At 40.3% G+C, this 144179-nt stretch overlaps 2 protein-coding genes and 1 long non-coding RNA gene across 15 annotated transcripts; 2 read left to right on the top strand and 1 right to left on the bottom strand.

The window, feature by feature from the left end:
- Positions 1-67700: 67700 nt before the first annotated feature.
- On the top strand, positions 67701-96856 carry LOC130151597 (uncharacterized). 10 transcript variants are annotated; one of them, XR_008822637.1, is made up of 9 exons: positions 67701-68505; positions 70005-70076; positions 70368-70487; positions 71198-71289; positions 78263-78339; positions 83288-83387; positions 87666-87945; positions 92321-92393; positions 93881-96856. It is a non-coding gene; the product is annotated as an uncharacterized LOC130151597 (long non-coding RNA). The 10 variants fall into 10 exon arrangements; XR_008822639.1 differs by lacking the exon at positions 92321-92393 and adding an exon at positions 69180-69314 and having other exon boundaries at positions 67705-68505; XR_008822632.1 differs by lacking the exon at positions 92321-92393 and adding an exon at positions 80749-80875 and having other exon boundaries at positions 67755-68505.
- A 1625-nt stretch (positions 96857-98481) lies between these two features.
- HSF2 (heat shock transcription factor 2) lies at positions 98482-113984 on the top strand. 4 transcript variants are annotated; one of them, XM_056342565.1, is made up of 14 exons: positions 98483-98688; positions 102186-102294; positions 102501-102628; positions 104019-104143; positions 106442-106517; positions 106792-106853; positions 106968-107052; positions 107945-108114; positions 109412-109515; positions 109606-109681; positions 110170-110275; positions 111896-111949; positions 112567-112651; positions 113036-113984. In XM_056342565.1, the coding sequence occupies exons 1-14, from the start codon at positions 98554-98556 to the stop codon at positions 113323-113325; spliced, it is 1605 nt and encodes a 534-aa protein (XP_056198540.1). In that variant the 5' UTR covers positions 98483-98553; the 3' UTR covers positions 113326-113984. The 4 variants fall into 4 exon arrangements, with proteins under 4 accessions (XP_056198539.1, XP_056198540.1, XP_056198538.1 ...); XM_056342563.1 differs by having other exon boundaries at positions 109412-109681; XM_056342566.1 differs by lacking the exon at positions 98483-98688 and adding an exon at positions 99637-99849 and having other exon boundaries at positions 109412-109681.
- Positions 113985-115066: 1082 nt separating this feature from the next.
- SERINC1 (serine incorporator 1) lies at positions 115067-133150 on the bottom strand. The gene is made up of 10 exons (XM_056342567.1): positions 132990-133150; positions 127084-127245; positions 125482-125675; positions 121706-121785; positions 121377-121514; positions 120090-120259; positions 119873-119963; positions 118609-118750; positions 118270-118500; positions 115067-116694 (listed from the first exon to the last, which is right to left on the bottom strand). Exons 1-10 carry the CDS (start codon positions 133026-133028, stop codon positions 116556-116558), a joined length of 1386 nt encoding a protein of 461 aa, XP_056198542.1. The 5' UTR covers positions 133029-133150; the 3' UTR covers positions 115067-116555.
- Positions 133151-144179: the final 11029 nt, after the last annotated feature.

Here is a 144179-nt window from a genome sequence, read left to right as displayed (position 1 = left end):
TCATAGCCATGGAGCCGTGACAACAGCTGTGCTGCAGGAACACGTATTATTACACTGGTATTAACAGGAGGCCTGAAGTGCTATTAGCCCTCAACACCTGTTCTCTTATTCTTCTACCTTGAAGATTTTTACACGAATTACATATCATGAATGCAAATACCTACCAGGTAATAATAAAATAAATAAATAAATAAATAAAAAGACAGTAGAACAAAATAATAGTAAAGTGTCCAAATAAGCACTGGAAGGAGTTACTTCCTAGAAGCTTTACTTGTGTCTGTTCCATCAAAAGGTTTTGGCAAAGCTGAATTGTGGATGTTGTCACATACAAAATCTGGTACCAGCTTTTCTGCACAGATCAGTACTTTTTTGTGCCCACAGAAATATGGATAAAGCCCACAGCGGTATTCTGGTTAGTGGGCCAATGCCACGCTGAAGGGGTAGGAACCTTTCTAAGATGACCCCAAATTGATTTCCTGCTGCAGCAGAAAAATCAAGATGAAGCAGAGAGGAGATAAAATGTCCAGATATGGGCAATGTTGTTTTGTTTTTGTTTTCACAGGAATTCTTATTTTTTCTTTCCCCTGACATATAAACTTTAAAGTATTTCAAGAATTTCTTGATTATATTTAAATGCAACTGGATGAACCAGATGCCTAAATAAAATGCTAAGTATTTAAAGCTGGTTTATATCCGCTGCTCTGAGAGTCATTCTTTTGTCATGGCTCTTGCAAGGTACAGTAAAAGGAAAAAATAATTGACCATGGTCAAGTAACACGTCCAAAAAGTTTCAAAGCCTGAATATCAGTCTTTGAACCATAAAAGCAGACATATTTTTAAGCACAACTCGTTTTCTTTGCCTATAAAAAGGTATAAGCTTGTTGCATAGGAAATGGAATATAATTTACAAGCAAAAAAGGACAAATGCCATTTAATGAACACCACTGTCTTCTAACATGGGTTTATTTCTTTGTTATTAAGGAAAGAAGGAACTGATTTTGTATGTAGCAATGGTCTTGTACCTGTTATTTTGAGGCAGAAAGCAATATAAGGTTTGTAGGGAAAGCAAATATAGGCAAGTTTTCAAGCATATGAGATCTGAAGAAGGCCATCTGTGTGCAAAATTTTTTCTATTTCTTCCAACTCCACCTCTTGGTCTAATACAATATATTACAACCCCCATCAAAGCTTGTGATTTTGACATCAAATTTACTTTTAAGTGTTTTAAATCTGTTTTGTCTACCCAGAAACTGACTCTGGACTAGGGTAGGACATGTAAAGTAGGTTTAATAGCTAACACATTTTTAAATTAGACACACTATTTCATATAGGAACATCTACACAGGAAGCTAAATGAAAATAATTAATCAAGAATAGTTATTTAAGAATAAATTTCCACATGTATAAATTCTGCAGAATACTCTTAAAGCTGACAGAGGTTTTCCTAGTACTTTAGTGAAATGAAATACAATCAGAAATTGATTACACACGGCACACAACTGTGATTTTAAAACAAACACATTCTAAAAAACAACAAAGATGTCCTTAATTCCAGTGTCTGCTGTTTGGTGAAACTCACCGTCTTCCTACTTGGAACACTCACAAACTGTGATTTGGCAGGTTAGTTTAATCTGTTAATATTTACATTGCCTTAGTTCAAATATTTTGACATTTCGGTGACAAAGTTGTGATATCTGTTATTTTAGAATGGAGTTATTTTTATCTTGACATAAGTTTCCTGGTTATACTGAGCTTGATATCATTTGTGGCAACGCTGTTATGCTGCAAGGAGCTGGTTAATAAGAATAGCTACTTAACTCTGGTCCTGATCCCAAAGATAATTTTTTTATTAGAAAGTGGAACACCAGTTTTTTGCAGTGCTGTCCCTGTTTCATAAAAAACAAAGACATTTTACAGTAAAATACAGTCTGCACCATTTCTGATTAAAGGCTTGTCTGAATGCTTGGTAATATGTGGGTTTTGCCTATTAATGGTTCAATCTAGTTAGCAGGCAACTGCTGCTAGGAAGCCTTGGTAAACAAGGTAATTTATCCTTGGACTTCTGCTGCCAAGCTTTTGGACATAATGGCTTCTAGGAGGAGGACAAGAAAAGATGTTCAAAGCTGCATTTACTCAATCTTTTCTAAGAGCACGTTGTAAAGCAGACCGTCCATAAAGAGGCAGCTGTATGAGACAAGCAGGCAAGGGAAAGGAGAGGGAATTTAAAGTCAATTAGCTGTTTATGTAATATCAGACAGAAACCCAGCACAAATTACAAAATTCCACTTTGACCCCCAACCATGAGTTAAAATAAAGACCAGTTCCCATTTAACCCACATCTCCATCTCCATCATAGAACCTTGTGAAATACATTTAGTAATAGTGTTTGTTTGCCCTCTCCTTCCCTTTATCCCTCTTCCCTCCTTTCTATCCACACTTACTGGAGTGTGGATAGAGTACTTACTGTACTTCTTTGCTGGAGACATTGGATACCATCTTCTGTTGTACAACTGAGGTGGTATGTCCAAAGCCAGGGCATGGTCAGCAGAAGGAAATCAACTTTAAGGTCTGTGAATGGCATACCTCATTTTTATTATAGTATGAAAAATGAGATTGTTAATGAAATGAGAGAGGAACCATCATTTCCAGTTTTGTTCCTTAAATCAAAATGAACCAGATGTTAAAGACTAAACAGACCCTTCTAAATAAATAGGAGAGTTCAACACTCATATGACCTGCATGCTTTTTATGGAGACAAATTGTTGCAGTGATATCCAGGATGCTGTGTGATGCTTCTCTCAAGAAATATTGCAATGCATGGGGTCATACTGCGTGGAATCTCTTGGTAAAACGTGGCTTTTTACTATCGGAAGTGTTTATTGTTGTAAAACAATAGTGGAAGTTGTTATATTGTTAACATGGAGTGTGCCAAGTCTCCAGCTTCAACTTGCACATTTTTATAATAAACACTAAGGAAAAGAAATGAATTATTGTACCTCTGTATAAATTCCATTCCTTCCTTATTACCCCAAGGCACCAGTGTCAACGCTGTCTTTGTAGGCAGGCACACCAACCCTCCTAGCACTACTTCCTAGCCTGGGCTCAGACTCCATCTCTGCTGCTGATTTGGACATTGGAGCCTGAACAAACTCAGTACGTTGGCCAAAAATCGGGAATACATGCTTTTTAGGGAGGAAGTTCACCTTCATCTGGGACCTTATCTTTGGAAGTATCAGATATATTTCACAACTGCTGCCCCGTTATTGCTAAACCCATGCATGAGCATACATTCAATTTTGCGTAAGTTCTACCTGGTCCACAAATGAAATGAGAATGGATAATAGCATTGCGTGACTCTCTCTAAATGGAAATTTGCTGTGGGATAACCAATAGCATTTTAAAGATGTTTTTACTATCTGCTTATCAGCATTATGAGTTATGTACCATGAACTTCAAGTGCTGAGCTGCTGATCATTGAAGGCAATGGAATTATGATTTCTAGGTCAAAAGCCCAACTTGAGGAGTTAACCGTGGAGTAAAGGAACTAGGAAGTGAATGGTACACTTGATAAGCAAAAATGCTAGCCTAAACAAATGTCCAGATTCCAACTTGATAGAGCCAATTGTCCTGCTTATATTTCTCAACAACTTCAGTATGGTATGCTTCTGTAGAACCATACAAAATGTGTTTAATTTTGCCCTGGATTCAAAAGGGAATCAAATTTAGTGTGACTTAACTATATAAAAAATAGGTGAGTTTGACATCACTTTTTTGGGAACTATGATCTCTTTTACTTTGGTGTACCTTTTCATACCCTTAAAAAAAAAAAAGAGCACATTCTCGGTAAAAGTTAACTCAGGACCCTTGACATAAAAGATTTTTGCTTTTTAATAGAATGTTCCTTGTACCACATACAGAAAGGCCACTAAATAAAATACTAAAACTCTTAAGGTAATATTCCCCTATGAAAAATTTGAACAATTTACTTTTTCAGAGTCCCCATGCCCCAGACCATCTGATGCTTCTGTCCAGCTGATTATCCTACAGCAAAACTCACCAACAAGCAATACCACAAAAACATGGGACAGATACAACTTCACAATAACTCCAATAGCTAATGAATAAAAGTGAGAGCAAAAGCTGAGAGACTGTCCTCTGAAAAAGCAGATTTTAGTAGCACTTTAGAGTCAGATCACTTAAAGAATACAAGCAGCAAAGTTGCTACTTTCATTCTTGAAAGGAAGGGAGAAAAGTCAAATGATAGGTGGGAGTTGTACATCTTCCCAAAGGCATGCTGATTTTATTTTATTTTATTTTATTTTATTGAGGAATCTGGGACTTCATCATCCACAGTATTTTGTGCGTGAATCACATTAGATGACCAATCTTCAGTGGTATCAGATGTGAAAAACTACAAAGTTTGGTTTACTTTATTGACTTTCTGTGACAAGTTGCTAGTAGTAGGTTTCATTTTGAAAGGTTTAACAGACTGAAATTCTTGAACAAATGAAATCATTTGCTGTTAATGAGAAGGGTGACAATCACATAATAGGAGCAAATAGCTTACATGCTGCCTCAGAGACTAAGTGCCTAAGACTTCAACCCCTTTATAATGTTTAAATATCACAAAAACCTCAATCTTTGGCTTAAACTAACTGTATTTCCATTAGCTTATGTTCCAAATTAAATTTAGGATAGGAAGCATGAGATTCCAGTTCAAATTTTAAATGTTTCAGGAAACTTGAGGAGATAAAACTGAGACCAATGTTTAAAATTCTTCAGTACGATTATTTTCATTTAAGCATAGGAAGCATAAGCACAACAGAATGTACCTAGTCCAGATCAAACACAGATATAGAACACATTCTTTTCCACAGGATTTTGTCTGTACATGTTCATCCTTGTGTACAGGTTTATCTGAAAAAATATTTTAACTTATCTAAAAATACACAGTTGCACACAGTTTTATTACTGAGACTGAGTACTGCAGCAAGCTCAATGTACAGATCAAGTTCACTGCTAGTTCATTAAACTTCTTATAAATATAGACCTGGACCAAATTATTTTTACGGGTCATAGAGTTCAAGATAGATGACAGACAAAATCTGGATATTGCGAAGAGTCCCTGAGCAGCCTGGGGACAAGTGGGACAGTAAGACCTTCCCTCCCCATTTCCAAAATCACCAGTTGGAGAGGAGGGTGTCTTGCAGAAAGACTTTGCAGGAGTTTCTGGAGCTTGCTGCTTTGATTTCTTGCCTTGGACCCTGTTTCTCCCTGCTCAGCATTGATCCTTGGTTTCTGGTTCTTTACATCCTGTTTTCTAGCATCCTTGTCCCAGCGCCTGTTCCCAGCTTCCAAGTTCCAGCTCTGCCTTCTCAGTGTCTGATGATGCTGTAAGTAATTTGTAATATCTGTTTGATGAGATTTGGAGGAGCAGTCCTTCCTGGGATGAACTTTACTCTACTTCTTAAGAAGTTTTGGTAACAATTATCTCAAAGCTTAACAGCTCTCTTTGCTGGCCTTAGCACGAGCAATAACAAAAAAAAAAAAAAAAACCCAAAACAAAAAAAAAAAAAAAACACAAACAAAAAGAAAAAACAGGATGGACATTTATTGTATTAAAGATGTTTTACAAAGTTTCAATTCCAGATACAATGACTCTTGCTGTTTTTCCACTGGCCTTTTGAAACTGCAGCTATGTTTTTGCTTTGATACAAATATTTATGCTTCCTCAAATTGAAGACAAAATACCTTTTTTGGTCAGTGTTAGTTATGTTTGATGGCACTGAGGGTGTCCACAAGAACCAGTACACACTGCTCTTAAAACAATGGTCTGTCTTATAAACCATATGAGTCATCAAAAATATCTGCAAGCATTTCTTCACTTTAAGATATAATTTAACCAGTATCACTCCACAACAAGAAGAAACAAGAACATTTTTTTATATAATATAAAATAACATGAAAGGTAATCATGGAGGCTACTGGCATTTTTGATTCCATGAAGGCTTAAATCTTATATAATTCTGAAAATTCTATAATTTTGAAATATAGAAACCACCCGCAGTGCAGAAAACCAGGCCCTTGGGAGGCTCTTGCGGGAGCGGACTGAAACTAGCAGTTGTGCTAGACCCGTGCTCTGCTGGTGTTAAGCTGGAGCAGAGACCCCAGCCAGGCGCACCTTATCAGCCCTGTTGGCTCCGAGTGATTGCTGAACAATGCAACCGGTTGATTCGTTCCTGTGGCAGCCTTTCCAGATAGGAATGTAGGCTTTTACCCTTAGAAAGTCAAGTTAGCAGAGCCTGTCAAATAAACAAATCTGCCTGCAGCCTCCTGGTGCCAGCACTGCACTAAATGTTAGACATAACAACATTCTTCCCTAGACAGCAAAATTCCCGAACCCTCACCAGCACCAGGCAGAACGGGCCTGATTCTCTGCAGCACTGCTGCAGAGCTGGAGCTGTGAGAGGTGAGGAGCCCAGTGAGGAGGCAGATAGCCACCCAGGTGAGCAGCAGCCCCAGAAGTCTCCATCCCTCCAGCCGTCCACTGGGTCCCGATCCCAGGAAAATGGATGGAGCAGGACGACTCTTACTGATTTCAGTGGACTGCAGCGCTGCTCTGGGCTAGAGTAATTTGATATTGTAGAGTGAAGCCTGCAAACCTTTCATCTTTCCTATTGCTTTGTGTCTTGCAATGATAATGTTTTAGACTGTAAACTCCAGGATACAATCCGTATATTCCACCCTTTCTGGGCACCAGTGAGCTCATTGCCTGTATTTAGCACATAATACATAGTTTTAAAGTACTTAGCAATGATTAGTAGGATAATATTTTCTAAGAATAGACATACTCTCCACAGTGTACTCAGCCAAATGGATTTCTCTTCAGTGTCAGAAAAATTGCTTCTCTAATGTGTCAGCACTTGCCACAGATTAAAAAAACAAAAAAAAAACCCCACCAAAAACCCCCCCAAAGTATAATAGAAATTTTCAAGTTCAGTTTTTACTTGAGTATTATCTGCAAGGAAGGATGTGTTAGCCAAATTCCAGCTTGGCTGAAATATGTGTCACCTTTATGCAGCATGAGATCGAGCCAATAATGCTGACTCGGCACCTTTGGCCCTTTCCACTGGTGTCCAGTTGCAGAAGACCCTGGTTTCCCTCCCTGCTGTCCGCTCCGATCTCCCTTCCTCTCCAGCAGCGATCACGCCAGCTCAGCTCTCCTCTCACAAATGTGAGTAAGCTAATGAGCATTTTGTTGGCTCAGAAAAGCAAGCACCGCTTCAGCTGCGCTCAGAGACCCAGCTCGAGTCTCTATAATCTGCTGCTCAGTCAGAGGCACGCAGTAATTTGTTCAGCTGGTTTTGGAAAAGTGAGATGTCTCTAAAACCACCAGCCCTTCTGCTCCCTGCAACTCTCCAGCTGACCTTCTTTGCTAATCTTTTGCCCCAGGTTATTGTTTTAAATTCAGGAATGAAAAACTGGACAGTCAGACCCTGTTTCTTCATCACTTTGTTTTCTTTGTACTTTGAGCACTCCACAAAATGCCGGAGGGACCTGCTGCGTTAATATGCTTCATGCATTTCTGTACTTTTCTTCTCCCTCTTTCTGAAAGAAGCCTCCTGGCATGCAGAAGAAGCTGGAGGAAAAATGTTGTACTGTTTGTTTAAAAAAAAAATCATTTATTAAATGAGGTATTTCCCTTTTTTGCTCCTCTTGTTCAAACCAGAGTTATTGTAATTTCTGAGTAAAGGTTACTTTTTTGGCTAAAGGCCATGTCATGCAGAGATATCCATACAAACTAACCGATCTGTTTTAGAAACAACACAGCCACATCAGAGCAGGGCTAGTAGCCCTGCTCTGGGCTTTCTAAGTCGTTCAGTGTTTCACAGCTTCAGTATTTGATTCTTTGCAATCAGACTGGCTGTCAATATTAGGTGATAGACCACATCTCAGTGTTGCTATTTTGAAATTCTATAATATGAGATACTGGCCAGATAGTGATTTCATGGATGTTAAATTGATGGTTTATTTTTACTTTCTTTTCCCTAGAATTAGATGTTTTATTCACCATTGACTCCAAACACACCCATGAATCTATATCTCTTTTTCAATGTTTGCAACCTCAGGCATACTCCATTTCCAAAATCATTCGGTAAGTACAATCCAACATGGTAAGATTAGCTTAGAGTGATGGAATAAAATAGTTTAGAACTGCTGTTCACATTTTTCCAGCTAACACAACAAGGCTATGCACACTTGCTGCAAGGGAACAGGGTTTTTTATAGGTTAATATGAGCAATTTGGCTCAACATGGCCTTTATTTTCAGCATCTCTGACAAGGTTTAACAGCTTTCTCAATGTTACTGTTACTGCTCACTGAAGTCAGCAGGGAATATCTCTGGACCTTCTCAGATTTTTCTTTCCCTGAGTGAACTTAATGATTCCTTCTAACCACATTTTTCTGCATCATCTTGCCAAACACTGAGTGTGATATCAACAGTTTCCCCCTTAAATTGACAATACAGGTGGCAAAACACTGTCCAAGCCATCTGTGTTCACAGCCTCAATGTTTTGCCCGGTGGGTTTCATCTGAGCAGTAGCTATGGCACTTCGGTTGCATGCAGTCCACCTGAGGCTGAACAGGACTTTGTGACCAGAGTGACACAAACATAATCTAGATCTGCACTTAGCTTCACTGATGTTTTATTAAATGGTCAAAAGAATACACCTACATCTACCAAACTTTCCTAGGTTCATATGAAATCTCGTACTGCCAGAGGAACAATACTCTCCATAGACACGTATTTTACCTGGGTAAGTTTTTTTCTTAGCAAATTCTAATTTTGTCAGGGATTAACTATTGACAACCAGTAGTCCTTCCTTTGGGTAGCATCCTACCATTTTGTTCTACTTTGTCCCCACCCAGCTTAATTGCAATATAGACCTGCCAGCCTTAATTTAGTTAGACTTTTTTTCATGCATCAGATTTCCTACGTATTCCAATGTTACATGATGGGACTTCAGTACTTCAGGTCCTTCTGCAGTATGATTTCATGGTTATTTTAAAAATTTAAAAATCAGCCAGGCATTAGAAACAAAAATGGTCAAAATAAACTATCTTTAGTCAGTATACTTTTTGCTTATGTGCAAATTTAACCCTCAGGCATCTTAAATGTTCTCCAGAGTTTAAACTAACTGCATTTTGGTTTCCTTGGGGGAGAGACAGTGCTGGTTTTCAACAAGTCAGTGTATAGCTGTTTTGTTTACAAAGAAAATCTCAAAAAATGTTGCTGTCCATGAAATAAAAAGTCCAAGGGTAAAGGGGCTTTATTTATTTCTACTTATACTAAATCTGATGGCAATAAAGACACTTTAAATGTCACCAATTCCACTGTTCATCAAAGCATGGAAGAAAATCAGGAACAGCTCATACAAAAATAGCTACTTACTGCATTTGAATTATTACCCCTTGTAGTAGATCTTCAATCGTGCATTAATCATGCAAAGCAGCTGCCAAGTAGTGCTGCAAAAGTGATATTTTTTTCTGAACAAGGATTCAACACTAAAAACACTTGGTTAGCAAGTTCTGCTTTTGTCCCTAGTCTTTCTCCAATTATGCAAACATTTGTGTATCTAGAAATAAGCGCAAGATTGCACTTTGAACTTGTGGTTTGCTTACCACACTGGTAAAGAAAGATTTGGCATTTCTTTGCCATCAGAGAAGAGTTTTGTTTTATTTGAAGAAAATCTGCTTGATAACACATTTCTGTATGAACATTTTTCCCATGTTATGTTCCGCCATTACATTGTATATCAGGTTGATTAAGGCCACTGAAATTTTATGAGCAATTTCTGCACATACAGTCTTGCCAAAATAAGTACATGTAAAAGCTTTTTAAAATTACCTACACTATTGAACCTTAAGCACAAATTGCTACTACTGGGAAGTTTAAAAATCAAGACACTTTACCAGAGATAAGTACAATTCAGCTGTATTCAATATGCAATTTAACTACACATACCGTACTTTCAGGTCTTCTTGCTATATGTATAGTTGGTGATTACTTGAGCGTAGAAGAAACTGATACATCAAGCACCTCTTTGCTGTGCTAATTAATGACAGTTCTACTGAGACACTAGGAGCCTCTATGGCAACACTAACATCAATGGGAGGAGACCTCTCCAGCAGCCATTAAATACCACAAGAAAAATGGATCATGGCACCTCTGGAGGTTACCAAACATTACAAAAGTATTCAGGTAACGCATCTGGAAGGCAAACCCCATATCTGTACATTAAACCTACACAAAACTGCAAAAGCTTTGTGCCAGCAGGAGCCCTGGAACAAGGAACTTGATTGTGTTTTCGTTATGACCAGTCACATGTGGCATACACAGAAATGAAACTCGTGTGGGTGTGAAGCTTGGCAGTCCAATTCACCACTTTATGAAAAAAAGAGAGCTAAATAGCTGCCCCCTCAATAGAGAGAAACATTCCTCTCCAGCAGGTCACAGATTGTCTTTTGATGGCTGCTGTTCATTTGTTATGCCCAATTATGAGAAAATGTGATACCCCACAGACTGTTTTTCTGGAAAAAGGTAGGGAAGTCTGCTGAACATTTTTAATATATCTTTATTAAAGTTAACTTTGCAGACCTAGAGTTTTATATGCTAATGGCTGCATGCCAGATGAATGATTACTGTAAATGTGTCAGTTAAATAGTCCAGTGACAGGTCCATATGTGCTCTATAAAGAAACTAGTTAAGCTGACCCTGATCAAAACCAGAATGATTGACTCAGAATTTCAGGAGCTCAGAAATACAAAGACTGGTTAGCAATTTGAAATAGACTTAAGCAGATTCCTATACCTGCTGCAATTCCACTCTTCCCCTCTGGACCACATCTATGTACATATCCTCCAAACCTATACATCTGTGCCTGGAGCTCATACTCACTTTGCAGTTGACCAGAGCACTTGGAGATGCTGTTGCCACTGGATTGCTTCATGGTCCCTCCACCTGCTGGACTTGCCACTGGTGGGGACTGCAGGAACGATCAGACTGGGACACTTCTGCAAGCTTAGTACAAAACCACGCACCTCCACAGAGGTGATGGTAAATGTCGTCAGCTGCTCCAGAGAGATGCCGAAGGGGGCCACCCTGGAATCACATTGCTTTCTCAAAGAGCAGCACAGCACGGGAAGATAGTAACCTTCAAAGCAATGTCCCATACACACAAAGGGCATCAGACTACTGAACGTCTATACTATTCTCAAACTGCAATATCTGCTGGCAAGTACTTCAGACAGAAGGTGCATATATCTTAAACCGATTGTGTTTCTTCCAACAGAAATGACAGACTTTACAAAGATGGCCTTGCTATATATTCTGAGTCAGTTTGAGGTTCAGTCTTTGAAGTAGAGTAGCAGATAACACTAACTGAAAATAGTTTGGTATTGGTTTCAGAGCTAATTAGTTTCCCTCATATCATCAGCTTCAAGAGCTTCAATATGTTACTAATTTTCAGCCACAGAGCATGGCTTTTTTAAGCAATCAGATGATGAAAGAGCCCATGCCTGTTTCTTTTGTTCCATGGCAGACCTGACTTTGATATACTTGAAGTCATTTGTACTGCAGCATTTTTCAGGCTCTGCTTTTCAAATTACAGTGATCACTTTAAGATTAATGCCCTCTCCATTGCCTCCTGAAAACTGATGATTTCTATTTCGTCTTAGCATAGAAATGAAAGAATACAGATTGACTCTACATTCTTTAGCATTACTGTGCATGCTGGGTTTAATCCAAAAAAGCTGCAACAGCTGCAAAGCACTACTGCAAGGCAAAGACTTTGGACTAAGCAATTCAAGGTAAGCTTCCACAGACATTGAGGTTTGACCGGTCACCATCAGCTGAGCAGAACCACTTTCTCTGTATTTATCTTAGCACGAAGCTTCCATCAGCCTTCTAGAGGTTATTTGTATTGGTTTGATACGCTCTTTTAAGAATCACTCCACCATCTTCCTAACTCTTTTCTGGAGAATAGACAGTAAATACAGAGTGCAGAAGGACCAGAAGTCAGGAATGGGTGACAGGGAAATTGTTATCAGTGCACCTTTAAAGGATTAAGGACTGCAGTGCAAAAGTGGGCTCTATACTAGGGTGGAAAGGGTGCACCAATGGTGGGCTAGAAGCTGACCTTAAGATTGCTCTTAGTTGCTGCTGTGGACATATGCCAAGTGTCTTCTAGCCACTGGAAGCCAGGAGGAGCCACAAAATAGTTCCCTAATAAAAAAAGTGAAAAACCAATTAAAATCCTATGTGTCCCCAACTGGTAAGAAAATGCAAGCAAGAAACATTCTCTTCTGTCACAGTAGGACCTACTGAAACAGCATCCTGAGTAAGCACACAGCAGGTAGGACTGGTTATTTGCTGGCATGTAGCCTGCTTAAATTCAAGTTTTTTGAATCATTATGCATGCTAAATTAGCTGGAGTAAAGTAATCAATTTTAAAGTGTCATCGTGGTTCACTTCATTAATAAAATAACACTATGCAGCAGGAGTAACAAAACACAGTTTACTGCCAGTATGCTCAGTATGCCTAGAGTCTAAAGAGAGAAGTCATTTCTCCCTAGGTACCATTTCACAATGGGCAAAGTATTGCTTTTTAAAAAAAACATATTATTAAAATAGATACACACTTGACTTTTGTACTTTGTTGGCATATCTTCAAGTGCCATGTCTTCCATGGCTGTGAAATTAACAGCTGCTAAAACTATAGACTTGTGGCTTGGCTTGTTAAGATTTCGTGGAACTGCAAACTTTTTCCAGCAATGTCTTTGTGTTTGTTGATTATGGTTTCCTTTGAGGTACCTCTACATTTTTATGTCCATTCCTTTAGTGTCTAGTCTTTCTTTCCATGTATTTACTTAGCTGTGGTCTCACATTTTTTTCTTATTCTGAAAATTGACTTCTTACTCTCCCTAAGCAGTATTTTTATGTGTTTTAAAGCAAGTTCAGGTGGTGTTTAGGTCTCAGGATGTGTAAATTTTTGAGTTCTTTCTTCTTCTTTCTGAATTCTAACAAAGACCAGTCCTCTGTTTCTGACACTGTTGAAAAAAGAGCAGCAGCAAAAAAAGCTGGGTTACTCTGTTCCATGTTTACTTCCAGAATTATTTGGGTTTTTATACTGTGCTACAGCAGTATTGAAAGGCCCCAACAAAAAGAGGGTCCCTGAATTAAAGAGCGTATAAGTGGCTGTGTCAGAAGTATGAAAAGGTATATTAAGTAATGTCAAAACATGTAACAGACAAGTTGTGAGATGACAGTACCATGAAAAATAATGTAAAGACAGTGGATGAAACTTGATTCTGTTAAAACTGTAGGATCCCAGGTTACAATGAAGACAGCAGTTCCCTTTTAAGGAGAACATCAGTAAAGCAATGTGCTCGTAAAAATGCTAACATGGTCCTTAAAATTATTCTAAACAGATACTTTTAGATAAGATATGGAAGTATTAAGGCTGTTGTGCATAGCAGTGGTGAGGCTTTATCTAGAATACTGAGTACAGTTCTGTTTACAAGAAGAGAAGTAAATTATTTTAGCTTGTTTAGGTGAGCAGAGAAAAAGCTGAGAGGGAGTATGCGTGCTGCCTGAAATGTACATTATTATGAGGACAGACATTAAGGAGAGGATAGCTATTCAACCAGACAACAATGGATTATGAACAAATGTACAAAGACAAACAGGGCAAGCTGTAGGCTGGCTGTCGGCAGAGACTCCCTATGCAGCAGAGCGGGCAGATTCTGCAACTATGTTGGCAGGACCAAAGCCAGACTACTGCTAGGAGGAAGCTGGATAAGTTTATGAGGGTTATCGTAAAACATACTGCTGCAGCAGCAGATGTAATTTCAGCCCTGATATAGGCAATGGGGGCAACAGGATGTCTTCCAAAAGATTTCTTTTTCCCACATGTAAATTTTGCTTTCATGAGCTCTGAATTCATTGGCTTAGGAGATCCCTTCTAGTCTTGTGATCCCATTTTATGCAGATATACTCCAGTGCTTGAAAGGTGGTGAGGGAAAGCACAAAAGTATTTCGGGAAAAAATTACATTGATAAGCGAGAAAGGATAATATCAATGATTCCTAAATGCAATTAAAAAAACCTGACATAACAGTCAGTTTTTCATAATGCTTGGGCTGACCCTGTGAGCTAGTGGGAAACCAGGGTACTCAGTAGATCACAGAAACTGCTCAGTAGTTTGAAGACTTAGCATCTTCTAAATAAATAAATTATTTCTGTGGTTTACAGTTCAGTCCTGGTCTGCTGACATGAAAGGCAATGTTTTCACTGATGTCAGCAACACAGGAACAGGACAGGTTTTTAAGTGAACTATGTACCTAATGAATCAAGTGCTTTGTCCCCACCATTCATTATGATTTTAAACCAGATGCAATGTTTCATTTAAAAACATGATTTCTTCTTCCTTGATAAATGGCCTGCTTCTAAATCCTGAACTTTCATGAAAAGCTTTGGAGTTTTGCTTTTAATCTTCAAGGTTTTCACTGAGAACAGAAATTTCAAACTCTCTTTTTGACTTTCCCCTACAATTTTATTTTTGCCACTGAATATACTGAGAGAAATTGTTAGGATCCTTCCTCACAAAACCAAAGTGCTCCCATCCCCATTTATCTCTTAAACCTATTTATATAAAATATCTTATTTTATGTAAATTGAGTGCATTAGGGTTCTGCAAAAGAACATGTATTTTTCCTGTCCCCACTTTTTGTACAAATAGAATTTCACTGTTGTCATTCTTGAAATTGTAGAGCTCCACTGACTGCTGTGGGACACAGAAATCTCCTCATAGAACATTAATAGCTTCAAAGCAAACACGCTTTTTTAAAAAAAAAGGCCTAAATTTTGGCAAAAGCAATTTAGGGGCTACACTGGCCTGATACACAGACTGGTTTGCAGACTTCAAACATGTGTGTTGCTGCCCCAGGGTGCATGGGGATCATGCCCTGATTTCCTCAGAAGACTCCAGAATATCTGGGCAGTCCTACTGCAGACAGCATTTTCCAGGATCTCTTAAGACCTCAGAAAATGTTTTTGTTGTGCCAGACACACTTACACGCATAATTTCCTTCTCTTCATTTTGAAATGCTTGCTGTGGATGGTGGTAACGTAAAGGACACCCTCTCAGACTCTCAATCACTTAAACCACTCTCTACCCCAAGGAAAAGCGCACCAATTATTAGTGAATGGCACAGACAGACAACCATTAATGTGGCCATACAAACATTTTAGTTAATTGCTAAATTAGTCCTAATTAATTCACTTACTCCTACCTGGAATATTGCATGCTGCTAATGAGGAAATTTAACTACACAAAGGCCAGAACTTCAAAAGCCTGATACAGTAGAGCTTCCCTGAAACTGAGAAGCTTTGGGCTAAGAATTTTGGTTCAGCCTCCCCTCTACTAGTAACTAAGGGTCCTGGAGACTGGTATCCATCAGGAATAGGCTTAGCAGGAGCGGAATAGTGGGGTACACCGTAGCTGTACCACTCTGAAATGGTTTCCTTTCTCATTCGGAAGGAAAAGGATCCTCCCAGAATAGTGCATGATGGAAGTTACTAACCAAGAATTACAGAGGTTATTTCTGGCTTGCTTGCCTCAGGCCACATCGTATTAGCTCCTATTAGAATATCTGCTTCAAGCAGCACCAATATTTTGATAAAGCATTCTATTCATGTAATGATTAATAAGGTTATACTAAGCACCCTGGAGGCACGATTTTCTTTTCGAAAAATGATAAACCATTTCCATGACAATATCTGTAATATCCTGAAGGCTGTAAGTAGTGCAGCAAAGTTCTATATACTCATTCGAAGGAATAAAGACTGTGTGCACACAACAACAGTAATTTATAATAAGGGCCAAGGGGGAAGGAATATCTGAAAACCATAGGAAATACTTTTTAGGACCTATTAATCATTTAAATTTGTTTTAAATGCTTTTGAAGAGGTAGAGTGGTGTTTTTCAAAGTAATGTTTTCAGCAGTTTCCATTCCTTCTGCTGGATTAATAGTCTTTTTTTTCTGGAATGATCTGTATTTCGTAGTTGGGAATTTTACAAGACTCCCAGCATTTCCTGTATGAATGGACAGAAGGACAGAACACCCTTTTTGTGATGATCATGGTAAACACACAAGTTCATCTTGGCTGAGGACATTTTTGATTTAGTTCTGTAAATTACAAATTCAGGATATTAAAGCCCTACAGCACAGAAGCTATGCTATACCATAAAGCAATATTTTCCCAGCATGGTTGGCACAGTCTGATTAAAACACACAAGACACAAGAGACTCCACACCTGAGGCAACAAGATTTGTTCTAGTCTGCTCCTTTGGTATCTTTAACCTTCTTCCCTCCCAAAGCAGGGAGGCTGTCCATACCTCTCCTCTCCTGGAATTCAAGAAGAAACTTGGTCTCCTTCCTCTTGCATCATGAGGCCTCCTTCAAAAGTAGCTAGATGTTTAAACACTCTCTTCTGCACCTACATTACCTCTGAAAAATGTTGTAGCCTGAACAGCCCCATACTTTGCCATCTTTCCTAGGGTTTCTTCAGCCTCCTTGCACTACACCACCTCCACCTTTGGATTTCCAGATCTCCAGGGTGTGGACCCCTCAAGCTCCCAAGGTTTTAACAAACCTGTCGTCTCTTTCCTGTTGTCTCTTTACAGCTGTTCCTACTTTAAACTTACATAGCATTTCTCGGTCATGTGCTGCATCCAGATATTACAACACCTATACAGAATTAGCTTCAATAGAGTTATATCCTCCATAGAAAGCTAAAGAATGGACATGGGTCTAGAAGACATCATTATACCACCCGCATAAGACACACCTTACCGGCCTTACTCACTAACTCATGAAATTACCCACTAATTACTGGTTAAGCAAGAGTGTAGCTTCTAGAAGTCTTGTGGCTGCCTCTCATAACTGCAGTTTCCCTTTCCACAGAGACATTCATCCTAATCAGCAGAGCACCATGAATAAAATTGATTCATATCAATATATATACATGCACGTTGGTCTCATAAAGGGGACAGCATCGAAGTGTTTTTCAAAAAACATAATAGTGAAATTGCATTTCCAAAAGAAAAAAACTCATTCTTTTCTTGTCTATAACAATTCTAGACTTATCGCTTCAGCTTCTGTTAGGCTTACCCCTTGCTTTATTCTGAGAAGACAATACATTCCAGCAACGAATACAAGTATTCATAAGCACACTGGGATCCTTCAGGCTGAAAGACATTTCTATAAATGTAATACATACAATACTAACAAGGCAAACTCCTTGGATATACCCAACTATGAGCAGATTTAGATGCAAAACAAACAAATTTATTACATTTAGTAAACTGTTGTAAGTTAAAAAAAATCAACTATTTACTAGACATAGGTTATATTGGCTTTTGCTTTTTTTTTTTTTTTTCCCAGCAAAGAGCAGATTATGTCCTGAATTTGTCAGGAATGAGCAGTTTTCCAAGGAAGCGGTCATCATGACACATATTTATTTCATCTGAGTTAAATGCTCTGTTCTGAAATTTCCCTTTTTTTCTCCTTTTCCAGGAAAACAAGGAGTTTGGTTCATAGGACTGAGCTCATAACAGTATATACCTAAATTCTTTGCCTATGCTAAGGGTTACCCAGCTCACTAGAGCACAGTTGGAGGCAGCACTGGAAAAAGCATTGGGGATGGGTAGCTTCCAGAAAGTAGTTTACAAGTTAGTCCTTCTAATAGCATAGTAGTTTATAACATTGAGTGTTGGGTTTCTGACTCTATTCTTGTTATTTAAAACACTTTAAAAAAATAGTTAAGATGAATGACCATAAGGCTATGGGGTAACTAGGAAATTAGAATAAAAGTAATTTAAAATGTTGTGACTGCCATAATCTGTGATTGCAGTAGGCAAAGCCTTGTGCCTCCATGCAGTTCATCGTCAAATTGCAGCCTAATAACTGCATAATTAAGACTGAAATTATGAGAGAAACTATTTATATAGCATGTCCCTATAGAGCATAGTTCAGAAACAGAATAAGCTATCACAAATAACATTAGAAGGTTAAAGTATATGTACATCTTTTAAAAATTAAGTAAAATACACATTAGAAATCCTCCCCACTGTTAAGGAGCCCAACTTGATGAGCTACAGGATTGTTTTCCCCCCTGTAAATGAAAGAATGTAATTCACGCTAAAACAAATAAAGATGTGAACTGATTGTAACAGCTTTACAGAAAGTCCAAATGTAACTTAGGAAAAGAAGTTGCAGAGGTTCAGAAAAAGAAACTAAGATAAACCTCCCTTGAAGAAATGATGAGGGAAAAGCTTTAAGCTGGTACCTCTCTGTATTTTTTTCCATTATCATACAAGTCCCACAGGGGAACTTCACTGACAGAATCATCCAGAACAACAGCCATCATCCCTGCAGAGATAGGATTGGTGACATGTGAGAAGACATGTTTACATAAATGTGTTGTAACAAAACATTGTAATTATAAATTAGCTCCTTGAAATAGTCTGTTTATTGCTGTTGCTATATTCTCTACAGTATCTGGTCAAGCATGGTTCCTCTATTGGTTAGGCTTGTATGACATCTGAGTTGACATAATGGTAAGAAACCTACTGGGTTCACAAACATCTTAATAGTGTGAATTTTTAAGAAAAAAAAAAAAAGTTTAAAAAAAAAAGGATTAAACTGAAAATGAAAACCAGAGTAGAGACAGAATTTTTCTATTTCAGGCTCAGCTCAGGCCCCAGAAAAATCAAAAAAAATCTCACCACAGGAACTTCGCTTTTCTATTTCCTACAAGTCTTGCATGGGAGCAATTAGCTTAAAGCATATGACTCTGTAGAGCACAATTCAAATGGCACAGAATATTGAAGTTGAGAGCAGCTTGCCATTCAGAAGACATGCCAAAACCTCATAGCTAGTTTCTTGACATTTTTTTCCTTGTCTGAGAAGGTGAACTGCATGAAGAATTATGTTCAGATATTGCATTTTTATTAAAGTATGTTTACAGAACCACAGAGAATAGGAGAAGTAGCAAGGAGTGCACTTTTGGTAACAAACCGGACACATCTAGGGTACAAGGTTAATCTAAGAGACAATCTGTAAAAGAAACTGTATTCATTTTCATTCAGGCAAGGGTGATACAGGACTGTGCTATTTCAAACAAAAACTAGAAATCACTCAAGTGGAAAAATATTCTGCAAATCCTATGTTGTACATTTTTAGGGCATCTGGACATTCTTTGTTCTTTGCAATTCCCACTTGTCTTCTAAAGATCATTATTAAAGTGTCAAATAAAAACTGCTGGCAAGCCCTAAGTATTTCATAACACATTGTGCTATCTTATATGATAATATCTTGTTAGGGTGTGAGGTGATGAAAAACAATATGTGGAAAAACATTCAAATCAGCAATGTCAATACAAAGCAGAATAAAAGTAGGAAAAGTATTCTCTTTGCTCATTTTCAGTGTCCAGACAAGTTTACATCGCCCAAAGGAAATGGCAAGAGTCTCCTTGTATTGAACAAAGCACCAAAGAATACCCTGAGAGGAAGGAACAATCATGAACTGAAGGGAAGATAAACAGATGCGCAAGAAAAAAACCCTCCAGACCTTAGTTTCTTTAACTTTTATGGCAACTCCCAAAATATGAGCATCCATGCCTTAGAATAAAATAAAATTTTAAAAAATATATTAAAAAAGCTGCCAATCAACTTTCCAGATTTGGTAAGTTTTTTAAATAGTCTATATGTTTCAGCTGCTATGTTTCACTCACTGGTCCTTTAAATCATCTCAACACCAGCATGACTTTATTGAAACCAGCAGGGTTACAGCATAACAGAGCAGAGAATTAGGCCCACTAGTGTGATTTCTGGTTGCTAGACTGAAAGAAAAACAACTTTTTTTGAGCTTCACATAAGTTCTTTTAATCACTACATGGGCTGAACTAATCCAAAATACATCAGGCAATTCCTGTGCTTGGAGGACATCAAGTGAGCTGGATTTCTTTTCTCCCCAGTCTGGGATGTTACTGAACTAGCATGACAAATATTCTGGACATCATAACACTCTGAAGACACTTCTAATCCCACAGATGTGATTAGCAAATTAACAGAATTGTATGTCAGGAAGAATCAGCAGGTCATCTAGTCTGCCCTTTCACCAGCAAATTTCTTCCAGTCTTTGAGGCCAGTAACCTGTGTGTCTGATTAAAGAATTCTCTGTGTTTCAGTCACAGCATATTTTCCCAAATGATAAACAGATCTTAAGATTTTGAAAGAGATTTACAATTTCCCCAGTGGTTAACTTCATGTTTTAAATAATTATTAAAAAAAAAAAAAAAAAAAAGGCTTTCCAAGAACATCAGTGCAAAGACCAAAGCTAAATCTGGAAAATATGCCACATCACAGGTAATTAGTAGGTATTCAAGCCAGTAGCATCTAGAAAAAACAGCAAATGGCTTTCACCCCTAGCAGGGTGCTGCTGGAAGTGGGGCTCAGGACACCTTCTCAGGACAGCACCAGGAGTCTTCCAGGGCTGCAACTGCAAAAATTGCAATTCTAATACCATCCCTAAAGAAACATCTCACTTCCAGGCTAAGTAATTCTCTGCAGCTGCTCAGGCTCCATGACACCAAATAGTAACTTGCCCTTCCCAGAATTAAATAGTTTGCTACAGCTGCCAACAGTCATTTGCAGGAATAGCCAGGGCTGAGAGATCCCCCACATTAAAATCTGTGTATAAAGGACGTTACATTGCTTGACTGAACTGTTCTTAAAAATGAGCATTTACTGTACAGTTTAACACACTATTTCTCCCTATATATCTAAAGACACTAAGTTGTTCCCATTACACAATGACAATGGATTTTTGTGCTTTTTACTTTTTCCAGGCATTCTGTCTCCAGGTGGCAGAAAGTGCAGCCAAAGACACCGAGATTATTTCATTGCAAATGTGCTTCCAGTGTCCTGTAAATAATTTGAAGGGGCTGGGGGATTCTTTTCTCTTTGGTATAGAGACTGTAAAAAGTGGTTACCTGTCTGACAAAACTGTTTTTACTTCATAAACTCAGTTATAGGGAAGCTGGGTTGCTAACAAAGAATATGTGATAGAAAAAAAGAAGATTTCCACCCCTCCCAACTGATCTGAAAACGCACTGTTACTGAACACAAGCAGGTTTCTTTCCTTCAGTTTGTATGTAATTATTGTACAGAGGGCCCTTTTATATTTTTGAAAGCTGAGGAGCTTTGGGGAGTTTAGATGATGCTTGTTGTGGCAGAAAATGGGAGACAGTAGGAGCCTGCTGGATTTACAGCAGCAAGAGGTGGCAGCTACTGCCTAGGAAGGAGGCAAGGCCACCCCTGCCCTTCCCCTGCAGTGCAGAGCCCTAATGCCATCTTGACTCAGCCACAGTCCTTCCTTCTCGGCTCCCACTGCCATTTCCAGTCCAAAGTTTGGAGGCGGCTCACAGAATTGCATAACAGTTGAGGTTGGAAGGGTCCTTTGGAGGTTATCTGGTCCAACTCCTCTGCTCAAGCAGGGACACCCACAGCTGGTTGCCCAAGACCATATCCAGACAGCTTCCAAAGGTGGAGACACCACGACTGATGTTCGGAGGGAACCTGCATTTCAGTTCATGCCCACGGCCTCTGGTCCTGTCACTGCACACCACTGAAAAGGGCCTGGCTCCACCCTTTTTACCTCCTCCCTTCAGGTATTTATTTATATGCATTGATGAAAACCCTCTGAGCCTTCTCTCCTCCAGGCTGAACAGTCCCATCTCTCCCAGCCTCTCCTCATACGACACGTGCTTCAGTCCTTCAGTCACCTGTGTGGCCCTTTGCTGTGCTCTCTCTGTATGTCACTTTCTCTCCTGTACTGGGAAGCCCAGGACTGGACCCAGCCCTCCAGCTGTGTCTCACCAGCACTCAGTACAGGGGAAGGATCACCTCCCTCGACCTGCTGGTGACACTCCTCCTAATGCAGGATAAGGAAGGAAATGCCAAGGGGCCTTATCTGCACACACAAGAGAAAGGCTGATAAGCAAGCACAGCATTGTTTGAAAGATTCTTCCTGCACATTTCGGCTGATGTCTCTTTAAAGCATCTTACAAAAGACTGCAGTTAAGAGCCTAAACTTCGCAAAGCCCAGGCACCTTTTGTATTCAAAAGATGACTCTCATTCTGCAAAATTAGCAACATGAAGTTATTTTACTGGTAGCTGACTGATTCATATCACTGACAGTATCATCCCTCTCCCTGACAATGTCACCTTACAGCTCGGTTTGAATTTGGATTTTTTTTTTTTGTTTAATTATTTTTTAAAAAATCCTGACGACCTGGAAAAAATTGGAAGTTATGAGGCAAAAACTAATAACAATTATGGAAAAAGTCCTTCTCACTTAAATCTTAAAGAGTCTCTGTTCTGATTTTGGACAGTGACTCAGTTCATTAATTTGAAATGTTGCATAATTTTTCTGTTTCTCAAGAATTCTGGAAAAGAAGTGACATTTAAGCATCTGTCTAAAACTATGGGGTTATATTACAAACACTTGCCTGCTAATATCTTGATATATCATCTGAGGACGATAGCTAGACATATTTTACTAAGGATCCTTGACAAAATCATCATAATGTAACCCCTAATATTCTCTAAAGGATGCTTTTATCTTTTCCCCTTGATTAACAATGGGAGATTAGTGACTATTCTAATCCAGGATGAAATCAATATTCCTTCACTTACAAAACAGTCTCTGAAGGTTTTGTGGGTTTTCAGTCAATAAAGACCTAGCAATGGAAAAATATGAGCATCTGATAAAGAGAGGGGCCTGAGGTCTCTGTCACTGGCATGGACATGTCACAACCATTGGAAAAATAAGGAAAAGAAGGATAAAAAAGAAGAGATACCTTAGAGCCTTACAAACCTTTGGAAATTAGGTAGTCAAGCTCTGGATGGATTAACATGCCTAAACTTTCTGGATTTAGAAATTCCAAGTTTTTTAAAGATTAGCATTGTATATTGGTATTCTAAGTAAAAATGAGCTCAGATTTCAATCTCAAAAAGAAACAAATTTGTAGAAGGCTGCTAGCCAGGTAGATGTGTTTGCACTGGTTCCTGTGATATATGTTACATTTTATACCAAAGATTAGAAAGAAACCACAGACAGATCGTGGCATGTGTAGTATCAGTTCACAGCAGGAACTAAAGATGAAAATCTCTAGAGTCAGAGTTCATGACAAGCTCTAAGAATCCTTCCAGGTGTTTTCATGGAAATTGATACAATAGAGCACAGAGATGAAAGAGCAAATATATATTATTTTAAATCATAGCTTCAGGGCTTAAAGCTAACCTCAGCAGGTACTAGGAGACCCAGCATGGATTTCAAAGCAAATGTACATCTAAAGAAAGCAATTTTTCATTAAAGTCATATCTTACACTTCATTCACTTTTTGTTTTCTTTTTTCTTACGGTTTTCTCTTCCTACACTATAACAATCTTTTCTTCTGCTACTTCTTATTAAAAAAAAAAGTTTCAGAAAATGAAAAAAAATATTTCTGCTTGCTTTTGTGGCCTCTTCATTTATTGTTTCCTGACGATGTGCAGAATTCAGGCATAATTCAACTTACAACTAGGCAAGCCAACAGCTCACACTCTCCATTTACAAAAGCAACAGTGATGCAAAAGTAACAATTAAGGCAAGATTTGCTATGTCAGAGGGACGCTATGAAAAAGAGAGAGAAGAGACAAGTCCCATTTACACTGAAGACCTGCCATGGCATTCTAGAGAAAACAGCATTTTGAATGTTCCAGTTCTGGAAAAATGTAATTATGGTTCAATTTGATTTCAGAGTGTGCTTTATTGATACTTTTGGATAACGCACTTCATGTCTCGGATCACTGTAAAGACTTCCAAGTTACTTGATGGTTTTCATATGGATTAATAGTATCAGTATATTGTTTGTATTCTGGACTTTTGTATTACACAGAAGAGACACACAGCCTCTAGCACTGTTTACAAATAAATATACAAAGTAGTAAAAAAAAAATAGTATTAGCTCTTTCTTTTTTCTGTTGTCAGAAAGGGAACAGTAACATTCATTTCACCTGAATAGTTTAACACAATCCAGCCCTTTGTTCAGTTACCAGCAAAACCACTTTACAACATTTCCCTGGAATTTATAGATTTTTCCATTCGCAAGTAAACTTTTTAAAAGATGTTAAAAAAACTTTATATAATTAGGAATTGAATGCCTAAGAGAAAAACCTATTCGAAAACACACTGAGGACAGAAACTATGATTTTATCAGACTCTCCCCTGGGTTTCTGCTACCCTGTATGCCAGAACTACAGCCACAGAAAGAATAATATCAGGAAACATCAACTTTGCAATAGGGAACATAGAGCACTTCTTTGCAATTCCAGTTTTAAATGAGTAGAGTACTGATACGGGGATTTTTTTATTCACGCGCAGGACTCAATATAGAAATAATTTTTTGTGCTCTAGTTGAATGCCAAAGGTACTTCCACTACCATATTCTCCTTCAAATAATTGCAAAGCTACAATATACATAAAAGATTACTTGGATATAAGCAAAGAAATGTATAGAAAGACACTGGCAAAGAAATGTGTAGAAACACATTGATTGCCCCCAGATGGATGCTAACTCTGTTGTGGCCAACCATAATATTGCACACTGTTTAGCAAATGCATCTATCTACCGGGTAAATTCCATATAGGACCATATGAGAAATAGTAGAATAAAAGTAGACATGCATGCTTCACTTCTAAGAGCAATAGAGCTAGTGGTATTTTGGATAATAGGGAGCAACACAGATCTTGAGGAGAAGGAAAAACAGAAGAGGGAAAAATATTAACATGGTTTGATTTAGGTTCAGAAAGCAAGCAAGAAATCAAAAACAAATACACAAGCATGAACCAGATATTTATCATCATTATTATTGCATACTGCAATGTTCCACATTTCTTAAAACCATTCAGACAAAGATTCTGAAGCGTTAACAGTCTTTCAGGAAGTAATGAAGGTGAAAGGCAAGGCCACTGGAAGGAAAATTGAGTTGTACAGCAGTTACAGGATTTATCAAAGGTCAGGCATTGAATTGGTGACAGGTGGAAATAAAAGCATGAAGTTTCCATTCCAGCACCCTCATCTCACTACTATACTTCATATAAAAGGTTTGCTGCTTCTCACGGACATGCTGGCAGAAGTTAAGAGACTTAATAGAGCAAAGCAGTACAATCTGCTGGGTTTTTTAAAATCATACTTGCCTGCCTCACCATTTTTTTAGGAAACAAGATTGAGCAAAATCCCCTATAAAAATGTTCTTGCTTCATTGTCAGCTGGACAATTATACACTATGGATCCTTTAGCCATGCAATCACTATGACTAAGCACAGCAGAATCTACCAAAATAATAAGTATCCAAAAAAACTTTTGTTCCCTGAACATCAATATATATATACACATAAATTAGATACAGATTCAGATAGATATAGATCTGTTTTTAAGTTCAACATTAGTTAAATTATTGTCTGTCTCCACTAGGCATGTCTCACTGGCCACTCTCCCACTAATGATCCCCTTTACTGTCCTGAGCTGAATTTAAAAAATAGGAACAAGTTTAAGTCACACAAACCCAGGCTACTAGTGATGCCATGTAACATAAGCACTGTTGCAGCCATATTTAACACAACAAACAAGGTCTGTTCAGAAGCAGTGCTGAGAAATCCAACCACATTAGCCACTTCTGCTGACTGCTTCTGACTGGGAGCACCGGACCACAGAGTTACCCCATGAGTCTCGTTGTGAGCAAGAGAAGCTGCGTTCATGCACTGAGAACTGCGGATCGCTGTAGCTGACAGGAAGAGAGTCAATGGTAAAGGGCAGGAATAAAAACCTCAAAATGCATTACATATCTTGGAGGTTCACAAATTCATCACAACTTTTTCATGATTAAGTGAGCCAGATCAGTCCTCTAATTGTCTGTGGTTTGTCTGTCATCATTTTCACATGTGCCATGATTACTTTGTAAAAAGTTACCCATTTGAAAAGCTAACCTCTTTATTAGGGGGCAAGTGTATACCATATATTATAAAAGCACACGGAACAAACAGAATCAATTTTCATCCTTGCAGTGAAGTCTAAATGGCCTCCCTCTCTTGAACTGTTCACATTAAACACCAAGCATGCATAAGGGACTGTCATTTGCTCTCTGTATGTTGCCAAGGCAATCTCCAGAAATTTCCTGCAGTATATCAAAGACCTATGTTGCATGTACCAACATGCATCTGACTTAAACAAAAAAAGTATATTTTTTACAAGTTAATTATCTTCAAGACTAATGCGTTGAGGTTAATTTAAATACCCAATGCCTGCTGGGTCCACATTAAAGGATATGCCACAATTGTGATTGATAGACAATATTGACTGCAATTTCCACACCCAGGACTCTGACTGAATCTAATTTGCTCTATGCTTCTACAGCAATGAACTGCTAAATTGTAGTGGGATACTTACTGGCATATCTACCAGGTGTATCATGAGCAGTCTTGCATCTGTGTCAGTAGACTTCATACTGTCAGTCTACTGTGGCTTATTGCTATTTAAATAGGTCTTGTATGTGCAGTTATAATGCTTAATTGCCTTCATAAAGTGTTTGGAGATCTACAGGAGGAAAAGCCATGTATCTTCAGGACTGTTCTGCACAAGTGGAAGACTCACTGACTGCATGGTCACTCATGATTGCAGGGGATGAGTTCTGCAAACCAAAACATCCCTGGGACTTCCACACACTTCCAGAAAAACACAATCTTTATGACTAGCTTCACCAGGAAATCTGGGGATCCTGCTTCTAAAAAATAATGCAAAGCAGCAGTGGATGGCTTAGCCACAGGCCTAGATTTTTGGAATAAGCAGCTAATGCTGTAAAACTATTCTTCAGAAATTAGTAATGGATAGTCAGACAGTCAGCCAAATTCTGAGCTCACTGATACTCCAGGTAGCTCTATTGAAGTAATGAATTTACACTTGTCCCAGCAAATGAGATCAGCACTGGGCCCATTTAACAGCCCAGATCCCTAGCTGGTGTTATTGTCGTAGATCTGTAATTATCAGTATTGGTTGATGTTCTGACTGTCTCTAGCTTAAGTCATAATACCAGCGTGTTGACAACTCTTTATCATCCAAATAATTTAGCTGATCAAGACATACTATTGATCCACTTGTACCCATCTTTATTGTTTCTTAGGGTGTAATTTTTGTTTAGACTGGTGAGTGGAAATCAGTGGCATATTCCTATCCATGACATCACCACTGACATCAGTAATGACATCAGTGGCAGTGTTACTGATAGGGTTACATGTGGTATGCCACATACTCTTAGCTCAGCAAAGAACTGCTTATAAACACACAACTTTACTTTGTCCCTTCTCTCAGTTGGATTTTTAAGTTGTAATGGCAGAGCTTCACACAATCAGGAATATATACTGTAGTTTTTCATCCCTGCAAGCTTACAGACAAGGTGTTCTGCTGCAAAAAAAAAAAATATATTTTTTTTTTGGGGGGGGGGGGTTAGTTGGATTGCTGCCTGGACAGGAAACGATGAAACAGATGTCAGGGAGCCAGATGAGTAATAGAATAATTTTGAAGTGATCTGAGCTGCTAAGAAGACAACACTTGAGAGGTCAGAGGCACAAAACATTTTCCACTTTCTTTCCTTCTGAACTCAGAACCTGAAGCATAAGTTGTGTGTGATTCAGCCTTGTCGAGCTGGCATGGTCAATGCAGCTATTGTTTAGATCTATTCAGCCATTGTGAAGGTCTTCAACAGCACCACTTGGGTGGGGGGGAGGGAGAGAATAAACTTTAAAAAAAAAGATCAAAAAAGCAAAAGCAGGGACACATATCACAGCAAGAGAAACTGTTTTATGTAGTGTTCTGCTGTTACAGACACAGATTTACCAGAAAGGCTAAGAAAGCGTTAGCTGTGCAGCCTGTTGCCGGCAGCACAGCCTGCACCGCACAGCTGTGCCAGCTTCCCCTCTCCCTCCTACCCAGTGAAGAGCTGCAGTCAGGGCTCTCCTAGTGCTAGGTGGATGTTGAATCATTATTTATGCTACAGAGATAATGACAGCCCTTCTTGGTCCGGATGGGGAACCTTCTCCCCACCCCAGTGCTAGTCTCCGGCCAAATGACAGAAAGATATTTGCTGCCCACAAAGTCTACAACCTAAACTGGCAGGACAGAAAAAAGGTGTGTGAGCAACCCTGTTGTTATCTCTCCTCCAAAATGAGAAAGTGGGGCACCCAGACTGCAAGGAAGCGGCCTGAATTCACAAGGGAACTCTATGACAGGAGGGGAGACAGTGGCATCTCTGTCCACAGGCACTTTGATCACAAAACTACCTTCAAACAGAAGTTTGTAAAATTGACAACTCTTTACCCAAGTATAACTGGCCTGGGTAATAACTCTATAGAGGATAATGGGGGTGTGTACAGACCTCTCCACCCTCAACATGGTAAGGAGCCAAAGTCCAAAGAGCGCTAGAGGGTACAGAGCAGCTGAAAGGGGACAAGGGGACCCTAAATGTACAAAAAATGAGCTTGTGTCCCTCCCACCTGCCAAGGCTTTGTCACGAGGCATGCTGTAACTCTGTACCAGGGGCAAGTGGTAGCTGCAGTCAGAGGAATTCTGTAACAGCATTACCACGCCATTAAAATGCAAATTGCAAAGTATTCAGTTACCCTGCCTTTATTGCCGTACATTGCAAGTTATTTCTAGACAACAATTAGTAGACTTTCTGGGGATGTTGCATCTCACACTGAAAGCTCTTTGCTTCAGAAAGCAAGCACAGAATACATCTTCATTTGCTTAGCTAAAGTGTGTCTACTGTAGAGAACCTAGCCAACACCGGGATCAACCCACAACGCAGCCACAGGGGACGGAACCTCTGTATGGAAGTAAGCTGCTGCCACCTTCGGACCAAAGGGAGGATTAGCAGAACCCCCACGGAGCTAAAGCCCACTGCAAAACGGGGAGGAAAAGGCAAGAAACAATGAACGGCTCAATGCCGTGTTACAGGTTGTTCTGATACAACATACACCTTTGAAATGTAAGAAAGAGAGCAGAATAAATTACGACCATGCTTCCTTGAGAGCTTAACACCTAGTTTTTATCGTTCTCTACAATGGTCTTTGCTTATAAATAGAGGCTTATAAAATGCTTTAGTATAAGCACATGGATTCTTATAAATAAAAGCTTGTAAAATGCTTATAATAAGCACATGTAGGTTCTGTGTATTGCTACTCAGCATTGAGAAGTCTTTCTCTTGCAGTGAAAGACAATTGAAATGAGACTGAGAAGTGCAGAAAACTAGAAAGCAGTTATTCAGATCAGATTTGGGCCAACACATGGAGCTCGGTGTGTTTTATTGCTCCCTACAAAGACAGCACGGATTTCTTAATATCTGTAAATTATATGAGCACGATCAAGGAGAAGAAAAATGCAAAGGAAATTTTTCCTCAAATAAACCACAGGAAAAGGACAGACAGTTTTTTCTTTTCACCTTCACCTCAGAGAAAATCCCTGGATTCCTCTGGTATTTGTACAGATTTTAGGAATCTGGCAGAAACTTGGAACTAGCCATGAGAAGCCTTTTCCCTCAGCTTTGAGATTTGACTGCCCTTCTCTGCCAACTTCTTGGCAATGTGGCTGCTGGAGTCAGGATTTCAGCAGCTCACCAGCCAAAACTTTACAAAGCCATCTGTAAAATTAGCTTCTGAAAAGTGGAGAGGACGTACAGCAAACTTAAGGAAGCCTCCAGCTGTATTTACTTTGTTAAGTGTTTGCACAGAGGCGGGATGTCTGTACACACTCTGCATGTGATAACCCAGAGAATTCTCACTTGTGGTTCAGGACAGCAGAAAGATGATTGTGCCACAGGTATTGCTGTCACCCTATGCAAATCAGGCAAAAAAGTAAGCCACTAAGGTTGTTTTGGTGGTATAGATCAACAGAGCCTAGCTGAATGCCACAGGTGGTGAGGACCTCAGAGTCCACAAGATGGTACTCACAGCACTGTCCAAAAAGGACTTGCTACATAAACCCCAACACTGCTTCCCAACAAGCTCAGAGCATGGAATTTAGCTGTAAGATCAAAGCAGGTTGTTCTGTGGCTCAGCGCAGAGAGCAGTCTGTGCCTTCCAAAGAAACACAGCCAAGTTCAAATACCGGATTTCTTTCTGAAAATCAGAAATCTATCTGCATCTTCACAGGCAAGGCTTAAAAAAAAAAAAAAAAAAAACAAAAAAACAAACAAAAACCACCAAACTTCTTATGTGGGCCTAAATACTTTTATAAAATACAGTATTTCTTGTTAGCAGGATTTCTTAATGATGACTTGATGACTTTCACTTCTTCTCAGATTTCAGTTATGGTGAAAAAAAGTGAGCATAGCAAAGATCAGCCTGCATGAAAGTCTGCACCAGTCATTTTATGAGCAGGAACACATCAAAGGGCTTCAAGGGGTTTAATAATGGAACTATGACAGCCTGAAGAATAAACAGAATCTGAGTGGACAGATGCACAGGACTTAGAGCTTAATCTAGGAGTCTGCAACTTGCTGAAAGGAACTAATATTAAAGTAATTATGCATTTAAAACAATTACTATTTATTCTTCAAAGAGTCATACTCAAGTGAAGTAACCCATTTTAAATTATTTCTGGTAATTGCATTGCATCCCCAAATTATATGTGTGCATATTCTTTGAACTATGCTTTCCAAAAAAAACCAACCCACCCCTGTATTTTTGCTTAAAGATTACCCCCCATCTTGAATACTTCCCCTCTAGCTTGTCATTTCCTGCAAATGTAATATAGGGTGTTAAGCCTGAGTAAATACCACTAGTTTTAGTTTCTGTATGTAGGACAGAAATCAGTTTAACAATGAACAATTGCAAATGCCCATTAACTTTTGATAATCTGGGAAATTCTACAAAAGTATCAAGGCATTTCTATTAAAACTGTAGTAGCTCACCAACATATAATTGCACTTAGCAAAATGACTGAACACAAACTTAGAAGGGATCATTGTTCTGCTTTAGATAGCATAAAATAACTTTCCATTCAGGAACCTCCACAAGCAAAATCTGATTTAAAATAATTTCCAGAGCGCCCACCATTTCTATTAAGACATCATCACATTATTCTTGTGTAGCAGGACACAGGGAGCAAACTCAGTCACCTGTACCTTCTACTCACTAGCTGGGACAGCAGTGTAAATTTTATTTCTAAGTATAGTTAACATAGTTAATGACTAGTTTGTGGGCAGAGCCCCACTTAAGAATATATTCTGTTCCTATATACGTGCAGAGTCTAACTTTAAACCAGCTAGCTGTAATATTGCTGGCAGTGTAACTGCAGCAGAGCATGCTCCTTACAGACTCCCCTACGTGGAAGTAGGGTCATTTTGGCCAGCTGATGTGTGCCAAGATCCAGCTTACTGCCACCTGTGCCGCCAGCAGTACCCACTGCTAGCTAGTTGGCAGCTGGCTCAGACATGGCTACATGAGGTGCAGTCCCACTAGGAGTTTCACATTTGCAGCGAATGCAGTGCTGATTCTAAATGAAATTATTTAGATTGCTGCAGACATGACACTGCTCCTCCCAGTCTGCATCGAGGCCACCAGACCTACTCATTCTACCCAGAACTACTACTCTCCCTCTCCATGCTTTGTCACACTGCCCATCCTCTTTTGTTCTACCTTGAGAGTGTGTCTAAGGCTAGATTTATCTCACACAGGCATGTACTAAGCTAGTTGTCTCTTCTACCTGTATTTTCTACCATATCAAAGGAGAAAGAACAGCATCTCCAGAGAGGGAATATTACATCTACTTCAGACCCTCTCTCAGAGGAGGGAGACCTGCCCATTGAAGAGTAGCTTCCACAACACAGAAAGCCTTTGAAGCAAGATTAAAGAGATTTCCTTTTGTATCATTTTCACTATTGCTTTCTAAAGTAAGGACAGAATTCCCCTGCCCATAGAGAGACCACAGATGAGTTGCTTAGACTAGTTCTCTGAAACTGAATTCAGTTGCCTAAACATTGGCATCTAGCAGGATTTGAGTTGCCACAGAGTATCTAATACATCCTATGGCTTTGGCAGATATGACAGATCATGTATAAGAAGCCCACTCTGTTCTGGTGTAGTAGGCAGCATACTATCACAAATTGCACAGATGCCTACATTTATGCAACTGAAGTGAGTCTCTACTGTTTAAGCATCTAGAGTTAGTTACAACTGCTCCCACGCTTATCTTCTAAGAATACATCCTCACTATAGAAAGAGTGTGTGATTTCCATTTTCTGCATAACTAAAGCCTGTGAACTATCTATCCTACAGCAAAACCACAGTCAGAAGTGGGCACTTGCACTTTACTGAGGGTAGGCCTTCTCATGACAATTATGTGTCATGGACCTCACAGCCACACTAGAATGACTGGTTTTTGCTTGTTGCAGCCTCTGGATGGATAACATACTTTATCTACCTTGGGTAAAAAACATGGAAATGAGCTCTAAGTATTTACTGGATCATCTTAAGAGCTACTTGTATCTTAGCTCTTGTTCTATTACAGATTTTAATTAATATGGGCATAAAGCATAAATAATTGAAGTCCTGATAACACCTCTTTAGAAGCCGTTTAATCCTGATTAGAACTCACTTCCTTAAGTAATTTCCTCATTTAAAGTAATTAAAGATCAACCTATTCCCTAAGTTCCTTGAAATCCCCTTGTAGATGTTCTGGGTGCCACCCCAATTTTTTTAAGTAAGGAAAGTTTAAGCAGGCCATTACTACATTCCAAAGCACTATCAGCCATGCAATACCTAGAGGCCTTTTCCATGAATAAGGAAATAGGATATTACTACATTGTCCCATCAGTCTCCTACTTTAATTCAGTCTTTCTCCTGAAAGCTCTTAGAAATATCTTGGCATCACTCCTGTCTTTATCCTGAGCTAAAAAAGATACAATTCATACTGGCCGAGGAATTACGCATGAGACTAGATGGCAGCTCTTGTACAGCTGGCTCCTTTTCTCGGTCGGCCGGTTTTCTCTCAAGAGGTCTCCCACTTTCCACATCTTCCCTGAATCAAAAAGCTCAGTGACTGCAAGCATAGTCAGTCACCAGCACCCCTGAACGGGACTCAGGATCTCCCCAGCACCCCATTCCAGCTCCAGGTGTCCAGCAAGTTCTGTGGATCACACTGCCCGAGGCAAGCGAGCTGTGGCCTTTTTACTTCTTTATAATTCAAACGCCTTTCTCTCAACAATTCCTTGAGCTAATCTTTCCTGTGCTGTTTAAAATTATTTTTTCCCCATTCTGTCTTCCTCCTGCCTTCTGGAAAAGGACACAAGAAAACAAGCATTTTTTTCTTTTGCTTTTTCTTTCAGCGATACTGGTTTTTATTTGTATGGGGTTTTTTCACCAGTCAGCCAGTACTCATTAAAAGAGCCTTTTGCTTCCTAATGAGAAAGTATTTTACGTGGAGTCCAGAGCTAACCCACCCTGTAGAAAAGGTGTGAAGTGTCTGTCCCGGTCCTGAGGGCACCCCCAGCCCTGCCTGTCCCTGCCCATGTCCCCGGGGCTCTCCCCACCCTGCCCACAGCCCAGGACTCCATGTCAGCCCCTGGGGCCTTCAGCCCCTGACACAGCGAAGCTGCAGCATGACTAGTGTCCAGCTCCCCACCACCCTGCTCTGTTGTGGGCCCACTGGTGGGCCATCGCACCCTTCTTCCTCAGGGTGAAGGTGAGAGGTGAGCACCTCTGAGCACCTCAGAGGAAGGGGCCAGCACAGGACACCCAGCAGGCAAGGGTACCAGGAAACCCTTCCAGGCAAGCAACGCAAGCAGGACTGCTCCTTTTTCAGTACATCACGCTGTGTATTTTCCATACTTTCCAGCTTTTGACTGCCTGACCAAGAAATACAAGAAATTTCCTTTTCTTTAGTTAACTACTATCACTACCATGTTCCAGATAATCAGGGTTCACTGTGCAGACACTTAGGAGGATGTTTGGGACATGTGCAGTCAACTGTATCTCAAATAAATGTGGCTGTATTGGTCTACCTAGAAACAGAGTAGCTCAGTGTAGCTGTGTCCCACTTCTAATTGATCAGTGGTGAAATCTAGGAAAGGGCTGTAAGGAAAAAGTATGGAGACATACTTGCAGCTTGTGAAAACATGTACCTTAGGGCACAGTAAGTCAGAAGCTATATCCATATCCTTGCATTTAATAGCTCTAGGGGAATCTTATTCCCTGAATTCACCCAGTTAGTTTCTGAATTCATTTATATTTTTGGCCTACACAATATTCTGAGTTCCAAGATAAGACTGTATGTTGCAAGAAGTACTTTTGCCTGCTTTTAAGCTAAGTCTAGTGGTTCACTGTTATTCTTAGAGTTCACACAAATGTAATAGTTATTTGAAAGCACAGCTGGGAACTCATAGCTAGGATGAAAACTGCCTCCAGTTCTTTACTTGGTCTACATCAAAGACCAATCCCATTTACAATATGCTTGTAAGACTCAGCAGCTAATACAGCAACCCATTTCAGAAACTCTGTTCTTTCTGAAGCAAAAAAACCCCTGAATTTTCAGATTGAAACATCAGTTTTATATTAGACTGCCTTCCTTTCAGAGGAATGAGTTCAGATCTACTGCCCATAGATGCACATACAAACTGGGTCATGATCAGCAGCAAATATGACTTCTGTCCTCAGAAGTTTATTTCTCCAGTAATACCTCATGCAATTACACGTTGTACATACATTGGAGAAGGGAGTAAAGGAAGTGCCCTAGAACAACATACATGTAGAAAAGCTCTTCAAATACACAAGCAGTTGCAGACTAAAACAAATTCATAAAAACAGACTGAAAACCTGCAGACAAGGAAGGCTATAAGGATAAGTAACATGGGAAGACTCTGTGAAAAAATTACTAAAACTGCTATCTCTACTGTAAATAAATTAATTGAAGTCGTTATTGTACCAAGAAAAAAATTCCCAAAAATGAAGCCATGTAATGTTAGGATTGCAGTTTAAGAACAGTTGCTTTTTTTATGTCTTTGATTTTGAACATGAAACTATTGTTTTCTCCTAGTATGAAAATGTGCAATGATGTGGTACTCTAGAGCACCTGTTTATAATTGACAAATATCATTGCTTCTCTCTGACTGTGCACACTTAGTAAGGATATTGTGCTCTTATTATCACTATTTCGGGCCTGTTATTTAGTCATTGATTTAGCATCCTTTGGGTCATTTCCATAATTGTATAACAAGAAGAAATCTGTGTGACTATCAATATCATGTCAAGTGAAGCTAAAAGCGTTTGTAAAGCATACCAATATCCATTGCACACAACCAAGAAATCTGCACTTCACTGTCAGCTGAAGTAAATAGTATGGCTTCCACACACTTCTCTCCCTACCTGAAGAAAAGCGAAGTAAAAAATGTGAACCCATGGATCTTTGAGTTTCTTAGTTCATCATTTCTGCTAATATCTTAAGCTGTCTCAACAAAAAGTGTTGGTTCAACCAGGCTTATTTCATATGTAAAGTGAGGTTCAGAACAATCCATGTACAAAAAATCCTTTATTCCAAGGCCAATAAGGGATGCAGCTCAGTTCCTGTCATTACATCTAAAATATTGTAAAGGTGGCTGACAAATATTCTTGCTCTGTGAGCAATATAACAAAATCTTCATCTGCCTGAGAGCCACAAGACATATACCACACCCTCTGAAGTCATGAGAAGGAGCAACTCCTGGAATAGTTCACAAACAGGACAGGGTAAGGGTTCTACAGGGTACCACTGTGAGATAAGGTTGGGAGGCTGGGAACGCCATTGCATCCTCAGAGTGCCCACACAGCGTTTGCTGAATAGCGCTTGATGACTTATGTCCTCCCTTAGTAAAAAGAGAGATGCCTTGGAAGTGCACCTGAACTATCCATGAAACATGCTGCAGTTCAAAAAAATGCAAGCAGACATCTATTTTAAAGTAAGGGAAAGACTGGGGTTTAGAGTCAACTTTTTCAGTGCCTAGAAAATTCTTTTAGAAGTTTAACTATAAAAAACTTGAGAGACAAATACTCCTATTTCAAAAAACAACTTTTAAAATCCCGTCTTGATTCCCATTTAATAAAGTTATTTTTCTGCAGAATTCTTCTGGAAAAAATGTTTTAATGGACATATATTAAAAGATAAAACCATGTATTCTAGTCACTTCACAGTCAGCTTTTAGACAAGGCAATTTTCATGTCTTTACAAGCACAGACTTTTGAAATAAATGCATTCCGATGACTCTATGAGGGGAATATACATGTATCAGCTATACAAAGTCCCTTGTGAAGGGTGTTTTAACCAGAGCATTAGAGGTTCCTGTTGCCCATAATGAGTGATCTTCTTTTGCTTGATTTATAAGGCAGATAAATGAGAATTATCCATGAACAGAACCTTTTCTTTTTTTCTACTCCCATGTGTTTGTATGATGCTTGTGCCACATCCAGCTTGACAAACCAAACGTCACCCCAATCCACAGCTACCTTCTCAGAGTTTCTTAGAAAAAAAATAACCACATCAGCTGAAACTGAGTTGCTTGGAATAGTACCTTCAGCCTTGGCAGGTGAGAGGTGAGACAGGTTTGTCAGGGAACTGCAGGAAACTGGGTTTGTGATCCTGCTGTTCCTGGTGTCAGAATAATAAATGTCCCCCCAAGCAGCTGCCTTCTCACACATTCTGACACGGCTGTTTGACACCAGCAAATTTAATTTTCCCTCTCTCCAACACACAGGGATCCAGAGCCATTTTTGTCAAGAGCCTGCTGTCACACGTTATGTCACACTGCCTTTATCCAAGTTGGCCTTGCCTCTTGCTTACATTGGAGGCAGCCAAAGACTTACCACTCCCTGAATGCTAGGCTATGCCCTCTGTCCCTTATCCCTTCTTATAGTAAAAGCAAAACAAAACAAAATCATTGTCTGTCTCTTTACAAATGTTGTGGGGTTTTTTTACAGTAAACAATAATAAAACCCCATCAGTTTATAGACATTGCATTTATTAGCATATACTCTGCCAAATTTTACTGCCAAACTGCCATACTATACTTGGGTACCATATAACAAACCTATTTATTGGCTACTCCTTTTGTTGGGATCAAAGCAGATTCAGAGTAAGAAAAAAGCTCCAGGCCATTAATTTGAACATGTGAATATTTATTTATTCTTAAACACATTTCAGAACCATTTGCTCCAGGCTGGCTGTTCTGTCACAATGCAGACATCAGAAATAGCATATGCCATGTCAGACACAGCAGAAGTATCTTCACTCAGCTTCTTTATGGAAGACAGAGGAATCAACCACCTTGATAGTTTAAATCCTAGAAGGAAGATATACTTGAAGGACCTGGACAAGAGGTGGGCTTCCCTGTGATTTCACCTTGACCAAGTTGGTATGAAGTGAATAAGATCTGCCCAAGTGACCTTGAATTACATACTTGGATAAACTGCCAAAATCTTGGAGATATCATTTTCTACTTTGCCTATAAAAACATTCCGCATTCCAAGAGAGTAGTTGTCAATGACATCACCTTTCTCTTGGCCACTGCTTATGAAGTTCTTGTCACTGAAAAACACAAAGCCATTTTTATGCATGATAGTTACACTGCAAACATATTCTAGTCTCCTGTCAATAAGTGCCTCTACAGCCACAATGACCAGAGGTGACATTGAGAATTTGAGCAGATTATAGATGTATAATGAAATGCAATGTGAATAAAACTGTCTTTCAGCTGCATGACCAGCTGTATCCATTCACATACTCAAGCATACTGAAATCACAATTCCCAAGTTTTCCAAAGTCACAAACATGTTGCTTTGGAAGAAGACTGTAACTGGGTTCTGCTGCACTTGAAATGAAATAACCAAATAACAAAAACACCCAGACTGCTAAGTAAAAAGTTAACTAATTAAAGTCCTTCAACACTATCTAGTCATTCCACAAAACTTTTTAACTATGGTATGATCTGAAGAATATAGTTTAAGAAACATCTTACATTTTTCTTTGTGGTTTGCTTTCTGAGACTATATCATAACATAAGCATTACAAAATTACTCTAGGAATTTCAGAGAGAAAAATGAACACTGACACTGTCAGAAACACTATTTATTTCTTCTCTGTAGTCAAGTAGTAAGCACAAGTGACTGTATTAATTATAGACTGATATTATGCTGTTATCTCAGCTGAACAGATCAGGGTTCAGCCCATAAGCATGTATCTACCAACCTGGTAGATATACAGTTACTGAAAGCACATTCTAGATCAATGACATTGATCAATGATCCAAAAAACAAGTAATTAAATCATTATCTACCTGAAGCTGCAGTCATGGCAGTCTCAGAGAGCAATCTCATCACTGTGAGAGGTATCAGCAAGGAAACAGATACAGATGATAACTCTGCATCCCTTTCTACACCTGGATCAAAACACTCCACCCAGAGGCAGTGCTTTCACTTAAATTTATCTCACACACTCAGCTGGGTTATACACACAGCAATTAGAATTAGAGTCCTTCACAAGATACTGCATTTCAGGATTGCTTTAACAGCTATTTTTTTTAGAGCAATTGAATGTCTGACTTTCTAAGTGGATTCTCAGTTTTATTTCCATTTCTTACAACAGAGGAATCGAATCACTGACAAGTTAAGAGCTCTTTTTACTCCTCATTGTGCTTTGTTTGACTTACTGTGTTTTCATTGCTCTGACTAAGCAAAAGGACCTTTAGATTTTGTTTAACCCAGCAAAACTAAAAACTCACCTCCACCGGTTTCTTTTGCTTATACCAGCTTTAACTCTGTGGTGAATATGTGCTTTAAAAAGTAAAGTAGGTAAGCCAGATGCCTTCTTCCAAACACTTTTCAGGAGTGCCACACACTGTGGTTGTAGGAATGACGGATGAATGCTCTTTGAAAGCTTTTGCTCTGAATCTGTAACAAAGGCACAGCAATGGCTCCTTTCCAGCAACTCCCTATCCCATTCTGACAGCCATTTTCCAGCTTTATCTACAGCTAGGATCTATAACTTGAATAAGAGGGAAAGAACAAAAAAGATGCTAGAAGATTAATGATCTTTGGAACTATATCACCATGATCCCAGCTTCAGTCACCATAAACAGAAACACATGAACAAAACTAATATATCATGTTGGCCCAGTCACTGAATATGCTTTCTATAAACTTCAGAAGAATAGCATTAGGCTAACTTGGGCCTCTAAGCACCACCCTGAAAATCAACTATAGCATATCCAAGAATCTTCTCAGAATGCCCCTTATGAGGCAGAACTTCCTCCCCAATTATCTGTTCCCACAAAGAGTAGCAAATGTTCTTTGCTTGAACAAAGAAACATTGCAGACTCAGTTTTGCTAGTAAGACTGCATCAGCTGATGTGTCTGAGGGATGCATGCTTGCCCCATTTTCCATACAGTCTCCCCCCAAAGACAAGCTGTAGGTGTGCAGTGCCTGATAATGCTGGATACCTGGAGCACCTTTGAGTAGCCCACAGACAACTTCCCAGATGTCTACATCGACCTCAGCCTCTGCGCTTCTGAGATATCTCGTAAGTACCCAAGATAGCATGCAATCTGGACTAGTAAAGATATGATGCAGGGTAGCCAGTGTTTCCCTTTATGCTAAAATTGTAATATTTTGCATTCTTGGCAATCCATGCTGTAGCTGAGATTTCTCTCCCACCTGGCACTTCATCATTCCCCTCCACTAGAAACTGGGAGTACAGCAGGAAGGATTCAGCCAGTGTGGCTAAGATTTTTGTTCTGTCCAGACCTAGGCATGTGAGAAGCATGTGTCTGTCTGGGCTAAAGATCTGAGAAGGACCTCAACATTCATCCAGATCAGTCAGTAGTGAATGTGCTCCCCACAGACTAGGGCTTCATAGGTACCAACAAGCCTATCTAAGGAGGCTGCAACCTTGTTCCTTTTCTGGCCTGTCTTCCTCCCCTCCTCCTCTGCTCCTAGCCATGAAGACCCAGTGTCTCCTGCACAGGCTGTGGCATCCACTGGACCCTGCCATAATCTGATATAACTCATTAAGACAGATGGCCATTTTTATCTACTATATTAGTAAGCTGTATCACATGAGACCTAGAGCTAGAACAAGGTAGGCAATGGGAGCCTCAAACAGAAAGGTGCAAGGCAAGGAAGCAGGAGGGGAAGGAGAGCTTTCCTATTTCACTGGTGGTAAGCTAGTAAATTAGAACACTCTGTACAACAGTAGCTAACGAGTCCAAGTCTGGGTACTCACCTGGTGACTCTAAAGTTGTAGTTAAAGCAAAGGCTTTTTTCCAAATTCCTTGTCCGCTGGGCTAAGAGATATGACTGGTGATGGAATTGAAACCCATTTATTAATATCTAGAACTAAAAGACTTCCCTGGTAAGCCTTCTCTGCGCTTGATAACTACCTAAGTCCGTGCATCATGGACAAAAGTTTCATTATGTAACTCCAAAATAAAATGCCAGTGGGGAGAGTATAGTGTTTATATTTGAAGCAGTTTCAAATACAAAAATGTACTTATTATGGAATAACCAAAGACCACGCCATCTTGAGGAAAGAAAGTGGGAAATGAAGCTTCAGAGAGGGTGGTCAGCAGGCTAAATGAGTCAAACCTGCACCACAAATGCATAGGCATCAGAGCTCATATTTAAAACTCAAAGCACACAAATGCTTTGAGTAGGAAGCTTTATCATCCTCCCTTGTATGCACTGCCTTTGAAAATACTAAAAAAGCTACATAGTAAATATACTACTGTGTTGTTTAGCTGCTCAAACCCAGGCTAAAGACCCTTTGTTAGTAAAAACCAAATTGCATTGCTGGCATGAACATACTAGGAAATTCCACAGTATGTTTTAGCAATTGGAGATATTTTTCTCACATCAAAGATCTCAGTCCATAAGAGGTTTCTGACATACAAGAGAAAAAGAAAACCTAATTAAATTGTATGGGAAGTTAGAACAATAGGTGGCCTAATTATTTTCAATTAATCCTGCCCAGAAACTCACACACAATGTGAACATAAACAAACAAATCAGTGTTGTGGACAGCTTCTTATACTTAAGACAGAGGCAAATAACACAACAAGAATTAGGTGGCATTCTTATCTAGCTATGAATAAAAAAGATGTATACTGGATGCCTCCAAACTTACTCCTTCCGGAACACTGAAATTTAAGCTTTCTCCTGAAACTTTATGGTTCCTATACCTGTCCTTTAAGATTTCCTCCATCACTGTGCTCAGTTCTTTTTGCCCTTGGACCCTTCTAGCTCCAAAACTGGAGTTACACAGACACAACTGTCTGATTTCACTCATACAAACAAGATTATGAATCTTCTATACCAGCACATTCTGGCCAGCTATAATCTTATCAGATGCTAACTCTGCATTGTTCAAGATGAAGCAAATTGCAAAGTATTTTTAAAGTTCCTAAGGAGATAATAAAGTCAAAATAAGCAAAATCAATAAGGCCACACATTCAACCTTGCAACAGGTCATCTTGTGAGCTGCCTCCTCTTTTCCTACATCTCACTGAAAACGGACCAGTGTACACCAAGGACAGGAAGCTGGATTAGGTGGTGCTTAGTCAGAAGTTCCTTATCTGTCTACAAAACAGGCATTTCTACTAAGTAAAGTTCATGATGGCAGAGAATAAAATCCACCTAAATATATATTGACATCCTGCCCTATACATCTCCCCAGATGATTATATATTACTCTTGTAATGGCACTCCAGGCTTCAATAAGAATTAGCAAGCTAAAAGAAAGGTGGGTTTGCTATGAGGCAGCAAAGCTCACCCCAGGGGAATTATGTCCCTTTTTGCTGTGGGATGATACCTCAGTTCTGTCTTCCACTGCTATTCACAGCAAATATATGTTTTTTGCATTATTACTTGCAGCTAAAAGGGTATGTGGATATAAAAAATACAAAAGAATATGCACTTCACAGTAAAACATTTTTCTTTGGTAGTTAAGGAGGAATTAATCTAGATGAAATTTCCGTAGAGCATTCTATCCTGCAAGTGCTATCACCAGGAATACCTGACAAGTACTTGGCTGGAAACTGCACCTACAATGAGAAAGAGACATGAAGTACTAATTTTTCAAAAAAAACCCTAAATTCTAATTATCAAGTAGCCTAGAAATATTTCTAGAATTGCTGTTAAACATGTTGCATTCACTTCCACATAACTACTTACAATACCAATACAGTAGGCAGACCACATAAAGGAAAAGGTAATCTGAATTTTTTTCTTGTTGGATCCAATTCCCAAATATTTGCTGTGTTTCTGTTACGATTGATCTAGAGATTAAGCATTTCCAGCAAGGAAAACTTCTAATACTTGTAAGAGTGGGTTGGATTGCAAGCAGTTTAGAGTTCTATGTAGGGTTTATTGACACACTGGTTTGGCAGTGATACTAGAAGCTTCATATACTGTTTTCAGGCTTAGCCACTCAGTGCGTTGAGTACCTTCTCCCTACCCCAGTGCGTGTCAGGTCACTGCCATCTGTACTTTTCCTAGAACACCCTCTGAACCAAGTTGTGGGAGACACATTACTGGAGAGGAACTGCTCCAGAGAAGATTTTTCCCCTTGTTTATTAACTGGAAAATGAAGGAGGAGACCAGTGATCTAACATCTTCAATAGGACCACTTGCCTTCATTCTGTTTTAAAATAAAATTACCATAGACTGTAACTGACACACATAGAAAAAACAACAGTTTACAAAAGAGTTACTGCAGTGACCCTTTTTTCCCATTACTGTTACTTTTTGAAATTACTGATCTTCAATAAAAGCAAGATTCTAGGGATAAGACTCAAATTACATGCAACGACTCTGGTTTGCCCTCCTCTAGAGAATACTGGATTTCCTCAGAGCAAAGGAAAGAATTTGGCCAGCGTGCTAAAGGAAGGTACTATGAGAAAAATAAATTAGTGAAAAGGATTTTTAAAAAAAAAAATCCTGGCATCATTACCTGTGCTAAAACTTACAGAAAAGCCATAGATACATACTGTTTGTAGGAAATGTATAGTGCTGCTTTCCTGGGATATATTCATAGTAGTTTTCCCTTCTTGTATTATTATCTCAGAGATTACCCATATCTACAAATTCTTCCAGTTCTGCAAGTATGAGACTACTACCTTCCGATCCTGTCCATTTAAGTAAAATCATGGCTGGAAAAATCAAATACACAGTTTCAAGAAGACAGTCTGAACATCAAAATACATTAATGAACACATTAATGTAAACAAACTGTCAGTAGGAATACATACTGTTTTCTTCCCATTATGAAATGTCCCCCTAAACTCATGTAATTAAAGACTACAGATTAGTAAATTTGTTCCCATATGAAGTATTTGTTCTGTATACAAAATGGTCATGACTTAAAATGTTAGCTTTTCCCTTTGTAGGCATGGCTTATTCCATTTGTAAAGAAACATTCATGGGCTTCTTGCATGTGGACCAGCAAGATTTCTTATATCAAATTTCTAAGGTGTCACATTTCCAAATAGTAATGACTTATTCTGAGTTATATAAAGGGAAGGAGGAGCAGGAGGGCATGTGTTTCCCTTCAATTTTTTTTTATTTGAGTCATACTAACAAAGACATAGGTGAATCAGTCTTATGACAGATTTGCAAACTGTTACCAATACTCCTGTAATCATGTTTTGGTATCTGTGTGGTATATACTCCAGAAAGGATTTGGGGGGGGGGGGGGGGGGGTGTTGGGGGGTGTTGTTAGGCTACCTGATCTAATTCAAATGTTTTTTTTTTTATTTCTGAGTAAAATGACAATATGTCACAGAGAAGTGTGACTAGTACAATCAAATGGTACTGACCTGGACTCTTCAGCCTGTAAAAGAAGTGATGGAGATAACAGATATGACAAGCATGTGAATAATCCTGAAGCATAGCAGGAAGACAGTGAACAAGGAACAATTTTTCAGTGTCCCTCATATGCCAGGAACTAGTAAACATCAGGCAGCAGGTACAAACGAGTAAAGAGAGATTCTTTCTCACACACAGTGTAAAACTTAAATTCATTGCCACAGGATCTTGTGGGAAGAAAAATCCATCAAGGGCTATTAAACACTAAGATATCACCTTCAGCACAGGAAATCTCTGAGCCATATATCACTAGAACCTGAAAAGTGGGAAGAAGGGAGAGAGTATAATATGACTGATTATTCTTCCATAGGCATCCACTACAGCCACTGTCAAAGAGCAGATGCTCCGATAGGATAGACAGGTCCTTAATCTGAATGAGTGCAAACCCCTTTATGCCATCATAGATGATGTAAATGAAAAATATATTAACTATATCATCATATATTTCCCCTTTCTGCATATATATATATACACATGCACATATATATGCATATGTGTATATGTATATACACATTCATACAGAAGTGATAGCCATGACTTTCTTTGGTTCCACATACCCTTTTAGCTGCAAGTAATAATACAAACTGCTGTCTTGGGAAAGCATTAGCAGTCTATTGGTATGGGGACACTGTTAGCACATATGATATTGAACTGTGTCACTGAGACTCCTGTTACAGAGATTCACGCTACACAGACTTCTGACCTAGCAGAAACTGCAACTTTGATAATGTTTTTTGACAGTTTATTTTGTGTAATGCCCTAGATTAGACGAAAAGAAAAACAACACACCACAAACAAAAAACGCAAAGAAACCAGCCCAAATTCCAGCATGCAGCTCCATAATCAGACCCACATGTGCCTTTTGCAGGGCTGGAACCTCTTGCTCTTCCCTACAGACATCCGCCACTAACCAGCTCTTCCAGGCATAATCTGGAACAGCCTTGTCGCTTCAGTTTCCTCAGGTCTCCTAATCCCTGCTTCTTCACCTAGTGAGTCTCAGTCCCTCTGGCTGTAAGCTTTGCTCAGTCACCCTGCTCCAAGAAGTGAGTCTTTTTTCTCAGTCGCTCTCCTTTGATAAATGTCTTCTGGTCTGGATGTCATCTTATAGACTTTAGATTTCCACTTACAGATATCTTTCCCCAAGCTCCCAAATCAAGAATCTTTTCCCAAAATATGCTTCACCTGTGATCTTACTTGCCCTTTCTCCTCGACCCCCAACCTGTCCCAGTCAGTTTTGCTCTCCACTTCCTGTTAATCAGGCTTTTGCCTAATCTTATCAGTTTTATCTTTTCCTTGTCTCTTCCCTACACAAGATTTTTTTCCCCTGTTTTGCATTTAAATTAGGTAATGTCCTTCTGCAGTTTCCCTCAGTGGGTCTATGCAGCCACGATTTCCTTCTCTCTGCCGTACAAACCAGATGGGAAAAGCTTTTTTCCCCAAAGCAAACTTGTTTAATGAGGAAATACTTATCCAAAATAATTAAGAACATTATGACACAGTTTTATGACCCAGCAGTGCATCTGATAGCATATAGCTTTTTGTTCCTTTTGTTGACGGGTTTTGGTCTCAGACTTTGTGCTTGTTTTGCATGTGTTGCCAACCATGTGTCATCTTGTGCCACGGCTCAAGAGGCTTGTGCTTTCTGCCTTTGTAAAATTTCGTCGAGTTGTCCTTCTGGTACTGACTGATATCAGCCATGGCTCTGGCAATGGATTTGGAGACCATATGTATCTTGGAGAGTTTGAAATTATTTTCCTCCAGGACCTTCACCACGTGGCATTGAGCCTGTTCCAGCTTCTGGTCATCCAATTGCATCAGCAGGTCCTTTTCATCCTTCCTTTGTAGATGTCAGGCCTTGATCTTTGCCATGATGGTGGCAGCAGCATGGCTCCAAGCACAACAGGCACATGCCAAGCAAGAAGAGGACCCACTGCAAATCTGGGTTCATCCTCTCAAGCCCGGGCCATTAGCACATGAGACCTGCTCACCACCCTGACAGGGAAAGAGATGCAGTATAGTCAGTGATCACATAAACACGGGGATTTTAGAGTGCTATATATCTGAACAGAAGGCAAGCAAAGACTGCTGACTTAATAAATGCATTTTACCCAACCATATTCTCAATAGTAGCTAAAATATTTTGATGGGATTTTCTACACATGCTCACAACACCACCAGTCTGTCACTGACATCTAGTCTATAACATTTTCCAAGTGACAGTGGACAATTAATGACTTTAACAGTTGCATCTATAGTAAAAGTAGTGGCCAACTTTTTTTTGCTTAACATTTGCAAACGATGTGCAATCTTTCACACACAACCCAAGTTACACTGAAACAGACACTAATAGACAGCTAACAGCTCTGCACACTTAATTAAAGATTGAAAAATCATCGGCTTAGTCAAAGGTAAAGAGAGGATAGTAAAGGTAAATTTCTGCATTGTTCTGCAGGCAGTACATGCATTAGACCTTCCATATAATGTGATATTTAGGTTTAAAGTAGATACCCGTATTTTCTCCACCGACTGCACACCTAAAAGAGATCATGCTTCCCTGCTTTCTCTGCAGGTCTCCATGCATGGGAAGGGATGAGGGAGGCCAAGAGGAGGAAGCAGTAATACGCGACGAGGTCTAGGACTGCAGCTGGGACTGGGTGAATGCATGTCATTGCTCTTCCTGTTCTGGGGAGCTTCCCAAAACAGAAACATGCTCCATGACTCCAGAATGGACTTTTCAGCTAAGAGAGCATCTAATCTTGGCTCTGCTGAGGAGTGACACACACCACAGACTGCCAAAACTCCCACAGAGGACTTTCTCTCCACCACAGAGGCAGTTAGCTATCCAAACATTTTTCAGCTAAGAAAAAAAGAGCAGGGCTTTTTCTTTTTCCTTTTTTTATTTTATGGGGGTGTTTAATGAATTTTCTTAGTGACCAACTTTGTAGTACTAATTTCTCCCACCGTGTTTTTAATCTATTGAAAACTAAATCAACTATTAATCTTTACATTATCTTACAGTTCAGATTTGCTAAAGGTCATGAACTGTGCACAGCTAAAAGGCTTCGCTGCAAGGGAAGCTATCATCACAGATATTTCACAATAAGCTGGAGGATTTTCTTCTTCCTTTTTTTTTTCCTCTTACTCCAGGTTACTAGAAAATATGAAACTGTTAAGAGGAACATAATAACGGCAGCCAGGACATTCTGTTTACTTCCCTTTAATCTTTCTGCTGTAATGTTAGTGTGATAATTGATACCAATTATTTTCAGAATTCTATATGCATTAAGAAGATTAATCTAGTCTGCAGGAAAAAACAGTGCTGTATTTGATAATCTCCAAGGTAAAGAGTCTTCTTTATCATCAGTGGTTTTTAAGATTTCTGTCCTTGGCTTCGTAGGCAAGTTTAAAACACTGTGAAAAAGCAAAGTCCTATCGGAGAACTTTGAGAATTCTACATAACAAAATCAAGCACATAAAATGTATTTATTGAAACAATCACAGAAACACTGAATTATCATTTCCAACCTGAAGCTATGGAGTTCCAAAATGGTATGCAGACATACAATTGCAGTATTACAAGAGTGATCTCAGATTCAGTCCCATGTCACCTTTGCCAAAGTAAGCCTTTTCTTGCAAAGATGACCTGTAAAAATATTTTCTAAAGTATTTTAGAGGATTAGCAACTTGCCTAAATGAATTATCTTGAACAGATTCCAGTAACTAGAGAACATTAAGACGATACAACAAAGAATACAAAATACATTAAATCAATGTTGAATGTATGTCTTTTCTCTTTTTCACTTGTGCATTGCATTCCTATCTTTAATTACAAGAGCACACAATGATATATGTGTTGCACTCGCTTACAATTAGCCACACATGGATAATCCATTTTAGCATGCATATTGCTTTGCATATGCCATGCTAAACCACAGAAGCTATTTATATGATATGTAAGTATAAATTGCATTTACACAATATGCTACAAATTAAGGACAACAATGAGGAAAGTAGTAAATATCTGTTGACGTATTAAGCCAACAAAGTACTCAGCCAAGAGTTGTCTAGATGGAAAGCTCTATGCTTTTATTTAAGGTTTGCATTTAATTTAGTTAAACTGATATAAAAAGCTATGCAAAAGATTATTTCAGTTTACACAAGGCTTATCTCTATTTGGTTTATATCATTTAGAAATGAGCTTAAACCTATAGAGAGTTTGAACTTAAGCTAAAGAGAATTTAGGTCTTATCTTGTTCTCTCCTTTATTTTAGAAAGTAAGTTCTGTGTAACAACCTCCTCATTCTACAAAATAACTGTAAGCAGTCTTTGCAATATAGTGTGGAACATACATGAAGGAGGACAGAAAAAACATATGCATGTTACAATTATTGCCTAGTAAATACAGTGAGAAGCGCAAAGAGGTGCACAAAGAAGCACAGACTCTAAAGAATTAAGTTCATTTTAAAACTGCAGCACAGTTTATGAGCCAAATTAGGTTTTGTAACGTGGTACAAGTTACAAACTTCTTTCATTTTTGCTTCTAAAACGCAGACCTTTAAGAGTGCCAGATGACTACTTACTATATACTGTATAATACACTGTGTCATTTTCAGCTACCTCACATTTTAAAGTTAAGTGTATTGAAACAGTAAATTTTGAAATAAAATATTCTAAAATGTACTAAACTAACAAGAAAATAAGTGAAAGGGTTTAAGCTCATCTAAAATATTAACAGTTCATTACAATGTCCAATATGCACAGCTATTTACATTTTAAAATTAAAAAATAAGCACACATACATACACACCATATACACATAAAGCATGACAGAAGAATTCAAAAGGATGCTGTATGAACTCCCATCTACATACAAAAAAACGGAAGAAATGCTGGGCAAAGTTAAAATCTTCAACTAGTTATCATTTTTTAAATGAAGATTTTAACTTGGTTAATCCTCAGCTTTGTAAATTTTTTGCCTGTTAAACAGACTACTGGCATCACATAATTTTCTTTGTTAACCTTTTGAAATACCCAGCTTCCAGGTGAAAAGAGACTTCCAGAGCCAAAGTAGAAAAAGTGTAATAGGATGAGGCTGACTTAGAAATTCTTACAAATATTCTGATTTATTCCTCTGTTAAGCGTGCAAATACACTGCCTAAAAGCCTTCCCCTTCCAGCCCTGGTCCTCCTAGGAAAAAATGTAAAGTCAAATATGTGCAGGCTAGCACAAGCAGAAGATATATTTCCTAAGGGCCATTCTCACTTGCCAAGTACCATGAAGCATTTTCTTAAGAGAGAAACTTCTCTGGAGCAAGTAAAAAGGAGAAGAAAAAAATACATATTCCCAGAGGAAATCTATTTGCCTATTAACACTCCTTATTGCTCAAGATATTCTCTAAGGTGTTATTCCAAGCTTTCTGCCCACCCAGTCAGACAGCTTTGCAGTTCTGGTTTTGTGGCGCCTGCCTTGCTAAGAATCAAAGTGAATCTGGTGGTACACAGTTGAAAATCAGAACTTTAGTCAAGGTCCGCAACAGAAAGTCCACTACCAGGTAGCCCTCAGTCTCACCTGTACTCATAAGGCACAGTCCTGTGAGAACTAAGGAAACAGTCTGATATTTAACAAGCCTTTCCAGCTTCAGCTTTGTATTGTCAGACTTGGCTGAGGTCGCTGAGCCCTCATTCAGACTCAAATCTGAATGCAGAAATCCCACAAGTTCAGCATTAATAGCACTGAATGCTCAAGTTTTCCCACTGCTGATTTCTGAGATACAAAACGGATATCTAAATAAGGATCTAGATACAAATCTCAAGTTGTACCTACAAAACAGCCAAATAAAGGTATTTTAATTCTAATGCAGGTCCAATGAACTCAGTTTTAAAACATGAGAAAATTACATGCAAAAAAGTTATAAAAACCTGTGGTTGTATTAGCACAGATTTCTTTCCTGTCAGATCTCAAAACCGAAGTGGGATTGTCAAAGGAAACATTAGTGAAATCATCAGCAACACCCTTTCTTTACATACTAAACAGAGAAACTAAAACCACACTTTTCAAGCTAGGACCTGTTATTGCCTAGGGAATGAGGCACAGGACTGAAACAATTTTTGTTAGGGGTCTTAGAAGTATCCCACTGCAAAGATGTCAACTTCAGTGCCCTGGCAAGATTCAATTTTGGATAATTGTGGCATTCTGTTTTCCTAAAACTTTGTTTCCTTCACAGTAGCACCACGGATTTCCTATCCTACAATGCTGTACAGTATCGCTCTGTGTCCTTTAATGTTTTTTTAGCAGTACCTTCACTTTAATAATGTACATACTGCTGCCAAAAATGTTTATAGATCTTAATGTTATACCAACATGTATTTTTATGAACGCCTGTATCCAGTGTCACCTTCCCGCATCACCAAAACCTATGACAAAAAATTCCAGACTTCCATTTTTTCTCTGCTGGGTTGGGGTTGGGGTTGCAGTCTTTTATCTCCTGCAAGTTCCTCCCTCAAACCCTGGGAAATTTGCCCATGAAAATCCAGCACAAGGTTGGCACTAGAATTTTCCAAGTCTCTCGTGATCCTACTTGATGATAAGCACTATATGCAGAATAACCTGCACTATAGGATGTGGTGTTCAGGATAGACCAGAAGTTATAAGCTCCATTTTCTTCAATTTTTCCTCTGATAGCAATGGCAGGAGTGCAGACATTTGCTGTTGCAGCATGAACAAACTTCTGCTGGTGGTGTTTTAAAGGATACAGTCTTAAAAATATTTGTGGCATGGGCAATCAGCCTGTGCTGCTGATTTCAGTGTTGCTGCCACCCACAGAGATGCTCTGGCTGTCACATTACTCGGAGAGCAGGAATAACTAAGAAGGTTGCACAGACAAGCTTCTTCTGCCAGATCCCAAGCCAACCACAGACTGTGATAAGCATTCAGTCAGAGTTTTAGTGTTTACATTGTATTTTCCTTCTGCTACACTGTTGAGGAATAATTGTGGGTTTATTTGTCCTAATGATGTCATTATGTGTTGCATTTGCCTTTTTCAGGTGATGTCAAAGGAGCTAATGGCATCCTCTCAGGCTTAAACAACGCACTAAGCAAATCTCAAACCAAGGTAGGTACTTCTCTGGGTATAAATACATCCAAAAGAGATGGATAGAAAAATACAAAAGGCCAGACATGTTGTTTCCTCTAGCGGAAATAACTGTATTTTATACATGTAGCGTCTGGTGAAGAGGATTTTTGAGGGTGGAAATGTTCCAATTCTACATACATACTTAAAAACTATTTTATATGTTTATTTAGATATAAAATAGTAACTTTTTGAAGTACTGACAATCTGTAATTTTAACAAAATAAAATCACTATCATTACCCATGCAAATTCTAAAAGTTCATTAGGGATCTTCACCTGAAAAAGCACTACTTAAAAAACAACAGTCTTCCTTCGCTTGGGAGTCTTAAAATCAAACCTAAATATGCACAAAACTGACTAAATAACATTGGCCAGACTCTCCTTTTTCTTTCCCATATCAAGTGAATTGGACTTTGTATTTTTATAATAAAGGATAACAGGAGAGCTTATTAAAAGGATTTTCATTGCCTTGCCTTCACATCAAGGCAATACAGCATAACTGAACAGCTTCACAATTGAGGGTTTGGGTTTTTTTTAAATTAATGGCTATTCTATTTTACTATATTTTCAAGTGAACGGAAATTGACCTTCATTGTGTCTTTAGTCAATCTAGCTCAGAATCAAAGAGCAAGTTAATTATAACCATTTAAAACTTAACAGTTGAAGTCTTTTGATGTAATATCGCATTCATTTCTAATTAACTGTACATATGTCTTGCCGAGTTATCCAGTAACTCTTGAGGTCTGTCAGCATAAAACCTTAAAAGCATGAACACTTCAGGATGAAGATTAGACAATCATTATTTAAGAAGGAACAGAAGGTGACAGGGAACAAGACTGCGTATAGGAAGAAATCTCTGCCTAACTGCTTTCCCTAATGTTCTTTAAAATGTGGCAGCTGTTGCTGCTGCATAGTGGCTCAGTGTCCTGAGAGTCTGGGTTGTCAATTTTAGCTTTAGAAGCAAAACCAAAATACAAGCAGCTGTATATTTCAGACTTTTCAGTGACTCATTGTGTAAAGTTTTAAATTCGTCAAGCATAAACATCACCTTTCTGTGGCTACTTACAGCCTCTGTCCTAGAACCTGGTCTTCAAAATCAGTGAATGTCATCCCAGCAGCTCAGTGGGGTAAGCTGAAGTCAAGGGGATGCTGTTCCTCTCCCAGTGAAACTCTTCTCTTCAGTGACCAGATTCACTTTGCAATAAGGATCCAGCAATGTGCTAGGAGAGTTTGGGATGTTTCTCTAAAAATGAAGCCACACTGTTTCTTAGTTCATTAAGTTTATCACTAACATCATTATTCTTAACACCTTTACTCCCCAAAATAAGTCCTCTTGGAAAAAAAGGCTTCACAACATGGTCCTAAACATGATTTTCATTCCATAGGGTTCTTAAAATGGCAATGGTCTAAAAAGTAGGGCTCTGAAAAAGATCCAGAGTCACAGTGTGCCCGCTTTCTTCAGAGCTGCTTCTGTCACCCAAGGGATAGAATTGTTTGGAGGTTTTTTTACCTGATGTGGGAAGGATACGAGCAGGTTGATTCTCCACTCTGCATCTTCACTTCAGCTTTGAACCTTACTTTGGGTCAGGCAGACAGAACAAAAGTGAACCAAGCACTGTCCTCAGAGCTCTGTGCACCCCACTGGGCACACCTAGCCACAGCTGAGGAGTATAATAAAATGGAGTGTAATCTGTCTCCTCAGAGTAGTGAAGGGATAAAGTGAAGTATCAAGGGATAAAGGTCTTTGCTGTCAACAGCAGTGACCATAAATCAGGGTAAGACTGATTATCACGTGGAGTAAAGAAAACAGAACCAAATAGCCAGAAATCCTTTGGAGTGGATGAATATCTGGGGAAGGATGCTGGAAAAACCAAAACATCAAGACTGGGGAGAAACAGCTATGATGGTTTTTCTTAATTATAATTTAAATGTTATTTGAAGGTTGCTCTGGGAATAAAGTTTACGACACAGCCTTGAGGAAGGTCCAGGACAACTGAAAAAAAGTTGCAAATCCACATTATGCTAAGGGATGTAATTTATTATGGGTTATTGTTACCTTGGGAAAGATGAAAAATAATATGTGCTAGATAATTAGAGGAGTCAGGAAAAGCAGCAAGACTGGAGCGACAGTAGGCACCATCGGAGGAAATCTGTGTATTACAACATTTTCATTTATGAAAGTGTGACACATCATGACTCATGCTTCTGCACATTATGCTCTGCTGAGCTCCATTCAAATCAGTGAAGAGACAGAAGCAAAGAAATGTCAATCACTCTCAAAGTATGTTTTCCATATTTTTCCCCAGAAAGAGGCTTGCTTTATTTTATTTATTGATAAACCACTGTACTCAGTAGATAGGTGCAGTATTTTCTTTTCACTTCAATGGATTTTTTGCCCATTGAATATTTGCAACCAGTAATTTTTTATTTGCCAAGGTCTGGGAAGAATCAGACAGAAAGACTTCTGTTGCATAATTCTGTATCCAGTTAGACTTAAAATAAAAGCATATAATTGACCACAAAAATTAGTTTTGTCCTCATAAAATCTTTCCAAAAAATACTGAAAGGAAATTATGTCACTGAGAATATTTTGTATTCAAATGTTTTTGTTTAGCTTCTCATCACAGCCAGCTAGCTGTCATGAAAGTGCTTTTATATTTACAATGTTTCTCAGCATGAATGATCCCAAAATGTTTTGGGGTTTTGTTTTTGGTTGGTGTTTTTTTTTTAATGGGAAAATATTCACCACTGAAATCCAGCCTCTTTGGCTTAGAAGAAGGCAGGCAGCTAAACAAATGGGATATGAAAAGGCCATGCAATATAAAATGGAAGTAAATCATGGCCAGTGCTTACATGCAAAGCTATGCACCATACAAGTGTGACCAAAATTATTTTAATATCCATACACTGTTTCTGTTTTGAGGGTCTCTACTGAATGAGGTCTGCACTGAAACAAAACTTAACAGAGATTCACCTGGGAAACTAGAAGGTGTTGGTCTAGAGTTCTGGGGTACATGCAACCTAATTTATCAGCCTTAAATCTCTCATTGCCCTTGCCCTAACCAGATGTTAGACTAACATGGGAAAAATTCAAATGTAATTCTCCAACTTGTACTACCTGCAGTGCACAAACATCCTATAATTTAGCAGCGTACTGGCCATTTCCTCAGTATAGCTGTACTAGGTATCTGGCAAATGGATAGTATAATTTAGCTTTCCTGGGTCTTGAGACACTAATGGTTGAATCTGTAGAGCTTTCAGGTTCTTCCCACTCTTTCAGCTCTAACAGCAGCCAAAATACGAACTCTTCATGTATGGCCTATAGCCTTTCAAAGATGTATCTATGTTCATTATGTTCTTGCTTCTAATAAATTTAAAATTCCATCAGAAGTTGTCCTTTTAACATGAGTTGAAAAGCAGTCCTTGTTATTTACAATGCTGAGGTTTAGCCCAGTCTACCTTAAAGGACTGACTACAGATACATCAATCACTTTTGAAATGTGATGGCCCATTTACCAAGCAACTAAAAAGCTCCTTCCAGAAGTACTACATGAAATCCCATTCAGGGATTCACTACCGAAACCAAGCAGAGAGGTTGGCAACTTGCATGATCAAAAGCTTTCTGCGTAGAAAAAAGTTCTGCACAAAAATACAAAAGCTGCTTATTACTAAAACCTGAAAATTCATAATGACAGGACTGAAAATCTGAAACAAAAGGAACTTGCATTGGAAAGCAATTACCTAGACAGACATTTATATTTAATGAATGTGAAAACTCCATTTTGTGCAAAAAGAGCCATGGGATGCTCCTTTAACTCCTAGTCTTTTAAAACCAGTAAAAGACAAAGCTGGGAAAGGAAGACTGAGGTCCAAACATGCTGTCACATTCTGCCATATCATTCCTTTCAGAAACGCAGTCTCAAGCAGTGTGAGGTTTGCTCTGTGTTACTTGTCCTAGCAGGTTATTCCAGAGCATTAGGCTCGGATGGTGGGAGGCTGCTTTCTCCATTCCCGGATGAAACTGTCTGTGCTCCTCCACAGACTTTGGCACTCACCTTACACATTTTTCCCCCTTCTTAATATTTACTGGTCTCTTGTCTTTATAGGCAACATAAACAACCCCCTCTCACTCTTTTTCTCCCTGAGCAAGATGATCCTTCCTTTTTGTCTGTGGAGTTACTTCTGCTCCCAGTTACACCCATACAGTTCCCAGGTGTCAACCCCTGAAGAGAAGACTCTTCACTGACACTGACACTTCAAAACTAAGAGGAAACCCAAGTCTCTGGTCTTCTAAAAACTCCATGTAGGGTTTTTCAGAACAACCTAAAGAGGTACAATGCCATGAAATGGATGCCGTGATCTCCAAGGAGTCTGTTAACCAGAAAATAGCTTCCACAACAGGACACTGCCCTATCCGGGACAGCATTTACCTCACTGAGCTGTACACACTGGCATTAGGCCCCTCAATATCTAATGCGATGTGTACATGGTGTACGCATGGTACACGTGGAAAGGTTTTGGTCCTGAGGGGCTGCAGGGTGGCCTCTGTGAGAGGCGGCGGGGCTGCCACACACCGGGCACAGCCAGTTCCCACCAGCTCCAATGGCCCCATCGCCAGGCACAGCCAGGCCCTGCCGCCAAGATGGTGGTGCCTTGAGGAATGCGTGTGTAAGGAAGGGCAGAAAATGTTGGAGCAGGAGGAAGGAACATAAGGAAGCTGGCAGATGAGCAGACTGGGGCAAACAGCAGACAAAACACCACAGCTGGGAGAGGAGGAGGCACTCCATGGCACAGCAGGTACCCCCAAAGGCACTGCGGCCTGTGGGAGACCCACATCTGAGTGCAGCAGAAGAGTGAGGAGGAAGGGGCAGCAGAGAGAAACCACCATGTCCTGACCTCAGCTGCCTTCTGCGCTGCTTGAGGCCTCACTGAAGGGACTGACTGCAACCTGCAGCGAGAACAGGAGTCTGGACTGAAGGAGTGAAGCTGAGTCTGTGAATGAGGGCGGACAGGTGTTCTAAATGTCTGTGTGTTTCCCAACACCCAAGTCAGTACTCAAATATTTAGATTAATTGGTAAATTATTTCCCTGCTTTTATTTTGACCCACAACCTTTCCACTCTCTTGTTCTTCCTACTTTCTGCCCCCATCCTGCTGCTGGGGCAGTGAGTGAGCAGCTGTGTGGGTACTTGGCTACATGCTGGGGCCAACCCTGCACATATAAACAAGATGCACTTCTGAGGTAAAACAAAAGTCTCTGATCATCTTCCAGAAAGTCCAGTTGAAGATCTAAACATTTCATCTTTACCTTCTTATTTGTATCTGCCTGTAAAAGGCCTATAGGAGAAGAGTTTCTGCCTTCTGCAAAAGTAAATGGAGAGGACCCCAGAAACCAGGATTCACCAAAGTCTCTGTTTTGGGACTAAATGTTACACACCTAGTATCAGAGTCTCCTTACCCAGGTAACAGAAAGAAAGGAAAGGTCAGAAAACAGAAGAACCTAAAGCTAATGTTACTTATTCAAAATTTTAAGGAGAAAATGTCAAGGTTAGCAATACTGCTCCAGAATGACTCCCAATGAAGTGTCCATCAGATTAAAAACACCACAGATCAAAAAGATCTGGTAGATGAGAAAAGGCAAAGCTTGCAATCCCCAGAATAATAAAGAGGAAGAAAAAGGCCTTGAAATGATGTTCATATAGGTTAGATGTTTTCAAATTTGCCTGGTGGCCTTACACAGTTGCTTCTAAGATGCCAGCAAAGCAGGCTGCTGCAGCATGTCTGCGGTTATTCCTGAGAACTCCTGGAGGAAAGGGGAGGCATCAGAGGCCTAGAAAATAAAAAATAGTGCTTATCCTTAAAAAGGAGATAAAGGTTCAACTCAACATAACTTCAGTTCTGTTTCAGAAATCAAACAAAATTTGATATTAAGTAACTAGAAGAAAAGGAGGAGAGTGGGAGTTTGTCAAGAAGACATCATTTCAAACCATTCTAGTTTCCTTCTAGGGCAATGTAATAACTGACTTTAGCAAAGCCTCTGTTTCCTACGTGTTCCTACTGAACATGTTCTGGATTAAATGTCCATAGGATGGAAGAGCATTGGTAGATAACCATACCTACAGAGTACTTTCTAGTGTGGCACTGAGAGACTAGAAAGATGTAGCGACTGAAGTTCTGTAAAGGTCTTCCCTGGGTGCAATACATTCCATATCTAAATTAACCACCCAAATCACCCAGTACAGAGTATACTTAATACAAATACCAGAAACACAAAACCGGAAGGGATTGCAACCATATTAAAGGACAAAATAACAATTAAAATTTTATCTTTTTCAGGAAAATTAAAATGTTATTCAGGTATGAAAAATGCAAAAAAAAAATTTCTTGGAACCAGAAACTAGGAAGCTGCTGGCTAAGTCACAGTTCTACTGAGACTGACTGGAAGGTTATAAAGAAATACAAGCTAAACATGAGTTAACAACATCATGCTGTTGCCATAATAAATTAAATAAATAAATAAATAAAAAGGAAAACAACACACTAGACTTCTAATCAAGATTAGAGATTGCAAGATTTATAAAGGGATCCTTCTGTTCTGTCCAACATCAAGAAGAGCTTTGGTATAAAATATAGCTCTCCACTACAATTCAAGGAAGATGAAGAACAACCAGACAAGTGTAGAGCAGAGCAACAAGAACAATGAGAGCTAGAAAACACCCTTGGCTAGGGAAGATGGACAAAATTAGAAGAGAAACTTTGAGCAGACATAGTAAATCTTTCAAAAGCAGAATAAATGGAAATAAACAGGAAAGGATTAGTCTATTCTCTTACGTCATTTTAGATGCCCTAATGTATCCCACTTGTCCTCAATGTCCTGTCCAGGACAGCATCCTGTAGGAATTGTTCCACGTGGGCCAAGCCTCCAGAGATGCCATAGGGCATCTAAAATGTCACTTTGACAGCAGTCTCTCCTATGTGAGAGAAGATGACTGGTACATAGATTATGCTGTGGGCAACATACCTCAAGGCTAAGTTAATACTGAGCAATATGCCTTCTCCCTACGTTCCACTCACTTTGGGAATGACTCATTTCATCCAAAAGTCTTATGTCTGAAATAAATTAGATGACTTGCACTGTAGAAGTTGAGAGTCTTGCACTCTAGAACTTGCATGCGTTCTCCACAGGGGCAGAGTGACTAAGGCAGGTGTAGATGTGTGTCCTGTAAATATCCACAGTTGTATGACATGAATTTCCCCCCATTGTATAAATATTACCTCCCAGGTCATCCAGTATTTTCACTCCATCACAAGTAATGGTTTTAATGCAAGAAATACAGACTAAAGTTCTACAGCCTGTGCTAAAAAGATCAGATCACAAAACCCCTGTTTATTCTTTTAACCCACTGTGTATGAGCAATCTCTACTCTTCTGTACAGTGTTCCACAAAGCCTCCTGAACCAATTTCTCAAAACAAAAGAAAAGGAAATTTTAGCTGTTACTCATTCAACAGAGAAGTAAAAAACTGCACTGCAATATGGCTATGCTTGGTATTTTATCTCTATATTGTGTTTTAAGCCTCATTGTCAAATGCTTATAAGATCAGACAAAGACCATATTTCAGCCTCAGTAAAAGGCAGAATGTTTTCTGTCTCCAAAAATGGACAAATTCATCCACAGTAATTGGCCATCCACCTAGCAAGACGTAATCCAAAGTATCCCCAATTGGTATCTCTTAGTTTCATCTTTGTTTTGAAGGAGGGGAGAGAATATCAGAAAGAAAACAAACCATTGTTTCTCTGCAGAAATTTGGTTTTAGCTTTTCCATCTTGCCTATTTACTCTGTGACAGACAGTACATAAATGAAAGAATGGCAAGAGCACTGCTGTGACTTTTTTCCCCATCTTCTGGCAATTCAAGAAAATAAAACCCAGTCCACCTGGCAAACACAAACTGCTACTGGCAACAATTTCTTCAAAGAAGTTCTCAAAGTAGTCTATATAAAAAATGAATTTTCTGTGACTGTGATTTGCTTAAGCAGGACTTTGGTAATAAAATAATTGCCTTTATTTTCTGGAAACTGTCACTGTCCTTTAGCAACACAATGTAAAGCATTGCTGGAACAGACTGTACTACAGACTTGTCTTGGGTATATATCTGTAAACTATCAACTGTCCTGGCTCTTTGATTCCTTGGGGGGCCTTCGGTATACTTACTTAGAAGGAAATAAATTGCCGTTGAGCTTCCATCTTCAGTTTCTGACATGTTAAATGGTGAAGTTTACGATATTTTTATGATCCTTGTAGCATAAATAAAAGCAAAGGATACAAGCAAAGAAATTAAGTGAAACTGAATGGATTATGCATGCAGTAAAAACTCTCAGGATCTTCTATACCATCAGAGCCTAACTTGGGTTTTGCACTTCCACTCCACATGAGCTGCTTCAGCACCATCCTGTAGGCAATGCAATATACTGTGCCTAACTCAGAAAGCAGCTGAAATGTTCACACTAGTGTTTACAAAGATCACATCATATGATGGAAAAATTCATGTACAAATAACTGCATACCGGTTTCTGTCCTTCATTTATATCTCTGGAATATCTATGGATCTGAGCACAGCCACAAAGCAGGTGGGGTTTTTGCAATACTCTGGTGGCACAAACCTCAGTGTGAAACTGTATAATAAGCAATGGCAACTGAAACAAAACTCACTCACATGGATTCTCTCACACCCAATTGCTCCTGTCCAAGTAGTCTGGCCAGGGTCACTTCAGTGACAAGGAGGACAAGGGACACTGGCTATGCATCACACCACCTGTCTTCTTACACATCACATCACCTGATTGGCAACCATGTGCTGGTTTTCTGATGTGTCTTCTGTACACGTTAGGGCTTGACAGAAATGGTGATATTTTGCCTTTTCCATCCTATAAGGCTTCTGTAAGTCATTAGGCAACACTGCTGATTTCCTCTTTATTCTTTGGACTGTTTCCACATGTAGCCTGTCCTTTATCATAGCCTGTCCTCATTTTCTTTGTCTGTATGTCTTGAGAAGGTGGAAGTAAATGTGCTCTGTTCTTTACCAGCTGCTAATCTGGATGCCATCAACACATGCCTTTCTTTTATCCTTTCTTCTTCTTTATTTTTTTGTAATTAATTTTTCTGGTACTTTCATATCTAGACACTCATTTATGTCAGTCTTAATATTTCTATTATGAGTCTCTACATTCTTAATGCTGAAAACCAGTAGGGCAAGGTAAAGATAAGTAATCTTGTTAGCCCTTTCCCTGTTTATCCATCAAACAGTAGACCAAAATCCTTTCCTCATCTGAATGCGTAATTCAGAGAGCAAATTACAGCATAAAAACAAATAAACAAAAAAATCAAATGACAGGATCAAAATGAGAGTTAGAATTTACTTCCATTCTATATATGAAACGTCTTTTGACACTAAGAAGAAAGCACAGAGGTGATAATTCTGAAATTTTCATCAGAATCAGTATCTGCAATTCAAACTCTAGGACAAAGGAAAGCATTTTAAACAATGAAATATCAATTACATTGATCAGCATGTTTTTATAAAAGGCAGTGCCACTCAATCAGCATGACCATAACAAAACCACATTTAATAGGTTCCCCATCACTTGGCTGATATACCAAAACAGTGTAAGGCAAGCACACACATCCAACAAATTCAGGATACTTTAGCTAATTTTAGTACTTTTGCCATTGAAATGGAAAGTATAATGAGCATAGCCTTGAAAGATGTTTTTCTCTCTGTAGCTGGTAATTCACTACATCTCACAATTGCCCAAGTGCATTATGATATCAATGTTCCTACTCCTGCACATCAGAACAATAGCTATTTTCAAAGGCAACAGAAGAATGATGGACAAATGGTCTAGCATGAACTAAAAAATCTTAAAAGGCTTTTGCCTTGTGCTCTATTCACCCTTTTGGAAAGGAGCTTTTGTGTTGTCCCTATGGTTTAGTTGCACTGCACATACCATTTCAGTGTCTAGAAATCTCCAAAGATATTCACAATGCGTCATTTAAGGGAAAGCATGGCATTTTTCAAAGTACAGCTATTTTTCAAGTGGTGACGTATTTAAGATAATTATGCCATCTACTTCATAAGCCTAAAGGTAAGGGTTTCAAACTAGCCCATATTGTCAGCAGAAAGGTCCTCCTTCTCTTAAAATGCTAGAACAGGACTACAGAAAGAGCTACATACTGGAGCAGTGGAGGGAGGAAAGGTGGTAATTCTGGGAAAGTAAAGGAAAAGGTCTGCTGGGTTAGGGTGTCCTTTATCACAAAAAAAGCTACTGGGGAGTCTTGTTGCAAGTGTCCATATCCCAGCAGAGAGGAGAAAGGGGATTGTTATGATGCAGAGAAACCTACCTCCTCTCAGGGTGAAGGAGAAAAATGATGTCCCAGCAAGGCTAGTAGCACTGTAAGCTGCTGTCTCCACCATAGTCTGAAGTCCTAATAAAACAAGACCTGCCTGCCCGAACAGCCTCAAACATCTCAGCACCCAGGAACATGGTGTAGCTTGCAATACTTGCTGCAGCTCTATACTTTTCTTGATCATTATGGTAGAAAATTCAAGTATTGTCCATCATTTTTTACACTCATATGCACCAAGAGTACACTGATACAAGGAATACAGGTTACGCCTTGTAAAACTATATGAGCAAAAAATGACTAGAGAAAACAGAAGCATTAAAAAACTCTCTTGGCTTTTAAAAAGAATTGTTGATGCATAAGAATGTAGAATCAGAACCTAAGTTTCAGATGTTATCTAAAACTTAGACTTTATCTAAAGCTTATCCAAACACTAAAACTCAAATCAGGAACAGGTACATGGTCTCCAAAGGCACACTCTTTGTACTCCTTTATTCCTCACATAGATGGGTGTCTCTGGTTACTTGAAGTGACAGCTGGCATTCACGTGGAAGGAAGGAGTTTCTTGTTTCACTATTACCTCATTGTATATACAAAGACGTTTTCCTGAGATATGATGTGATTTGACATGAAGTGAGGCAATGGTAAAAAGAATTTTTAAAGGTTTCTTTCAGCTTGGGTGATTCCTGTCAACTCATGAAACCACCACAGAGCAAAATGTTTTGTGAATAATTAGCAGGTTAATTACCCATAAGCAGTGAGTAATTTGTATTACCTATGTGGTTAGCTCACCACACTAAGACGCATGCTGATTGCACATGTCTCTTACAAATTAAAGGATCAACCCTGCAAGGCACAGTCTATCCTCAAGTCCTATTGTTGTCCCAACAGTGCACAACACCTAATCCAAAAGAGATTCCTAAGGGATGACAAATGGGTGGTGGATTTCAGATCGGCTCCCTTAGGACAATGTACTTTTGAAAGTAAGACAGTCAAGAAAAGCAAAGAAAGAGACAAATTTAAGTAACTGAGCCCCACCAGAGCAAAATGAAGTATTTGCTGTTCTGGCTATAATACTCTTCCTTTATCGTCTATTCGGTATTCATAAAATGACAAGATCATCTGTTGTTGGAGGAGCTGGGACAACCATTACTGCTGCAGTGGCTGTACACATGCCTGTATGCCTCATCTGTGCCCACCCCATCCTGAGACTCCTGGAGAAATTTCTCATTATCCCCAGAGACACATTCCCAGACTTTGCCTCTTTAGTACGTGTCTGTGATTTTCAGTCATACAAAGACTTCCACATGCAATTTGTAGGTCAGTAGAGTTGGCTACCCTTATTAAATAGACCTTTCTCATTAAATTTGGAGAAATTTGTGGAGTTTTACTATATTGACCACAGAGAAACCAAAATATCCCCTGACATCACTGTACTCCCAAGTCCCAGGAGAATTCATGAGGTCATTTGGTGCTCACCTGGACTCAAAACAGATGTAGCACAGCACTGCACCAAGATGCATGCCAGAACGGGAGCTGCTTCTCAGCCTGTCCCCACTGCACTCAACCAGGTAGAGTACTGAGGATAAAGGGCCTCCTAGGGTGATAGAAAGCTGTGAGTTTAAGGCTCATCTCTACTACGCAGCCTCCTCCTCTCTCACCAGGCTGTGCAGTGCACCTATTATCTCACAAATGAGCCACTGCTTCAAACAGATTTCCTTTTAATTTAAAAAAGCATCAAGGTGAGCTGCAAGACAACCTGTCTCTGGACTTTGCCTCAACTGGAAATTGCAATGGTAAACAAGAAAATTATCAGTCAGCAACAGTGACTCAGAAGTAAGTTCCTACTTTTTGGTATCCAAAAGCTCTAAGTAAGGATCAGAATGCCAAGCAACCTAAGCTGCCAAGGGAAGTATGTGTGAATGAGGCAGGAGGAAGTAAAAGTATCCTGAAATATGTAGAAATGTAATGCTACCGTCCAAAGGAAAAGCTGGATGAACAATCATCTTTGATTTAATATCAAAGAAGAGATACTGTTTTATAGTAGGCATAAAATAATGCCAGCTCCTTCCATTTTCTGCAAACTGTGCACAAACCTCCTCCAGTAGAAAGTTTCGCCTTAGTTTCTCAGCAAAACACTTAAAGGCTTACAAGGGCTTTGCTTTCCCAAAGGCCTTGAAAACTGCTGGAAAACAGAGCTGTGACCCTGCTGCTTGCTACACATCCTACAACACAAGAATTAGTATATGCTACATATAGGTAGAATAAAAATTGCAAGCTGTAATATAATATAAACATAAGTTCAAACATTAGATTAGTGCCTGTGTAAGACGGTGCTCCAAATAGCAAGCAAATTAATACCCAACATGTCACAATTCTTTGATTTAACGTGTGCTTAAAGATGGGGTATTTAACTCCATTTCTGAAATTAGCTTCCATGGGTTCAAACACGACATTTGAATGTTATTTGAGCATAGATTTATGGGTGATTCATTTACCAGAAATTAAATGTGTGAGTTCTTCGTCGCAAATCATCAATATGTGGTCTGTTGAATAGATGCGCCTCCCTCTACTCAAAAGCTGTGCGCAGGATGTTTTCACTGGTATTTGAAATATTTCTTAAAACCGCGACTTCGACCACTGGAACAACGTTAGCACCACCTAGAGGCACACGTTAAAATCACGCTTGCATTTTGCTCGGAAAGATTTTAATTTGGAAATGCCTCGATGTTATACCTCTCCAGCTTAAGGAAGTTTCCTTTCGCTTATGGTTTTGAGAGCTGTTTCTGGTACAAAATTGTACTCCAATGTCTTCATCCAACATGGGATATTTAATTGCAAAAAACCACGTTTTCTTTGCTTGTCTTCTGCTTTGAAAGAAAGAAACCTAGAAAGACAATTAATTTAGCTTTATTTTCATATAATTAAAAAGGAAAAAAACCTCCTTAACAACAGAAAAAAAGCACAAATGGTTCTCTTTTATTGTCTTTAAACAAATTAATGAATTCTACTAAAAGTGCAATCTTAGTACTGATTTTGAATCTGATTTTGAACACAGCTGATCAGATCTGTCTTTTAAGTGAACTCACCCATTTTAAAATATTCCCATATATAAACACCTTCAGCATCTCCTGAAGACTCAGAAATACTTTGCCTGCTTGATGGTGTCTTTTTCTTGGCCCATATCTTGTCAGGGACTCCTAGTCATCCTGTGTTTATCTTGTATATCTAGGTCCTGCGTTTCCTACAAATGAGTTCTAAGTTTACAGGAGAGTTTTGCAGTTGACCCCTCCATACATGACTTGGCATTTTGTCGTGTTTCTTTCCTCATGCCATGAAATCACAGGAATCACCAGTGGTTGGTGGAGCTGGAGCAAACGTTACTGCTGGAGTGGCCACGACTGCTGACCACATATATATACATGCCTGCATGCCTCATCTGCAGCCTCCCCATCCTGGGACGCCCAGAGAAACTTCTCATTTTACCCAGAGACACACTCCCACAGTTTCCCTCCACTCTCTTTAGTATGTGTCTGTGGTTTTCAGTCATGCAAAGACTTTCTATCACTACCTAATTTTTCTAATATTCCAGTTCTTCATCGTCTCAAAAATGTTTCCAAACTTATTTTGTCTGAAACATCATAAACAGATGAAGAAGAGGTCTTCATTCACATCTCTGAATAGTTTCCTAAATTTCTAAAAATGTACCCTTTTGAATACAAGACCTTGGATACTTGTCTGTTTCATACTGTATTTTATTTGAACTTAATAAATTCAGTTACTATATCCAGTTTTTCTGTGGTATCCCAACTGCTTTTTAAAAGTTTGTTTAGTAAAATACACTCTTTTTCTCAGTTCAGAGAATCTTGGATGATGTCAGCTTTCACTAGAAGCAACTGTGTCCCACTGTTATTAATATAATTTTGCTCTTCAGCCTATACTGGTGCCCTGGTTTCAGCTGGGATGGACTTAATTATCTTCTTAGGAGCTAGTGCGGTGCTGTGTTTTGGCTTTGATGCAAGACTTTGCAGGTCCTCAGGCCTTGCTAGCCAAGAAGCTGAAAGGGCACAAGGAACTGGGAGGGGACATAGCATGGTCAGCTGAGCCAAACTAGCCAAAAAGGCATTCCATACCATGGGACGTTATACTTTGTATATATACCTGGGGGGTGTGGCCAGCACAGGTGGATTGTTGCTCAGGGACTGGCTGGGTCAGTGGGTGGTGAGCAGTTTGCACTGTGCACCACACATTGCTTTCTTCCTTTCCCTCTGGATTTTATTCTCTCCCTTCCCCTTTTCATTATAACTGTTATTGTCATCGTTGTTATTATTGTTCTTTCATTTTTATTGTTTCATTTATTAAATTGTTTTTATCTCACCCCTCAAGTTTTACGTTCCTTTGCAGCTCTCCTCCCCATCCCTCAGGGTTGGGGGGGAGTGAGCGAGCAGCTGCATGATACTTAATTACTAGCTAGCATTAAACCATGACAACTGGGAAATGAAATCCAGCCATCCTGACTAAGCACTTCATTCAATTTATCTGTCTAATAATATTAAGTACTCAAGACATCCCTAATCAAATGAGAGTCAAAGTTTTTAGGAGACACCCAACATGATACAATCGAGCCCTTTTTATTAATTTTTTTCCTACAAAGATAATTTGAACCTACCCAGTTCTTTTCCTTTAAAGTCTGCCACCACTGCAGCATGCACTAGTATCTCACCATTATGCAGTCTTTGGGGTTTTTTTCTAATCCCATCCAACATACCAACACTGCATTACATACAAATTCTTCCATCATATGTATCATCTGACTGCTCTCCATGTAATTTTCCTTTTCCCTTGCTACGTTACTCTAATAGATGCAAGCAGTTTGAGTCTACCATGTACCCTTTTTGACACTTAAATGCTTCACGCAGTCACACAAGACAGGTACTCATTGGGAGCCTCTGTCTCTGCCTTCGTGTGCTAGAATTTTTCTGAGTTGATGTAAGGAGAAAAGCACACGTTAGATAGTTAAATATTTCTTCCAGGCCCCAGGAAATATGTATTTTATTTAAATAAAGATCTGAATGTGATAGCAAGATTCTTGATCCAGAAAAATTAATTCATAGAAGCACAGAGGTCATCCAGTCCAACCCCCCTCTTTGCTTTACCATCGCCATGGACACATCTACCAGCTGTGCTCTGCAAAAACAAAACAAGGTTATCCTTGTTTCCAGATAAAGCTTAAAGGACTGAAATTCCTATTACTATACACAGGTGCCATTTTCTGCCATATTAAAATGTTTAAATTCAGGAGAATTGTGGCATAGACAGTTTTCCCACGGGCTGCATTGTGCATCTCTTTCTTAGCACAGAGGTTGTGACATCATCATTGACCAACGTTTAATTTTTAACACAGCCTAGACAGGTAAGGATTAGCTCCACTACTTGGCAGGACACTGATGGGTGTCACCACCAGGTCTGCCTGTCCACTGCTTGGGGAACACAAACTGAAGGAAGACCAGGCGCTTCCTCCCCAGGCCCCCAAACCCTGATACACCAGAGTGGCATGCTGACCCTCCGCTGGGGGCTTGGCCGCAGAGGTGAAGGCTGGAGGCCTTTTGCTAGGTTGACTTGGCTGGGACTCCCTCTGCCCACCCCATGGGCCTCAGGTCACCCCATGGCCACATGCCCCCTTGCCAAGCCCAGGGGAGGCTTGGCCCACAGCCTCCCTCAAGCATCAGCAAAGAGGGAAGTGTTGTCCCCATCACCCTGCAGGATTTTCCTGTGTTATTTTTTTACCACCAAGCAATTGCTTGCAGCCAGCCAGCAAGGCAGTACCAGCCACCCAAGTGGATAGGCAGAAAAGGGGTAAACTAGCAGCCATGCTGGCAGCCCCCTCACCACAGGGGGCATGCAGGAAGATGATAGTAGCAGAGGAAATAAACGGCCAGCAAGACGAAACAATAGCAAGGGCTTCTTTATAAGGGAAACTAAGGAGATCTCAGCAACTACATGCACCTGCCAGCAGGCAGCGACAGGGAAAGGGCCAGCGGGGCACAGAGGAGGAAGAGCGGCACTCCCGCCACCCACGGGCGCCCTCCCGCCATCTTGGTTAAGGGCAATACCTTCCCTCGCCCCCGACGGTGTCACGGGACTTCCGCCCCAGGCCAACATGTCTGCCCCCCTCGGCCTCCCCGTTAGCGTGGGGGGGAAGGAGCGCAGCCGGGCTGTCGGCACTCTGCCCCGCTGCTCTGGCTGGTGGCGGTTTGCGCGGCAGGCCGTGGGGGCGCGGTCAGGCGGGGCGGACGCGGTATGGAGGCGGTGGCGGGGCGGCCGTGCCCCAGCTCCTCAGCGGGCTGTGGGCGCTCCCTCAGGCCAGCGGGTTCAGCTCCCTGGGGCGCAGCGAGTGCCACGGGCGGGGAGCGCAGGGCTCGGCCTGGGGAAGCGCAGGCTGTGCCAGCCGGGTGACCCCCGCCGCGCCCGCTTGCCGTTGGCGGCGCCGCCGCCTCTTCCCTGCCGCCCCCGTGAGGTGAGGCGGGCTCGGCTGTGCCTCCGCCGCTGCCTCCTGGGTGGCACCGGTCGGTGAGGAAGGGCTGGGGCTTTCGGCCTTTGCCCTGCACCAAGTTAAACTGCCGTTTCTGCCAGCCTGTGGGAATTTGATAACTAGTGATACGGGAGCCTCAGCCAGAAGTGCTGTCACATAGCGTCCGTGTTCAGCTTTTAGCTGTGGGGCAGCATGGTGAGGCCTCAAAGCTGGTTCTCTGGTGATGTTAACAAAGTCTTCTTCTGCCTTGTGTCTAGGTTGCTTATAGCTGCTGTGAGAGTGGTCCCAGGTGACAGCTGGCTGAGTTGGAGCGGTTGGCAGTTTCACAGTGATTTTGGTATGTATACAGGATGGCCTGATATTAATCCTTACCAGCCTGCTGTGAGGATTGGCTGTAGTATAAAACTAGGATGTGTCTTCCCAAATCAAGAAAGCACAACTTTGAAAGGAAGGCTGTGCAAGAATACTACAGTATTTAATAATGCCTGTCTTCAGGTAGTGCTATGGATCCTGTTTGTACCTGTGTCTCAGAATAAATGAACACTTCAAGGCATCACACAGAGCAGTTAACGTGACCTTAGCGGTGATCTAGTGATTCTGACTGACGTTTACTGAAACAACTTGGGAAAGATGTGTGCTCTTTTCTTGTTGATTTTATTCTGCTCTTGAGCATTTACAGAAAGAAGTAATTTTCATTAATATGGAAACAAGTTTTTTTTGAGTCTGTTGCTTCCCCTTAGGTGAAAGTCAGTTTAATTGATGATTCTTTTTAAAAAAATAAAATACTGTTTTCTAATGCCTTAAATAGCAAAAGGCTCTGTGTGGTTTCTTTAGGTGAAAAGATGGAAGTGAGGCAACTGGGGGGGGTGGGAGAGTTTATTGGGTTTGGCTGTCTTGACAAATCAATTACAGTCCAGGCATTTGGCTTTAAGGCCTAGGGGTGAAATGCAGGAATTGGTACTCTTCTTGCTATAGATCTCTTTGTCTTTCTCAATCTGTTATTTTTCTCAGAACTTTGTTAGGGTCAACAGTATTAAGGCTTATGTGGCCAAGTTCTGCTGTCCGTCATGGGTAACAGCTGATCTATGCCTTTATGAAGTCTATACAATGTTTGTGTGTGTCTAAGCTCCTGTGACACTTGAAAAGGTATAGGGTCCTCCAAATCTTAAAAAATTATAGTGCCTTCATGGAAGAAAAAGTCACAGGTTACTTGTACCGCCACAGGAAGGAATTCAGCTTAACTGTTGGAAGAGACAGTAGTCAGCTGGGTGGCCATCCAGAGCATACTGGTCAGACTTCGTGTCTCACTGCCTTACAGGCAGGATGTGCTGCACCCGACCTGAACTCAGGTGCGTAGATGAGGGAAACCAGGGGCTGGGCGAGGAATTGTGGTAAAGTAAAGGGGACAGAGGAAGAGTAGGAACCTGCAGAGAAGCTCCTTGTAAAAAGCTTTGTCAAGAAAAGGATGGATTGTTTGATCTGTTAAATGTGGATTGGCTCACTTGAGATATGATGAAGAGGCTGCGTATGCTTGTGAAGCACAGTTTCTTTTGCAGCACACAACTTGAACGGTGTAAGAGAATGGACAGCCTCAGCTGAGGGCCCACTTGGGAAGGACTATAGCCATCAGGAGAGGATGTGGGGACTTTTTTTTTACGCGAAGCCTGTGACTTACAGGTTTGTGTTATGTTTAGATTGTTGAGTGATAAACTCATAGTTGTGGCTGAAAACAACTTTTTAATCCATGTCTGGCAGGAATGTGATAATCTTACAAAACAGTGATAAACCACAGTTAGTTAAATGCATTACATCGGGTTTATGCATTTATTATTTTAGGATAATACTGAATTTATGGTTCACTGGGCAAGGTTTCACAGAGGGCTTTCTGCTCATGCTCCCAGAAACTTGGTAAGTGCTCTTGAGAGCTTTTTATGGAGCTTTAGGTGTTGGGGCTTGAGACTTTTGAATCTTCTGTGTATAGTCTTAAAAAAAAAGTCAAGTATGAGAGATTCCTGTTTGGATTTCTTTTGAGACTGAGTGAGGACTGTATCTCAGTGTCTATACATAGCTAGTTTGTGTAGGGTTTATTTGATTCTGTAAAGCAGAATCATCATTTTGAACTCAAAAGTCAGGCTGGCTAACTGTAACTGTTAGGGTGATTAGTTCTTGTTTTTTTAACGATCTTCTTTGTCTCTACAGATTTTTATGTGCTGGAGGAAAAGTGTCAAAAGTATTTAGACATTTTTTTTCCCCCTCCTCATTTTTAAAAAGCTGTTTAGTTGTGAACTGCCAATGGATGAAAACTTCTCAGGCCAACAGGTATATTTCATGGAACGCTGCCATTGAGTTACTCTGGTTCCAGAAACCACACTATGTGATGGCAGAAGTATTGTATAGGTTTACATATTAAGGTTTCATTAAAATACGTGAAATAAGGGATTTCAATTCTGAAAAGAGTTCTGAAAAGTAATTTGTCATTCATTACTAAAATGTTAATTGTGAAACCTGAGTCAGTAAAAGTTTTTCAGCTTTTAAAATGTTAATTTTGTGGCTTATTCCGTAAGTGAAATGTATTCTGGCCCCTCAGTGCATCTTTTTAATAAGATGCCTGTTACAAGTTAGTGGTGTTTACAAGCTCTTGTCTAATGCGGTGTTGTGGTAGTTTCAGTGCAGAATGTAAATATGCAGCTAATATGACAAGTATAGAACATTATGATTTGTAACAGATCCACTGGATAAATGTGAATCATCTCTTTAAAGATGATGGATGATAAAGAGATGGAGAAATTGCCTAGAATGTCCTTTTTTGTATTGACATCTCTGAATCTTCATACCATCACTCCTTTCTCTTTCATGTGTGTATTTTTTTCTTTATTTGTAGTTTTGGGGTTGTGGTGTGTGGCTGTAGTATTTTGGGTTTTTTAGAACAGTCTCCCCCAAATGATCTCTGGGGACTAGCATTAACTTTCCTGTAACTTCCTTATTTGTGATGACAGGATCAGTTAAAGCTTGATCTCTTACCTTCTCAGGAACCCGCTTGGCTCCTCTTTGTGACAGAACCAGGCCCAGGGAGCACTCCAGCCTGCATCGAGTTGCTGTTAACGAGCTGAGAAGCAGGCAGGTGAGTCACCAGTGAAGTGACCATGTAGATTTTCTTGACCCTGCACTGCATTCCAGGATCTGCTTGTTGTGCAGGGAAGCAGGTTAGGTTGCTGATCAGTCAGTCCTCTCTTTGGCTAGGATATCTTTTTGGAGTTAAATATTCTGCTGTGAGAATATGCTTAAAAAGACAAAACAATAAAAAAGGCTAGTCATGGTAGTAAATATTTCTGTGAAGGTTTAAAATGATCAAACTGAATTACAAAATCAAGATAATTTGTACTTAAGTTCCTACAAAAGCCTTAACCAATATGCTTACTGACTTGATTTGTTCTTGAAGTACTTTCATCATGACTCTCAGTTGTGTTACTGATTAAGTTTAAAAAACAGATTTTCAATTTCATGCACTTGCTCCACTTTCTGTACATAACAGTTCCTAGAACATTTTAAGACTAAAAAAAGTCCTAGTATTTATTGTCTGACTCCCTTGCATGAGAAGGAACGTAGCCAAAGCACTCAGTGCTTCTTGCAGTACCATTCTCAATCAGAGCGCTAAAGCAAAGTGGAAGTAATCACCTAGAATTGGAGTACAATGTCAAGAAGACTGAAAGCACAGCCTAGTAATTTAACCTCCACGTTGAAAAGGCAAGAATTGGTTTGCTTTTGTCTTTAAAGAAATTACGACCTGCCTTAAGAATTTTTTCATGGGAAAGGGATGCCTGTAATACCTATGTAACTGAAACCTAAGGGATACGAATAAAATATTGAATGCAATTGCATGGAAAGACTACTGGATTGAATGGTGATTGGTACTTATTTTTTAAGAAACAAAAATGTACAAGCCCAGACCTGTTCTTGTGACTCAAAAGACTGAAAACACAGTATATTTATTAAAACAGATCTTAAATAAAGGCCCAAGTTGTTGGATTAGCAGCATGCCATTCTGGGCATTTGTACTACTAGCTCAGCAATTGCACTGGCAGGGAGAGCAACAAGTTTGGAAAGCTGTGCTAAGCTTTCTGACAAGTGCAGAGCAAGAATGAAGACACATGTAATTACATCAATTCTGTAAATTGCTTATCAATATTTAAAATGTTATATTATTTTGGTATTTCAAATAGTATCTATTAATGAAGTTACAAAAAATCTGTCCTCTTACCCTGTCTTCCATATACATTGGTCTTCACTGAGCTGTTTCCTCTGTGTGTCTCTGTTCCTCAGAGGTTTTTTTGTTTGTTTGTTTTCCTGTTTAAAGATTAAGCTCATACATACTGAAATCTGTGATTTTTGGAATTTGTCAAAGTCTGTCCCCATACCCTTAAAAATACATTGAGCCCTCTTAGTTGCACTTCCATCAGATTTGCTACAGTTGTGTTATACCTGCTTGATTGTCTTGTCCAATGCAGTATCTTGGAGCACAGCCACAAAGGTTGATTAGAAGCAAAGGCAGGATTCAAAGCCCAGTACTTAAACCATACATACCCTTGGTTTGAAAAGTACTTGCTTTGGTCTTAAGGCTTGAGTTATGAACCTGTCAATCAGACAATTGTTTCCCTTATTTTTTTCTGCAGAAAAATGTAGCGTTTCCAAACTTACAGTATACCATGTCTACTGTCTAATTCATTAATTTAGTATAGGTTGCTTTGCATCTGATGAGTTCTGTCTTACCAATTGTCTGAATTTATTTTTTATCTTGGCTTTTATCCTGGTATTCCACTTTTAACACTGTAACTTCATCATTTTATAATTGTTCATCAGAATTTTCTTCCGCTTTAGTTTTCCTAGCTAGTTTCTCTTTGGTTAGAGTGAAATTTAGAAGCATCTCATGAATGCATCTCATGTAAGCTGCAAGTCAACCCAGCAAAACTGGTTTACTAACGTTTTTTATAGATATATTGCAAGAACCTCCTGCGATTCTATTTTCTTGCACAAACTGCCTGAATAATCAGTCATATCCTACTGAAAAAACCTGTTCCAAATACTGTGACAAATTTTGTAAGTATTTTTAGTAATCCTAAGACAGCAACAAAATTTTCATCTTTGAGTGTGGTTTTTTGCACTCTACTACTTCTGTCCTTCATTCTTACATTATTTGTAGCTTAATAGGAAAAAATATTTTATCTGTTATACTTGGTAATTCAGTGGGAACAATCAGAAACAGCTATAAAAAGTTTAAGATAAACTGAAAGAAATTTTGTACTTACTGAAAAATGAGATTTTGAGGGAGGAAAAAGAATGTATGTGTATGTTTATATTACCCAATATAAGCTCTTCCAATTTTTGCGAAGTACAATTGTCATATATTCCTCTTTGAATTCTTTTAACTTTCTCCTCTTACTGTTTTTTACCCCCAAATAGTATTCTGTAAGTTTCCTTTGCTGGGAACTGCTGTCCTTTTCAGTTCCTCACTTGTTAGGTTAGATTTTCTGGGAAAAGGGTGTTTAGGGGAGTTGTTCTTTTCTAAGAATAGAGTTTAGTCTTACACGGAAGAATTTCATGTGTTAGTGGCTTTGTTTATCGTAGTTTCTCAGTGGGTGTCAAGATGCATAGTGCATCTTGAACTGAGCATCTGGGCAGTATCTACTTACAGAAACTAGGTATCACCCAGAGGTTTTATGGGGGCATGCATTTGTTGGTGATAGGTGTTCAGGTTTTTCACTCATGAGCTTTGTCCAACCTTGGAAATCTCAATACCATTTAAACTTTAGAGTACTTGTAAAAGACCTTCAAATTCCCAAGGGAGAAGACTCCTTTCTCTCCTTCCCTCTGTCTCCCCACCTCCCAGTCCCATTTCTGGGGGGAAAGCTTCAGTCCGAGGTGTTTTTTTTTTATTTTTTTACCCAAGGTCGTAAGTACCTTGGCCATATCAGTTTCCAGTTTTGGCATTTGGACATACTATTTATTGTCTTTGCTAATGCAAGCCTTAACTGTTTCATTTTGCCTTTTTCTTTGGACATAGAGATGCCACTTAAACTTTGAGTTTTTCATTTAAATGACTTTCATAAAGTTAGGCAGGATGAGTTGGGCTTTGCTAAGCAGGAACAATATAGTTCTGGCAAGCACCAACATCTGTCTTTCAAAAAAGAACAGGAAATGTAGCTGTGAATTATAACAAAGGAAAGTAACTTCATTTTATGTTTCTAGGTAATAATATCCTGAGTTAGTTCATAGATTTTTAAATATTATATTTCTACTTAGTCTTAGGATATCTCACAGATATGGATACATTCTAGTCTTGGACTCTTGGTTAGTTGTATTAGCCTTGTAAGGTATGAGGGGCTTTTATCAAATGTTGCTGGAGAGTGTCAGTTAGTGTTGCTACTATTACATTATTCTGGTTGCAGACAGTATGACTACAATTTCATAGTCCTCAGTATTTGCCCTGTGGTACAAGAAAACTTCATGCTGAGCAACCCAATATATTCAGTAAAAAATATCAAAAGACTTAAAGGCACAAACTACTGTCTCAGAAAGCACAACTGTGTATGATCTTGAAATGCTGGCAATTCTTGCCAACCTAACGTAACATTTGTGTCTGAAAAGCTGTAGAAATAGCGCTCTCATTTTTTAATTTAAATATGCTTCGGTTAATGTGAATGATGGAAGTGTGCAAGCTTGCTCATTCTGATTCTTCAATCACGCTTCCCTTCTCCTATTCTGTCTCCTGACACTAAGGGGACAGAGAGGACTGAATGATGATGGCACTAAGCTGTAGTTACAACTAAAGCTTTATTTTCTTAACAGGATATTAGGATTAGTATAGCACAGCACTTGTGATTGGAATGCACGGGATTTCTACAAGCAGAACCGATGTAGTACAGCTTACAAGTAGCGTAATACAGCATTTCAATACAACTGAAGTTTTATAATCACCTGGACCCTCTGCAGGGTGGGTCAAATCTTAATACATGGTTTACTGTATCAATATAACAATCATAACCTAGACTCAAAAATCATATAGAAGAATCCAAGTCAATCCCTCAGTCCTGGGAGGAAGCAGGTGATAGTGGAGGCGTCCCTGGTCACAGGGCTTCCCAGGTCTTGCTGTCCAGCAGCAGTTTGGGTCCAAGTTCCCCTCTTAGGACTTGTAACTGCTTGATTTTACAGACAGTGCTCTATGTGCTGCTATGCTCCCCAGTTCTGTGATGGGGTCATCGACAGCACTTGGTTGGCTGTGTGCCTGGGACCTTCAAGGCCAGCAAGGAAGGGAGTAACTGGCCTGGCACCCAGGAACCTTGAGGCTGATAGGGAGGGAAAGAAGAAATCTGTTTGGTCTGTCTACTTGATTCACAGAACCTTCAGGGCCTGATAACGAGGGAAAGGGAACAAATATGTGACCTGCTTGGTCACAGGGAATGGCTGCTTGCCTTATAAAATGGCATTAGTTATGCTAACCATGTTGCCAGGGGTCTGGAGCAGGGGGTACTGGTCACATTACATGCTTCTTTCCTTTTCATGGACCTTTTCAAAATGTAAGATAATAAATAGAACAACTTCTTAAGCAGTTGTTTTGTCTCTTTCTCACTGCTTTTATTCAGTATTCTATTTTGGTTAGTTTAGGGACCTTTACCTTGTGTAGAAATTGGTAAGCATGATCCAGAGGAGACTGACAAGGTGTTAAAAGTTGTTCATCAGGTTCAAGGAAAACAGGATGTAATTGATTCCACACTTCAACCATTAAAACAGAAGGATTTGACATCGTAAAGCTGTCATGTATCAAGACTGTGAGCATGTGGGCTCCTCCTTGGTTTATGAGTGGGAGGTTTTTTGTTTTCTTTTTTGTAGTCAGTCAAAATCCTTCTTTGTTTGGGTAAATAGTCATTCCAGGTTTTCTCTTGATGGTGGAAAACTCTTCCATTATGAAATTGTACATTTGTCAGTTGCGACAGGGACCTGCTTAATGGGATTGGACTGATCGGATAATGAAATGTTGTAGCCAACAGCCTGCTATGTACTGCATTTCATGGGCTGGACCACTGCATCTGTGTCATGTAAAGCATTGCCATTTTTTAACAATGAACCACATTCTCAAATAATGTCTTTAGGATGCCAGTACTCACCAAATTAATAATAATTTCCTTTGCATTCACGTATCTAGCAGGGCAGACAATTAAAGAATTAAGGTATCTGCTAAACTGAGAAACTCTTATGAAAATCGGATCTGTTATGTCAGTTTCTTCTAGTATGGGATAAATTACCTTTTGGATGTGTGGGGCTTCCTGATTATGGAGTCATTAGTTTAGACATCATCTTTTTAGATGCCTGAAGGGGGCTGAAAAGTAGTATGCCTGGAGTGCATTATACTTGTTGCAGAGTTAGTTATGTCTGATGTGCAATTGCATTATGAGAACACATTGCTTAAGCAGAGGTTTAAATCCTGTATTGTAAAAGAAACTTAAATTGCGTAAGGTGTTCTTGTGCAACATAAGGCTTTTCATGAGAACTTCTAATGGTGAAAGCCAAGGAACCAGCTGAAGACTGGTACCTCACTGAGACTTTCAGGGCTTTTGTGTACTTTGTTGAGGAGCTGACTTTTAAAGCTAACTCAGGAGGCTGTCAATGGGAGTATCTTGGATTTACATAATCTCTGCTTCTCCATGTAAAGTACCATGTATTTTCATTGTTCAGGATGGATTGTTGGCTAACTTTCTCCCCCATGTTGCTGCTTTCTTTCTAAGAGAAACAGCTCTTGCCGTACAGGAACTCATTTTAATAAATACCACTGTGATAGTTAAATTCTTCCTTGTTCCCAGGGATTTAATTTCATCCTGCTGCCTTTTTCCATAGCATTACATTGCAGACTTAAAATAAGCAAGTAGGGTGCTGCTCTGCCAGTCTGGGGAGCTCCCTGAATATACTGTATTCCTGCATGTGAGGGCTTTTTGCATGATTGGTATAGCTTTTTTGCTGCTCATGACAGTTCGATGAAGTGCTTTAACAGTCTTAAGAGATTATGCGTTATGATGGTACGTGACTCTTAACCAATATTCTTATTTTTCACTTATCTCTTTGTAGAGACTGCATATGGTATAATAATATGTATCAGATGAGGCTTGTGGAGGGAGGTAATTGTCTTTTATTAGACTGGTTTGTAATGGGACAGGGTGCCATGCAAGGTTTTAGTCCATGGTGACCTCAAAGGGCTTATGTGCCCGGAGTACATCAAGTCTTTTTTCCAGCTATATTAGTCTAATAAAAGGTATTACATCTCTATAGAAACACTGCCTGACTTGGAGCCTTCGTGCTCTAAGGATGCAACGACATGGCAACCATTACTGAGGCTGACCAACACGCTCTTCTGTGTACTGTTTCCAGTTACCCCCTCTTGTTTGCCATATGCACTTTTTTCTTTTCAGGTTAAGGGGTTTTATATCCAAGATGTGGTTAAGTCCTCTTTAAACAACACGGTCTTTTCTTTAAGTAAATTGTGAAACAAACAAAATTTAATTTGTTGAAATTGAAAATACCACTTGGCACTACTTCTAGCATCTTTCAACATCACTTTAGTGTATGTTTTTAATAAATGAGACCTAGGTTTATAACTCTGGGAACCTAAATGTCTTCCATTCTTCATGTATAAGCATGTGTAATTTATCACTGTCATGTATGTTTGCTTTCAAACTTCTTTGTGTTCATGAGCAACACAATGTTTCATGGCGTGACATTTATTGTTGGCTTTCTGTTACTAAATAAAGGATACTAGAAACTTGTTTCTGATGCCTTCTTTACGCAGGATGTATTTTCTGCTTGAGATACTAGTTAAACTGCTTTTGAGTTTAGTTACTAAGGTATTGGGATGTGTCGGTAACGATCTCTTCACTTGCCCTGTTTTGTCTACATAGATCTTATCTGTTTTACTTCATGATGAAGGGAGCATTCAATGATTGTTTTGAGGAGTTTAGTGTTACTTACAAAATGCTAGTTTCCTCTCACCCTTTCTCAATCAGTCTTGGGCTTTCTTAAGATCTACTGAAATATTTCCCTTGAATTTTCAGGGTAGGGGGGACTTCCCTTTGGAAGGAAGTTACTGATCTTAAACAGAAGCAAATGAGGCATTGACAACTTTAAGACAGTGAGTAAACATAGCTACTGAGTAATGCTAAAACAAAACTTTAAAATTGTATGATTATATGCAGCTTGCTTATGTACCTCTGACACTGAGGAGTATACTGGTCTTCACCTGTAATTCCCAGCTGTATGGACTTCTAAGACACATTTTGGTTTAAATAAATAAGAACATCTAGTGGTGGTTTATGTTACCACTCTTCAGAATTCCTTACTTACCTCAGAGTAATCAGGTATATTTCAGGTGAAATACTTAATGGCTTTCTTTCTCTCATAAGTTAGTGTGTGTCTCTATAAGTAGTATCAATATGACATATCTGTCTAGGCAGATACAATGATCAAGAGGATGGAGCCAGCAAGGCTCCTTCACCACTAGTGTTTGCTGTGGTGGTTTTTATACTGTTAACAATTCCTGTAGTACGTCTGTTCCATTAGCAATAAAAAGTTTTGTGCTGGCAATGTAATAGCTAATGGCTTTCCAGTATATAAGTTGTCTTTTCTTTTTTTTTTACTGCAATCTAATTATTTGTGGAGAAAACTGCTGCTTTTCTTAAGCAGAAAACATAACTGTAGTTCCCCAACATGTAAACACACACAGTGTATGAAAATTTATACTTTTCTAGCAAAATGTACAAATGTTCCCCAGGTCTTATCTGAAGAAGCCAGATTTCAGTGTGCTTTCAATGATAGAAATTATGATACTTTAGTAATTAATGGAAGAATAGGGAAGTATTTGATATTCCTCTAGCTATAGCATTCTCCAAATACTATAGGCTTTTATTATGGCTCTTGATACGTTAATTTTAGTCAGTTACGAGTGATTATCCTTATCTTCACTGGCTATCAGTACTCTGACTCTTCCTTCACTTCACAACCTCTTTGAGGTATTTTTTCTTTTGAAAGTTATGGCATCCTTATTCTTAGGAAAGAGGAATTTAATATAATTAATGCTACATCATAGTTCAGGTGTTTTGGGTGGGGTTTTTTGTCTTACAGTTGCAAACAATCACAGAATGGTAAGTGTTGAAAGGGGTGTCTGGAGATCTAGGCCAACACCCTGCTAAAGGAGGTTCACTTAAGGAGCAGGTCGCAGAGAATCATGTCCAGGTGGGTTTTGAATGTCTGGAAAGAAGGGGAGTCCACAACCTCTCTGGGAAGCCTGTTGCAATGTAACCCTCAAGGTAAAGAAGTTTTTCCTCCTATTCAGAAGGAAATTCCTGTGTTATGGTTTGTGCCCGTTGCCCTTTGTCACTGGGCACCACAGAAAAGAGTCTGACCCCATCTTCTTGACACTTGTCCTTAAGATTTGTAGACATTGATATGATCCCCTCTCAAGTCTCTAAGTTAAATGGGGCCAGCTCTCTCAGCCTTTCCTTATAGGGATGCTCCAGTCCCCTCATCTTTGTAGTCCTTCACTGGAGCGTCTCCAGCAGTTCCCTGTCTCTCTTGAACTGGGGAGCCCAGAACTAGACACAGCACTCCAGATGTGGTGTCAGCAGGGCAGAACGGTGGAGGGGGATCACCTTCCCTCGACCTGCTGGCCGTGCTCCTAATGCACCCCAGGGTCCCACTGGCTGCCTTGACCATGAGGGCACACTGCTGGCTCATGGGCGACTTGCTGCCCACCAGAACTCACAGGTCCTTCTCCGCAGAGCTGTCCTCTAGCAGGTCAGCCCCCAGCCCGTACTGGTGTGTGGGGTTATTCCTCCCCAGGTGCAGGACCCTACACTTGCATTTGTTGAACTTCATGAGGTTCCTCTCTGCCCAGCTCTCCAGCCTGTCCAGGTCTCACTGGATGGCAGCCCAGCCTTCTGGGGTGTCAGCCACTCCTCCCAGTTCTGTATCATCAGCAAACTTGCTGAGGGAACACTCGGTCCCTTCATCCAGGTCACTGATGAATAAATTGAACAGGACTGGGCCCAGTACTGACCCCTGGGAACACCGCTGGCTACAGGACTCCAGCTGGACTCTGCGCTGCTGCTCACAACCCTCTGAGCTCTGCCATTCAGCCAGTTCTCAACCCACCTCAGTGTCCCCTCATCTAACCCACACTTCCCGAGCTTACCTATTGGGGTGCTGTGGGAGGCAGCAGCAAAAGCCTTGCTGCGGTCAGTAGCTGTCATATTGCTTGTCTCGACTGTGAATTAACAGCTAGAAATCTAGAGTTAGGTTGATGTAGGAAGGATTATTTTTTATTAACTGCTGAGTGGCAAGTGGTCTGTTCTTCAGTTCACGCTACCCCCACCACCACCACCCCGCTCCCTCCCTGAATGTTGCTTTATAGTCTTTAATAGTCAAACTTGGCCTGCCACAAAAGCAGTAAATGAAATGGGTGGTAAAACTCAACTTTCCGAAAATATCTGACCCAGGTGGTTTTATGCATTGATTTGCATTGTTAAAATGGTATCTCGTGTAGGTTCATCTTGGAATTTTAGTCGTCTTTTGTCAGATCCAGTCCAGGAAACACTTCCTCTCTTTGATATTGAAGTAGTCTAAATGTGAGAATAGCGGGGTTTTATTCCCTCTGCAAAATATGTAAGAAGGTAAGCGATTACTTAAAAAGAAGTCCTTTAGGTAACAAATCCTGGATTTGCTCCGTAGCTAGTTGAGTGATTTAAAATTCCTACTTGTATACAAGAGTTTGTAAATGAGGGAAACTTTTTCCAGAACTTTGTTTTTTAACATAGTAAACTTCGCAGTGTTTAAAGTCTATATCTAAATCTGTTTCAAGCCTCTTTCCCAATGGAACTATTGGGAAAGTTTGTGGTGGATAAGAGCATACAAATACAGTACTTGCAGTTTTAGCAGATTTAGGTTTGTTTTTACCAGCTATCTTTTGCACATCTCTTAAAAGTAATTCCTGTTCTACACACCTGAGACTGGTTGGAAACAACTGGTCTTAAACTCCCATAAAATTTATCATATTTCTCTCCCTTCGCCCTGTGTTCTTAGCCAGTCATTGTTCTACCACAAACCCCGAGAATTTACTGCTTTTCTCTAGAGTAATTGCTCATGTTCAGCACACATTTGCTCTGTCGCAGCTGGAGCTACTCTCAATCTACACTTCAATGCATAGGTTATGGGTAGATGTTACAGTGAGGATAGTAGTGTACAGTCAGTACTACTCAGCACTTCCTAAGGGTGTAGAGAAAGAATTTTCTTAGAGATTTTTTATTTTCTTGTGAGCTGTAAATCTCACTAGTTTTTTAGCTTGGTAGTAATGATCATCGTTTTTACGGTCTTAAAACAATACTGATGCAGATAATGGAGTTTATACAGTGTGTTTGGTTTTGTTATTACCAATGTGAGAGGTAAATAATTCTGTATGAATGCAGTAAGGAATGCATACAGCTGGAAAGTATGGAGTAACTTCTAAGACCTCGCTGTAAGAGTTCTCTTGCCCCATTCTGCATAGTACCAGTGCAGTTTTTTGGTAGTTCTAATATTTTGGTTTGTGTTGGTTTTTTTTAATAAAAAAAATATAGTTTTGATAAATTCAATGTGTCAGTTTTAATTAAAAAAAAAAAGCTTAACTGGATCAGTTCTAACATGTTCTGATGTGTTTTTTTCAGGGTCAAATATGTGATTGAAAAAAGCATATTCTTCATGGCATTGTGAAATTAAGTCTTTCATGACAGTAATTTTTACTACCTGCCTATGGTTATCCTAAATTGCTGTTCTTGAATGTGTTTAAGTATTCAAGTTAACACAATGTGGCATTGAAATGGCATTTGTTCGGTCTTGAGTCAAAGAACCTCAAAGTAGTAGAAAAACATTTTAGTAGTCACGCTACACTGTTAGCACAGTAATCTCAGTATGTGAAAGTTGAGGAGTTAGCTTTTTTTATTAGACTCATTTGAAAAATACTCACTTCCTTGAAGATATACTATATTAAGTATTGCTATGGTACTTATGCTTTATCTGAAATACTGAGAAAGAATGTTCTGTAACTTCAGCTTAATCTTTTACTTACTAGTTGTATGGGGCTGTAATTTAGCAAGCCAAGATAGAATGCACTTAAATGAAAACTTCTTAAAAAAAAAAAAATATTCTTGGGATTGTTACCTGGGATTATTCAGTTCCCTACTGAATTTTGAAGTACCAGATCTGTTTTCTGGATTAGTTGGAAAAGTTTGTTTATTAAAAACTCATGGTACCATTAACATATTGACTGAAATGGAGTTTGGAGCCTTCAGAGAGGAGAGTTTTGAGGGACTGTAAAAGTAGTGTGCCTTTCTGAAAGAGTCATCAGAGGACCACACTCCTTTTCATGACAGATGCTAAGCTGTTGCTGCTCAAGCTGCTTGGATAATAAGGTTGATAGTTTGCCTACAAAGGTTCCCATAAAAACACTGAACAACTAAGAAAACAAAAAGGATCAAGTTGAATGTAGTGATTATGACCAACACTTCATGGAAAACTTACTTTCTCTTGAAAAATAATTTTGATAAATTCAATGTGTCAGACTTCCAAATTTGAAAATACACTGTTAGGAAGCCTGTTCTTGATCCTTGCTGATGTTGATGAACAACTCCATGTTATCCATAACTGACATTCAAAGCCCTCATTTACTGTGTAATATCTGCACTCAGACTGAGCAGACTACTGGAGATCCATGCATTCTGTCCCTTTAGCAAGGCTGAAGCAAGGGCACTTAGCGGTTGTTCAGTACTGTCATTAGGTATCCTCATTTCCCTGTTTGTGGCCATAGCAGTTTTTTTCCTCAGTCTTTCAATAACCTAAACTTAACTTGAATGATTCCTTGTGTAATAAATTAAATAGGTCCACATAGTACTGAATTTTATTTTAGTTTGGTTTACACTGAATAAAGATTTAATTATTTCAAAAAGAATGGCAGTTTGATATAGGGCAAAGTTGGGTATTTGGGGTTGGCTGGTGGCTGGGTTTTTTTCCCTCTACAAGTGATCACTGATTTGCCCCTTTTTTTCTTTCAGAATTTGGAAAATCAGGGTGATGGTACAGGAAGTAGAAACAAAGTTGAAGCTGGAGTTTGTGGCCTTGATCAACAACAAGTTGGAGCAGAAACATCTCAGAGTAAGAGCAATGCATTTAATTTTAAGGGGAAAACAGTAGCAGAATACTTAGATCTATCTAAGCAAGGAAAAAGACTGATCTTGTAGTTGAGCATTGTTGGCCTCTGTGTAACAATGAGGGGACAGCTTTGCTCTAAGCAAGTCCAACTAATATCCTTCCGCCTTGTTTCCCATTTACCTTCAGTTGTGGCTGAAGTTCTGGCAGTTGGGTTCAACGTGTTCTAGCTTGTGGTCATAGCTGGTTTGTTTTAGCTGTTTCTGAACTAAAAAACAGGTACAAAGTAGGAGAAAGGACGTGTATTATGTGATCAGGATTGTATGTTGGGAAGGGTTAGTAGGCATTGCATATGTTTGAATGTGGGAAGAGAGGAATGAGATTGCTTGAAAAATTGTGCCACCCCCTCCCATCTGGCCTACTGTACTCGTGAGTAAAGAAAAAGAAATGGAGCTTCAAAAAGCTCCATTCAAATATGAGGGGGCTGGGAGCAGGCCCTTACGTTGACAGGAACAAAGGTGAGAAAAGGGGCCCTTTTTCTGTCTCTGTGGAGACTTTTTCCTTACAGGCTTGCTGATTCTCAGGGTATTATTCCTCTTCACTTGGCAGGTTATGAGTTGAAAAGTGAGTCTTGGGGTTTTTTGCTTGTTTGGGTTTTCTGTTTTTGTTGGAAGTGGAGGTAAAGCAGAAGCAGGCAGCGGTGAGGGGAAAGTGTTCAGTGAATGTAAGCTATTGCGGTCCAGCAGTTGTGCCAAATGAGTTCAGAGACATATGTAGTTTAGTTCTTGCTGTTGAATGTGAAATGGAGTTTTGCCATGTACAAAAGCAAAGGCTTCAGAATGGCAGCTTGCGTTCAGTGTTGGACTGAGGTGAGAATTTTTTGTTTTGTTTCATTTCACCTTCCTTTGTGATGAGTGCAAATGCCAATTCTTGGTGCAGCTCCTCTGTTGCATTAAGAACAGATGTCCTAGTTATGTTTTCAAAAGGGAATTTAAGTAGCATTCAGCATGTGGGTATACCATGTGGACTCTGAAACTTCCATCTGAGATTGTAATGAAATATATCTTCTGGAACAAAACATAGATGTGAGGTTATTCTTTGCTGCTTTGAATGAACTTTAATTTTTTCAGACAGTTCAGTAATACTTGAGATCTGTCAGGTAAAATCTAACAAACTGGAACCATGCATCTTGTGGTTTAAATGTGCCTTTCTAGAATATGCTTAAGAGTGTTTCAGTCTTTGACATGTTTTTGACATACGTTTTTGTTGATGTCAGGTTACCTCACAGGCTCAACTGCAGAATAATTTACTGAAGCTTGAAGGCTGGAGTTAGGGAGCTGTGGAGCAAAGATACCCTATTTTGATTCCATGCTTTAACTATTTTGCAACAAAGCAAAAGACCAAATAAGTCAATAGGAAGACCTCTGTGTTTTGGCACCAAGAGAACAAAACAAAAACTTAAAAAAACATAGCGATTGCCACCTGTATAGTCCTGTAATTGGAGCTGGTTACTCTTGACAGTGTAAGTGAGCACTTCAACAAGGTTGAGATTGAGAAGATTTCTGCCAGTCTCACTTTGTTTATTGCTGACACTATATGTACCAGACACGACATACACAAATCATACTACTTGAGTACATTATCCAATGTTTTTGATTCCTTAGACTTTACTGTTAGTTTAACTTAACTAATATCTTAGTAGAACAGAACCAAGCCTTTGTTAGCTTCTACTGCCTACTGTGAGTTAGAAGGACATACAGAAAAGTTATGGGCAGAAGAGAGAGGCTAGCTTACCATTTCATTTAACAGTTTTGTTTATTTTAGTTGAAATTCCTTTTGCAGGCAGGAACAGAATACTTGATATGCAGTTTAGGGGCATGGTTTAGTGGTGGACTTGGCAGCGTTAGGTTTACAGTTAGACTCTATTTATCTTAAAGGTCTTTTCCAACCTAAATGATTCTATGATTCTGTCATTCAGAATGTAGCTAACTGATTTCGCTTCTCTGCTACAGGTTATGTGAAGCTATCATCATCTTATAAGTAAAGTGAAAATTTGGTTAACATTTGCACAAGGCAGTGGTGTCATGGAATTACGAGGTTTTCGCCTGGTCCAGTCAGTAGAACTTGTCTATGGTGTGGCTGTTTGAAGTGTTTCTATTGCTTAAGATTTACCTCTACCTGAGTTCTGTTAAGCTTCTCCCCAGTTGCAAGGTCATTCACTGACACATTCTAAGAAATAACTCAGCCCTGGTTGCTACCTTCAGCTTAAAGTTATGGAAAAAATCGCTTGTTTGACTACTCATTATGCATACACTCAGAAGCACCCATGTTCTTGCACCCATGTTGCCTGTGGCTTCCAAAAGTGCTGAAAATGAACATTACTTGAGTTGTTATCATAAACCCATGTAATTTCAACAACTTTTACGTACAAGAAAATACTTCACTTTAGTAAAGACATTCTCCCTTTTTTTACTGCTTTGCCTATACAGCTTGAGAGAGAATGTATATCTGCATAGTAGTACTAATACAACAATTAGAACTTACTGCATCGAAAAATACTACAACTGAGGTGCAAGGCAAGTCAGTTATTAAAGAAAAAATAATCATGTGCTATGTGCAAACCAAAATTTTCTTCAGCACTGGTATTTCAACTCCTGTCTGGCATGGCTAGCTGGCTATGTTATCCCAATGTTTGTGTAAATGAAAGAAGCTAAATTGTTAGATAAAACTTGTTTGGTTTATGCAGTGAAGCATGTGGCTGACTTAAGTTACCTTTGCGGGTTTTTTGAGTAGGTCTGAACTTTTGCCTTTGTTAGCTTTTATTGGAGCACATCTAAATACTGTTATTTGCTGTTGCACAGCATATGGTGTGTTAATGCTTTCTTTTTATTTTTAGTATGCCAGAACTATGTGTTCCTCCCTACAGCATGAGCTGGCTTTCCTTGTTCACATTCCTTGCAGTTCATCTGCCTATAAATGTTTTTAGAGTACATTGAATGATGATGTTAAGATACTGATGTGTTAATGCATTAACAGTAAAAATCAGACATCAAATTGTATGGTGTATTTGGCCTGAACACATTCCACTACCGCCCCAAAATCAAGTAGTCTCTGTTTTTTAACTAAAATCTTATTTGGAAGCTTTTAATCTAAAATCAGTATTTGTTGCATTTGTCACATTTGTTGAGAACATCTTTGGGAGCAAATCTGAATTTTTCTCCTGTAGAACACCTGGTGTTTTGTGGAGAGGAGTCAGAGTGGTTTGGGATGGAAGGGACCTTCACAATCGTCTAGTTCCAACCTCCCTCCCTTGGGAAGGAAAGATCAAAAGATTACTTGCTATTAGGGCAGGCAGTGTAGAACAAGTTCTCTCAGACTTGGGGAGAATCTGAGTGTTTTTTTATGAAATGAAGGAGCCTGAAAGAGGATACGTGCCTGTTAGACACAATTCAGCTAGTAAGTTATATTTTCTGAGAGGTGGGTGATTTTCATTGGAAAATCCCCATCCAAAACAAAATTATTATTTTGGGATGTTGTGGTATAAGACACTGTATATCTGCAAAGCAGTAAAGGTTGCCACCTCTTTTTGCTTCACCTCCGTGGTTATTGATCTGAAAATACTAATTTACACTTGACTATAGTTCACAAGTTCCATTTTTTGCAGTGGACTCATCAAGATTATTGAGCGTACTTTAGGAGTAATGCTTGCTCTGGCAGAGCCTTGAACTTAAACTGTTGTTAATCAAGAGTCCCAAATCTTGTGTTCCCACAAAGGAAAAAGGGAAAACAGGTGGTAGGGCTGGATATAATGATTCTTTCCATTTTTACCAGTGCTCTGACAGCTTGCCCTAGGAAACTTTCTCTTTAGAAGAGAGATCAAACAGTAAATAGAACTGGCTAGGCATACGCAGTGCCTGTTGGTCTCTGGCACCCGCCATCTGCAGTAAAAGTCCTTGGGTTTAAGAGTTGGTCCTTTATTCATTTATGCAGCAGCAAACAATTTTATTCCTTGATTTTTTTAAAAAAAAAATTAAAATCTTTTGTTGTCAGTGTATGTCATGCTTCATTCAGTAACACTGTAAAGTAAGTGTTGTCTGTCAACATCTATGTATAACTTAAAAAAAATCTTGAGTAAACAGTTCATTCATAGCAATCTCTCTGTATTTTTTTTACTAGTTCCAGATAGTACCTAAATAGTAGATCAGCATACACCCACAGTCTTGTATGTAGTAGTACTTTTATATTTAATATCAGCATTTTCTAACACAGTTCTTTTTTCCCCAGGGTAGAAAAGATTTTGAGGTGAGAATTCTGTGCTGTGTTTGAATCTGTATAGAGATCTCTGTACTAGTAAATGGGCATATTGTTCTCGTCAACAGCTGCTCTGGGATGAGCAGAAACCACCATACCAGTGGCACAAACCTAGGTTACATCAAGAAAGAAGAAATAGGCAGTGCTGATGCTCCATCTGGATCAGCAAGGGAGATGCTAAGTCAGAACCCTTCAACACTCACGTGAGCATTGCGTCCAGGTTTGGATCTTCGTGGGCAGAATGCTTGGGAAAGTAAGTCTTAAATACTTGTGTATATATGCCACTTCTGGCATGTCAGTATCCAAAATTCTATGGGTTAACCAAACTTTTTTGTAAAAGCATGCTAGTCTACCCCCTTCTATATTAATTTTCTCTGTGATGCAGCCTGTTCTTCAAACGCATGTGCTAGTAAGTATAGCAGCATCTAGCTTATGTGAGCTTATTTAAGTTATCTTAAATGAGTGTTTAAAGGGTTAGGCTCTGATTAAATCCCACTGATTCTATGCTTTAGGTAGCAGGGTGACTCAGAATGCCTTTGTCAAATGTCTTTAATCTCACCAGCTGCCCTGTCAGTGAGGATGAGTCAGCAGCTGGAGTCCTACACTCACTAAATCTGGAAGGCCCAACTGTTAGTGTAACTGATTTGGCAGCTTGGGGCAGGATGTGGACTGCTGCATTACTGAGGTGACAGCAACCTTTCTGGAGTGCTGCTGCATCTTTTATAGGAGAGAGGAAAGTCATTTGACCTTTTATTTTATTCTACACTGACAGTGAAAACAGTATTTTCCAGGAGAACGGAGCTGGCTGTGGGCAGATAGCAGAAATAGCATTCATGGGAACTTCTTGGGCTGCTTGTATGGTGGACGCTTGTTGGCTTTCTATACAGAAACAGTAAACCTGAAAACTGGGAGAAGGTGCTGAACTTGCAGCACATGCATGATACAGGAGTGACTGGTCTGCAGTCTCCTTGAGCCTGAAAGAAAGTGGGTGGCTGGCCCACTCAGAAAGGTCTTCATTAAGACTTGGGCAGCCCTGCTGTTTTAGTAGAGATACACGGCGTACGTGCAAACTGAGTTTGTGTTCAGTCCTGGTATATTTGCATAAGGGGTTAGGAATCCTGGGCAGAATGGTGATGGCACTAAGCTGTAGTTACCACTAAAGTTTTATTTTCTTGACAGGATATTAGGATTAGTATAGCACAGCACTTGTGATTGGAATGCATGGGATTTCTACAAGCAGAACCGATGTAGTACAGCTTACAGGTAGCGTAGTACAGCATTTCAATACAACTGAAGTTTTATAATCACCTGGACCCTCTGCAGGGTGGGTCAAATCTTAATACATGGTTTACTGTATCAATATAACAATCATAACCTAGACTCAAAAATCATATAGAAGAATCCAAGTCAATCCCTCAGTCCTGGGAGGAAGCAGGTGATAGTGGAGGCGTCCCTGGTCACAGGGCTTCCCAGGTCTTGCTGTCCAGCAGCAGTTTGGGTCCAAGTTCCCCTCTTAGGACTTGTAACTGCTTGATTTTACAGACAGTGCTCTATGTGCTGCTATGCCCCCCAGTTTTGTGATGGGGTCATCGACAGCACCTGGTTGGCTGTGTGCCTGGGACCTTCAAGGCCAGCAAGGAAGGGAGTAACTGGCCTGGCACCCAGGAACCTTGAGGCTGATAGGGAGGGAAAGAAGAAATCTGTTTGGTCTGTCTACTTGATTCACAGAACCTTCAGGGCCTGATAACGAGGGAAAGGGAACAAATATGTGACCTGCTTGGTCACAGGGAATGGCTGCTTGCCTTATAAAATGGCATTAGTTATGCTAACCATGTTGCCAGGGGTCTGGAGCAGGTGTACTGGCCAGACACCTGATGCTGGTTTTGGTAGTTCTGTCCTAGGGATGTTTGGAACACCCCTGCTCACAATGAGGAGGATAAAAGATTTCACAGAAAGTTATCCTGTGCAAATTGGTTAGAGCTCATATGTCAGATTTGTGGCCTTCTCTGCCTTTGAGCTTTTGAAAGGAGAGCTCTGCACTTTGTGGTCACCTGGCAACTGCGTACACAATATGAGACAGTGATTTTTCTCTTTTCAAGTTAACATCATCTTGATTTAGACATAGTCACAAGCTGCTGTTGTCAGGTTATAGATTATTTTTTTCCTTTTTCCAGAGAAACTCCACAGATCTTACAGCAAGCTTTTATAAATTTTAAATGAAATGTTGATAGACTTGTAATTTTAGGTCTGTAGGCATAGAGAAACATTGTTTTTCTGTATTTTGTTGATGGCTGCATGTTTTGAGTACATTCGTGTTTTGGTTTTGCTTCTAGTATAATGTTAAAATTATTATATAAATAATGCTTTCATTTTACTTCCACAATATATCCTGTGGGCTTCAGTAGAAACGCATACAGGAAACAAGGTTTAGTCCTAGCTTTATAATACTATTTTTTAATTGTCTTCTTAAAAATACAGCTTTTACAGTGGTAGTCGTAATATTTGCAACTGTTTTTTGAAGATTTTTTTTTAAGCCAGCTGGATTTGGAGTACTTAGCTGAATAGTTGTGAAAAGAAACCAGTCTGTATAATAAATTTATTAAGCCTGAGATCTGATTTAGTCAAGGAGACTAAAAAGACTCAGCAAGGAGACTTCTTTGCTAAGGAGACAGTGATTGGATATGGGATTGGATAAATCTCTTAAAAAAAAAAAAAAATATCTTTCTGGCCTCAGAAAAGGTGCAACTTCTGTGGTAACGGTAGGAGAGGCATGTAAGAAGGTGAGAGGAAGGCAGCACACCAGTGGTATTTTAGGACTGGGCGAGGGTATACTCTACAAAAGCATCCCCAATGTTTTCTACAACTTTGGGTGTTTTCTAAAACTAGTGAAAGAGTTGCTGTGTGTTTGGATTTAACTCCTACATTATTTTTTTTTTCCATGGCTGAAATTATGCATTGTGTTACCACACACAGCTTACACGCAGGTTTACCTACTCTTTCTAGAACACATCCATCCAATATAGATTGGGTACTCAGACATCAGAACAGAAGCTGCAAAAATCAAGAACGTCTAGTAAGAAAAAAATACTGTATTCTTCTGCCTGCTGGGTGTTTTTTACATAAAGAGAGTTCTTATAACCCAAGGCTATATTGTTTCTAATACTTTATTGTTGACACAGATTTTATTGTGGCACTTATCTGTGGTGATCAGGAAAACAGCAAGCACTTGGAATATGGTTTAACCTGTGTTTCATCCTGTGATTTAAAGTGTTTGAAAACAGAATTGTCTTGTCTTTATTGTACTTCACCCCTTTTAATAAATCCTTCGCTGGGAGGAGAGAATCTCAAGGTGTTATATGCCCTAACTTAAGCTTCCTAGCTCTTCACTTCTAGTTGAAAGAATGGTCTAGGAGTGGGATGATACAATTGCTTTTGCATCTGAATTACCTGAACTGGATTACAAAACTGATACACGTTAAAAACTTACTTCCCCCCAGGTGTTTAAGGAATTATTTTTTTGTGTGTTTTTTTTTAAATCCAATTTGCTTTGATCTAATAGTTATTGCAGCATAGCACAGGAGGTAGCACAGCAGGGAGGGAGTGGAAAGGATTGAATAACATGGCATTGCAGGGGGAGGTTGGGAGGGAAACTGTTATCAAACTAGAGCCTTTTATGTCCTGAGGCTGCTTGCAGCGTTCTCTCTGTTTCTGAATGAGCAGCACCTAGCTGAAGAGAACTAGAGGACAGCAGTTTCTGAACAGTAACATGGAGGAAAAGCTTTGTTTCTTCAAGGGGAAAAAAGATTATTATGTTTATGGGGCTGCATTAGTAATGTAACTAGTAAATCTGCAAGTGGAATCGCCTAGTGGTCCTCTGTGTATGTGACTGCCTTGGTAAAAGAAGAATTCAGTATACAGCTTTAGAGTATAGATTCTGGTTCGTAGTATTTGTCATTAATACAAAGCACCATGGCTTGAGACTTGTTCCTCAGCACTGAGTGACAGACCTTAATGATGAGTAGGGAAATGAAAGAAATTTTAAATTTTTATTTGTAATGTCCCTAAAGGAGGTGACTTTTGGATAGGATTGTAGCTCTTCAATAGAGTAGGGCAGAAAAGGAAGTAATACAGTGGTGAGACTACATTAAAGTTTGAGGATAAGGCAGAGAACATGTGCAAACAGCCAGAATCTGCCAGAACTGTGAAGTCCAGATGCTCTGTGTATTTAGTTCTTGTATCTGCAAAATACAGAAGACTACCAGTTGTGGCTTTGTCCTTTGTATTTTTTAACATAATGGCAAATTTGTGTGGGGAAGAATAAACAGCCTAGTAAGAAAAAAAAACATTGAGGCAAATGAAAAAAATAGCTTGATTTCATTTTACTAACTAAACAAAGGTAATGACAGCTACAATTGCAGCATAGGTAGCATTTCAGTCACCAGCTGTCCACTGTGATGTGTGGCTGCTACAGCAGTAGTTTTAAGCAAACTGGGAAGGAAATAGCAGAATCCTGTGAAAACCACAAGAAGTCATTACTTTCTGTAGTATGTCTCACAATACCGGAAAACTAGTAATTTGGGTCACATTTTTGGAAATCAAAACTTTTTTTCCCTTATAAAAACTTACAGGAATCTGAAGAAGCAATGAACAACACATTAGACACAGCCATGGAAGATTACAGTTCCACCTGTTTGGATTTGGGTAAATTAGATTGAGATTAACCAGTTTGGTTTGTTCTATTTTCAGTCTGAGTGTTTTCTAGTTTAAGCAGGCTGAAGAGAGTTGTTAAATGGCCATTAGCGTGGGGAGAAATACAAGACAGGCTCCACAACCACAGGGCAGGTGGTTTTTGTCCATTCAGATCATATCTCTGAATGACCTTAAGAAGAAACTAATATAATTTATTCTTGAAAATAAACTTAATTTTAAAACTTCATAAGAACACCGTTCATTTAAAATGTCAAATACATGGTTGAAGTTGCTTACTGGTACTTTGTGAAGAATTTCTGAGGTGCGTTGTGCTTTTGATAAAAGTAAACCAGTGCAACAGATGATAGTCTTTGAAGAAAGCATTTGCATGCTCTGGAATTGAGCTGGCAGAAAGTTACTTTGTGGAGATCCCAATGTTTGGAATGTGAAGTAGCATGAAATGGAGGCCTTTGAATAACTACATCATGTAGTATGTGCTTGCTAAACTAGCTTCAGGTTATATAAAAGCTTCTCTTCATGCCTTACTTGGCTTGATGTATGAGCCCTTCATTATCATAATGTTCATAACTTCCATGAAATCCTACTTGAAGAAACAAAACTTTGAGAAAATTGTGCTGTTTGTTGTATCTGCTTTTCATTTTGGAATAAAACAGTGCTAAGTTTCGATGACCAAATGAGCACATACGCTTAGGGGTTTTTTTACCACAGGAACTGTTTTTCCACAATTACCAACACATGGCCACAACAAACTGCTCTAAAACTTCTGTGAAGTTTCTGCCAGGCATGCTGCCCTGGAAGCCTCCTCCCCCTTTTCTCAGATCTACCATCCTTCCAAAAACTTCAATAAAAAGATCAACTTTGCAGAAATCCCTGAAGATCAGATCATCTGGCCTGAATTTGGAACTCTTTCTTAGCATGTTGAGAAATGGTCTTGGACTCAGGGGTTTTTCTTGTCTCCTTTTTAAAGGAGTGGGGAGTGAGGGGTGTATGGCTTCAAGCATTGTAAGGCTGGAATTTTTTAAAGAAAGTGACTGCATTTAATTGAATGCTACCTTAACTTGTTCAAAATACACCTTTTCCAAGTTTGTAGCTCTTCCTTATAGTATGAGAAAACAGTCTTTTAAGACATACTGAACATTTTCATGGAGTGTAGAAGGTCTTGTCTAATCAGGAAAAGCCTAAATCAAGTATTAGTCATACATAAGCAAATAAGAAATGGATACCACTTCTGAGCCATTTCCATAGCAAGTGATCTTGAAGGGTTGTTAGTAAATATGAATGTAGGTCTGAATTTTCCTTTCAAGGAAAAAAGCCATTGATCATAAATGGAAGTGGGTTTTAGTTATCATAGCTTAATTTTAAATATACTGTGGGGAACAGTTACCATAACTTAATTTTAAAACTCACTACCAGCCTTTATTGTATCATTGTCTGATATATATCTGGTGTGCTGACTGTGCTGTCTGCTTTTTCTGCAGGGCATGTGGAGAAAAGCAGGAAAATAAATCACTGCCATCAAAAAACTTGAGCAGTACTTGAATCAGATGTACAAGGACAGCATAAAACTAACTGAAAGGATATTGGCTTTGGAAGAACAATCTCTTCAGAAGCTCTCTGTCGTCCTCCATGCCTACTGTAGTGAGTTTCATCATGAACACAGACTTCTCAAAGGCTGTCCCAGGCTCAAGCAAGATTAATTTAAAGCACTTTTAATTCAGGGATATCCTAACATGTGCAGAGTTGAGACTCCCTACTAGGAATACTTTCAGTTATTTAAATCGTGTAATACCTTTTATAAAGGTGGAAGGCTTGCATTAAATTCAGCTGTGAAGTACTGTGCAGTGTTTGATACTAAGGTGTTCCAGGATGGTTTACTTGTGGTCACCTGTGCTTGTTCCAGGGCCAACATATGTGCAAGCTCAGTGACAGATTTGTTTTTTGCTTTCATAGGGATCAATACATACAAATCAATAAAGATAACTGGATCTGAAACACAAATTACAGCATGCCAGAGAGTTACAGGACAAGTGTGTCATCCTTTCAGTACTTAAAAGAGGCTTATAAGAAAGATAGGGACAGACTTTCAGTAGGGCCTGTAGTGATAGGACAAAGGGTAATGGCTTTAAGCTGAAAGAGGGTAGATTTAGATTTGATATTGGGAAGCAATTCTTTACTGTGAGGGCGGTGGGGCACAGGCACAGGCTGCCCAGAGAAGCTGTGGATGCCCCATCCCTGGAAGTGTTCAAGGCCAGGCTGGATGGAGCTTTGAGTAACCTGGTGTAGTGGGAGGTATCCCTGCCTATGGCAGGGTGTTGGAACTAGATGGTCTTTAAGGTCCCTTCCAACTCAAACCGTTCTCTAATTCTATGATTCTTTACTACTTTATTGCCAGAACCTTCAGGTGTCATGCATTTCAGTCAGGACAGGTAGTGGTCACAATAAGAGGAGAGTATCACCTTGAAATCTGTCACCCAACCTTTGGCTAACTTGTCATTTTTAGTTGCTTGTGTTGTATCGTGCTGCTTGTCTTAAGGAGAATCCCTAGACTGGTATCCCTTGGGCAGCTGACCTAGGCATTACTCAGGGTCTGATGTGACAGGAATTCATGCAGATTGTGCTTCAGACTTGACAAGAGCTGTAGCAACAGCCTGTAAGGAAAGCTTGGCTGTTGACCCTTGCTGTGTATTCCACTATGGTGGAAGAAAATAGGAAGTGAGAGAGGATGGGTGAAGTTCATATCAGGACAGTGTTGTTACGAGGCTGCTTTGCCACCTTGTTCTACAACATAGTTACAAATACAAAGAATCCCAATCCCCAGGTTTTTTTCACATAAAAATGGCACTATCAGTGGCCAAAGCTCCTTTAAGAGAGTATGGCGCTGCTGTGGGGCTTGATTGCTGCTCTAGTGTGAGAGGAAGAGACCAGTAGTGGTTGCGATTCTAAGCATATGTGATGTCAAATGAACAGGTAGTGATATTAACAGATATCTGGCTTTATTCTCTTGGCTTCCTGCCCAGATTTGAGGTGCTGCTGCCTGTATAGCCTCTCTGTGAAAGCTGTGAGACAGAGTGGTGGAAGTGAGATGATGTTGCTTGTTGGCAGCACTCTCTTAGTCCCCAGGCACTGTGTCGTAGCTGGAACTCCTGCCTGTGGGCGGGTACCATGGACCCCAGGGAGGGGGAACGAGGCTAGGCAGGAACAGCATCTGCTGGGGCTCGAGGGATTAGTTGAGGGATATGGGAGGAGATCTTTCTGAATTCCCAACATTTCACAATGGAGAAAAAGTCGTACTGGCGAGGGGAGGGTGCGAACTGTATTGTGAAAGATGTAAATAGCTTGACCTGTCTCAGACTTTATAATTACCGGATTTCCACAAGCTGAATGGAGGAAGATTTTACTGCAGAGTGGAAAACGATGATTAATAGCACTGATTATGAAGATACTGGGAAGTCAGATAGCCCCAGGTTAAAGACTACAATTGCTGACTTGTAAAGTAACATAACAGGAAGCTTTATGAACATGGGCAAGATATTACCCTGTGCTCAGACCTTGTAAGATAATAAAAAAACTAATTGAAGAGTTACTTGAGTTGCACATCACTCACATTTTATGCCAAGTATTAATTTAATAACTTCCAGTTCTTAAGCCTTAAGGCTTCAGAAAAATTTATTTTTTTTTTCCAAAACTGAGGTCTAGCAAGAAAGGTTAAAAGACTTCTCTCAACTATAAGATGTTGGAAATCAAGTTATACAATAGTCTTTCTCACCAAGATGATGTTCCATCTACTAGTGAAGTGCAAAAAAATGCATGGTTTTACTTCTGTCTGAGCAAAAGATACTGGAATAGCATCTTAACTTTTTGAGATAATTCAACATTTACAAGCACAATTTGAAATATTGTCCAACAGTTCTGTAAATCAACTCCTATTTTCAAATGTATGTTGTGAACAAAAAAGAAAAAAAGTGAAATAAAAAATATTGTGTCCAGATTAAATCACAACCATATTCTCTCTGCTTATCTAGCATTTGTAGCTAGATAAATGGAACCTGGTAGGGTGAAAAATTACTTGGGTAATTACAGTAAACTTGTGCTTAAATTTAAAAATCATTCTTTTAAGTTTTATCATTCCAAATACTGACCCTGAAAAGCTAAGCCATAAACTTAGTAACTGTGACGACTTCTCTGAGGAATGATCTGGTGAATGCCAGTCAGTGAGTTTGTTACACGCTGTTGTAGCCTGCTAACGCTGCTAGAAAAGAGAAGCTGTGTGATACAAAGCTTGAAATGGAAATACTTATTTTCCTACAGGCTACTAGGCTAAAGGTTCTCAGTCTTTTTTTCCTGTGCCGTTGTACTTTATTCTCACTGCAAACTGAAGCAGATAAAGTTGCCCTTGATTATTTGAGACTTTTTTTGAGAAGTCTCCACAAAATAAACCATCAGTAACACTGTCAGTTGATGGGAGTTTGTTGTGAAAATACTATTTTTATTTACATAGAACAGTTTTGTATATTATTTGCAGTTCATCTTGTGATTAAGTTTTGTAAAATACTTGGTAGGGTATGGAAATAAATTAATTTTTATTAATTTTAGTATTCATTAAGCTATTTTCCTGGAGGTAACCTTTTGATTTAAATAGGTTTCTTTTCAGAGTCTCTGTAGCCAGTAGGTCTGAAGTCTAAACGCAACATGCCTTGGAGAGGGGTCTCCTAAGGAACTGCCCGACTTTTTATCTAGTTAGCTTAGATGTTTCTGTTGTGCATATGCTTATATTGCTGTTGCTGTATGTTGTTTTTCTTAGATCTTGTATCTAATGATCTAATATGCTATGTGTGCCCATGTTTTTTGGCTGACTAAGCTATTTCTTAAGCTTTCTACTAGATCTTTCTGGAAAGAAGGGATTGGGTAGTCTTTAAAAAGACACGTTCTCTGCACCTGTAAGTTGCTGCTGAGACCTTGCCAACCTGTTCTGCTGCCCCCTTGGATCCCAGGCACAGGAGAGAGCAGACTGCTGAGAGAGAACTGGCAGAAGTGACTCTTTCAACTAGTTTTGGAAAAACTGAAACTGAGGAACTTGAAAGTGAGATTTTTTAAAATTTTATTATTACAACTATGAAAAGCTTGAGGATGGTAGATGAGTAGTCTCCTGTTACGCCTACATTGGCAAGTAACTTGCCAAAATGGAAGTCATTTAGTAGGTTGAAGGGGACGGTGCTGTGGCTTTGTGTTTTGGTGGTCCTTCAGCTCTGGACATGCTCTCCACTACATAGAATCGTAGAATTGTTTAGGTTGGAAAAGACCTTTAAGAAGATTGAGTCCAACCATTAACCTAGGGCTGCCAAGGCCACCACTAAACCATGTTCCTGAGCACCACATTTATGCCTTTTTTTAAATATCTCCAGGGGTAGTGACTCTACCATTTCCCTGGGTACCATTTGAGTTTGCTACTTTCTGAAGGGAAGGGACTGACTGAGTGATCTTTCTTCAGCTGAGGGATTCCACAAGGAACCAATACTCTCCTTGACATTTTACACAGCTGATATCAACACACGGTGTTTAGTGCTGCTGTGTGTGTAGTGTGGGCCACGGGGCAGGGAGATGACTGGTGGGCATCTCAGCAGATGCCGTTACAGCTGCTGCTGCCGGCCTCTGCGTGCCCTCAGCCACGGCCGCGGTGCGGCGGTGCCCAGCCCCCTGCGTGCCCTCGGTGAGGCCCGAGGAAGGCCTTTCCCAGCCCCCGGGGCCGCGCCGCCGCGCTCCACGGCTCCTCAGCCGCCGCCCGCGGCCCCACCGGGAGCGGGTGCCCCGCCCACAGCGTGACCCCGCCCCCGAGGTAGAGGCGCGTCCCCATTGGCCCTGGTCCCTCCACCCGCTTCAGGCCTGCCCCGCCCCTGCCGCGTGCCGGGAGGGCGGCCGGGCCCGCGCTGTTGTGACACGTGAGGGCGGCGCACGTGCTGCCGTTATGTAAAGCGCAGGGGGACGGGGCGGGGAGGCGGCTGTCCGGCGCGCACGCGCACGTGCGGCGGGCCGCTGCGCATGCGGGAGGCGCCCGGTGCGCAGGCGCGCGCGAGGAGGGGCGGGGGAAGGCCGGGCTGGCTCTCCTCCCCCGGCGCCCCTCCCCCGGCCAGACGGCGGAGGCTCCCGAGCGACAATGAAGCAGCAGCAGCCGCAGCCGCCCCAGCCCCAGCCGCCGCCCTCGGCCGGCGCGGGGGTCCCGGCCTTCCTCAGCAAGCTGTGGGCGCTGGTGGGCGAGGCCCCCAGCAACCAGCTCATCACCTGGAGCCAGGTGCGGCACGCGGCGGCTGCCCGCCCCGCCCGTGTGCGCGGGGCGCCGGGGGGTGCCCCCCCACACACACACACACGCACCCTCGGCGGTGCCGGACGGTCCCTCCCGCCGCGCCCGGGGCCTCCAGGGCAGGGCCTGCCAGGGCGGGGGCTGCGCGGCGGGCGGGAGCGGCGGGCCTCGGCGCGCGGGGAGCGCGCGGAAAAACCGGGCACGCCCGTTTGGCCTGGTCGGGCGCCCCTCGGCCGACGTGGGGGAGATCACCCCGCCTTGGCCGCCCCCCCCCACCCCGCCGGGCCGCCGCAGTTCTCCCGGGCCGGGCGGGGCTGCTGTGGGGAGGCCGGTTGGCCTCGGCGGCCCTCGGCCGCTGCCTGTCCTCTGGCCGCGGCTACCTGGGGAGGACGAGCGGCGGTGCCAGCCGCGGGGCGCGTCCCCTGCCGCTCCCGGGGTGCCGATTGCGGCGGGGGCTGCTTGCCGGCCCGGCTGAGCAGCCTGAGGGCTCCCGCGGGAGGCGGCCGGCGGGCGCCCCTGAGCCCCTGGGGGAGGGCAGGGATCCGAGGGCGGCCGGGGTTTGCGGGGCGCGGACGCGCAGCTCTCATTAAGCCGTGCTACGGGAAACGCAGATGCGCGGTGGGATTTTCCCCCGCGGGTCGGCGAGCTCGTAAATATCAGGGCTCGCCCTTGGCGAGCCGGGGGGCTGTGCGACAGCAGCCTGCTCCAGGCTGAAAGCAGGTGGGGAGTCGGGGCGTCCGCCTCGCCTGCGCTCGAAACGCGCCGGGCGGCTGGCGGCGGCGCTTCCGTGGGGCCCCGGGCCGGCCGTCAGCCCGCAGGGGCCGGCGGGGAGCGGCCGCGCGCCTTGGCGAGCGGGCGGCCACGTGGGGCGACAACTGTTGCGGTGGGGAGGGGGGTGCCGGGCCGGGCGGGCACCCTCCGGGCCGCGCTCGGTGGGGGGGTGCGGCCCTCGCTCGCGAGGCAGCCACTTGGGGCCCCGTCAGCAACGGCTGCGGGGGGACGGGTGTCGCCTCTGAGCATCGCGGTCACTGAAGCCCCTGTCCTGAACTGCAGGGTACGCATCTGCTGTGATTGTTTTGTTAAAAAATGAAAAGCCTGAGCTGGGTGGCCTGCCGTCCTGCATCATTTCTGTTCGCATCCAGGCTGTTGTAGGTGAGAAAGAAGCATTATCAGAGCAGAGTTTACAGGTATCTTAACATATTGGAAGGCAGGAAGCATCCACTTTCATACAGTGTAATGAGTTTGCTGCAGTAGCATCATTAACTCGTAATAAATGCTAAGCAGATCTTTTTAGTAACAGCTTGTTTTCTCTGTATTGTAGATGTTTTTAAAATAATTTATATAAAAAGTCCTGTTCTCAGACTGTATCAGTATTTCCAAGTAACATTGAGACGGCAGGTCTCAGCTGAATTTATTTTAAACACTCAAGCAGTGATAAAATGTCACCTTAAGCATTTTATTGAGAATGAGTTACAGTAGCTTCAGCCAACACTTCCTGAAGAAGGAGGCAGATAGACTTGGTAGATTAGAGAAGCTCTTCCTCCTAATTTTCTTTCTGGAAGAGAGATGCTAAGGACTGTATGAAGATTCAGATGTTGTCTAGCTTAAGAAGTGCTATTTTTGCCACCTTGCTCTCTTAATGGAGACTTTACAAATCCACTGTTTTATCTCAACTACACACATCAAGGCTATTAGATATCCTTGTGTTATTTTCTTAATTAAAAATAAATACTAATTGTTTTATATTCTGCAAGGCTGAAGGAAGATGCAATAATCACAGTTGATGTTATTGTCATCCAGCAGATTTTTGGGGGGGGAGATACTTGGATCACTTGGTACACAAGTGGTGCCATCTTTTAAAAATATGCTATGTCAGTATTGTGGGGTCCAAAAAGTATACCAAACGTATCAGGGAAGGAAGAGTACGGTTACCATAATATTTCACTTTCCTCCCATGCGAAGCCATATCCTTAACACTGTAAGGATAAACGCCATCTGAAACCAAACAGCCAAATTTTGTCTCCTTGTATACATATCCCTGCCACAAATGTGTGTTGTCCATGAAAACATGTAGAAGGAGTACCAAATGAAGTACTTGGAAGATGGCTGTACGCTGCCGTCAGTAACTGCAGGACTTGAAGGTATTTAGCTAGGTGGTAATGCTTCAGTGACTGCAAGTCTTAATGTCTTATGTAAAAAGTCATAATGTTGGTACAGATTTGCTGTAAACAACTGATGGGGCAACAGGAGCTAGTAGATGTGTTTCCCAGATTTTTCTGTGCTAGGCCTTTCTAGGCTTGCTGCATGAAAGCTGTCTGTTGGTGTCACAGGTCACTGCAGTGCTGCTTGTTCGAGTACCTTCAGATGGGGGGGTCGTTAATGCATGGGCTAAAATGGTCTGTACCTGTCCTTCCTTTTGCTTCCCGTTTCCCTTCCACTGACTTTCTCAGCAGGAGCCAGGTAGGTATTACTGCGGAGTTTTTGTCTTCCTGCTCTCCTCTTGGTCTTAAGCTTCTAACTCATCCCGTGGTAAGCCGTTTATAAATTTTGTTTCATGGCGATCCTTGCTGGTTTGTCAGAAACAAGCTCTTGGGCAGGCATCTTCACACGGTCTCATGGTTGATTCTTTATAATCTTCTTGGGACCATAGAACTGCTGGCATTTGGGGGTAAGAAACAAATGTGACTTGTTGAACTAAAGGGCTTCTAAGAAGATGCAGTGTTGGTGTTGATGTTTGTTGAAGATGACAGGCTTCTCATTAAATGCAGGGCGAGAGTGCTGTGGATATACAGAGGAAACCTGAACCATTATTAAATAGCTAATTTGGAGTCTTCCAGTTATTTGTCCTTTAGTTAATGGAGCACAGTCATTGAAGAACAAATGGCTGAGCCTTCTATTTTAGTCAGAGCCTGTGGATGAAATAAAAGATCAGTCGTCCCTCACAACTGGCATCCCAGGAGTAGGCGGATGTTGCTTTGGGTGGTTACCTTTTTGGTAACCCCAGAACCCAGTGGACACCCTCGGCTCTTTGACAGCTCCCTCTGCTCTACAAATTCTATCAAACTGTTTGTGCTTCTATACTGAAAAGCAGAAGGGGCTTTACGCTAGTGGTTGGTGGTTTTTCCTTGCACAGTCTCTTTGTTAGATTCCTTCCTAAGACTGTGAAGCTACATACAAAATTGATAGTGTTGTCCTGCAGTGAAACTGTGGTAACTATTGGTAAACAATTAATTAATCTTCTTGAGGAAGCAATGTGTAATAACAGAGATGTTCCCCTTCAGATAAGGATAGCGATGTAAACTGGTAATACCCTGTTGCTTTGCAACTGCAGAGTTTATACACTTTTTGTTGTGGAAAATTGTAGGCAAGCAGATCAGTTACGTACTGCATGCACAAAGGAAACATTCCTATCTGATGATTAATTCTAAAAGTCCAGCATGTTTTCTGCAATGGTCTTTAAGTAGCTTAATGTGTCTCTCTCATTTTAGAATGGCCAGAGTTTCTTGGTGTTGGATGAACAGAGATTCGCAAAAGAGATTCTTCCCAAGTACTTCAAGCACAACAACATGGCAAGCTTTGTCAGACAGTTAAACATGTGTAAGTTCTTGGGGGTTTTGCTTTCTAGCATAGTTGTAGATCCTGTACATGTTTAGTTGTAGACAGTTTCCTTTGAGCAGTGGCCACTGAGATACTGTCACAGCCTCAAAACAGGTAACAGGATAGTTGGGACAGCATAGTTTGAATTTCTTCATGTGGGTTTTAAGAGGTTGTTGTTGGTTTTTTTCCTTTGTCTTTTTTTAAAGATGGCTTCCGTAAAGTTGTCCATGTTGATTCTGGGATTGTCAAACTGGAGCGAGATGGTCCAGTAGAGTTTCAGCACCCATATTTTAAGCAGGGCCGGGAGGACTTGTTGGAACACATTAAAAGGAAGGTTAGTGAAAACTCAGTATGTGGAAAACCTGTACGAGTAAGTACAAATCAGTAGCAAAGTTCATGTCAAATTTAATTGCAGGATTGTGAGTGCAAGTAAGTTTGGAGTTAGGAGAAGCAAACTGCACTGCTGACATATTTATCTTGACTTGTTTGAAGATATTTTGGGGGATTTGATTAGGTTCCTTCGCCGAACCTTCTTTGCTGTCATTATAGTAAGTTTTACAGGTGGCAAAAATGAGCGAGTTATGCAAATATGACATTTTGCAAATGGGTATTAGAAGAAGTGCAGAGCATGCTTTGACTATACCATCCATAATATAACAATCTGCTTGTTTATATAGCTTGTTTCAGAACAAAGCTACTGTAAGCATTAAACTTTTCACCAAAGAGAATGGGGGAAACCTATAAACATGTTTGTTACGCTTCTAAATGTGATTCTGAAATGTGCTCTACTGTTTTGGTAAAGTCAGGTGAACATAGATACCAAATAGAAATCTGGCAAGTTAAACTGTAGTGAAAGGGTATCATGGTTTAACCCCAGCTGGCAACTAAGTACCACCCAGCCACTTGCTCATCCCCCTGTCAGGATGGGGGGGAGAGTTGGAAGACTAAAAGTGAGAAAACTCATGGGTTGAGATAGACAGTTTAATAGGTAAAGCAAAAGCCACGCACACAAGCAAAGCAAAACAAGGAATTCATTCACTCCTCATCGGCAGGCAGGTGTCCAGCCATCCCCAAGAAGGCAGAGCTCCATAATGCCTAACAGTTACTTGGGAAGACAAACGCCATCACTCTGAATGTCTGCCCCTTCCTTCTTCCCTCAGCTTTATACACTGAGCATGACATCATATGGTATGGAATATCCCTTGGGTCAGCTGTCCCAGCTGTGTCCTCTCCCAACTTCTTGTGCACCCCATGCCTTCTTGCTGGTGGGTTGGGTGAGAAGCAGAAAAGTCCTTGGGTCTGTGTAAGCAGGGCTCAGCAATAACAAAAACATCCCTGTGTTATCAACATTCTTTTCAACACAAATCTAAAACACAGCCCTATACCAGCTACTATGAAGAAAATTAACTCTGTCCCAGCCAAAACCAGAACAAAGGGATATACTTACTAGCACTGGGTTATTGTGAAAACATTATGATGAAGTAGAGCACTTCAGAGAATGCCTGAAGAATCTGAATGTACACGGATTTTTGTAACAACTGAAGCTAATGTGGCGACACCTGTAAGAAGGAGTTTCTGTGGGTTTTTATTTGATGCTTTGTTTATTATTAACTTAAATGCATAGTTTATCAATGCTAGAAAGAAATATACTTGATTACCAAAAGAAAATAATAGTTAACAATGGGTAAAGGAAGGTGTTGTTTCTGGATTCTAATCTTCTAAAGGTTTCTTCTTCGAGACCTGAAGAAAACAAGATACGTCAGGAAGATCTCTCCAAAATAATAAGCAGTGCTCAAAAGGTGCAAATTAAACAAGAGACTATCGAATCTCGGTTATCTGCTTTGAAGAGGTAAGTTGCTCCATCTGCAACTGATACCTGAAATTGAGTAATTCTGATAATCAGTATCAGCAGAGACCTAATTGTAGGTGTATCTCAATTTCTTACTGCCCAACTTTAAATATTGCTTTAGGAAAACAAATTTCAATTAAAAAATTGCATCAGAAATTGAATATTCTGATATGGCTGAAAGTAATGGGCAGTGTCAGTGTTTGAAGAACTGTCTAGTAGTGTGCAATTAAATAATACCGTTAATAATAGTTCTGTAATGCTGCTGAAGCTGAATATTCAGCTTGGCTCTTAGTGTAAAGTACGGTGGTTTACATCTTCAAGTTTGAAATAGTTACTGTGTTTAGTTTGAGGCAGTTTGGTTTATGCAAATTACTTACAATACTTTCCTAACTACAGTTAATGTCTTTGCTCATTGCTTTTTGTTTTCCTGTTGTTTTAATTCCTCCACTGCTAAAAATTGCAGAAGAGTTAATGCCTGTGAAAATCTGTTTAAAAATCTAATTTGGAAGTTCATTAGTTACCTTGGCAACAGGGGTACAGAAGCTGAAATGCAAATGTAAATAGAGTATTTTTAGAATTGCCTTATTACCTATTTAGTAATTAAAGTTTATTCTCAGCAGTGAGAGAGGTGGGTGTCACAAATTTCTTAATCCTTCGGAGTATGTAGATACAGGCAAGGTATATGAGCATATGCTCATGCACTGTAAGTCCCAGCACCTCAACAGTAACTCTGTCTCGGGACTCCTTAACTTATGTTGAGAATTATTGAGAATAAATTATTGTGTACCTCTGTGGCAGAGGTCACTGATTAGTTCAAGTTCTAAGAAGTAAACGCTGTCATTTCTCGTCTTCAGTTCTAATTACTTGAGTGGTAGAAGATTCAGAGGAAAAGTTACATTGTCTAAGAATAGTCTTTATTAGAATCTGGCCAGTCCGGAGGAAAAATGTTCATATTCATTCTTTTCAAATCATAGATAAGTTTGGGTTGGAAGGAACCCCAGAAGGCCATCAGGTCTTCCAGAGCAGGGCTCACTGGCTGAAATGGTGTCCAATTGCTAATGACCTGACAGTTTGTAGAAACAAGAAGATAGAATGGTTGGTCTTTTGACATTCATATTGTTGTCTCATCAGTTTAAAGTGATTGTGGTAGAAACTGGAGCTAGATCAGAAGACCTAGTCCTACAAAACATGTTAATAAACCTAGTGAGAAAGTGGAGAAAGTTCAGAATCACTGACCTCAGTTGTTAAATTTGTGATGTAACTGTACTCATAAATTGTATGTTGGACATAGGAGTAGTTTGAGCAGTAAGTAATAAGCTTCATCATGCTGCATATAAACAACCATTTCTGAAAACTTAGCTTAAAGTTTCTTAAAAACCCAAACACCGGCAGAGAGATTTTCCTCCTTTTTTTGGCGTATATGTGTTGAAAGCTAAACTGTAAAAGAGAGGAGGGTGGTATGTTGTCTTCCCTTATTCAGGGAAGATTTCAGCAGTCATTATCTGCCTCTCAGCATGCTTTATGCTGTTGGAAACAACAGGGTTCATGGATACGATGGCAAGGGCTGCTTTACAGCAGTTTTTATACTGCTGCAGTAACTGGACTCCTGTGAGTACTGGAACAACCGGTGTTTATAAAATGGCATGCTATCTCTGCTGTGCTGCTGTTATTTTTTAGCATCCAACATGCCCCTTTACTGGAGCTAATAGAGGCAGCTATTAGAATGACCTACAGCTGCATGCATCACTTCAGAGCTTGTTCTGTGAAGATTCTTTCAAGGTGGATATACAGTTGCTGACAGGTGGCTTGCATCTAGCGAGAAGTGTGTGAGGGAGGTGGGACAGGCTTGATACAGATCAGTAACTTTTTTTATGGTGGCAAGAGGACACTGCATTCTTATGCCATTTGGTCATTTGCTGCTGCCAGAAACCAGTTGTATGCTTGATTATTATTTTTTTAATTCCTTAGGATTTAATTACTAGAAGGGAGAGGAGAAAATAACTTTGTTACAGGAAAGGAAACAAAGTAGTTAATTTTTAAATGCTGTATGATAAATACTGGAAAATTTGGGTTATTTTTTTTTTAAGGAGGCTGGAAATTCTCTGCAGGCTATTTGTTGTGTTTGGGTCTTGTAATTATTTGCCAAGGCTGCTGCCTGTGTGACTTTCCCCCTCCCTCCCCATCTAAAAACACATTCCAAGAGCTTTAGTGAAGCCAAGTAATCTTTAACAAAAGTTATTAATGTAAATATATTAAAACTTAGTTTTAGTTTGACTTTTAAATCTTCATTTTCAACAGAGAGAATGAATCCCTTTGGAGAGAAGTGGCAGAACTGAGAGCAAAACACTTGCAACAGCAGCAGGTTATTCGGAAGGTAAGGCTTCATTTGAGTGTCATATGTGAATGAGTGAGGGAGTGCTTCTGAACTAGGAATACTGTGCCTTGTCTTCTGCTTATGTAGTGAAATAAACTCAATGTTTGTTGCGCAGAGTTATTCACCATACACCACTCTCTTGTTTCTATTAAAGAGACATTTCACACACTACAAGAAAAAGAGCGAGGGCAAAGCTACCTATGAGATGTCTTGGTACTCTGAGAGAAACCATTACAGAGTAGGGTGATTAACAGTAGTGTTCTTTCCCTTACAGATTGTACAGTTTATTGTTACCTTGGTGCAGAATAACCAACTAGTGAGCCTAAAACGCAAGAGGTAAATATGGGCTTGAAAACTTGCTGTCCAGTCAATATACTGACATGTTTTCCTGACTAAAACCAAAGACTCACGTTTTAAGATGGCTTTCTTCCTTTACTCTTTCTGATTTAGGCCTTTACTTCTGAACACTAATGGGCCTACAAAGTCAAATGTATTTCAGCAGATTGTGAAAGAGCCAGCTGACAGTAACCACCATGTAAGTTTTCTTTTATATGTACTCTTTGTTTATGATGAAGGAAGTTGGGAGCGGGGGGGCAGGCAGGGCAGAGGGGTCAGACAGATCGAGCAGATGGTCTTACAGGGAATAAAACATAGCTGTGCACTGAGAGCTGTCAACTTTGAGAAGTGATATGCCACGTGTTCCCTTCAGAAGCCAAGTGTGTTGATAATCACCATTCACTTTTCAATATAAGCATGTATAAGCCAGTTACCTGTGTATAAAATACAGCTTGATGTGATTCTACTGAAAGTAGTTTGCTTTTAGTATTAGTGCTGTTAGAAATAGCACATGTATGTTGTGTTGTTATCTCTGGGAGTTAGGCGCCCCTAGCCCTGTACAAGGACAAGGATCCAGCACCTTGCTCTGCAAGGCAGCATTTAACCCAGCAAAACCATGTCAAGTTCCTGTGCCATTTGCATGTGTCACACCACTGAAAGTTATCTTCTGCTGTCCAAATAATGGTGGGGAAAGCATTAGAATTAGTGCTGTAGCACAGTACTAGAATTAATAGCTTTATAACAAAGTACTATACAAAGGGCAGTCGCTCTTTTAATATTTATAGTTCTTGTGTAGTCCTGGTGTCACAGCTTTTTTGTTGTTTTTGCTGACAGTGCTAGTGTATTTTTATTTCTGTGCCTGTAGTATTTGCCAAACATTTTTTTTCTGTAGCTGCTATTATCCAGCTTGAGCATTTATTTGTAAATTTTTTCTACTAAATGTAGATAGATATAAACAGCTTGTCATCTCTAAGGTGTAGGAAAGCTCTTACACCTCTTTAGAATTGAAGCATTATAAGGTACAATGGTAACTGTCAGAATGTTGAAGCTCATTGTCCTTCTGTCCCCTGACTTTTCAAAATAATTCTCAGGTACCGCTCAACAGAAATGAGGGCTTAAAACAAAGGGAACAGATTTCAGATGACATCATTATTTATGATGTCACTGAGGATGTGGGTGATGAAGAAAATCCCATGGGTGATGAAGAAAATCTTCCCATTACACCAGAAGCAAATGAAGATACCACTTCGGATTCTTCCAAGTAAGAAGTCTCTAGAAGCGTATATAGATAATTGGCTTTCAAGTGTTGTATAATACGCAGTAATTCAGATGTGTTAGATAACTTTTTTTTAATGAGGTGGTCAGAATTATTCAGTAGTCCTGCACTTACAGAAGCTTCATCTGTGATTTCGTACTAGGTTCTGATTTATTGATGTCTGGATTTGTTCCAAATAGTTAATTGGCTGTCAGAGTTTTAACGTGTGGAGGATAGAGATTAGTGAGAAGTATATGAACTGTTACTGCAGTCTTGGTAAAAACACTATGTGTCCAAAGACAATGTAGGTGATGATGTCTTAGTTTTGGTTATAGTATAGACAGGAATGACTTCCCTTAATTTTAGATTTTTATGGAGAATAATTTGCATGTGTCAGGTGTTGGTTTGGTCTTTGAACTTCATGAAGCCAGCTAATTTCAGGGGGTTATTTTTCAGTCCTAAGTGTTTGTGACTGCGTTCCTTCCTGTCTGTACATAGTACTATAGAAGTAGTTGATCTTTCAGGTATGAGCAGGTGAAACGTGGTCGAGGGATTGAGATGCAACTCTCTTCCTGAGTTGCATTGCAATGACAGTGCCTGTATTATGTGTGGGGGAATAAAACTTATTTCTAGCTTACACTTGGAATTAGTACCATTGTTCTTGTTCAGCTGATGTGTGGGAATGCATTCTCTGGTGGAAGAGACGAAGATAAGACTGTGATAGAGAGGGTGCTACTTAAGGGTTAAGAAAACTAGAATATGGATGAAATCAAATTATTTGAGACTCTTTCTTGGGTTTTAGGTTGCCTTCCTGGTATACATAACAATGTTAATTAACTACAGCAGTGTTGACTGAGATTATGTTACGGATACCCCAGAGCTGATTATTTTCAACAGGAAAGATGCAAAATATATATTGTCTGTCGAGTTTGATGGCTTCATATGCCTTGGTCCACTTCATACATACTTTACATTTATATGCAAGCTTACAGTTATTCTAATGTAAAAAATTAGTTGTTCTAACGTAAAAAAAAAAAAATCCGTGTTCCTGTACATTTTTAGTAGTTATTATTGTGGTCTACCACAACAGTGTTTGCTAGCATTAATTGTATTGAGCATTATGACACCATATCAACGGAAAATAGATATTTAGAGTATCTTGCTGTGTTTCATATTAAAAAGCAGTAGGAAGGTTTGTTTCCTTATAGCAGCTTGACTGAAGTGAGAAGTAACTAAACCTGTGGAATAGTATCAATTTAAATGAGTGTATGAAATGGTTTAATTCATTTGTCTTATATTATAGCTGTAGTCATTCTCCCGATATTGTAATTGTGGAAGATGATAACGAGGAAGAATACGCCCCTGTAATTCAAGGTGATAAAAGCACCGAATCAGTTGCTGTCCCAGGTAATGATCTGCTCAGCCCTGTCAGTGACAGTACAAGCCCGCTCATGTCAAGTGCTGTACAGCTGAATAACCAGTCAACTTTAACTGCAGAAGATCCAGTCTCAATGATGGATTCCATACTCAGTGAGAATGGAGTAATTTCACAGAATATAAATCTTCTTGGAAAGTGAGTAGCCTGGTCTTCTGTTTTTTTCAATTACTGGAACTGACTGTTTGACCGAAGTAAAAAGAACCGAATAGTAGTTTCTATTGAGAACTTATAGGTCACCTTTATTCCAGCCAGTTTCTAAAGATCCTTCTGTTTTAAGGTGGGACTCTGATTTTCATCGTGAAGCAAGTGAGTCGGGGTGCATAATCTGACTGTGTTAATGTTATAGGTATCATTGTTTAAAGTGTTAGGATTTAGCTGTGTAGCTCTTACAGGTGGATGGGACTCACCACCTGGATGCAAGAATCACATCTCTGCTAGTGTCATGTCATAGTGTTATGTTGATGTGATACCTGCTTCGGAGCATCTATCTGATTTGCTTGAGTTCTACTCCAAAGAGGCTAAAAGATTTTTAGATACATGTAGTACATGTGTGTAAAGTTTAATTCTGGATTTCTCTTCCTTTTGTTAAGAGATGCAGCAATAAAATATTGTTTGTCTTCTAGAGTTGAACTTCTGGATTATCTTGACAGTATCGACTGCAGTTTAGAGGACTTCCAAGCTATGTTATCAGGACGACAGTTCAGCATAGATCCAGATCTCCTGGTCGATGTAATTGTCACTGTTTAAGTATTTTGGTAATACACTGCAGAAAATATTTGGGTGGGTTGTTCCTGTTCAAAATGGATTTCAAACACAACAGGGGTTTTTTTTCTTCCTTTTAAAAAAGGGAAGTTACGAATTTGTGAATGTGTTTCTGAGGCACTGGTACAATTAGTGCAACACCACTGCTCAAGCAGATGCTTAAGTTTTTGATTGAAGAATGAACTGCTTCATGAAATAATGCTTGTATTTGTTGCTACATGAACTCAGGCCCCAGTTAGATGAATACTTTTCCTTTGAAATAGCCCAGCACATCATCTGTGGCCTTCTCAGTGAACTGGAGTTAAAAAGGCTCTTGGCATTTATTTTACAAGCTTCTCTGCCATTTCAGGTGATTTCTTAGGGGCATTTATTTTACAAGCTTCTCTGCCATTTCAGGTGATTTCTTAGGAGTATGTATATGTTCTCAATTTCTCTTTAGATTTATGTCAAGTAGAATGGTCTAGGTCAGAAGGGACCCGTGCATGGCATCTAGCCCAGCCTCCTTGCTCAAAGCAAGGCCCACTCGAAAGTCTGCTCATGTTGCTCAGGACCTTGTTGACTCAAAATCTGAAATCTGCAGAGATGGGAGATCCCACAGGCCTGTTCCAGTGCTTGACTCTTCTTTGTGAAGTATTTCCTTGTGTCAGTCAGTTTTCCCTGCTGCAGCTTGTAGTTCTTGCCTCTTGTCCTCTGTCCACCTGTGTGGAGTTTGTCTTCTGTGTAACACCTCTTCAGAAGCCCTGGAAGAGTGCAGGTATCCCCCCTTGCCTGCCCTCTCCAGACAAGATCAGCCAGGCTCCCTCAGCCTCTTGTATGTCATAACCTCCAAATGTCTGTGGCCCTCTGGATGCCCTCTAGTTGGAAAACTCTTGTACTGGGAAGCCTAAAACTGGACACTCTTCCAACAAGTGCCCTCAGGTGCTGTGCAGAGAGAAGTAACTGCTTCCAGTGACCTGGCTGTGCTTTGCCAGTAGCAGAGCATGCCTCCCTGCAGCAAGGCTGTGCTGCTGGCTCATGGTAGGGTGCTGTCTACCACAACTCCCAGGTCCCCTCTCAGGAGCTGCTCCTTGTCTGTTTGTTCCCAAACCTGGGCCACTGCATGGGGTTACTGTGGCCGGAATGAGTCTGGCGGCTGAACCCAATGGAGTGCCTGCTGGCCCCTCTCGCACTTTGCTGAAATTCCTCTTAACAGCAGCTCTGCTCTCCCATGGATGGAGGACGCCTTCCAGTTTGGTGTCACTTGCGAACTTGGTCAGGGTGTGTTCTTCCTTACCATTCACAGAATTCTCCACGCAGCAACATAGGAAGGAGTTGGTATTTTAAGACTGCAGCAAACCATGTTAATCTAAGGTAGATGCGATATAGTCGTTACCTTTGTGACTGAGGTTCACAGAATTCCAAACCATTACACTCCAAAGCTAGGTTTTCTTCACAAAAGCGGTAACTACCTGTAAATAAACCCTAATCCTGATAGAGCCTGAAAACATTAAGTACGAGTATTACTCTCACACATTCAGATGTGATGTTCTTGTATTCTTAATGGCAACATCAAGGTACCTAAAACTTGATGTGTTTTGTCTTATTCAGCTTTTTACAAGCTCCGTGCAGATGAATCCCACAGATCATATCACTAATACCAAAGTAAGTCTTAAATCCATTGCTCGATGTACACAGTACTGTGAGATGCAACCTTTATTCATCTTTTACTGTTTTCTTTGCTGGTATAATATCACTTTTGTCATGCTCTGGCTTTCAAGACTTCCATGAGAATAGGAAGGCTGCAGCTGAATTCGTTCTGTTTGTTAGGCTTTAAATAAAAAAGGGAAAAGCACACTAATTAATAATGTTCTTTAAAACTCATATTACCTTGAGGCCAGTACCCCTGCATTGTACCAGTCCCTTGACTTCTGTATCTTCTAAGATTTTAACAGTTGCAAACATGTAGGCACTTTGCCAGAATGGTTTCATCTGTGTTGTCTGGTGGGAAAAGAAACACAAGAATAAGCAGTAAAGCAAAGATCTAGCTCCTTTGAGTTTGTCCTACTCATTTATGAGCATTAGTTTTGGTTCTTGCCTGAGTGAGCCTGTGTTCCCATTTCATGTTTTCTCTGCCAGGGTCTGTTAGTATAGGTTACTGATACCACTGCATCCCTGCTCAAGTGAAAACTTGACTTTTTTAATAGTTGGTCAGCTGTTTTCTAGTGGCCTTGGAAAAATGCTTTTAAACATGTGTTTTAAGATTCTGCTTTCGTTATCAGATGGAGGCAAAGGGAATAGAAACCACCAAGAATAATGCTGGTGCAGCGGCTTCACAGGAAACACAAGTTTCTAAGCCCAAATCAGGTTAGTTGTGTTTTGTTGAAACAGTTTTAACAGTTGAACAAGCATTGTTCTAAAAGCCATCTTGGTTTTTTGGTCTTTGTCTGGTTTTGTGTCATGCTGATAAGCGAATAACCAAAACAAAATACTTACTGTATTTGCTTTTTAGGCTTTTGGCACTGCACAAAGTGCAGAGAAACTGATATTTTTGCAGGAGAATTTTGAAAACAAACAGTGTTATACATGGACGTAACAATTCTTTTAATCAGTCACTGAAAACAAACATGTAAAATGTTTTTTGTTAATTATTCTTCAGATAAATTCTGTGGGTTGGATTTTGGTTTTTTCCTTCTGCGCATGAAAAGGCATATGAACTGATAATGGTTTTGGAATTTTTTTCCCCCTTAGATAAGCAGCTCATACAGTACACTGCGTTTCCACTCCTTGCATTCCTTGATGGGAACCCAGGCTCCGCTGTGGAGAGCGGGAGCTCCGCAGCTGAAACTCCTTCCTGTGTTGACAAACCCCTGGAAGTGGACGAGCTCCTGGAGAGCAGCCTCGATCCTGAGCCCACCCAGAGCAAACTGGTGCGGCTGGAGCCACTGACGGAGGCAGAAGCAAGCGAGGCCACACTGTTCTATCTATGTGAACTTGCGCCGGCACCCATGGACACAGACATGCCGTTCTTGGATAACTAACGTAATGGGGACTCTGTATATAGTCACGAAAATGAACTATTTATTTAGAATATTGTTTGGTATATTGAGTTTTTTGTAAATCACTGTTTTATGTAACCAGGTAACATGGAATCTAAAATACCTTTCCAATGTTACTTCCTACAAGCAATTGTTTAACGGCACAGTCAGACAAGCTGTTGGGCACGGTTGGCAATACCAAGTTAGACTGTTACTGTACTGCTGTGAAATACTTGGTATTATACATATCGCTAAATACCCCAGGTAACTGAACACTTGTTAATAGTAAGCTTTGATTTATGATTTGTTATACTTCTGGTCTTACATATGATGACGTAAACTAGTAGCGTATGGTTAGGGAGCACCAACTTTCTGTATCTTGGGTTTTTTCTATTTTTTACAAAATTTTGTTTAACAAACACGAGGCTTTTTTTGGGGTGGGGGGACAACCAGAACCTGATGTAGGCTTTTTTTTTCCCTGCTTGAACTGGGAACAAAGTGCCTGTACCTTGCTGAATCTTGGTTCTGCCTTACTTTCACTTCAGTGGAAGTGCTTACACATAGCACAAACTGGGGAACAGTTCCTTACAGCCACCCTGCCCCTCAACTGCATGAGTACTTGGACCATCTACTCTGTTAAAATAAATGTTACTTAAGTGTGATACTTGTTAAGAGTTGTCTCTTATTCTATGTGGCAGGTGGTACCGGTTTAACAGCCTGTGTTTTTCATGCCTTAGGGACTGTGCAGTGTTTACAGGCAAACAGTTTAGTTGACTTCAGGGAGTGTGTGGCTCCAGTGGTTTGTCAGCTGGCTAATGCAGCATGCTGCATTCTCATTTAGCAGTACACAGGAGTGATTTCTTCTTGATTTTCTTACTGAAGACTCCAGCAGAGCCCTGTAGCTTCCCGTCCAGTGGAAGAGCTTTACTCTTGCTCAAAGGTGTACTTCCATGTTTACTCAAGTGACCTTACGGTAGTTTGTATTACACAGCTGAATCGCAGAGGGGTTACACCACCACTGGATGAAGGTGCAGTTGACATACTTTTAACTATACCTTACCCCAGGCTCCTGATTTACTATAAACAGTAGGTTAAACTGTAACTGACTGTAGGTGTTCTTCCCTTTTTGCTCTCAAACCTGTGGATAGGGAGTTTTGAGAAGCTCTAGTGAGATGCTCCCATGAAGGGAGGAACTGCATTTTAATAACTTCATACACACAACAGGAAGAACACCTTCCACAGCTCTGGCACAGCATTCAAAACTTCCTTTTTTTTTTTTTTTTCCCTTAAAGGAGTAGCCTAGCCACTTGTACAGGGAGCTGAATCCATCGCCAGCTGTCTGTTCAGCTTCCTAATTCAGTGGACCAGTGATTAGTTACAGGATACAGGAGCTGCTGTGGTACAGCTGGTGTTGGGGTGTTCTACCCCCACTGAACAGACACCGGTGTGATCCAGTGCAGCAGCAGGTGGAAGCAGGAATGCAGCTACAAGAGCAAAGCACGTTTGTGTTTCCAGAGAGATCACTGCAAAGGGCACAGAGAGAAAAGAACCATTAGAAAACTTCACGCCAGGGGTTACACGTGATCTCCCAAAGAGGCAGGAGTTGTGTCTGCGGCCCAGTCAGCTGTTACGTCTCAGGTGACAAGCACTATAAAACATCCTAGGAGCAGGGCATAAGAATACAACACCAAACCACACGCTATCCATGTCTGGCAGCAGTATGAGACATCAAAAGTCACAGGAATTCTTCATCCAAATTTATTTATTAATAAGGTAACAACATATTCCAAATTATTACAAGCCTTTACTAATCCTTCCATTACAGTCTCAAGCTTGACTGACATGCCAGACTTCCGCAGTAAGTGTCAGTGTTTAGTTACTTAATTAAAATAAAAGCTTCGAGACCAATTAGCAACAGGAAGTAACAGTCTAAACACCACGATAACAGATCAGCATGACATCTGCTGAAGGCTTCAGGGTCACTCCCAGTCAGGCTGCTCTAGTCTCAAGTTGTAGCAAGTAAGAGAGAGAGATAAATAATGCAGCTTACCTACTTCAATTACAAAGCAGCAAGCACAAAAGCATGTAAGATTTCATAACTGCACATGAAGTATACAGTGGTTTAACCAAACCAATTAATGTCTTTCCTCATGCCTAGACTCAGACTTCCTAGGCCCAAATCCATCCCTGGCAATGGACAAGCAGCAAAATACCTAATACATTAGAAGATTTCAAAATTCAGAGCCCCAAATATATTAAGAAACACTTCTGTTGAAGCCTGTCAATGCAAGCCTCCTTTAGTTACTGTAATTTCAGCATCCCTTTTCCTCAACTTTAACCATAATACCTAAAAATTTCCTCTAAAGGGCTTACAGAGTTTTCATCACTCAGCTCCTCGCAAACTCGGTGATTGTAGCTTAGCCAAGAAGAAAGTGGTACACAAAACAGCGATAAATTACAGCACAACTATCCCATTTACACTACTTTAAAAAAAAAAAGGAAAGCCATAGATGCACATTGTAAACAGGTGCCTTAAAAACATGCTTCTGAGCATCTGATACCAGGATGTTTTTCCCCAGGGTGTCTGACCTCCAGCCTGCAATGGGACACATCAGACCCAACGGCACTGCGGAAAGCATCTGTTCCTCTGCAGCTCCAGGTGCGAGTTACTCCATTTACCGTCTGCGCTAAAGGTACTGCTGCCCTCAGTACGGGAAAGTGTTGGGCTGTTTGTGCCAGGCTGCTGCAAGATGTCCAGGAAACTCCAGCACACAGGAGGATCTTGAGTCTAACAATGCTTACTCAAGACTCACTTTGGAATCAAGGCAACAGAGATCATCAAAGGCAGCCCCTCCTTTGCTCGCAAAGCCTGATCTAATACTGTTTTGTTACCCTAACTAGCACTTGCACTTTTTCCTACAACTATTTAATGCAATTGAGGGGAAAAAGACCCTACTTCAAAAAGACCTTACATCTAATGCTCCCGAAGCACTTGATCTAGGAGTAATCCTATGAAAACCATCACTATAGCAATTGTCACTGAGCTCAGCTAGAAAAAGTCATTTAGTGAAATGACAAAAGACATGATTCAAGGTAATCATGCAGAATAAAGCAGGGTATACTCCATGGATAGCACACACGCGCACGTATTTACAACTGCACTATTAATTGGAATACTGTTTGTTTCAAAGACACGGTCAAGCTAACACAGTCTCCCTAGAGAGCAGCACAGCTTAGTCAAAGTCACGGTTTGTAAGAACCAGCGGAGCAACCAGTGTCCACACGTACAGCACAATGCCAATCCAGCTGGAAGATATCTTCACCCAGACAGATGGCCACTTGCTGGTCATAGTCTCATAAGAAGAATCCGGACTGTGAAAGAAAGGGAAAAAAACATAATTTGCGATTTTTTCAGTATGACATACTTGTGTAGTAAGCCACTTTCCAACAATGTTTTCACAGCAGATCATTTTCACTTCAGCTCGACACCTCAAAGAACATCTCTGCCTTTCTTCTTCCAGGCAGTTCACACCAATCTGTACAAGAACACCATTTGTAAGCTAGTGTCACAGGAAAGTGGAAAGAAACAGCAGCCCAAAAAATATTTATTAAGAGAAGCTGTCAAGAAGCAGAAATAATTACAAGGAATCACTAAACAAATCTGTGGAAAGGCAGGAAGTAGACAGCATTTATAGATACAAATAATGCATTTTACCTTGCCAACAGACACCACCCTGAATAATTAATAATCTTGATACCATATTGACCCAGACAGGGCCACAAATCAAATCCACAGCAGGACTATCTGTTAAGAGCTACTTTTGAAGGAAGGACCTTTCTTATGGTGCTGTTTTGATACAAATTGTCCTTTAACAAATTATTAGAGACCCTAATTTATATTTTTAAATTCTGAAGAACACCTGCTCAAGCTGCTAACCTAGTAACAATTCACACAGAGGAGGTTTATTTTATTGTGAGGATTTTTTCAGTGAGCAGACGACATAATCCCCTTCCACCAGACTCCATCACAGAATGACTGAGGTTGGAAGGGCCCTCTGAAGGTCATCTGGTCCAACCTTCCTGCTCAAGCAGGGACACCTACGGCCAGCTAACCAGGACTGTGCCCAGACAGCTTTTGAGCACCTCCAAGGATGAAGACTCCACAACCTCTCTGGCAACCTGTGTCAGGGCTCAGGAGTCACCCTTAGAATGACAATGTATTTTCTGATGTTCAGAGGAAATCTCTGTGCTTCAGCGTGTGCCCACCGCCTCTGGGCCTGTCACTGGGCACCACTGCAAAGAGCCTGGCTCTGTGCTCTCTGCACCCTCCCTTCAGGTATTTACATACATTGGTAAGATCCTCCCATGAGCCTTCTCTTCTCCAGGCTGAGCAGTCACAGCTCTGTGCCTCTCCTCATATAACAGATGTTCCAGTCCCTTCACCATCTTTACGGCCCTTTGCTGGACTCTCTCCGATATGTCCATGCCCCTCTCATACTGGGGACCCAGAACTGGACCCAACACTCCAGGTGTGGTGTCACCAGAGCCAAGTAGATGGGAAGAATCACCTCTCCCTTGACTTGCTGATGTAACATGTCCTATCTCTCCTTTTTCTGGCTCTCTGTATCAGACATAGGCCTGGTGTTTACTATTTTACTCACTACAGAATTTAAGCCTCTATCCTATTCACTTCAGCAAGACACATTTCAGCAGTCCAGTGAATCATGAGAATTATCCTAGAAAACATGAAAGGCACTTGTGAACAAGGCTTGCTACTCCAATTTTCAAATACAATTAATTTAGTATAGATCAAACAGTATACTTCCCTTGAGAAGTCCCAATTAAGACCTACGTTCCTCACAGCACACAAGTTATACTACCTTGTCCAGCAAAAGACTGCACCTTGTATGCCCATTATTAGCACAATATATTATCAAACATAAATACCTGTACCAGTTGGTAAGCGTCATCATGATATACAGTGATGCCAGGAAAAGCATGAAATGAAAGAAGGAGTAACTGTAAGTAACTCCATCCCTCTCGTTATCTATGGCTCGGTGAACATCATCTCCATCATCAAGGGAGCCATCACTCCTGGGCATTCCATCCTCTATCAGTGTGGATTCATCACTGGTCAACATCAGCTTGTTAACTTGGCTGTTGTTGGATGTTCGGATGCTGTATTTGACAGGAAAGGACACAGTACAGTTACCCAAATAAATACAGTTTAGTATCTGACAATGAGAAGTAATACAAATTAATAGGAATTTTTTAAAGGAATCTTACCTAGAATAGAGAACACAGAGCAAAAACAAAACCAGTCCTACAATTCCTTGTGCATCCCACCACTGAACTACCTGACCTTGGGTTGGAATGGTGGTGCTGTTGTAACCAATGATGCTCAGCAAACTCGGGTTACAGTGCCTATCTGGGGGGGGAAATACATTAGAACTTACAAAAAGCAAGAACAAAACAGATACCGAATACTACATTTCCACACTGAATGCATGGTAATAGAAAGGAACTTGGTGACCGTGACAGTCTTGAAGTACAAATGCTTTGAGTCTAGTTTTAGCCTACTGAGTCTCTCTAAAGCAGGCAAATGACAGTATGTGGCATAAAAATTTGTCTCTTGAGCAGACAGAAGGATTTAAAACTTATATAAGATATGCATCAACTGCTTTACTGTTCCATCTAATGGAATTAGATGCAATAAAATAAAAATGCTCTGCATATTAAGCTTCAGAAATTTTACCACTAGAAAACAAGTTTGACAAACACATACTTTATAGATGGGGTACCACAGTCATCTCAAGAGTTGGAAAAGAATGCTACAAAGTCAGTTTCATATTATCAACAGTTCCCAACCCACAGCATCCACAGATAGCATAGATGGAACAGTTGAAAGCAGCAGACAATCTTACCTCCTCATAATTACTGCAGGAATTACACGACTCATACATATGCTGTTACACAGCAGCATCAAAGATTGTCCATGATTAAGATAAAAGGGACAGAGACCCAAATTAAAGACACCAAAATCATATTTAGCAGTTTATTTTAATCACCAGAATTTCTGGATTGATTCTGCCCCCCTCCCCAGATGCTCAGCTGTTTTCAGACACAAGAAACATTGAAGACATTTCTTGATACATTTTTTAAAATCCTCAGTTTGGAAAAACATAATCAGTAAATCTCAGTCACCAGGTAAGAAACCTGATAGGGAGATGAACCTTACAGACAGCTTGGAAAAGTTCCAGTAATCTGCAAAATCTAAGATTTAGAATACTGCAATCCTGCCAATAATAGGTAGAAATTCTTCCATATGATAAACAAAAGCAAGTGAAAAACATGTTATCTTTGCAAGAACTATTTCTTCAGTATTATTACAGAAATTTGGGGTCAGGGGAAAGTACAGAAACTAATGAATCCTGCCTATAACTTGCATGCATTGTAGTACCTTGCTCTAACACGGCCTTGCAAAAAGGTGAAGGCACAATTTACTGCTGAACTGGTTACCCAAAAAGCCATATACTGCTGCTACACTTACCTGGTTCATTGGTCATAGCTGACCAAGTCAAATACATCGTATAAATTGTGATCACAGAAGACTGCAGCAAACCAGATCTTGGCTGAGATTCCTATACAAAGTAGCCATGAAACAGCAAAGTTAGGCAATTAAGTCTCCAGCACAATTATATTACAGGTTTCTGCGACTTGGTAACACAAAAAAAAATCCCTAAAAGGTAAAAAAATTAAAACTGTACCTGAATCTTCGGCAGAATTGACATTACAGAAGCACCAATACACAGCAGCATATTAACACTGATGAACGTCTTGTTTTCAGAACAACCTTCTGGATGAGTGTAATAAACATAGAACAAGACAATAGCTACTAGGGACAGCAGATAATTGACAGCTGTAGCTGACAGCAAAGCTGTGAAGAGAGACAAAAACCAGAGTTAAACTGGTTAATAATGGAGTTATTAAAATAGAAATAATATTGCATAGTTATCAGGTTTTGTATACAGTATACAATGATGATTAGAGAGCAGCTCTGGGTACTGAAATCTAAAGGAAGTATGTTCTTCTCTATAGTCTGAGGTGTTAAAAAAAGAACACAATAAACAGGAACTCTGAAGCCATACCTGATTCTCCAGTGCTCTAACAGAAACAAAGGGCAGCAAGTATGAAGGAATACAGCTGTACTACATACACTTTGGCTAAAAGCTTAAACAAGAAACTAAAGAACTACTTCTCCAATAAAAGTGAAAAAACAATCTTATTTCCAAATTCCAACTTATTAAAAACATTGAAGAGTGAAGTGGCCATTACGCAGTGACAGGCTGCACTGTCTTTTGAAACACCTAAATTATCACATCTGAAATGCTTTATTAAAATTAACATACCGTTTCTCCAGTGAGATTACTTGTACTCTCCCTCACTATCTTGGCCTTTCACTCAGTATATACCAGGGGTCCTCAACTCAAATTACAGCCCACGGGCCGGATCCGGCCCGCCCCCCAGGGTCCTCAATCCGGCCTCCGGTATTTACAGCACACACACACCCTGCCCCCCCCTTCATCCGTGCACTGGCCCCCTGTTTAAAAAGTTTGAGGGCCCCTGGTATATACCTTTCATGAACGACTGACCAGCAGACAGAAAGAAAAAACAATTATTTGAGACGCTTATGCTCAATGTGAAGCATTATAAGGCTGGTTCAGTTTTAATCAGCAAGAAGTGTAACAAAACCTGCAGCTAAAAAAGAAAGCAAAAACAAAACCCTACAATTGCCACTCCTCTGCTACCACAAACTGATGCCCTGCTCCCAGGGGTCAGATCTTACTACTCAGAGGCTGCTGCCCCTCTCCCTACCCACCCTTACTGGACATCAAAAGGACAGCAAGACAACAGAGCTGAACTACACCACCTGAGAAAATGATACTTAAGCATGAAGCAGCCTTTCTGCACTCTGGTAAAATGCACTACTCAGTGAATTACTTAAAAGTAATGCACAACGAAAATTGAAACTTTACTGTAGTACAGTCCTTTACCTGCATACCAGCATCTTGAGTTTCCTTCCTCCATTTTTTCAACCCAAGACTCATTCCAGGAGTGGGCAAAGTCAATAAGCAAGACCAGCTGTATAAGAATAAAGCAGAATGCTCCAGCCATACCTACGTAAAACCACACTAAAAGAGAAAGAAAAAATCAGCTAAAAAACATAGATAAATTACCACCCTGTCTTAATGTTCCTGAACACAGAAAAGTGCTATAGCGACACAGCTACAATTAAAACTATAAAACATCAGGATGCACTTAGTTTTGTTTTAAAACCAGTTATGAGTGCACCATTATACAGTGGAAGAAAATACTCCCTTACCTGTTGTAAATGGTCCCTCTGGTATGAAGAAAGCTCCAACACTAATTGCAAGTGCTGTTGCAAATTTAAAGAACCAGAATCTAAAGGTGCGGTGAAGAGGAGGAAAAAGTAAAAGAAAAAAAGTCAGGCAACTGCTGAAGTCTGATCCAATTCACAAAAACTTTAAAGTACACTAAGTTAACATCTTTTAAAGCTGTTTTTCATTCACTCATTCTTAACTCGCTTCTTTAGAAATAAGATAAAAATCTCATTTTATCTGCCCAAGAGTTTTCTCCAGAAAATTATGCTTAAAATATGCTAGACTGACACAGTTTGACACATTTCCCAGAGATATCTCACTCCCTTATTAAAATTGAAGCCAGGGTGGAATATAATTGTGAGTTGTGGGGTTTTTTAACAAAGGTTTTAAACTAGAGCAGTGAGATTATGGAACTGCCTGCATATCAGAAAAATGTGTTTAAAAAAACCCTACCTGATTTTAATACCAAAACCAAAAAGGGAGAAGATCTGGTTGGTGCCTACAATGACAGAAAACATTATGCTGGAGTTCTCTATCAGTCTTGATTTGTTTTCTACAAGAAAGAGAGGTACAAAAGTCTGGATTCTTCCCACTTAACTTCAGACTCTTTAGGCCTACATCTGAAAAGGGTTTATCACAACAAAAGCAAAGATTTATCCTTCACAGAAAGGACACAGTCAAATTCTAAGGCCCTATAAGACCTATTCCAGTACAGTAGCATTGGATTATTTTTTCCCCCAGTAAAAGATATTATCCTGGTTTCAGCTGGGTTAATTTTCTTCTTAGTAGCTGGTACAGTGCTGTCCCTTGGATTTGGTGTGAGAATAATGTTGATAACACACTGATGTTTTTAGTTGTTGCTAGGTAATGTTTATACTAAGTCAAGGACTCTTCAGTTTTTTGGGCCCTCCAGTGAGAAGGCTGGAGGGGCACAAGAAACTGGGGAGGGGACACAGCCAGGACAGCTGACCTGAACTAGCCAAAGGGGTATTCCATACCACAAAAGATCCTGCTCAGTATATAAACTGGGGGCAGCTGGCCAGGGCCTGTCAGTCTCTGCTTGGGGACTTGCTGGGCATTGGTCAGCAGGTGGTGAGCAACTACATCATCACTTGTTTTCTTTTCTCCCTTCCCTTTGGATTGTGTTCCTCTCCCCTTCTCCTCCTTTTCATTATTATTGTTACTGTTGTTGTTTTATTTCAATTATTAAGTTGTTCTTAACCCTTGAGTTTTACATTCCTTCCTGATTCTCCTCCCCATTCCTCGGGGGGGGGGGGGCACTGAGCAAGCAGCTGCATGGTGCTTAGTTACCAGCTGGAGTTAAACCACAACAGATACGCACCCATGCACAAAACAGCTCAGATGTTTCCTAGAAAGCAGACCAGAAAGTATCTTCCACCACAGATTCACCAAACCCACCCCAAACACAGACTGTTTACAGATATACCCTGCATAGGGAACTCCAAATCAAGTAGTTATGCCAACAAACCTATAAGGAGGTGAAGATCATTTTTTCTGAGCAGTGCGACAGGCAGCTCCAACATAGGCACCATCTACTACATGTACTTCAAAACTGTATATAGCACAAAGACATGTACCACATTCCCACAACATCAAACACTTGGATGGTTTTCAAGTTTTCTATGCCTTCCCATTCTTTCCTGCACTTCGAACAAATTTAATCTCCTTCTGGCTATTACAATTAGGTGATGGTGATCAGAGGAATAAATTCCAATTGCGTGGAGAGGTACTACGCAAGATGACTGAAATGCAGAATATGGGAAAAATGGACAAGTTCACTGGGATACAGAGAAGTGACTAAAGTCAGTTTGAAAGTTGAATTACCTTATACAACGTTTACTGTTTAATACATACCCCACTAAAACTAGTTTTTGAATTCACATGTGGAAAATTTTTTTTAAAAAATCAATGTAATTCTCAATTATAGAAATAAGAACAGGTTCAAGCCTGTATAAGTTTCATCTAATTCCAGACTTTTTTAGGAGATCTTAACACTACCCAGATACTGTGCATGACTGCTGAAAACCATACTCATCTGAAGTAACACCTACAGCTGCTATGCATGCCGTGCAAGCCAGCAACAATCCTGTGAATACATTGTAACCAAGTTGTTCTATTATTATTAACCTGAGGCAAGAAACCACTTTGACTTCTGTTACAAAAGCAAAGAAGGTGAACACTGGCACTGGACCATACCGCCGGGTTTAACTTGCATGCAAGTATGAAAAAGTTAGTACAGATACATGGAAAACTCTTAACATTCTGACTATTTCAAATCACTGACAAAGATTATATTGCAAAGTACTAGTAAATATAGACAATTTTAAAAATCAAAAGCCATTGTTTTCATAAAGCTATCTGTAATACATACTACTGAAGCAACTAGCTATTATGGAAGTGTTGGAATTACTAAATATTTTACCAGTAACAGTTAACAAGTATCATTTTTCCTTTTATCCTAGTGCTGACACTAGATTGCCTAAGAAAAGTAAACTGCTATGCGTTGCATAAATAGCACCAAAATCTGGACTGGAGAGCACAACTTCAGGTTATCAAGAAGATCCCCAAACACTGAAGAAGTGGTTTTAAGTAAAAAGATTCCATATCATGTGAAAGATACATTTTATTGTTTGGTTTGTTTTTTTTAAAAAAAAAAAGTGTTGATACAGAATGTGCCTGAACCATTTTCTTCTTGCTTGTAAGAAGTATGCTCCCCTGTACAAAGCAGGGCAGAAGGAAAGGCTGAACTAAGTTACTGCTGCTAACACATCTTAATTTGAAGTTTTTTCTCATTTTATGCTAGAAATGTTTCATCTTACAACACTGAATATAAAATAAAATTACTTTTTCATTTTTATGGCTTAGCTGTTCGTAGCTTCCATTAAATATACTCATCCTGAAAAAGCAGTAGTCTAAAGCAATCACTATGACCACCAAGACTACGCACCATAAATGGTTTTAAGCTTTTTAGTGCCATGCCCTATCACAAATATTTACATCTCCCTGGTTCAAGAAGCTACGTTACACATAGGCTGAGCCTGGATGAAAACTACCACTTGTGTCAAGACACAAGCCGAAATTTCACTGTTATTTTCCATCTGATAATCCTAACTATAATGAAATACAGAAGAAAAAATTTTGGGTACTGGGAAGCTCAGGAACTAAATACATAACTCACTCTTCTTTATGCAGAGGGGAGACCAAAGAAAAGACAGCAGAGTGGGAAGAAATATGTTTTTTATATAGATGTATCTATTATAGTCTTTAAAATAAAACTGTTCAGAAAAGAACAAGTAGTCCTTACAAACATCAAAGTTAAGAGGAATGTAATTCCTAGAGGACAGGTGAGGTTTTTTAATCTTTCTATTTGTTGAAAAAAATCTCAGTGGAATGAAACTTAGGACCATTATTCATCTCTGAATTTTGTCATTTCGGGCAAAAGCAGAATCTCTAATCTTGGAAAACCTCTGGACATATTATCTATTGTCACAATTCAGGCTCTGAGAAATGACAGCCATGTATATCTTTTCGTCTTAAAAAAATTAATCTGCCATGTCTAAGAACTCTAATAACTTTGAACGCCCTCTGCTGCAACTACACTCCTCTAGCTACTATGAAATTTGTCATTTGTGGAATCATCAATTTGACCAGCATGCTCAGCCACAAGCTTTATTTTACGGTAGCTGTATCTCATATGCACCCACTGCTCATCTCAGTTCTCATTTCCGTATCTTACCCGTTGTGCACTGCTGCTCTTGGGTCATTGCTGCTCTTCACTTTGATCATCAACAAGGAGAACAGAAGGAAGAACATGGCCATACCAAAGCACACACGGTACACAGCTTTATAACCAACTAGTACATCGCAATTCACGTGGCCGCGCACACCAGGAATAGTTGTTCCCATCCCTCCATCACAAAACCCAGGAATCTGTGATAAATACAAGATACTTCAGGAATCTATAGAAGGCCTCCTGTGAGTAAATACATCTTAGCAATTTATTAATATGCAATTCATTACTATTGTAAAACTATGCGACTATAAACATTGCTAGAAAATATGATACTGAATGGCTGTATTGTTAGTTACAGTCCAACTAGAGTATTAAACACATTCAAGGAAAATAATCTGGCATAGGCAAACTGGGGGGGGAGGGGGCACTCAGGGAATCTATATCTATCTTAATAACAGTGGGGTGGGGTTTTTATTATTAAAAATTTTGGAACTTCTCCAAGAAATGCAGTTTTCACTTGTAGATCTGAATCAGGAGATAAAGAAAAGCTCTGGTATTTGGTAAATATGACTTGACAGGTACTGTCAGGTTCATGACATAGAAGGCAGCCTGCTTACATCTCTTTAAAACAGAAACAGCCTCTCCCAAAAAGTACATCACCATCAATTAGAAGTATTTGTAACTTCCAAATGAAACAGCTAAGATTACCCTTTGCATTCACTACCAGAACATGAGCAGTATCTTTCTGAAATCAAATCATACTCCAGAAGGCTGCAATTTTCTTTCCTAGGTGACTAACATGCTCTCACTGAAGCTCTCATCTGGTTACTATATCACACAGAAATAAAAATTTACAGATCAATCATTTGGGGGTAAGAAATTCAAAAGCATGCCTAACAGAAGTTATTACCTGCTAGACAAAAAATTAAAGATAACAAAATGAAGACTAACAGAAAAAAAAGCATGTGCAAGCCAACTTCAGTGAACCCACAAGCTCACTCATAACTCAAATAATCACTCTGTAATTTATACTGTACATTATGTAAAACAGTAACTCCTGCACTACCATATCTTCATATAACTAATAAACTGTAAAATCCTACAAGCACTTCCCAATTTCCTTCGGGAAAAATATGCTAGTATCATTAGTGAAAAATATTTTTGTTACACATTTGCAGACCTTAAAATAGAATTTTAATTAGTAAAGCACAATGACATTAGAAGAAATCTTAGATTGTGGCTAATTTTTTCTTTTATTAACAGCATTCAAAGTCAGTCAAGTACCACAAATAAAAGCATCTCAATAATATATAAAACTCCACATACATAAATTACATTTTCTTTTTGATACAAGATTTTCTTTTTTCTGCTCTGAGCTACTAAACAAGAGATGAAACTTTATTCTCGATAGTGTTTTTCACCTATGCATTGACTGTCCCACAAGTTCTTTGTTTATTTCACCTACAATCAAATTAACAGTGACTGTGAAGCACAGGTAGCAGCCTAATTACCTATTTCCAAATAAAACCCATGCTTTCAAGATGCCATTTACCATTATCTGTAACAGACATTCTACCAAACATGTTAGCAAAGAAGTAACCTGACCTTCTTCAGCTGCTCTTCCATGCCTGGTATTAACATCACACAGGCAACACTCACGCCAAGAAGTAAAAAGAATGCATAAATCAGCCGTGTTATGGTGGAGTTGTTTCCACTGGGGCAGCATCGGCAGAGCAGGCACGGGGCACTTCCACATAAGCATGGTATCTGACAGAGACAGAACATAAAACAACAACTTTAAAGAGTTTTGCATTGCTAGATTTCAATATTTAATTAGGCTGCACAGATCATCAGAAATTATGATGGGAAATGACTCATCTCACGCATTCCATCACTAGCGTAGGCTAAGTCACTGCAACACATTACAGAGCACCCTAACAATCCTGGCAGCGCTTCATAATGCACCGCTGTCCAGTGAAATTAGTGCTATGTCAAAAGTAATCATATATCCATTCAAAGAAGATAAACGCTGAATTCAGACTTTATTCTCTTGAATTTTATTTCATTTCAGCTACATGAGATGCAAGGGCTGCTTTTTGTTAACAACTACATCCTCCCACAGCTGCAGAGACTAAATAAATACACTGCAGAAAAAAAAATCTGAGCAGACCTGCCATCTATGTACACTTTCAGCATCTGGCAGAGCTGGCCCACAATCCTCACTGGGGCCATTGACATTGCTGGAGCACTAACAAAAGGCGAAATAGCCTAAATCTTAGGTTGCGAATTATTGTGTATTTAGCAGCTACTCACATATCACATAATTCTGTTAGCTGGTAAAATTAACTAATGCAACGTAGAAGTTAGGAACCACAAGAACATATTGAACACATAGTACACGCATTATTGTTGCTATCAAACACCAACAGCAAGAGCGGACAGGAAAGCTGTGCAGTTGTAATATTACAAGGGAAAAAAACAGGACAAAAATTACCGATCTTTAATTCCTAAAGACAAAACTGTGGAAAGAAGGAAAGGGAGCAAATAGTGCTATTTCACCAAGGCTGGGGGAGCAGGAAACGTACCTCACCCCTTTGCAATTTTCTGCTGCTTGCTGAGCAACAATTCAGGAATCAGAAGAAGGGCAAGGTTCCACAAGTAAGTAGAAGCCAAAAGAGGAAAAGTACAATCAAAACATTTTAGGGGGTTTGTTTTGGTTTTTTTTCTTAATTTACAATTAAATTATTTTTCCTAGAAGACATGAGAAATCCCGGTGAGCAATTAACAGCTAAGTTTTGGAGGCCATGCATTTTTCAGCTACGGTTTGTAGCTACCAAGTGAGTGCTGCCCTATCTGAGCTACATGCAACCTCTGACAAAGAAACTGAATGGTGGGTAAAACCCAGCTTCTCCCCCAGCACATATGCAGGGACACCTCCGCCAAGTGACAAAAGCCACAGGTATTCAGTACCACAAGAAAAACACCAAACCAGTCACATAAGAACATGACTAATTATACGGCCATGACCAGTGCATGTCAATCATCCAGTATGACTGGCATGTGTCAGAAAGTTCTTAGAAGTTTAGTGGTATGACAAACAAAAATGCCAGCAGTCTGCTGCTAACAAAGGCCCCTGGGCTTGCAGGGAAAAGCAGACATTGCCACAACACTGCCAGCAGCTTCCTGAGAAGCCCTCAGGAAAAGGCTCAGATTTTCAGTTCTTACAGGTTCAACCAGACGCACACACTGGACTCCCAAATTTGGTCTTTTAAATAATTTCCTTGTTTTAGTTTTGTACTTGTGTTCCTTTCCGAAGATGGAGGCATCAAGAATTTTCACTCCACTATGCTACAGAATCATCTTTACATTAGCAAACTTCACTATTAAATTTGTCTTGCTAGAGAAGTGAAATTAAGTAGACCCTCATTACAACTATTTCAGTATGTAAAAGGTATTATATTGCCCTTTTTTACCTCCTCTTCCACTCAGTATCATTATAGCACAGAGTATGGAAGTGTTGATTCCTGAAGAGGTTTCATCTCAATGTAATAAAACCATTTTTTACAGTGAGAACAATCAGTCACTGCAACAACCTCCCCAAGGATAAGAGTCCTCATTCACTGGAAGTTTTCAGATTTGATTGGGCAGGGTGCTAGATCATGTCATCTAGGTCCCTTTTCCATGAAAACTTGACCCAGACAATCCTTCCCGGCTGTTCTATGACTGCAAACAACTGTATTAGGGGTATCTACTTACTGCTTAGTAAGCATGTAATGTATGACAAAAATTGGCTCAGGGTGCATCAGGATTTTATAGTACTAATGTATTACACTTATTTCCTCTACACACACAAATAACCTTTCTATTAAAGAATATTTCTATTCTCTTTCAAAAAATTAGTTTCTTGAACTAATTCTGTCTGGATTAGTATTTTTAAAGATACTGTTGAATAAAAGGTTGAGTTTGGCAGAGGAGAATATAAGCCTAGGCTCGTCTGCTGCAGAAAATTTGGTGCAAGGTCCATCTGGTGTAGAAGTCACTTCTCTGGTGAATCCCAGCGTTGTTTAATACCTAAATAATTCAAGCAGTTTCCTCCTGACTGCATCAAGGGGAACAGAGGAACACATGTTTCTACAGGCGGCCTGCAGTGGCTGAAAGATGGCTGTCTCCACCTCAAACAAGGCAATATACCTCATTTAAGTGTCCAAGCTTCAAGAACAACTTTTAAAACATCTTGCCCCCAAACCAGCTCATCATGCTGTGACAACCCCAAAAAGCTGCAATCATGTACATCTCTGAACAAGAGATACCTATAAATAGTATCAATTATCAGTAGAAGTCAACCACTTCTACAAGGAATCACATTGCAGTCCGAGCCCCTCTTTCTTTTGGCAAGACAGAATAAAATATATACCATTCCAACAAAATAATATTATACTATTGGCAAAAACACTTCTGACAAGTGTCTTCAAAAAGAACAGAAAACAAAGAACATTCCGGTCGTGAAACTGAGTTTAGTAGCAGAGGGAAAAGGACAGTTTGTGCCACTTCCCAAATTCAGAGCATGCCTCCTACAAAAAAAAAACCCCATACTACAGTACAAACAGGCACATACCACCACACAAATCAAAGCTTAACTCCCCAGGTGAAACTCAGCTTAGTCATAGATGCAGAGAGCATTAGTTCTGAGCTTATTTTTGTAAGGATGCTTGGACAACAGTTACTAAGTTACAACTGCATTAATCTATTGACATCTGGGAAATTTTGTACCTACCAACCAAGTCACATCCCTGTACATTTTTGAGAAAAATAAGCAGCTCAGTGGTGTTCTCTGAGGCAAAATAAGAAAAGATGGCCCACACACATCCGTGTGCAGCCAGTTGGGAGCAGGCAATTTAATTCATGCCTGCTAAACTAGTCACTTCATTCTCTAGGGCAGTGGAAATTGCAGGAGGAACACAAGATGAATATTGCAGGACAAAGGAGAGAGAAAACCCTACAAACCCACTGAAAAGTCAAGTGTTACTGACCATGATGCACACAGAACAGGTTTTTCACATCAAATGTGATTTTCTTAATGGGGCAAAGATGATTATATACTGAATTAAGTATCTGCAAAAACACCAAGCCCCCCACCGGGCCTACTCAGGTTTTAGCTACATCATCCCTACTCATATGCTTAAAGGAATAGATTCAATCAATTTTTGCCTTGATAGAGACTATTAAAGTGAGCAAAACAGCAGCTGAGCTGCTTCAGAGAACAGAGCAACAGAGGCAAGATGCAGCAGAGTGAAAACGGCACTGCCTGACCAATCGAGGTCATCAGAATTAGAAGACTTTTGGTGAGATGACAGTGCCTTTAATAAGGCTTTCCCACCATCCGACAGGCTCATCTTTGCCCTTAAAAACACTGAACTGAAACACTGCCTGATCAGCACATAGTAGGGCATAGCAGAGTTATAACCAGCAGTAACACCACAGAAAAAAATCCAGAAGAAATAGAAGTATGAGGCCAGGTGTTGAGGTCAGTTACCCAGAGCAGCTCTGCATGGCACAACACACAGCCCTGCAGACAAGCTACACAGCTGAAGCAATGCCCACAGCAATGTCTTCCCAGACAAAAGAGTAGTTTTCCCAGCTGTGACAAAGCCTGCACTAGCACAAATTCCACTACATCTGGTTCCCCTGCTACCTCACACTCACAGCTTTTTTCTTCCAGAGCCACAAATGGCATTTATAGTGACATATCCTTTCAGACCAGTACAGACAGATTTCACCTATAAGAACTATCATAAAGGCTTTAAATGCTGCTTATCTGTGGTTTTAGATTTGGAAAGAAAATCAACACTTTAAAGCCATAAGTATAAAAAAACCAGACACACACACAAAAAAGCCACTCCAATTTGTTTGGGTACTTTAAAGGAAGGGATGGGGGTACTCACAGGAAATCCAACTTAATCTAAGATTACATGCTCGTATAAATAATTTTATCTGGAAGAAGACCATTGGCTGAATTTCTCTGTACAGAAACAAACACTCAAAACCAAGAGCAAGTATACAGGAATTACTGAGGCACTACAAACACCAGCCAGTTATCCAAAAAGGCTATTTATGTACTTGAAAATACAGTATATATTAACTCAATTATTTGAATTAAAACCTATAGTTATACTGTCACTATTTGACAATAATTAAAAATGTTAACTATACTCAACTAGTAATTAAAGTCTAACTGGTTAATCCATCAAATAGTGTTTAAAATGCAAATTAAAACAAAATGGAACACTGGCAGTACTTCATTAACAAGATATTATCAGTGTTCTAGTCACTTATTTACATGCATATCAATCTGGGAGCTTAGCTCATACAAATTTACAAATTCTAAGATAATTTTATAGAATTTGTACAGGAGATAAAAGAACTAAATATCATATTTGTAATTAAATATCACTCTGCACTAGGGGAACCAAAGTCCATGTATTTTGATAACACAAAAAATAGGATCTTGAATCAATGTAATTTTTTGTTAGACCACCAAGTTATGTGTATTAACTGTTTAAATATATGTCATCTCATTTAATCCAAGTATGGCAGTGTTTTTCGTGTAAAAATCTCAGGTTTTCACAATGCCACTAGCATTTTAAGATAAATGTCTAAAGATTCACAATCCACCTGATCATGTCTACTTGCATAGGGACTAGACTTGGTAAGACAGCAACGCCTCAACTGAAAAAGGATGCAGGATCTCTACCAACTTCTCCGCTTTTCTGCATTTGCATAGTGTTAACAGTTTTAGAGCCATGTCAAACTACTGTTTCCCACTAACAAAAGTCACCTGACAACGCTCAGCGTGGTGGTGACACATCACCAGACTGCCGTGCAGCGAGAAATGATGGTTTGATAAGACAAAGATGCTATAAAGGGTGGAGCTGCTCAAGACAAAGGCGTAAGAAAAGAGGAATTAAATACAAACGTTAGTATCAGGGAAACACGCGGGTTTTCTTTTTCCTGCAATAAACGCGAAACTTCAGAATTTAGCTAGATTCTGACCCCTTTTACAGATTTGGGGAGGGGGGAATTTCAGTGGACACTGTAACTCCCACACAGTAACGCGGATTAAGCGGCAACCAGCAGAGCGACAGACCGGCCTGCCTGAATGAGTACGAAGCTCCCCAGTGAAACCGCTCCGGAGGACCCCTGGAGACCCCGGGATAAGATCCAGAGGGCAGACCGACCACCGCGGCGGCCGGCCCAGGGCCTGCCTCCAGCCTGCCGAGGAGGGAGCCCGGCCCTAGAGAAACAGCAGTAGCAGCGGCCCGCGGCGGAGAAAGCCCAGCTGGGACCGGGGAGGGGGCCTGCAGCCTTCCCTCCCTTGAGGAGGCGGGAGGGCACCGCCGCAGACGCCAACGCCCCCACCCCTGGCACACAAAGGCCCAGGGAGGCGACGGGCGAGGCCCAGGCTCGGGGCCTCCAACGGGCAAGGAACCACCGCGCCGCCCGCCCCGCCTTACCCAGCTCGCCATGGAGCAGAGGCCCAGGACGCCGCCCATGGTCCGCGGCGGGCTCGGGCTCCGGCTGCTCAAAGATGGACGCGCGGCGGCCGCAGGCTCCCGGCGGGCTTGTTTACTGCTCCCCGCGGCGCTTCCGGCTGCTCTGACGGCAGCGGCTGCGTCACTTCCGGCGGGAGGCAGGCACGCGGCGGCGGAGGGGGCGGGGGCGGCTCCGCGGAGCGCCTGCGGCTCGCGCTGTGCGCTGGGGCGGGCCCGGGCAGGGGGCGTCCTGCCGGCGCTTGTGGCTGGGGAAGGGGCTTCTCTGCCCGGAGCGCCCAGCTGCGGCAAGCCGGGGCCCGCCTGCCGCCGCGGCAGGTGGCAGCAGGCCGAAGCCGGCGGCCGCCTTGCTGGTCGCAGCCCCCGCGGCCTGCGGCTTTCTCGGGGTGGCTGCCACTGCCTCCGGCGCCATCGCGCCTTGGTCACCTCCCCTGATGCGTTAAAAGAGTATGAGGTTGGCCTGGGCTGCTTCAGGGCCTTCCGACACATACCTAAACCGGGGTGTGCCTGAAAGCCGGGAATACCTTGCCCGGAGCGATAGGCGAGCCGCTCAGCTGCCAGTGCTTGCTGTGCTGTTTCCCAATACCGCCCGAAATCGGGTAACAGGCCAGAACTGCATGGCTGCCTCACCTGAGGAATGCTATCAGGTAGGCTTCATCCCATAAAAACCAAAAAAAACCTTACAGAATTTTCACCACATCAAATCTCATTAGGGACGGCATTTCTTACAAGTACTGACAAGAGCATTGATCCTGCAGGACCTTCTGCCTGTCATCATCATGCTATGTAGAGGGTGAACATAGTCCAAGAAAGAAAAAGTCAAAAAAAGAAAACAGTCCAAAAAGAAAAAACTTTCCTAAAAAATATTTCTAAAATATTTGGGTAATCAAGGAACAGAAAATGATCATTTTAATAATATAGACATAGTAGTTTTGAGGATAGTGTCTCAGCTGAAAAATACAACCATTTCATTTGTCAAACATGTTCTAATATCTAAAAAATATCTAAAAGTAGGCACTTAAGAAGGTTAAATAATTGAATTGGATTTTTAAATAGTACTATGAGGCAGTACATTTCATACAGAGTTTTATCATATCATTTTACAAGCTAAGAAGCATTTTTGACTTAAGTTTATATTCCAAATGTATGCAGTGATTATGGTACTACATACTGAGCTACTGCTCTGATTGGATTTACCTATGAACGTTGCTAAATTTATCATTTCTAATTGATTTTAAAGGCAATCCTACTTTTAAAATCAAACATGAAAAGGAAAAGCTAAGAAGGAACTTTTGCAGGCTGAGGTTTAAGGCTGCAATTGTTGTCCAGTGATAAAAAACGGAATGGGAATAATTAACAAAACTATTATGGCTTAGTTTGAAAGATAAGTACACAGAACTAGTGGATATTGAGTGCTGAATTCAAATGAAATGCATCATGCCTGTCCCTACCAAAAGGTTAAGAAAGCTTTGGAAAGTCTCTATGAAAGTAAAAATGTTGCTAAAGTGGAAGTACTTAAGAGTGGGAGATGGGATCAACTGTTAGTTAGGGTGCACCTGCTTCTTGGTTAAATAGTCTACTCACCAGTGGCCACTAGGCCCTCCTTAGTCTGTTGCCAATAAGCAGCTCTTAGTCCTGCAGCAGTCAAGGGGCAGATGAGCTCTGATTCGAGCTGTGGGGTCTGTGCCATCTTCACCCCCAAGACTCACTGTACTGTAACCCAACCTTCCCCTATGTTAGGCAAGGTAGCGGAAGTGGATTTATAGCTGTGGCAAGGAGGAGAGAAGATGTGAGGTGAGGAAGGCAAGGAGGAGAGAAGATGTGAGGTGAGGAAGGCAGTGAGCGCTCCTCTCTTGCTCCTTTTCATTGGAGTGTGAGGCTGGGGTTGGTTATGAACAAGGGTTTGGTCCTCCTGCATCCCATGTCTCCTCAGAAGGGCAATGAGAGGACAAAGGGGAAAAATGTTGCAGTCACTTTGGTTCGGCCAGTAGATACACAACAGTAATTGTTGATAATCACTTTTGTCCACTAATTTGAGCCAGCAAAGTGTGCTGTGTTCATCTCCTAAATAGCACCACCATGATAGCCAGGAGGTCCTGGAAGCTCAACATCAGGTCACAGGTAATGCTGTGGGCCACTTTGTGTGATGAATTCATAGTGTCTCAAAACAGGACTCTGTTCCCTCACCTTTGTGAAGCCCTTAATCTTTTCCAAATACAAGTTTGCATTAGTTACTAATTTTTTTCTCCTTCAGTATTCCCAGTCTTCAGAGTGCACTTTTCCTTTAAAAGAATTTTTGATTGCCAAGGCAGACTATTTCTGTCCAGACCAACCTCATCTCTTTTCTTTCCAAATACTAAATCACATCATTGTTCTCTGATTCTTTCATTATTTCTGCTGTCTTGCGTGGAGCATCTACTGTGGAAAGATACTGAAGCATTATATACACTTCACTGAACCAAGTCCTGCTCCTCCTTCATCACACATCTTTTCTACGAAATCGTAAGAGAGAAGAGATCTGCTACAGGAATTTATCTTCTGGAATTTAGTTTCACTTTCAGGTCATACAGCTTGCCTGAGAGCTTTAAATCATATTGTGAAATCTCAGTTGTATAGAAACTAGCAGTTTCTCAGCATTGATCTTTGAAAATTTGGAGGTCTGTTTTGGCTGTTCATATGCTGTTACGGAAATGCTTAGGACTTTGCTTATCTTCAGCCATGATGGTACTTTTCATTTGCACTGCAGGTTTTTTTAGCTAGTTGCTGTCAGTCCACTTGTCACTGCAAAAGCCCCTTGCAGCACTACTAGGTTTGAATCCTTTATTTTCATTGCAGAGTTTCAGTTTCATTCCGTTTTAAGGAGGGTGGAATCCTTCATACTCAGATAGCTCTCTTAGATGGCTTCCCCATGTGATCTCCTGCTTCCTGTGATCCTCTTGAGGTTGTAGGAATATGAGAATCATAGTTGTTCATTAGTTGAGTAGCCCTCTGAATATTTTCAGAAAATAACAGGACTCAAATAGCTGAAGTAACTTTTTCCCCCCCTTGTTTGTGTTAGGGAGCTTCTTACTAAGACCTGCCTTTTTGCCAGATGGTTGTTGGAAAGATGAGGATTTTTCTAGACTAGAAGGCACCTGTCATGGTCTGCACAAGTAACTTCCATCAGCTCTTTCAGTGAAAACCAGATCTACAGAGAGCTCTCTGTGGGTGATCCCAAACACGGCTACAAACACTTTAACCTCCAGCAGAAAAGCCCGGGTGACCATTTTGTCTCTTGAGTTTGTGTCCTGAGACCACTGAGAGGAAGGGCGAGCTACAGAGAACAAGGTACACTAAACAGCCTTATGTTTTAGGCAAGGCTTTTCCAAATCCACAGTTTTCTGTTAGTGGTTCAGCACACTAGTAAACAGCATGAAAGGGAGAATCCTGAAAATCGCTTTGGATGGGAGGTGGACAAGTTTCCTACACGCCTCACACTGAGGGAGGCCACACTTGCCATGAATTACTGCCCTCAGTAATTGAGCTAGCATTCATTGCCTGGGAACACAATGCAAATACTATACTGCCTGGCATACATGGAACAAACCCTATGGCTTGCAGGGAACACCAGGTATAATATGGTGGCCATGCATGTAATGTGTACCATAAGCTCAGCAGTTCTCCATGTAGTTAGGCGGTGCCCATGTATGTGTTAGGAGTGTGCACTATGTAAGCAGAAGTTAAAACATTTTGTGAAAAGTGTTGAACCTGATGTTGTTTTCTGTCCACCTCCAGTTGTGCAGAAGCTGTGAGTTTGTTTCTCTGGGACCTACAGCATTTCTTTGTGAAGCATTTAGCACTACTATGGTACAGCAGCATCAGACCTTTCACCATGGATACACTACCTTACATCCACAAATCTCAGAAAAATATAAAAGCATCTCCAGGCCTTCCCAGACAAGATTTCCAAGCACATATGCAAAAAAGAGAATGTAAGGCAGGGGTCCTCAAACTTTTTAACCAGGGGGCCAGCACGCGGATGCAGTGGCAGGCAGTCATCTGCGGCTGCTTGGTTTCCCCCCAACCCCCGGTGGTGGTGGGGGGTCTGTAAATACCGGGGGCCGGATCCAGCCTGCCGGCCGTAGTTTGAGAACCCCTGGTGTAAGGGAATGAAAGAGTAAATAGAAGGTGGCTGTAACAGAGCCTCTCTTATCTTTGTGCTACGATGCCAAAATCATACCAAGCATGGGCATAAAATTTGGAGGAAGCAAAATGTTCAGCCTTCAAAACTGACGGAGAAAACCGAGGAAGGCTTTTGTTCTCTCCACGTGGATATGGAGATGTATCTGAAGATCATCTCCCCCAGAGGGCAGTGCAACTTAAAGAATGGAAATGTCTCCCTGGCAGCTTTTAAATGGGTATCGGCAATTTGGAGATGTGTTTTTTGTCTCAACAATGTTAACAGAAAAATAGTCTACAGGGATGTATTTTCTCAAATAAATCTGTGTACACAGTATGACTGCATTTCACTCACTTTAAGCCACATTTAAGTGAAACCTACAAAAATCCTTTCCCTCCCCCCCCCCCCCCCCTTATTCCTCTGAATGAAAAATAATATTGAAATAATGTCTGTGGTAACACATTGTTATATCCAGGGTTATATCGCTATTATGATAGAGAAGCAGAGCCCAAAATAATAAAATTCTTGTTTCTGATGGATTGTGCAAAGACTTGTAATAGAGATATCTGAAATTAAATGGAATTCAGAGGCTATATTTTTTTAGGACTGACCTGGATATAAATTTAATACTGATTCAAATAAATAGATATGATTATAGAATAAGTGTTTCTCTTTATCTCCCTCTTTGTGTTGGGGTGGGTTTTCTGTTTGGTTTTGTTGTAACAATACCCATTTATGTAGAACAAAATCAAATGATGCAATGGATTTAAATGGTAAAGCATTATTATTATGGATATTTATAAAATTATGGTTTGTCAGCTTTAAAATACTAAGCAGAAATTGATTAAAAACATACATATTTTTTGTAAATATGCATTTAAACCTTCTTTAGAAAGGGTGAGTAATCTAAAACTGTTTTATACAGCTACTGTCATGAAGCAAAGAAAAAATCATCAGATTGTGCAAATTGCTGTCACTGCATTCATGGCAACGGAAGATTAGATGCAGATTGGGTCAAGATTGTTATTAACGTTCCTATTAAGCTCCATCACAGTCACTGCAAGTGAGAGAGGAGAACTAATTTCTAGCTCTGTTACTGTTTCCTTGGAAAAAATGTTCTCAGAGGGTAAATTAACAAGACAGTTCCACATCACTACATAATGTTCTATGTTTTTAACAGGAAAAGACAGAAATATTTGTAATAAAATCAAATCCCTTCAATTTGTATAGCATAGTATGGTTTGGTGTTTCTAAATAATTGGCATTTTGGAGAGTGCTGCTAGCATTGTACCAGGGTGTGATGGATGCATTTAAAACCTAATACTGACAACTTTCAGTCTATTCCCATCTTGCCTAGTAGTCCAACTGTAAGAAGCTTTGTGTTTGTATTATTCATGCTGGGGATAAGTCTAAAGGAACCTGTGGAATTCATTAAGGAATGAGGGTTTTTCCCCCCCATATTTTTCATCATCCAGTGAGATTTTAGAGGACCTGGGTCCATCTGTGCTCAGAGTCATCCCGTCTTGTGTATTGGAGGTCTCACCCGGGTGTCTGAGATGACCTGAGGACACACAACTGGCATTGATTGCATCAGACTGCCTCCGGTCTCAAGCCCCAGTGACCAGAGATCTGGTTGCGGTGGCTTTGCCGAAGGCAGCTTTCTGCACAGGTTTGGAGGGACGCTTCTGCTCCGGGTTCCCTGGCTGCACGCTGGCGGGCTTCGGCTGCTCTGCTGCCCTGTTCCCTTGCTCCTGAATAAACATTGATCAACAGCCTAACAAGAACAGAGGGAGAAAATGATGTGAAAGCTGTCCCTGTGCCGCTTTCATGCATGTTCAGTGTTAAACGGTAACCTGCCTCTCCACTGGATTTGGTTTTTTCCTTTTGCAGACAGGCCTGTTTTCCTTGGCTTTTACTCTGAGCAGATTTAACAAAAACTAGTTCAGAACTGAAAGCTGTGCTGTCGCCTTCTTGTTATATAAGTTATCCTCTAGTAGCTAGTTACACACAGAGTATTTGTTGTTTCTCATATTTCATGTAGATGTATGTAGACAAATACCTATGTGTGCAATTACATATCTGGATGTTGCACATTGATATACATATATGCGTACACAAACACTTACGTATATGTACCTGTATGCATTAATATGTTACTTGAAGTGAACCGCCGTGGATCTTTATATTGTACCAGCACTTCCAGTGAATTTGTTGGCACTTCAGTCTTCCATTTTGAACACTGTAGATACACAGCCATTTGTTTTTTCCTTATTTCTTTTTATTGGTAACAGCTAATTTGGAACCAAATCCTTTTCCTGAATTTTTATAAATGCTTCTTAACTTCTGTGTGAAATCTGCCTCTGAGCCAGAATTTTAACTGGCACAGCGTCACCTCTCTACACTGAATTTGGTGGAGGTGTATATGCCCCAACATTAAGCAAAAAGATGATGATTTTCATATATATAGTAGGCAGCACATATAATTATATGGGCTGTAACATTTTTGTTAATTGCATCTCTTTTGACAAATACATGTAACTACTGTCTCACCTAAAATCAGACCAAGAAATGTAGGTATTTTTATCTCAAGATTAATATGCAAGTTTTAAATGAGACAGTTTAATTCTAAATGGTCTCAGAGTTTTGTACCTCGTAGTTAAGGCCTAAATTAGAAGAAGATAGTGGTCTAGACAGTATCTGCTCAATCTCTTCTGGGCAGCAGCATCTGGAGCTAGTTCATTATTGAAATAAGTTTTTTTAAATATCCCTTAAAATACATACATATAAAAAGCAAAACTGTTACTGAAAGTTGATATATTTTTAGAGAAAAAATTCTTTTTATTTTGGGTTATTTTTATTTTGGGTTATATCTCCAGGGATGTTGTTACTGGTCTGTATTATTAATGACCTTCCTTTCATTTTCAAAGGCAACGAGGATGTATTTCCCTCAAGTACTAGTTTCAGCCAAGCATAAGGTTTGCCAGTCAGGAGTGGCAGTACAGAGGTTCTAATCTTAAAATGTAATGATGAGATACAGCTGTAGGATTTTAGTAGATAGTCCTTAAAACACCTGTTGCAGCAACAAGAAAGCAACAGCTAGGGATCGTTTTGCTGTTAGGACTGAGATTTCGGGCACTATGGCTAATTTCGAAGAAATTAATAACATTGGTGGGATCAGATGCTGTCCACTGGCTATTTTAAATAAATTAAAATATGAAATTGCTGAACCACTAGCCGTTATTTAGCTAGCTCTGGCAGTTGTCCCAGAAGACAGGGGGCAACAAATGGGATGCCAAGTTTTTCCAAAAGCTCCAGGGGCACCTGCATGGCTTTGCCTCCCGGGAACACATGCTGCACAAACCTAATAGCATTCTTTCAAAAAGTTAGTGAGCAGTGAGCGTATGAATAAGGGTGATTTGGCTTCTGCAGTGTGTACCTGGATTTCTGAAAAGCCTTACACAAGCTCCTCACCAAGAGCTTTCAAAGCAACTAATCAGTCATGAAATGACAAAAGAGGCTCCTTTTTCGATTAACAGCTACTAGCAAGATCCATCAAGGGCTATTAAACATAATTGTCCAGTTGCAACCTCTATTCAGGAAATCCTTAAAATGGTAATTGCTGGAACTGGGATGGCAAAGCTATCACCACCACCTGCTTGTCCTTCACTTACACCCTTTCCTGCAGCATTTGCTGTTGGCCTCTCAAGGTTATAATGCTGGGCAAGGCTTTTACCCTGACCTAGTGCAGCCTTTCTGATATTCTTAGCCAAGTGTCGTATTATGCACTGAGTAATAACAGCTATCTGTATTTTCCTCTTTTTAATTATAAAATGACTCTTCCTTATATAATTTAATAATTTAATTTAAAAATAGGGCAACATTTTCCACATCAATAGCTTCTTTTATGGAGGGTATCAAACTTCCAAAATTTGAGCCCTTGCTGTCATTTGAACTGTGGCAGCACAATGTAGGGGGCAACACAGAAATCAGTCATTCCTCTCGTTTTTAGAAGATTTTGGAGAAGGGAATGTGGTGTCTGCAGTTTAGTAAATTGTGCCATGAGACCTCCTCTTCAGAGCCCTGGGAGACCGGCAGGGACAGGGGTCAGCTGTAATCCTTCAACCTCAGAGCTGCACTTGTGCGGGGAAAGCAAAGGTGGAATTTGTACACTTGTGCTTTAGTAATGTGCACAGCCACAAGCACTGAAGTGCTGAACACGAGGGAAGTCCGGACTACAACATGAACTTTGCATCTGTATAAACTCACACTAAGAGAGAAAATCACTATTCAAGTCAAATTTTGTGAACGTGAGCATTCTACCTCACTACAGCTCCTTTCCCACGGCAACCATATATATGTATGTTAGCAACAGGTTCACATGTAGATGCAGGCAGGCCTGTCCCTTAAACAAAGCTGTTAGGAGAGAAGATTTATGTCTGTGTACTAAAGGGGCGAATTGCTCTCGCAGTCTGTTAAGCTGTCAGTATGATCTCTTGGCAAGCTGGAACCGTTCGCTGCTGTTTTTTGGAGTGGTACAAATTGCCTGTGTGCAAATACAGCCTAACAGTAAAAGACACCACAGATAACACTGATCAATGCATCCAGGGAAGTAAATCAGTGTTCATCTTCACAATCCTTTGACTTCATATGGAGCCAGTTTTTAAACAGAGAGAAAAAGAGTCAAGGTTTTTAGAGGTGAATGCCTAAATTAATATGTAAATAAGTTCTCTGCAGTCCCATTAACTTCAGCGGAACTTGCTGATTCTCTGGACCTCCAGCTACTAGACCATCCAGGCCACCCAGAAATCACGCCTAACTTTAGGTCCCCATTTACAAAAGAAACTTGAGAAAATGCTTAGAGCCAGAATTAATCTTTAACAATTGCTTCCTTGTGATGATGGGCAGTTTATTTTGCAGAAACCAAAATTAAACTGATTTAAATACCGTGAAAGAAAAAACCACACTGAACAACAAAAACATCTGCCCTGGTTTCAGCTGGGATGGAGTTAATTTTCTTCTCAGTAGCTGGTGCAGTGCTGTGAGTTGGATTTGCGGTGAGAACAATGCTGCCAGCACTGATGGCTTTGGTTGGTGCTGGGTGATGTTTATACTGAGTCAAGGACTTTTCAGTTTCTCAGGCCCTGCCAGCAAGAGGGCTGGAGGGGGACGGGAAACTGGGAGGGGACACAGCCAGGACAGCTGACCTGAACTAGCCAAAGGGGTATTCCATACCCTATGATATTAATGCTGAGTATATAATCTGGGGGAAGAAGAAGAAGAAGGAAGTGGGGGACTTGCTGGGCATTATGGTGCTTGTTTGTCTTCCTGAGTAACTGTGATGCATTATGGAGCCCTGCTCTCCTGGAGGTGGCTGAACCTGCCTGCCCACGGAAGGTAGTGAATGAATTCCATGTTTTGCTTTGCTTGCGTGCGTGGCTTTTGCTTTACCTATTAAACTGTCTTTATATCTTTTACTCTTCCAGTCCTTTCTCCCATCGCACTGTGGCAGGAGTCAGCGAGTGGTTGCGTGGTTGCTGGCCAGAGTTAAACCACAACAATATCCCACTGCCATTCTTCTTCTCTGGCCTGACAGGTTGCTTTGAAGAACAATGTTGTTTTACAGCTAAATCTGAGATTCATCATTCACGGTGTCCTGCACTGGAGTAATGGTATTGGAGCCGTCATTTTGTAATAATGATGGAAGAGCAATGGGCTAGAGGAAGCGTTCAGAAGCATTGGTGTTTCTGTGACTGCTTTGGAATATGTTCAGCACTGATTTCCTCTTTATGCGTATGAAATTACCCAAGCACAGCGGGGGTTTGTTGCATACACTCATGTGGAAGCTAGTTACAGGAATCTCAGTGATTTTCTTTATTTACTTAATACAGACTTTCTATCAACAGAGTCACCACTTATTTCAAAGTGTTTAAGTGCTGTTGAGGGACCAGAGCAGAACCCTTTTTGGTTCACAGACAACAAAAGCCCAGCTGATGGGTAGGTGGGACTGCCAGATATCCTGACCACTCTGTGAAGCTTGGTTCTTGATGGCATGCCCTTCTGCTCATATGACCAGCAAGCTCCAAGGATGATGGTGTCTCAGGTACAAAATTGTGACCTATAACTGCCTTTGATGGTCAAGCATTGACTCACAAGACAGTATCAAGAAAGATGTAAGTACTAGCAGATATTAAAAGTAAAGGTATTTGAGGTATCTACTTAAATACAAATAAACTGTATTTCTTGGCTGAGGTCTACTGGATAATATTCTGGACAATCCACATGGCTTCGCAGATACAACTTAGAAACAAGGAGGGTTTTGTTTGGAGGCACTAACACTTCTCTTTCCCATTTTGTTAACTATTCTAAGTTTTGTCTTTAGACTGACATTTTACCTGTATTTATTTCTCTAACTATGACAAATGATTCTTTTTCTCCTTGAAGCCTTTATGATATGGAGGGACACTGGTCAAGTACCATACAATGATAACGGTGTCAGGAAATGTTCGTGTAGTCTGCTGTGAATTCAACATGTCCCCTGTAGGATCCATTTCTTGTACATAAAAATTCTGATGTCTGAAAACAAGAGAAGGAATGATTTAACCATGCAAGAGTTTAGGAGGGGTCTATCCAGCGTACTACCACAAACGTGGCAATACATCTTATTCATTACTAGTAGCTTCTTAATTTCTTCTTGATCCCAGTTGCAGATTGGTTTGTTGTAACCTAACGCAGGAAAAGGAATCACTGCGACTTTTGTTTCTCCACCAGCACAAGATTTTGTACTTTTTTCACATTGGTGCAGTTTCATCTGTCTCACATAAGTGAATGACAAACATTGATTTTATAAGTCATTGATGATCTATTATATAAACACTGTCTGGTCTAGATTTGTTTTCTTAGGTTTTCCAGGCTTTCCTAGGATATTATCATGGCAAATTTGCTTGATATGTTCTCTATCTTTTATATAAATAATTTATTTTAAATGGATATCCTTT

Source organism: Falco biarmicus, chromosome 6, assembly GCF_023638135.1.
Source record: "Falco biarmicus isolate bFalBia1 chromosome 6, bFalBia1.pri, whole genome shotgun sequence".
Classification (NCBI taxonomy): domain Eukaryota; kingdom Metazoa; phylum Chordata; class Aves; order Falconiformes; family Falconidae; genus Falco; species Falco biarmicus.
This window is presented reverse-complemented; position numbering and strand designations above follow the sequence as displayed.

Bases quoted from the DNA above. Each gene is read 5' to 3' on its own strand.
- SERINC1 (XM_056342567.1), bottom strand. From the start codon at position 133,028: ATGGGCGGCGTCCTGGGCCTCTGCTCCATGGCGAGCTGG. The intron at 118,751-119,872 runs GTAAGTGTAGCA...TTCCCCCCCCAG, and splicing joins AGCTATGACCAATGAACCAG to ATAGGCACTGTAACCCGAGT. The intron at 118,501-118,608 runs GTAAGATTCCTT...TGTCAAATACAG, and splicing joins CTCTGTGTTCTCTATTCTAG to CATCCGAACATCCAACAACA.
- HSF2 (XM_056342563.1), top strand. From the start codon at position 98,554: ATGAAGCAGCAGCAGCCGCAGCCGCCCCAGCCCCAGCCGCCGCCCTCG. The intron at 110,276-111,895 runs GTAATTGTCACT...TGTCTTATTCAG, and splicing joins ATCCAGATCTCCTGGTCGAT to CTTTTTACAAGCTCCGTGCA. The intron at 111,950-112,566 runs GTAAGTCTTAAA...TTTCGTTATCAG, and splicing joins ATCATATCACTAATACCAAA to ATGGAGGCAAAGGGAATAGA.